At 39.7% G+C, this 135,213-nt stretch overlaps 5 protein-coding genes and 1 long non-coding RNA gene across 8 annotated transcripts; 2 read left to right on the top strand and 4 right to left on the bottom strand.

The window, feature by feature from the left end:
* Positions 1-10,130: 10,130 nt before the first annotated feature.
* ier5l (immediate early response 5-like) lies at positions 10,131-12,333 on the bottom strand. Its single transcript, XM_077543157.1, has one exon. It carries the CDS (start codon positions 12,205-12,207, stop codon positions 11,356-11,358), a length of 852 nt encoding a protein of 283 aa, XP_077399283.1. The 5' UTR covers positions 12,208-12,333; the 3' UTR covers positions 10,131-11,355.
* Positions 12,334-64,915: 52,582 nt separating this feature from the next.
* Positions 64,916-73,167, bottom strand: LOC144034042 (uncharacterized). Of its 2 annotated transcripts, none has more exons than XR_013288134.1 (2): positions 72,921-73,167; positions 64,916-66,054 (listed from the first exon to the last, which is right to left on the bottom strand). It is a non-coding gene; the product is annotated as an uncharacterized LOC144034042 (long non-coding RNA). The 2 variants fall into 2 exon arrangements; XR_013288135.1 differs by lacking the exon at positions 72,921-73,167 and adding an exon at positions 71,049-71,280.
* A 2,421-nt stretch (positions 73,168-75,588) lies between these two features.
* Positions 75,589-81,408, top strand: ntmt1 (N-terminal Xaa-Pro-Lys N-methyltransferase 1). Its single transcript, XM_077585829.1, has 4 exons — positions 75,589-75,750; positions 76,657-76,816; positions 77,282-77,534; positions 80,737-81,408. The coding sequence occupies exons 1-4, from the start codon at positions 75,746-75,748 to the stop codon at positions 80,991-80,993; spliced, it is 675 nt and encodes a 224-aa protein (XP_077441955.1). The 5' UTR covers positions 75,589-75,745; the 3' UTR covers positions 80,994-81,408.
* A 462-nt stretch (positions 81,409-81,870) lies between these two features.
* ndor1 (NADPH dependent diflavin oxidoreductase 1) lies at positions 81,871-92,601 on the bottom strand. The gene is made up of 15 exons (XM_077585828.1): positions 92,486-92,601; positions 91,859-91,998; positions 91,431-91,508; positions 88,368-88,465; positions 88,191-88,289; positions 87,936-88,037; positions 87,606-87,800; positions 86,784-86,911; positions 85,696-85,907; positions 85,456-85,563; positions 85,032-85,146; positions 83,706-83,852; positions 83,518-83,636; positions 83,257-83,351; positions 81,871-83,179 (listed from the first exon to the last, which is right to left on the bottom strand). Exons 2-15 carry the CDS (start codon positions 91,991-91,993, stop codon positions 83,035-83,037), a joined length of 1,776 nt encoding a protein of 591 aa, XP_077441954.1. The 5' UTR covers positions 91,994-91,998; positions 92,486-92,601; the 3' UTR covers positions 81,871-83,034.
* Positions 92,602-92,804: 203 nt separating this feature from the next.
* On the bottom strand, positions 92,805-112,398 carry lrsam1 (leucine rich repeat and sterile alpha motif containing 1). 2 transcript variants are annotated; one of them, XM_077585827.1, is made up of 25 exons: positions 112,108-112,398; positions 111,129-111,310; positions 110,574-110,630; positions 109,517-109,561; positions 109,313-109,390; positions 108,844-108,912; positions 108,671-108,755; positions 108,462-108,583; positions 108,242-108,332; positions 107,238-107,347; positions 106,898-106,927; positions 106,366-106,488; positions 105,579-105,718; positions 103,946-103,990; positions 103,669-103,739; positions 101,990-102,089; positions 101,801-101,888; positions 100,633-100,707; positions 100,060-100,140; positions 99,437-99,532; positions 96,723-96,821; positions 96,514-96,645; positions 95,936-96,002; positions 94,818-95,017; positions 92,805-94,724 (listed from the first exon to the last, which is right to left on the bottom strand). In XM_077585827.1, the coding sequence occupies exons 2-25, from the start codon at positions 111,198-111,200 to the stop codon at positions 94,602-94,604; spliced, it is 2,199 nt and encodes a 732-aa protein (XP_077441953.1). In that variant the 5' UTR covers positions 111,201-111,310; positions 112,108-112,398; the 3' UTR covers positions 92,805-94,601. The 2 variants fall into 2 exon arrangements, with proteins under 2 accessions (XP_077441953.1, XP_077441952.1); XM_077585826.1 differs by lacking the exon at positions 112,108-112,398 and having other exon boundaries at positions 110,574-111,280.
* Positions 112,399-114,285: 1,887 nt separating this feature from the next.
* LOC144064116 (LIM domain transcription factor LMO4.1-like) lies at positions 114,286-129,525 on the top strand. Its single transcript, XM_077586380.1, has 5 exons — positions 114,286-114,535; positions 119,595-119,832; positions 126,645-126,741; positions 126,849-127,007; positions 128,204-129,525. The coding sequence occupies exons 2-5, from the start codon at positions 119,600-119,602 to the stop codon at positions 128,210-128,212; spliced, it is 498 nt and encodes a 165-aa protein (XP_077442506.1). The 5' UTR covers positions 114,286-114,535; positions 119,595-119,599; the 3' UTR covers positions 128,213-129,525.
* The last annotated feature ends 5,688 nt before the right edge of the window (positions 129,526-135,213 follow it).

Raw genomic sequence — 135,213 nt, 5'->3', positions numbered from 1 at the left:
ACCGAATTTTTTTGTCTCGTTTGGAGGAATGTTAGGAATGGGGAGGCTGCGTTTACCTGTACCAACACGTCAGGTCTTGAAATAGTGACTTCAGTGGAGGCTTCTGAAAGAGAAAACCAAAGCATACTCAAGATGTTGAAGAGAAGAACCTTAGACTGTGAATATCGTCTCAGTGTCAATTATTTACTTTTGTCCAAAGTGTAGCAATATGCCTCTTGTCATAGATGCAGGAGCCCCAAGTGGTTGGCTGCAGTGTACTTTTAAAATACTTAGCTTTTTTTTTATTATTCCCTAATTTAGGGTTGCAAGTCCCAAGTCGATTTTTATTGGGTCACTGCATAAATTCATATGCAAAACTGCATTGGTCCCCAGAAGGTTGTCGCATGCTTTTTTTTTTTAAGGGACAGTGAGTAAAATGTAAAAGTAAGGGACAGTGAGTAAAATGTTTAAATATTTCAATGTTCATTATACAACACACTATAATTTCAACAATACACACAAAAACGTAGGTCTAGTAATCACTAATAATATTACATAAATTGTGCCTCACTTTACAAAAGGCTGATATGTTTCACCACCATCTTTCCACTGGATACCTGAAGGAGAAGAACTTATCGAACGTAATAATTGGTGGTAGGTTTGCAACTTGTGGTGTTTCTGAGGCATCGTAGGGAGCGTGCTTCAAAATGCACACGCTTCGAACTTAGGTCGTCTCATTCTATTAGTTCTCAGATGGCACTAAAATTTACACACTGTCTTCTTTAAGTATATCTTCATATCATTCACCCTTTAAACGTTTCCATAATATTCCATCACGGGGGGGGGGTATATATTCCCAATTCTGCACATTTTTTAATCCATTTTGGAATACCACTTCAACTTTCTCCCTGTTAAATTTTGGTCAAATAAAGAGTTTATATCAGACCACACAAAAGGATTTTGACAGGATTTGCCAATTGCTGCAATTATTTAATTTTCTTTTTATCTTTTTAGTATCTTATCATTTATTTTTGAAAAATGCACAGATCTCAGACGTAGACATTCAAAGCTGTCTCATTGTTCTGAAATACTGTCCATCGTTTTCATTATATGCAAATAAGGGACAGCAATTCTATAAAATTATGCAAATGACCTTGGCCTAGTTTTTGAAATTCTGTTTGTGGGCGTGTCAGACTCTTATTGAATATGCAATAACATGTAGCCTGTTATGGGCTTTTTGTGAAGGTGTGGTTTGTGTTACTGAGCATAAATGGATGACTCCACCTTCAAAATCTCTGGCATAACGGTCTACTTGGTGCCATTATGACTTAATATCCACTTTCAGACCTATTCACAAATCATTGCAATATGCAGTTTCTATTCTACAGGTGAGCTGGAGTCCACCTGTCTTGTGTGAAAGGCAAGGCACGCACGCCCTGGACTGACTGCTAACCAATGTCAGGTCAAATATAGATAAACAAGCGTTCAACCTAAGAACAATTTAGGTATATATAGTAATAATAATAATAATATAAACAATACACGATTGTTTGATTGGCTGATTTATGTGTGTTTGTTCAATTCAAGTAAAAAACAAAAAAGTGTCACTTACATCCTTTGATTTTTCTCTATGTGGTACTCGGAAGAAAATGTTTAGACATCCCTGCTATAGATAAAGTGGAGATCAGTATCAACAATTCTATTTTTCCATCTGTATGCACCAAATGTATTTATTAGCTAGGTCCCAATTAGTATTTTAGTCATACTAGTGCCCATCATATTGATTAACCTCTTCCTAAAGCCTACCATAGCAAACATGTCTCACTTCACATGGTTCCTAGCCCATTTTAGCATTAGCATTTTTATGTACACTAGAAAATATCTTTATCCTCTACATCAGTGGTGTCCAAACTCGGTCCTCGGGGGCCGGTAGTCCCGCAGGTTTTGGATATTTCTCTCCTCCAACACAGCTGAAGCTCATCAGCAAGCTCTGCATAAGCATGATAACGACCTTGTTGATTGGAACAGGTGCGTTGGAGCAGGGAAACCTCAAAAACCTGCAGGACTACCGGCCCTCGAGGACCGAGTTTGGACACCACTGCTCTACATTGAGCTGTTTCAAAATTAGCTGTTTTTACCCCTTGTTGGACCATAATCTTGACCCAACATGCTGGGTCAAATCTTCAACCAATGAATGAATCATACATCGACGTTGCAGCTGTATTGAATGTGGCAAAGTGAAGCAATCTCTGACGATGCCTTGTTCATTTGCTCCTTGGATGTGTATCAAACCACTACTAATACGATTACAGTAAAACTGACTCATTACTTTATTATTACTATATGCCATTCTAACACCATTTTACGAGTATCATTTGCCGAAATTATGGCTAATACGATGGCTACATGCAATATGGCTGACGCACTGACGTATCGCACGGAAAGCAGCAAAAATAAATAGACAGAAATAAATTAAGAAGAAGAAAGAAATGATCGTCATTTGAGATGTCAAAAGGGTATTGTGGCTTTGAAACGGGTTCAAATGGCTCCTTTGAGCTGCCAATCCCTGCTCTCTGCTAACACTCTGATCTATGTAAGATGGTGGACGTAACTTATTTTCCTTCCTTTACTTAGCAGTTGTCACACACTCTGTAATTCTCATTACTGCCACCTACAGGACTGGAAACAAACATAATTGATAACTATTTCGACAGTTTCATTATGGATACATTCTGTGTTTTTTTTCCCCTTTACTTTCTTTTATGCTCTAAGATACAGAGTTACAGCAACTCTAGGATTGGCCAATTTTATTTTCATTAGACAGGCTCTGGTCTGCATCACATCTCTCAGACAGATGACCTGTGCGATCTCTGCTGCCACAGTCTGACTTCCCCCTCCTAGTGCACCTATTCCATGCAGCCCCCCACTCCCCACTCACACACACACACACAGACACACACACACACACACACACACACACCCTCCTTCTGCTGTCACATGTGGTCTCTGCAACCCCCAACACATCTACCCCCTCTCCTAACAAAGCATCCCCCCTCCTCTGCTCCTCCTGCTATGCCCCACCCCCATACCAGCCCTCCTGACTCTCCCTGTTCTCTTGCCGTCCCCCTCCCCAGGACCCCCTCCACACACACCACAACAAACACAGACAAACACACACACTCAGAACAACGCTCATCACCCCCCAGCCATGTCATGTCACTATGCCAATATTTTTTTCACGCCAAATTTGAAGAGCACCAGGTTATGTGTTAATTCTTTTGACATTTAATGTTATGAGGACGTCTTCAACATTTTGTGATCCACTGCACACGCTCATCATCCTTTTTTTCCAATCAATGAATTTCCTGCATAATTTAAAATGGGAAAAAAATTACCCCAATATTTTGACATGAACAAATATTCTAAATGTCATACGCAAACATTTATTAAATGCTTTACTTTAATGTCACGCTAAAGGATAATCTATGGTCAAAATTAATTAATCTGCGTTAATTCATGAGTAATGCGATAATTTTTTGTGATTAATCAGTTAACTCTTTAACTTTAACAGCTCTTATATATATATATATATATATATATATATATATACACGGTGTTACTCAAAAGTTTGTGAACCTCTTGAGCAATTTGGACTTTCCAATTGTTTCAACCTGATTTTCTTGTTCAATCTGAACCATTACATTTTAGATGTAGGTTTAGCATTTCAATGCATTGTTCTTTTTTTTCTTCTTTTTTTTTAATCAATTGTGTAGTCAAAATTTAACTTAAAAGAGTTTTTGGTCAATCCATGTTGGTGCAAAAATAAGTGAACCCTGAGCTGCATTGCTTAAAACAAGCTGTCAAGTAGGATGAGGTAGGACAAATTGGTAGCTAAACTAACCACTGAAATGGACTAATGGAATAAGCGGTTTAGCGAAGAAATTGTGCATCACTGACTGAAACGGAGACAAATCTCAGGGGACCTCAGCAAGTGGGTAGTGACAGCACATCTGTCTGGGGAAAGCTATAAAGTCATCTAAAAAAAAATTGAGCTTCGTCATTCCACTGTGAAGCAGATCATCTGCAACTAGAGAACACTGAAAATTACTATAATCCAGCCTAGAATTGGACGACCTTCTAAAATATCAGCAAGACCCACAAGACAAATGATAATTCAGGTAAAAAGACAACTCAAACATCACATCAAGGGATTTGCAGACCTCTTTTACTGCATCAGGGACACGTGCATGCTTCAACAATCAGAAAAAAAGTAAATCGACAAGGCTTTCATGGAAGGCTTGCTAGGTAGAAGCCTCTGCTCACAAAAAAGATCCAAGCTGCCCATCTCAACTTTGCCAGAGAGTACCTGGACAAAACGGAAGCATTTTGGAAGTCCCTTCTGTGGACAGATGAGTCAAAAATTGAACTGTTTGGTCACAACTAAAACAGTCATGTTTGGTGAAAAGTCAAAACTGCATAGCAGCAAAAGAACCTTCACCCTAGCAATTCTGGGCTGGCTTTTCATCCTCAGGACCTGGACAACTCCACATAATCCAGGGAATCATGAATTCAGAGGAATATTGTGAAATCCTGGATCATTACCTGAAGCCTGGTAGAAGATGGATCGTGCAACATGACAATAATCCAAAGCATTCAAGCAATACAACCAAGGAATGTCTGAAGAACAACAAGATTCATGTTCTGGATGTGCCCAGTTAAAATCCTGATTTAAATTCTTTCAAAATATGTGGCGGGACCAGAAGCGGACAGTTTATGCTAGACGCCCATCCAACCTCCCTCAACTGGCTACATTTTGCAAGGAAGGGTGGCAAAAATCCCCCAAAGTAGATGTGAAAAACTGATAAGTCACTAAAAAAAGTGTTTGGATGAAGTTCTCATTGCAAAAGGAGGTGCAATGTCTAATTAAGTGAGAGATTCACATACTTTTGCACCCATGAAATTTTTTGAAGTTTTTCTTAAATCAACAATTTTTGCTCAATAATGAATGACAATATTATCTTCTTTTTTTTGTTCAAGTCCATTATTTTCAATGTCAGCATTGTAGATTGGGGTATAACTAAACATTTAATAAGGTTATTTTAATATTTTACAAAAAATCTCACCATGCTTGCAGGGTTCTCAAACTTTTGAGCAGCACTGTATACAGTGCTGTATACAGTGCTGCTTGAAAGTTATTATTAAATTTATTACTGTTAAATTTTGACATGGACGTGTCTGCTGCATTGTGACTGATATTCCCCCAGTGCAGGCTTTCCAAGAGGCACTCATTAATTGCACATAAAAAAAATTATGCCGTTAAAGCAACTTTAAATTAGCTCAAAATTAACGCACACATTTTTGAAACCCCTAATATATATATATATATATATATATATATATATATATATATATATATATATATATATATAAAATGATGAATGAAATATTTGGATAGTGGACCAGGAAGAAGCAACGTGGGTCCCCCTTCCCATCGGGTTACCTCCTGTGGGAGGGGCCAAGGAGGTTGAGTGTGCAGAGAGGTGGGTGGCAGCCGAATGGCAGGGACCTTGGCCGTCCAATCCTCGGCTACAGAAGCTGTCTTATAGGGACATGTGCTTTATGGACTTGGAGAACGCATAAGAGCATGTACCCCCGGGATCTTGTGGGGGTACTCCGGGAGTATCAGGTACCGGGCACCCTAGTACGGGCTGTTTGATGACTGTCTTCCATTGAGGGTTCGAGGTTGCCAAGTCTGCCTTTTGTCAACAATTGTGTTCATAACCTTTATGGACAGATTTTGGCATAGCCAAGGCATTGAGGGGGACCAGTTTGGTGGCCTCATTATGGCCTGATTTTTACAGATGATGAGGTAATTTGGCTTCATCATGCTGCGATCACCAACTCCCATTGAAGCAGTTCCCAGCCGAGTGTGAAGTGGTTGGGATGAAAATCAGAACCTCCAAATATGAGACCATTGACCTTAATCGGAAAAGGGGGAAGTGCCCTCTCCGGGTCGGGGATGCAATCCTGCCCCAATTGGTGGAGTTTATGTATCTTGGAGTCTTGTTCACGGGTAAGGGGAGGATGGAGCAACAGATGGATTCAGTATCGGTTTGTCGTGGTGAAGGAGCTGGTCTGTAAGGCGAAGCTCTCAATTTACCGGCCAATCTACGTTCCTAGCCATCCCAGTCTAAACAGAGTAAACTTTACACTCGGAAAAGAGTAAAATATATATAATAAAATATTAAATCACTCAAGGGTTCAGGAACAGTCCCACAACCTTAAGCATGGGAGATGGCCACTCTATCACTTGAGCCATGCCACACTTACTGTTGGATAACATTGCTGGTGTGTCCAAAAGGAGACCAAAAATGGTCAGCGGTACAAGAATTCCACCTGACACCAGCGATATACTGTCACACAATAAGACCGGCATGGCTCAGATTGGCCGCCTCCCAACCTGAAGGTTCTGTGATCGTTCTTCAACCCTTGATTGATTTAAAAATATAGATTTTTACTCTTTTTCAAGTGTAAAGTTCATTTATAATTATTATTTATTTATTATATTTATTTATAGCCTGGGACCTAATAAAGACTTTTTAGAGTAAATTTTACTCTACGAAATTTACTGTGTATATGGGCACAAACTGTGGGTCATGACCGAAAGAACAAAAACCTGGATACAAGTGGCACAAATGAGTTTTCTCCACATGGTGTCCTCGCTTTCCCATATAGAAAAGGTGAGAAGCTTCGTCATGCGAGATGACCTCAGAGTCGAGCCGCTGCTCCTCCACATTGAGAGGAGCTAGATGAGGTGGCTCGGGCATTTTGTTAAGACCCACCTGGGTGCTTCTCTGGTGAGGTGTTACGGGAACGTACCACGCGGAGGAAGCCCCGGGGACGGCCCAGGACACACTGGATAGACCATGTCTCCCGGATGGCCTGGGAGGACAAAGTGACTAGGGAGAGGGAAGTGTTTCATAGTTTCTTTTTTTGCATTTTTTTGTTACTTCCCTACTCTTCTACAATAAACTCCTGCACTCCCAAAAACGTATTTATACATTGTTGTTGTTTTTTATGCTAGAGCATACAGAAGGCTTTGATACAGCTTCTGACCTAAAGAGGTCGCTTAGAGCAATGGTAGTTTTTACAAAAAACGACCAGCATGTGGCAACAGAGTATAAGAGATCAACCAGGGCCATGTTGCAAAAAGCTCTTTTTCCCACTGTTTTCAACAGGTTTGTGAATAATGATGAAACTTAGCTATATTCTAATGTTAATTGCTGCAAAACGGAAACAGATAAAATATACTTTTTTCCTGTTGAAATAAGAGAGTCCAATATTTCTTTTGGTCGGTTCCATGTTTTTTAGCGATAGAACACAATATTCTGTGGGCCTTGCAAAATCACTCAAAATCCAGTAAAACAGCCCGGAGCGAAGGGGGTTGCTTCCGTGAAAATGGCTGGGAGTGAATAAGTTAAAGATGTATTTTATTTAATTATTCATTATGTGTGTATGCTTTTCTGCTTATATGTAAAGGATTATCTTATCATACCTTATTTTACACTTTAACATCACATGCATATGCCATTTTATATCACTAACTCTTAAAATATATATTCTTTGTTGTCCTATGTACAAATCTCAAAGTAATCTACAATATAATCAAATTAGTGTGCCAATAACAATTATGAGGCATAGATGAATAAATTCAGTGCTGCTCGGGACAAAAAAGAAAGAAAATTAACATTGTCAATGTGTGCGTGTGCATGGCGGTGGGTGTCAGTCTTCGCCGAACCAGATGGAGGAGCTACTGTATGTGTGCATCATTACCAGAAAGTGCCCCACTGTTTCTATGATGGCCCACTTTCTATTATTATTATTATTGTTATTATTATTATTACTATTATTATGTCTTGCTGGGGAAACACAGCTCAGGGAGAGCAAAGTGCAACGGTGAGAGACGTGATGTGTTGTGCTAGAACGCAGCGTCCCCATTTGAGAAGCAGAACAAGCCAGCCAAGAGGCGGGAGGAAGAAGAAGAAGGAGGAGGAGAGGTGTAGATTAGGTGGGTGAGTGTGAGGGAGGGCCCGTCAGATGTGCTTCTTCTGTGCATACAGAGCCCTTGTGATCAGCATTCATTGATTTTAAAGAACACCACCAAGTGGCACACTGCAGAGATAACAGGACTCTCACATTTGTCATTGCTTCTACTTATATTTTTGCAGTTTAGTTAACTATTGTGTCTGGAAACATAATTATGGCAAAAGTCTGGAAATGCAAATTATGACAAAAGTCTTTCAGCATAGGCATGAAGAATCAACTGTGTTTGAAAGGAAAACAATGAATCCGTTTTTTTCCATGTTATTTATGTGATAATGAAAAATCACAATTTAATTAATTTAACTCTATATTATTATTTTTTTAGGGAGAAAGAAATCCAGGCTGTATACACAATGTTTGTTCCTATATCTTCATCTGAGTGTGAACTCCCCCCTCAGCTTTTAAGATGATCATCATGTGACCCAAGTGTGGAAAAATCTTAAATCCAGAAAACAACATACTGTTTATAATCCACTGCGGGGGACGACTTCTTTTTTTTTTTTAGGTCAAAAAACACATGCCAAACTGTGGCATACTCTTTGTAAGAAACTGCATCACATTTTATTTTAATTTTTTTAATTTGTGGTAGTTTTTTATTAATTATTTTTTTTAGCACTTATGCTGTATTTGCGATGTTTTTCTTTGGGTCAACATCAGAATCCATTCGGTCATTATGATGCAGTGGAATAATGAATGAGGTCTTGTGGCCAAATTTTCACATGCATACCAGTACAATGAGAAGTCTTTTAAAAAGTGTTTCCTTCATTTTATACTTTTTTTTTCAGATTTTTGGCATGTCCTACACTCTGCTCTTCTACCTAGTCTGTGTGTATTAAGTGGTTAAATCATATTCAATCTTTTTTAACAGTGTTTTATTGTTGACAAGTTAGTTTGTAAAATGGGTCATTTTGATAATGAATATTCTATATACATGCTGTAGCCATATTGAACATTTTGCATGAGTCACTGCAATTGCTTTCCACCCTGTCATTATGGAGTAACTGCCCCTTTAAGAAATCCACTGTTTTCAGTGACATCATGGCTTGCATTTTATCTTTTTTCAATGCAAGCTTAAACAGAAGAAAGCTGTAAAATAAATACAGTATGTGCACTTTTTTTTCATCATTTTCAGCATATTTTGTGCGTGGTTGGATATTGTGATACTATCATAGTGACATCAATTGATAAAAAAATATATTTATAATATTTGTTTAGGAGTTCAGTCAACTTGCTGAACACATCATGTTCAAGTGAATGTGCTGATTAAATGCTCACATTAACCATAAATGTCCACCCTGTCATTGTCCACCCTGTTAACAAGCTTTCATGTATGCCTGCTTGAATTTCCATTATTAAAAAAAAAAAACTGTGGAAGGCTAACCAATAAAAATGTCTATTTAATGAAATTTATATGAAGTTTAATAGAAAATATTATGAAAAATGGGGAAATATTAAAAGTTACCTGACACTGTGGTGACATTAACCCTTTAGTTTGTTTGAGATGGTCCCCAAAAGCTGATAAGTCATTGTAGTCTTTGAACATAATAATCAGTACCAAGAAGCTTGTTTCCATGATTGACTGGGCCCTGCTATAAAGTTCTTAATTAATAATAATAATTTGTTAACTGCAAACCTTATTACAGCCATCTAACCATTGAATATATACAGTGCTAAAAAAAAGTAAAGGAATATATATATATATATATATATATATATATATATATATATATATATATATATATATATATATATACACACACACTGCTCAAAAAATTTACGGAACAGTGTTAAAATCAAGGGAACAAAATGTTCCTTTAATTTTTTCTATCCCTTTAAAATGAATTAAAATAGTAATTGTCTGAATATTTGTGACACTAATGATGATGATGTATGTGTAACAAAACAAGCCTTAGCACTTCAGATTATTATTTTTTATTTTGATTATACATTTTTTTTTTTTTTTACAAATACTTTTCTGCAACAGTTTTACCCGGCCATATACAATTTTCAAGCACAAAAATACAAGAATAGCAACAAAATATGCAGAGAATGGCAGAATACTCTCTTTATTTTGGTACACATAGTGCTCATAAAGCTAATGCATGGATTTTCAGGTTATGGCTAAATAATGACTTTGCCTTTTTAAAACAAAAGGACTAACATTATTAATTTACAAAACAAAGAAAAACTCACAAAACCATGACAATTTGGAATCATGTATGACCTTGAATACTTAAAATAACGGGATTAATAAAGATGTATGTCAAACTCCCAGTGTAACTGTTTCCTATCAGGATTTGATTGTTGGCACTGTATCACATGTCTGTGTACCTCAGGAAGAGTTTAGTGTGTGATGTTCCACAAGATGATTAAACTACTCAGAATGTGCGAGGTCCATTGAAGAAGAAGAAAAAAAAAGAGCAAAAGAGGGAACAGCAGACATTCAGTCACTTTCATTGAACTTGCCATTTTTGACAATAGCTAGCAATAGTGTGCATTTGTTTTTAAGGCAACAGAAGTCAATCCACGTGCGGGTATCTCCCAATGTGAACGCCTGCACGCTATACTGTATATGACATGACTCCTATACTCATACATTTCTGCGTGTTTAAATATGTTTTTTCTGCAAAAATAAAGTCCTTTCCACTCTGACCTTGTAGGGGAAACTGGGCTCAATTACCGTGGATCAGAAAAGTGCAAGTGATGCCATTCAGTATACACCAATGATGAAAATGAGGTATAATTCTTCATCCCTTCATCGCTTGTATTGAATACACTGAGGGTACATATGAATGGTGGTTGTTAATACCTGCTAGCTGTAGTTCAGATGGACCCACATTTGGATCAGGCTGCCAGTTTTACCCAACCTCCTGTTAACTAACGTGTCACAATGCACATCATGTAGTGCATGAAGCACATCCTATGCAACCGAGTCATAACACTACATGGAACACTACTTGGCTGACGCAGTATGTGCCCATTAAGTTCTACAACATTCAGAGAACATTTACGGTATCATGCTGTTTTACCTGTTGAGGGTTTCACATAACTTTGCATCAGTGAACATTCAATAATGCCTGTCCTTTTAAAATGTCTCCATCTACAGAACATTTGTTGAACCACCCGGTATGTATTTTTGTCACCACAACTCATTTGGGAACATCACTCTACGCATATTTCAATGTTGCCAAATAAATAAACATATTCCCATCAGTGATGTGAGGGGAACATATTACAATTGAGCCCCATCTCCCCCTAAATAAAGTGTTCGATTCAAAACGCCACAATGGCTCGAGTCCACGCTCCCAGACTGGCCAGTGCCTGTTTGCTACAGATCTGCTCCAAGTCTGTCTGCCTGCTCAACAGCCCCGTAAACCCCGATCCGAAGATGGAAATCAGGTTGGAGATGTTGGAAGTGTCCGTGTAGTCCGGGTTACAGTACGTGTACTCTTCGCGTTTTGCCCGTTTACGCGAGAGTGGGAAATCCGACACCTCCTCAACGTCGCACAAGCAGCATCCAAAGTCAACCTTTCGTTTCTTGCCGGGGGACTGCGCGCCCTGGCCGGCTTGGAGCGCGTCACAGCAGCAGTCCTGGTGGAGGTAGCCGTTTTCCACCGTGGTCACTACATGCGTGTCCAAGTCCAGCACGGTGGTTTTGTTGCAGTACGTGTTGTTGTTCGCGAGAAACTGCTCGCAATGTGACACGTTGGAGACTTCCATGCAGCAGCTTCTGTAGTAGGAGGGCTCCGGTTCTTTGCAGGCGTCCACCGGAGACGCGCAGCCGGAAAGGGCGCTCGCTGGGCGGCCGTGGAGCGTCGCTTCTTCGCCGCAGCAAGCAGCCCGCGTCTGCTCCTCGTTCTCGGCGTCCTCCGCGTCCAGGTCCAACGGGTTCAGCTCCTGGATCTCGTTGCAGACCGCCATCACCTCCTCGTATTGCTGCATCCTGTAAATCTCTGCGTATTTCTCCTTGATGTAAAGCTGCCTGGCGTTTCTCAGCACATAGGAGACCAGTAGGTTTTTGTGTAGCTTGATGCCGCCTCTCTGAGTCCTGGAGTTGTGGATCTTCATGAGGGAAATGGAGATCAAGCTCTGCGCGTCAACAGCGCATTCCATGGTGTTGATCATAATTATGCTCCTTCAGTGAACTCCGACTTCCAACTATCTCGGGAAGGTTCTCTTCGACTGAGGAGAAAGGTTCAAGTCAGCTCTGTGAAGAAACATTGGACACGAGGATCCTCCTCCGAGCGCAAGCTAGCAATCATTTGCAGATGCTGTGAAACCACAATATATATATAACCAGGCACATGTTCCGCCCCCACGCAGTGTAAGCCAATCAGGGCTCTAGAGTTTGTTGATTGACTTGACTCAATGCTGGAACTATGTCGTTCACGACCAATCAGCTTCTGGCGGTTCCTCTGTACCATTCAAATTCCACACAGGCAGTCTAACAGGAATGTCCTCATTTCAGCGGCCCCATAACTGAAACTTCCAAGAAGCACTCGCTTCCTTGTCGTTGGATATGTATGAACCGGCTGTTCCGGGTAGACATGTCGCAATGAATCCAACCACGACGCAAAGTCGTATATACATACATACATATACATATATATATATATATATATATATATATATATATATATATATATATATATATATATATATATATATATATATATATATATATATATATATATATATATATATATATATATATACTGTGAAACTGTGATCAAAATCTGGAAACATTTACATTCAGACACAGGAGAAACCTTAGTGGCTTCAGTTGTCATACCCAGATTAGGCCTACTTGTGTGTGGAAAATATAAATAAATACATAAATAAATAAATATTAGTTATAACGTTAACTAGTTCAGTGAATGTATTTTCATTTATTTCTTGTGGTGGCCTGTAATAACCTCTGCTCATGTGTGCAGCCAAAAATACAGGAGTCACTGGCACATAGACGAATGTATAGGTAGTTTTAGTAGAAATCTATTAGTTGTTTACTAGTTTACTAGAGAGGTATAGTTTGCTTTAGAAATCTAAAGTCATTTATGCACTTTGCAAAGCCAAATTCAAATAGCATATCAGTTGCACGTCTTTCAGAGCCAAATTCACTCTTCAAATGACTTCCACAGGGCCTCTAATTTCTATAAAAATAATATAAGGAAAATGCCTGTAAAGCTGAGTCACTTTTGATAGTTTTTTTCAACAGTTTTATTTTCCAGAAGAATTGTATTCAATGATCAAAGAAAGCTATTAGGACAGTCTTTGAATTGAAATATAGGTTATTTGATGATGATTTTATATTAATTCCAAGATATTACTCAAGTAACTAACTATTTGCTACAACCTTCGATGAAAAGAGTAGACGTAGAAAATGATGGTTAATTGTGATTAATTATGGAAAATTGTGTGATTTATTCATTAAAGAAAATGTTCATGATTTGATTTATCAAGTAGCCGCAATAGTAGCTTAGTGGAACATATTTTTTCTCTCTCTACAGCAAAATAAGATATTTGTAACATCCCTTAGTGAGTAATGCAGGTCTAAAGCAGTTGGAAATTTTTGTTGTTCAACTTTAGATGTCATTAAGTTGCCTCCTGCGACAAGTCCAGGGTGTATTGCGCCTCTCACCCAAGGACAGTGAGGTTAGGTTGAGGCTCACCTACGACGGGGGATTGTGCCTGATCATTTTGCTGATGAGATATGGTGAAAGTGTCATTGTGTGAGTAAAGCAAGTGAGAGAATGAAAGGTCAATTCATTAAGAGTCAAGTCGTCACTGTAAATAAGCAATTTGTAGGATTTTTTGTGTGAGTTGGAGCTATCCAAGCTGACTTTAAGACCCTGGCCTGGTCTTCGGCAAATCATAGAGCGCTAGCATTGCAACACAAAACAATTGATACAGATATATTTATTTACTTATTTAGATTATCGAAGTGCCTTAGAGGACATTTTTCCATCAACATGCCTTATTTCCAAGAGCATGGATGTAGAGAGTAGACCAACACTAGCACATTAAAGCCACACTACATGGAATGTGATGCAGACACAAAGCATGAGAAAGCCCCATATGGCCACTAGGTGGTGGCTTGGGGGGAGGAGACATACTGCAGAGTTCCAGTCAAGAGTTGGCCTCTTTTGTGTTTGATGCTGAGAAATTAGAGTGAAAATGAATATTAGTGTAACAGTAGTTTACCATGACCTGCTTTGAAACACAGTATATATTATTTGCAGAGAATGAATAAATATGAATTAGGTTGGAAAAAGCAAGTAAGTCTTAGTAAGATTTTACAGCATCTGTGACAGTTGAGTAGCCTAAATAAAACACAAGCACTTTTGTAATAACTCTCAAAACAATTCTAATAGGTATATGTGAAGTGTTCTTTATTTTATTTTACAGTGCCACTCTGTCATCACTTCACAATACCCACACATGATATTCAAACACACATGCCAGACACACCTAACGCCATAAAAGCTCCCATATTTTGTTATTTTGCATCATTTGTATTTGTAATACAAAATGTTTGCCATATAGAATAAAAGTATATAGTCGTCCCTAAAGACAACACTAAAACATGAAATGGCTTTCCACCTTGACAAACTACTAAATGGCTTTTCAATATAAAACAGAAATGGGTGTGACTGATTAAAATATATTTGTCAATGTATACGTCAAAGCAACAACAAGAAAATTGTAGTGCGGAAGAAAAGAGAAACCACAGCACTGACTGGGCAATCCACTCAGTCGCGCAGAGCCTGAAAGCAGCATTGCAGTGGCCTCTACAGATCAATCATAGGTTGAAATGTTTGCCAAATGAGTGCAATAACCTGTGTTGAACCTGTAGAGGCCAGTACAGCTCTAGTTTTCTGCAGCGTGATTAGTATTTTGTGACTGTTCCTAAATTCTCCCCTTGAGGAGAAAGTGACTTCATACCCTGCAGAGCCCGCCCAAACATTTATTTTCATGCAGGATGAAGGGAGGGGAGTGCGGCTGCTCTGTGAGCAACTTTGACTGTGAGACACCTGATCGTAATGTTTTCACTGGATGATGAAGGTATGATGCAGAGTGGGACTTGTGTTTTTTTTTTCCAGAGGTTTGTTTTTGTTTTTTTGCAAAGATAATTCTGTAACCTCTGGGATGAGAGGGGTTTTCTTCACTTTCTTGAAGATCACCCCTCACGAGATGGAGGCTGGTGAAGATGAAGGAGCTGACGTACAACACGGAATGATCACTGAAGAATCTAACCATGATATTGCAGTACAATAAGTAACATGCTCATTGAATGAAGCAAGATAGTAAGAAAAACGTTAAAACACAGCACAGAGGATATCAGACACATTGAGAAGCAATTATTGTGTATTATAGCTAAAATGTGGAATATTTTACAGTAAAACAACATTTAACATTTGAAATCATTTCTTGTTACATTTGACTAGTAAATGAATAGAACTGTTTCTCTGTGGGTGCCATGGCAACTGATCATTGCCTATGTTTGCCGCCTAAAAGTGATGGACCGACCACCCTGTGTAACTTGTTAATGCTAATGCTGCATGGTCCTTATACAAACTTTGCATATGTAGTTGCCACATGTAAACGTGCTTTCTCTCCCATGACTAAGATGTCCAGGTTGTATAGCTCGCCTCTCGCCAGAAGTCAACCGCATGGGACCTCAGGACTCCAACGCACCTGTGACCATGAGGTAGAAAATGCATAGATTTGCATCATTGCTTGGGCAGTAGCATTAGTGCTGTGGTTCCTTGAACAAAATTCAGCTGCATGTTAAATTATTAAAGCTTGTTTATCTGAAAACTTGAAGCTGATCATATAGGCTACTTAAAAGTTGAGTTTATCTCATGCTGATGTTTTCGAACACCCAAAGTCCCCCCCCCCAAAAAAAATCTTTACACTATGTTCTATGAGGCCCCACTAGTCTAAATGGGATTCAGATTAATATTGCATTTGTGGAATATGACTCTGTGCTGTTGCCACTGCCAGGGGTTTAGCTATTAATGGCTGCACTGCCTTACAGGCTGTACACTGACTACTTTTCATTGTGTCAGTGTCATTTCTTCAGTGTTGTCCCATGAAAAGATTACAATTAAATATCTGCAGAAATGCGAGGCGTGTACTCACTTTTGTACTGTAATTTGTTAATATATTGTTAGACGTTTACACAAGACCATTTCTGCCTCAAAATAGACCAGAAACACTTATTTGAAACCCTTTTTATTAAACAGGACCACCAGTCTGGTCTGCTAATTCAGAGGTGCTGTCTCAGGAATGTTGCAGAGGATGTCTACCAAGAAAGCCTTGGAACTCCAGGCAGCGCTCATTCACCCAGAGGCCCAGCCAAGGAGTTTTCTTGATTTTTATTTTAACCAACTCAGCGACCTCAGGCCTAGAGAAAGGGCAACCCACCGCTGAGATCTCAGAAGGTTAGTGGGATTGAGAAGTTAGGCCCTCCACTCACACACTTTGTAAGAGACAGAAGGGGACTCGCAGCTTGAACTCGTGAGAGACTTAAGTCACTATTTTTTTAGACTTGCAATTCGACTTTGACTCAGCCATTAAAGACTCTTCTTTTGGGAGTCATGAACATTACGAGTCTCGATGGTGTGTCTTGCTCTTATTTTCCCTCCTTACTCCAAATGTCTGTGTTTGCCTCTCAGGTGCCCAGCATGGCAAACTCGGAGCAACAGGCTGCTGCAGCGCTGCCGTTTATAGTAACTTTTGCTTTTTAAGACTTTATCCAGCAAGTCGGACTCATGGTCAGGGACTTGACTTGGACTCAGGGTCAGGGACTTGAGACTTGACTTGGACTCGGGGTCAGGGACTTGAGACTTGACTTGGATTCGGCCTTAGTGATTTGTGTCCATATCTGCACTACGTCGCCTCAGTGTTGATGCTGCACTGCCAACCCTGTGCCTCTGGTCTAGATAGTGGGAGAGTCACCCAGAAGCTAACAGGAACTATAGAAATGAGTGGGATGGTTTCAGTACCACGTGTCCCTTGCATCAACTCTCCCAAATAAAGTTTTTGCGACAAAGGCAACACAGGTAGGTAGTCAGTGCTATGTATTGTATATTGTAAGGGCCTGCAGCAGCTTGTGACTACATTTTGTTAAAAAAATAAAATAAAATAAAAATTCTGAAATATTTACCTTTATATCAATGATATGGAATTATTATAAATACAGTCCAACGCAACAAACAAAAAGACTTACAATTTCTTCATTTAAAACATGCTTAGCTTTTGACTGCTAGCTTGATGCTAACACTGAAAATCAGCTATACTGCGGTGCAATAACAATTTACGCAACTGTCTGAAGACAACACATGTAGACAGACAATATAAAAGTATGTAATTGTATATATAAGTTAAGACATCTCAATTTATATGATCTCAGGATCCCATCTGTTCATCTTATACTGCCCCCAGGAGGTTGAAGTGGGCACACCAGAATGATCAGCACTTAGGAAGTTCAACTGATACAGTGGAAAATATTATGGAGCATTTTCTTTCTTTAAAATACACATTATAATCACTTTTGTTGTTTTTGGGGGATGGCTGGAACGGATTAATGGCATTTCTTTTCATTTGAATGGAAAAAGATGATTTGGTATGTGAATTTTGTGTCACAGATCGAACAAGTAAAACTCGTATGTGATGGCACCACTGTAATAGCTAAATAAGGCAACGGTTGCCTAGACAGCACCCCAATGAGCCATATGTTATTTATAACTGTAACATCCAACCAATGTAGTTATGTTAACAACCATCCACCAAGTTAAGTCTGTATTCTGACACTTTTACAAACATGTTGTTGCATGACCATGTTTTCCTTCTGGTTCTACATCCATGGTCTTTTTCTATTTTCAGTCTTCCTGTGTTGCATGTGCACTTCTCTGCTGACTGCTCTCCTCTCCCCCTCACCCATCTCTTCCATTTATGTTCTCCCCTCATCGTTTCAGCCTCACTGCTCAATTGTTCAGCACTCCCCCGCTCTTATTTTCAGCCCTCTGTCTCTTCCTAAGCATGTTTATCTCTCTTATGTGTCTCAGCATTGGGGGGCATTTGCAGGTGTCAGCAAAGCACAGGTTGATTTCTTCTTTCATCTCCCATCTTTCCGTCCAATATTAAGGCCCAATTGCCATTCTTGGATTGTTATTGCCGCAACTAACACGCCACTTTCTTATCACCCTTTCTTTATGTCTTATTGATTTCAGAGTTTCAATTATTCCATGAATCTTCATCCAATCACGGCACTTTAATCCTCCTTGCATTTCCACTTGCACTGTGGTTTGTATACAAAACAGATATACAATCCTGTGTTTACTGTGTGTGGCGGACATAGATCAGGTTGTAGAGACAGTCGTTCAGTAACCAGAAGGTCATCTGTTCGATCCCCGCTCTCCCCAAGTCATGTGTTGTTGTGTCCTTGGGCAAGGCACTTCACACACATTGCCTCCAGTGCTAGTCACACTGCTGTATGGAAGGTGCGAATGTTTGGTGGTGGTCGGCGGGGCTGTAGGCGCACACTGGCAGCCACGCTTCCGTCAGACTGCCCCAGGGCAGATGTGGCTACTTAAGTAGAATTGAATGAATTGGTTCAAAAAACGACAGAAGCTGAAGACAGATGAAATGTTTAACTTTATATTTGGAAATATTCATGCAGGCTATTTTCTCTACAAAATAAAGAATAATGTGAGGCTACATTCAAATCTTGCTAGCGACTTGAAAATGTTATTGCAAATAAATTTTTGAATGCCCAAACTACAACTTTGGAAGTTTAAGAACCCTTCGAGCCATTTCAAATATTTGGTTTCTTGAACCAACTCCATTCGGAAGAATTTCATTTGAACGGCACATCCAATTTCCTTTATTTTATCATGGAGAATCAAATGTTTACTCTACATGAAAAACTAAAATGGTCATTGGGGCCCATGCCAACTTGCAAACCTCTATTGCATTTAATGTTGGACTGTTTTTTTTTTTTTGTATAGCGCTTTTAACTACACCATAAGGTGCCCAAAGTACTTTCCAATGCCTCACATACTCCCATTCAGACACCAGTGGTCGGCTGCTGCCATGCAGGGAACTGCCAGGTCCACTGGGAGCAAATTGGGTTTCAGTGTCTTGCCCAAGGACACTTCAACCTGGTCACCAAGGGTGACAATTGAACCCACAACCTCACAGATGGGAGACGACCACTCTACCACTGAGCCATGCTGCCCCTGGTGTTAATTTAGTGTCTTTATATAAAGCAGTAAATTGTATTGTTTTTATGAGGTTCTATTTGTGTAGTTATGGTGTATGTAACCATCCATCCATCTTCTGCCGCTTATCTGAGGTCGGGTCGCGGGGGCAGCAGCTTTAGCAGGAAAGCCCACACTTCCCTCTCCCCAGCCATTTCAACCAGCTCCTCCAGTGGGATCCCTAGGCGTTCCCAGGCCAGCCAAGAGACATAATCTCTCCAGCGTGTCCTGGGTCGTGCCCGGGGCCACCCGCCCGCGGGACATGCACGGAACACCTCTCCAGGAAGGCGTCCAGGAGGCATCCAAACCAGATGCCTGAGCCACCTCAACTGGCTCCTCTCAATGCGGAGGAGCAGCGGCTCGACCCTGAGTTCCTCCCGGATGACCGAGCTTCTCACACTATCTCTAAGGGAGAGCCCGGAAACTCATTTTGGCCGCTTGTATCCGGGATCTTGTTCTTTCGGTTACGACCCACATCTTGTGACCATAGGTGAGGGTAGGAACGTAGATCGACCGGCAAATCGAGAGCGTCGCTTTTCGACTCAGCTCCTTCTTCACCACAACGGACCGATAAAGAGTCCGCATCACTGCAGACGCTGCACCGATCCGCCTGTCGATCTACCGCTCCATCCTGCCGTCACTCGTGAACAAGACCCCAAGATACTTGAACTCCTCCACTTGGGGCTCATCCCGACCCGGACAGGGCACGCCATCCTTTTTCGACTGAGGACCATGATCTCGGATTTGGAGGTGCTGATCTTCATCCCAACCGCTTTACACTCAGCTGCGAACCACTCCAGTGAGAGTTGGAGATCACAGCTTGATGAAGTCAACAACACCACATCATCTACAAAAAGCAGAGATGCAATGTTGAGGCCACCAAACCGGACCCCCTCATTGCCTCGGCTGCGCCTAGAAATTCTGTCCATAAAAATTATGAACACAATCGTTGATAAAGGGCAGCCCTGAAGGAGTCTTACCCTCACTGGAAACAAATCCGACTTACTGCTGGCAATGTGGACCAAACTCTGAAACCGGTCGTATTTTTATAGCCAGGTGCATGCATGTTCGGTATTAAAACTCATTCATTTTTGCGCCGAGGTAAATCTAATTTACAGACTGCAGATCACGCTGCACCTCACTGAGCATTCCAGTGTACCAGGAGGATTCTTTATTACACAACCTCTGCATATCTGACAATTTGGTGACGGAAAGTAGTCTAAAATTGAGTGGAAAGCAAGTTGTGACACAAGTGGTATAACGCGATTTTGGTGGGTTTGATCAATACGCAGGAGTCTGAGCTCCGCAGGCGTGTGGCGAATATCATTGTATATCATTCATAAATATGACAAGAGTGTGTGACAATCTCTCTGAATCATTATAGAAATCAATTCATTGAATGCAAATATTATCTATCATCTTGAAATTATTTTGTAAAGTACTCTTCAGCGTGTCCTGGGCCTCCTCCAAATGGGATATCCCTGGAACACCTCACCAGGGAGGTGGCCAAGTGGCCAGATGCTCAATACGACTTATCAGATAAGTTCCAGGACTGGTATTTCAAAAGATACTGTTGTTTGACATCCAAACTACCCGGTACATGTTTCCCCCTTTAAAGTAATCCACACAGGACTATAACACACTGTGCAATCCTTCTCTGCCATGCATCATATGCTGCTGGATAGATTCTTCCAAGAAACTATAAATCTGTGTGGTCAGGATCATCCTGATGTTGTCCAGTCTAAAAAAAAAAAAGTATTAATATTAATCAAAAATGTTCCCATAAGAAAGAATGGAAATTGAATACATTAAATCTGTTGAAGTAATCAGTAATCATTCTTGAAGAGGGAAGATGGCTGTTTGGAAGGTGACTTGCCTCACAACTAAATTAACCTCAATTTTTTGAATGTTTAATTTCATGCAGCCGTCCAAAGAAATGTAATATGGGTAATGAAAAGTGATAGAAACAGTGAAATGTACTCAGACAAATTATATTGAACAGCATGGACAGACACATCTGCAAATTTCTTCACAAGCACTAGTACTCTATATACAACAGATCTAAAAAGTCTACACACCCCCGTTCAAGGTTTTTGTGTTATAAAGTAATGTGACCAGGATAAATCTCAAGTTTCAACATTTTGACCTGTAACCTGTACAACTCAACGGATTTCTTTATAATTATTTTTAATCTATTTTGCCATGTGTTTGTGATATTTTGTCATGGAATGTTTGGTGCAAATTACTCATCACCAAAAGAACACCATGATGATGAAGCATGATGGTAGCTGTTTTTGTTCAGCTGGAACTGGGGCCTCTTGGGCCTCAGGCAAGGTGGAAGGAATTGTGAACAGTTTGAAATTGAAGTCAGTGTTTAAAAAAAACTAAAGAAAGAAAAAATAAAAGTGGGGGTGCATCAGATAATGCCTACTAGAACAACTGAAAATTATTTGGGGGTAAATAGAGCCACTTTTAATTTTGGCAGGTGTGTGTTGACTGACTCACATGAGCCACATACTAGTAAGTCGGTGTGCACACTTGTGCAACCGCATTATCTCAGTTATTGGTCACACAAAAAAAATGTCATAATAATTGGGTTGAACTGGTTATAGTTCACAATTGCATTAATTATTTATTTTTGTATTTTTTATATTGCAAAAACCTAGCATATGAATATGTGTGCAGACTTTTTATATACATTTTATAGTCTATTTCCACGTGAGAAAAAATATCTAATACTGAAAAACTGTTGTCTAGTGAGATATCTGAGATCACAGTTAAAGAGATGCATGGCATGTTTTTTCAATTTTGGTCAAATTATGAAATTGTTGACCAGTGAGCGTTTGTTTATCTCATGTGTCCTGCAAGTCATAAAGTCCCAATGTTTTAAGAGTAAGTGTAACAAAAACCTTATGAAGTTTATTGTAAATAACATCAGAATCAGCTTTATTGGCCAAGTTGGTTCCTTTATAGAGGGTCACAGCATGAACCTGGGAAAAAAAACAACATATAATGCAAAACGCCATTGACCGGCTAACAGGTAATCAAAAACCTTCAAACAACAGCTACTTTAGCACACGAACCAGTGCACAAACAAACAGAGCACACAACAATAAACACAGGTATGCATTCTCTCTCCTCTGTGAGAAGAATGCACATTAGGGACTGTTTCTGACTCTTCTTTTTGCTTTTAATTACACTGAATCTCTTCCAGGTTACCTCAGTGCTGCCCAGCATGTTGCGGCACAACATGGTAAGACACTGAAAGCAAAAAAATAAATGTGAAATTCAGACTTGCCTGTACAGTATACTGTAAAAACTCATAAAAGAAATATGTGAAATAGTTGGGGCAGTGCACATTACTCACAAAAAGCTGTTAAAAATGTTTTTTTTTTTTTTTTTTAACAGCACTTGTAGTAGGCTACTTATAAACCCAATTCCAATGAAGTTGGGACGTTGTGTTAAACATAAATAAAAAACTGAATACAATGATTTGCAAATCATGTTCAACCTATGTTTAATTGAATACACTACAAAGACAAGATATTTAATGTTCAATCTGAAACTATTGTTTTTACCAAATAATCATTACCTTAGAATTTTTGGGCTGCAACATGTTCCAAAAAAGCTAGGACATGACAGGTAGCAAAAAAGACTCATGCTCATCAAACACCTGTTTGAAACATTTCACAGGTGAACAGGCTAATTGGGAACAGGTTCGTGCCATAATTGCATATAAAAGGAGCTTTGCTGAGGATGCTTATTAATTCACAAGCATGGATGGATGGAGAAAATGGAAGATGGGGCAAGGTTAAACTCTTTGTGAACAAGTACGTAAGAAAATAGTCAGTCGAAGGCAAGGAATTTAGAGATTTAATCATCTACAGTCCATAATATCATCAAAAGTTTCTGAGAATCTGGAGAAATCACTGCCTGTAAGCGGCAAGGCCGAAAACCAACATTAAATGCCCGTGACCTTCGATCCGTCAGGCGGCACTGCATCAAAAACCAACATAAATGAGTAAAGGATATCACCACGGGGGCTCAGGAACGCTTCGGAAAACCAATGTCAGTAAATACAGTTCGACATTACATCCCTAAGTGCAACTTAAAACTCTACTATGCAAAACAAAATACATTTCAACACCCAGAAACGCCGTCCGACTTCATCTTAGATGGACTGATGCAAAGTGGAAAAGTGTTCTGTGGTCTGACGAGTCCACATCTCACATCGTTTTTGGAAATCGCGGATGTTATGTCCTCTAAATCAAGAGGAAAAGAACCAGCTGGACTGTTATGGACGCAAAGTTCAAAAGATGTGTGATGGTTTGGCGCTGTGTTAGTGCGAATGACATGAATAAATTGCACATCTGTGAAGGCGCCATTAATTATGAATGATACATACAGGTTTTGCAAAAACATATGCTGCCATCAAAGCAACGCCTTTTTCATGGATACCCCTCTGATTATTTAAGCAGGACAATGCCAAAACACATTCTACACATATTACAAAGTGTGGCTTTGTAGTAAAAGGGTGGAAGTACTAGACTGGCATGCCTGCAGTCCAGACCTGTCTCCCATTGAAAATGTGTGCACTGTGCATTATGAAGCGTAACATAAAACAACTTTTGAACAGCTGAAGCTGTATATCAAGCAAGAACGTAGTGTCCTCAGTTCCCAAACATTTATTGAATGTTACTTTTTAAAAAAAAAAGGTGATGTAACACAGTGGTAAACATGATCCTGTCCCAGAACTTGTTTTTTTGTTGTTGTGCTAAAACAATCAAGTTGATCAGTTTGAACATTACAGTAAATACAGTATCTTGTCTTTGTAGAGGGTTGTGTCAGGTAGGGCGTCTGACGTAAAACAGGTAGAGCTGGTTGGCATGATGCAGAGGAGGAAGGTGGACATACTGTGTGTTCAGGAGACCAGGTGGAAAGGGAGCGAGGTTCAAGTTATACTATCATGGTGTAGATAGGAAGGGAAATGGAGTAGGAGTTATTGTGAAATGAGTTTGTTAGGAACGTCCTGGAGGTAAAAAGAGTGTCAGATAGATTGATGAGCCTGAAGCTAGGAATCGAAGGTGTGATGATCAATGTTGTTAGTGGGTATGCGCCACAGGTAGGATATGAGCTGGAGGAGAAGGAGAACTTTTGGTTGGACCTTGATGAAATGATGCACAGCATCCCTATAAGTGAGAGAGTTGTCATTGGTGCAGACTTCAATGGACATGTTGGTGCAGGAAACAAAGGTGATGAGGAGGTGTTGGGCAAGTTTGGTATCCAGGAGAGGAACGCAGAAGGACAGATGGTGGTTGACTTTGCAAAAAGAATGGAAATGGCAGTCGTGAATACTTTCTTCCAGAAAATGCAGGAACATAGGGTGACCTACAAAAGTGGAGGTAGGAGTACATAGGTAGACACCATCTTGCGTAGATGGTGTAATCTAAAGGAGATCAGTGACTGCAAAGTAGTGTTGGAGTGTAGCCAGACAGGATAGGATGGTAGGGTGTAGGATGACTGGTGGTGAGGAAGACAAAGACGGCAAAGGCAGAGCAGAGGACGAAATGGTGGAAGCTGAAAAAGGAAGAGTGTTGTATGACTTTCAGGAAGGAGTTGAGACAGGCTCTGGATGGTTAGGAGGTGCTTCCAGATGACTGGACAACTACAGCAAATGTGATCAGGGAGACAGGTAGGATAGTCCCTGGTGTGTCATCTGGAAGGAAAGGACATAAGGAGACTTGGTGGTGGAATGAGGAGGTACAGAAGTGGATACAGAGAAAGAGGCTAGCTAAGAAGAAGTGGGGCACTGAGAGAACTGAAGAAAGTAGACAGGAGTACAGGAAAATGCAGCATAAGGTGAAAGTTGAAGTGGCAAAGGCCAAACAAGGGGCTTACGATGGCTTGTATGCTAGAATGGATAGTAAGGAGGGAGAGACTGATCTATACAGGTTAGCAAGCCAAAGAGACAGATGGGAAGGACGTGCAAGAGGTTAGGATAATAAAGGATAGGGATGGAAGTGTGTTGACAGATGCCATTAGTGTGATGCGAAGATGGGAAGAGTACTTTGAAGAGTTGATGAATGAGGAAAATGAGAGAAAACGAAGAGTAGAAAAGGTGACTGCTGTGGACCAGGAAGTAGCAAAGATTAGTAAGGATGAAGTGAGAAGGGCATTGAAGAGGGATGAAGAGTGGAAAGGCACTCAGTCCTGATGATATACCTGTGGAGGTATGGAAGTGTCTAGGAGAGGTAGCAGTAGAATTTCTGACTGGGTTGTTTAATAGGATCTTAGATAGTGAGAAGATGCCTGAGGAATGGCGGAGAAATGTGCTGGTGCCCATTTTTAAGAACAAGGGAGACGTGCAAGTTGTGGCAACTACAGAGGAATAAAGCTGATGAGCCACACAATGAAGCCATGGGAAAGAGTAGCTGAAGCTAGACTGGTGGCAGAGGTGAACATTTGTGAGTAGCAGTATGGTTTCATGCCAAAAAAAGAGTACCACAGATCCAGTATTTGCTTTGAGGATGTTGATAGAGAAGAACAGAGAAGGTCAGAAGAGCTGCATTGTGTCTTTGTAGATCTGGAGAAAGCTTATGACAGAATGCCCAGAGAGGGACTGTGGTTTTGTATGAGGAAGTCTGGAGTAGAAGAGAAGTATGTTCAAGTGGTGCAGGACATGTATAAGGACTGTAAGACAGTGGTAAGGTGTGCTGTAGGTGTGACGGAGGAGTTCAAGTGGAGGTGGGACTACTTCAGGGATCAGCTCTGAGCCCCTTGTTTGCTATGGTAATGGACAGGATGTCAGATGAGGTTAGACCGGAATCTCCATGGACTATGATGTTTGCAGATTACATTGTGGTCTGTAGTGAGAGCAGGGAACAGGTGGAGGAGAGGAGTAGAGGTTTGCCCTGGAAAGGAGGGGAAGGTTAGCGGTAGCAAGACGGAGTATCTGTGGAAGACTCATGTGGAAGAGTGAGGTTACAGGGAAAAGAGACCAAGAAGGTGGAGGAGTTTAAGTATGTAGGGTCAACGGTCCAGAGCAATGGAGAGTGTGGAAAAGAAGTGAAGAAGCGTGCAGGCAGGCTGGAACGAGTGGAGAAAAGTGGTCAGATGTGATGTGTGATAGAAGAGTTTCAGCTAAAATGAAAGGCTTATAAAACTGTGGTGAGACCAGCGGTGTTGTTTGGTCTAGAGACAGTGCCACTGAGTAAAGGACAGGAGGCAGAGCTGGAGGTGGCAGAGATGAAGATGCTGAGGTTCTTTTTGGGAGTGACCAGGATGGAAAGAATCAGAAATGAGTACATCAGAGGAACGGCACATGTTAGATGCTTTGGAGATAAAGTGAGAGAGGCCAGACTGAGATGGTTTGGACATGTCCAGAGGAGATACAGTGAGTATATTGGCAGAAGGATGCTGAATTTCCAAATGCCAAGCAGGAGGTCTAGAGGAAGACTAAAGAAGAGGTTTATGGATGTAGTTAAAGAGGACATGAAGGAAGTTGGTGTGAGAGCAGAGGATGCAGAGGACAGGGTAAGATGGAGGCAATTGATTCGCTGTGGCAACCCCTGAAGGGAAAAGCCGAAAGGAAAAGAAGATCTTGTCTTTGTAGTGTATTCAATTAAATATAGGTTGAACATGATTTTCAAATCATTGTATTATTTTGTTATTTACATTTAACACACCTGGAATTGGGTTTGTACTTTAAAACATAAATGTATGCGTAAGAGAAGATTTGGTAAAGGCAAAGACAAAGCAAACTTGGTTACTTTGCTAGCAGCAAACATAGTCGTTTTGCAGCAGCCCACATTCCCTCCCTCCCTTCCTGTACTTTTGCTGGCTCTGCTTTCATTCCACACTCCTCCCCCCATTGCTCCATCCCTCCATCTTCCCTCTGGAGAATAGGGGTCATTGCACAAATGATTACTCAGACCCCGGTCGCCATGGCAATGCTGCTGAGTAACAGACGACAGGCATGCATTGAGCACAGCAAAGATGCCGATTAGTAAGCCAGCGATGGAGAGAGCAAACGCTGCCTTTGTGTATCCCAGTTTTGCCTCCATTTTTTTCTGGCTGGGTTTTTCTGTGCGTCTCCAGATAACTCGGGTAGAAGGAACGAGGGAGGGGAGCGATGCAACAGAAAGAAACCAAGCAAACATTCTGCTCACAGCCCTCCAGCTTTGTCTCCGATTCTGGCTCGCCTTCTGTGTCTGAATAAGAACTGCTGTTGGTGGCTTTCAACAACTGTTCAAAAACGGTTTTAACGGTTCTGTTTGCATTCCATCCCCTCAATCACAGGAACTTAGCTTACATTTGTAGTTAGTATTTTCACAAAGATTGAGAACTGAAAACTAATTATTTCAGTAAATAGCATAGCTAGCTGTTGCAGGAGGTTTCCATAGGTCTTTGCTGTTCTTCTGATCAATCTAGGCCACTATTTCTTTCTATTAATAAGACAACAGTAACAGTCAAACATTAGGGGCTGCTGCAGCTCTGGTTTTACTCAAGCAAAAGTGAAACTTAAGGCTTAATAAGAAAAAACATTTATTCATCATTGCCAATCAATCTGAATTATAATGTGGCATTCATCGAGTAGTAGTAGTGTAGCAGAGTCAATTACATTGAAATCAGTATACAAATAATACACCAATAAAAGATATACTTTTGTAAAAAGTGTCCCCCACTCCCCCCGTATTTTATTTTATTTTTAAATGGATCATTCCGGCTCCACAAAAAAAATGTTGTTTTTTCTTTACAATCTCTTAAAAAAATAAATGTGACACTTTATCTACCCTTTACTTGAAATCAGACACAATAAATAACCCTACACATTTTTGTAGCCCTCTCCAATAAAACATGTCTAAGAACAATGGTCTGCTTTCCGTCATCCATTTTGACATGAAAAATAATAAGAAAATAAAAATGTAAACACAATCACATATATATAATAGATACAAGACAATAACAAAACGTTTCAACTTCTGTACCAATAAACTAAGATATTATCCCATAATGTACACTTCAAATAAAGTATGTTGATTAGCTGGCTTTTTAGAGGCCAAACAATCAAAGACCATAGGTTCTATTTTTGTAGACTGACACACATGTGTTCACGTAGGTCGCATACGACGTAACTCGAGGACTCTCTGTAGAGTCAAATTTACTGGAGCTACAGAATGTACTGTGAGGGAATAAAGCAGCCGCAAGAGAATTCCACATCAATTAATCCATAGTTTGGAAGTGGAGGAAGTAGGAAAACAAACTTTGCCAAGTTACAAAAATGAAACAATTTCCACGGGAACAAGGCGGGGTGGCCAGAGTTGGAAGACCCCAGGACGTGTGTGATGGATGTCATCGTATTTCATTCACAAATTTGACAACAGCCTGCGACAATCCCTCTGAATCACTGTAGAAATCAATTCATTGAACAGATTATTATCATCATCCTAATTATATTTTTAATAGAGCACCCCCTCACTGTGCAATAATGAGTGCTGGGGGTCGTGAGGAATGCGTGGGTGATGGGGGGTCCCACAGACGTCTGTGGGTGCAAGGTTGTTTCACATTCACATCACATCATCCGCAAGAAAAGATCTAGAAGTTTATCTGCTGATGTCATGCACGGACCAGAGCAAATCTATTTCAGTTTCCGCAATGTCAAACCCGGCGTACTCGGGTTGACTGAGCTCCGAGCCCTCCTCCCTCTGCAAATGAGGGACGATTGGTCGGGAAAACATTTTGTTCCATCCCACAAACGCACACACGTTGGAGTTCTTGAGACCACAATTGTATAAGAGCTTTATATATAGGCAGTATTCCATAAGAGTGCATATAGTCTAGAAACCAAACCAGTTTTCTGATCGTTGTTCTACTAAATGGGTTGCCAAAGGTGATGAGCTGAGTGTTACAAGGCACACAATGAGTTTTTATAGATAACTATAGCTGGAAATACAAAAACAAGGATGTGCCTGGCAGGCTGTATGTCAATTTCAAATCTTTAAAGTCCGCTGTTATTAAATAGACATCTTCTAGCGTGTGGACACATTTAGTCTTCCAAGCAGAGGACGAGAATGGGACTCCACCAGTAGTGCTGTAGTTCTCGAGATTGGTCTTGGTCTCGAGACCGGTCTGAAGACCTCTGTTTTAAGGGTTTTGTTTTGTCGGAATCGAAAGGCATTTTTACTCAGTCTTGTCTCAGTTTCGGACAGGGCGGACTCTGGATTTTTGAACCGGTCGAGGCCAGGCAAGTACACCCTAAAAACGGATTGGTCAGATTGACCCAAAAAAAGGTTAAATTTGACCAATCTAGCTGGAAGTTATGTGTCCGACAGATCCTTTGGTTAAAAAAAACACTCTAGAATGGTAATTGTTTTCAACCAACATATATTGGTGATTGGGCCAACCGATACAAATTAGTCATTCTGACCAAGATATTGGTTAACACGTGTTTAAGGCTTAAAAAATGTACCACTGATTAACCCATCCCCTGAGAAAGCAGTGAGTAGCAGCAGGGGCTGCGTTCAAGGAATCATTTGGGGATCTAACCCCCCAATTCCCACCCTTAACACTGAGTGTCAAGCAGGGAGGCAAATGGATCCCATTTTGTCAGGCGGACACTGTTCCATTAGTCCACTGAGTTGGTCACGCCTAGTGATTTAGTGATTTAATAATAAATAAATAAAATAAAAATGACAACAGCCTCCAAGGAAGTAAAAAAAACAAAAAAAAACGGGGGGGAAGAAAAAAAACGGGTAATAAATTGATACATAAATTGATACAAAAAATATATTTTCAAGTGATCTAGCTAGACTTACTTTCTATTGTAACCAATTTCATTGGTTGTTTGGCTAACCAAAAAAATTGGTATGCCTGTAACCACCCGGAATGGTCAATGTCTGACCAATCTATTGGTTAATCAAGCCAATATGATCTTAACCTATTAGACTGGTATTTTTTTTTTTAACCACTCCATTTTTAGAGTATACTACTGTGATCAGTGAGAAACGCAGAATGCAGATTCTGCGCTGCCTTCCTAACGTTGCCTGGAGTGCCGCACCCCCTTGATTTCATAAGCAACATACCAGAATTTGTTTCTTTGTTGTAAATGTAATGAAAAAAAGATACTGACCTTGTCTCGGTCGAGATACCCTCTAGTCTTGATCTCGGTTGGTGTCGTCTTGACTACAACACTATCCCCCCAGTAAGGAAGGAGTAGTTATCAAAGAGAGGCCGTTTTTTGGCGTTCACAGAGGAGATGAGGAAGACCTGGTTTGTAAAAGGGAGGCAGCAAAGTGTCTCACGTTTCTTCGTCAAGGCACTTGCAATGTGGCAGAATTTTCTGTAACTTTTAAAACACTCGTGGCAGAGAGTCCGTTTAACAACAAAGCACTCTAGTAATTATTTTCTCTGTGCATGAATTGAGTCCATCAAGGTGAGTTAGCTTTCGTAAATAAACCAGCAATTCTTGATCAATTAATTGATCTAGCCTACTTGATTGTCTCCGTGAACCTCGGAGGTAGTGTAATTATTGTGGATGACAGACTGTCCCACCTTTGCACCTTCTCCATAATAAGGAGCCAAGGACTTTGCCACAAGCTTCACCTATTGACACTGGAATTGCGCCATAGCAACTTGGATGTCTTGGATGAGAGAGCACATCGGCACAGCTCACACAGCTCTAACCTATTGTGTGGATATCAGTCATTACATGACACATCTCCAATTGTCCCAAATCGCCAGTGAAAGGGCAGGCTCGCCAGTGATGAAAGTATTGGTGGGATCCTCTTGTTTATTTTTTACCTCTCTGCTATGCTGTGTTGGAAAACCCCTTCATTACTCCTCAGTGCTATTGTAGATTTCTAGACTGACAAGAGCCTGATCAACCTTAGTTTGGTGGTGAGGATTGGGGCCCTTAAGCAACCATCCAAGCAGCTGAAGGTGTGGCTAAGTACAAGGAACCTCCGCCTGAAGGTGGACTCTATACTTGCACACCAATTCAGAGGCCTCTATGAGATTGAAGCACTGTGACCTCCCTCTGTATCCACCCAGTAGCTCCGAAATAAAACCAGTCTCTACCATTCCCCTGTCCCTTACACGGCCAGTATGTTGCAGAAGCTACAATTGCCTGGTCGACCAGGAGAGTTAGGGACAAGAAGAGGAAAGTTGGATTGTTGCCTGACAGGGTTTGGGCGGGACACTCATCTGGTACTTTCACCGTCACATCCTGTTTGCTGGGTGCCGGTGGGGTTGGAAGTTGGGGTGGGGGGCTGTCACGTCTGCTGTCTCTTCATCGTGAGCTCTGTCCAATTTCCCCTTCCCCAGTGTGTACGTGTTTTTATGTGTGTTATTGAAGGTTTGGACAAAGTTGTGTTGAGGCCAGCCAGTAGTAGCAGCGTCCTAATCTTGGGCTTTGCTTAGGCTCTACAACACCGCCAGGTGGATAACACTCTTCATGGTTTGATACAGCCATCTTTATAGAAGAATTGAGTTTATACAAAATATTTTGATACTTACCCTGTCCTGTTCTGAATTTTGTCCCCAGTCTGCCGCCTGCCTTCAGATCCTGTTCCCTCTCTGTCTGAATCTTTCATCTGACCCTCTGAACAGGAGATTTTCTCTCCAGCAATATATCCATGTTGGAATGAATATCTTTGCATCATAACCTGATAGTCATCTCTCGTCTGCGCCTGGGTCATCCTCACAATCAAAACCCACTTTTAATGAAGATAAAGAACCATACATAAGACAAGGTGTCTCAATTAATTAAGAGCTGAGCAATACTCAGGATATGTCATACACATTCTCATTAGAAGCAAAGTGCAATTACATGTTGCTCTCCATCCCTAACCTCAGCAACTCTCCAGGATGTTTTTGCTCTCCTGAAGCTACTTCCAGAAGACGCGTGTAATAGTTGCATTTATAAAGATTTCCTGCATCGGATGACGATTCTATAGGTAAAATGGAGAAATGATACCCAAAAGAAGATTACATGCAAAGAAATCATCAGTTACTGTAGAAGAAAATATCCGTATTTTACATACATTTTTTATATTCCAAGGATTGATAAAAATCCATAGATTCTCCAACAACAATATTTTTATTCCATTTTATTTTCAGTCATACAGCCCATAATACACTTGATGCCCTCTTCGTCTTTGAGGGATGAACTGTTACTGGTCATAGTTACTTGGATCTGCTAATCAATGGGATGCTTCCACAAATAGCTGCTGATGGTGGTGCCTTTTTTCAGCAAGTTGTTGACTGCCACAATAGCATCTCTTTGTCAGAAAATTTCTCAATCAGTTCCTGCCCAAAAAATGGATGTGTCTTGTTGGAAGACAGGTGTCCTTCAGAAGTATTTCTTTTTTGAGCAATGTTTAGATACCTGAAAGTGAAATTAGACATCGGTAGCTACTCAGTGTGAAAGATTATTACAATAAACATTTTCTCTAATTCAATCCGACAATATAAGTAGTGGTTTGTTTTTTTACCAGAAACAACATATTTTTGTTAAAAAAATACAGATTATATGACACTTTGTTGCAGAACTATATATGATTTGTAAACACTGTCCGATTTCACAGTGCTATGGGCAGTTACTGCGGTTGTACAAACGGTGACACAGCTGACAACATGTCATTTGTTCAAATTTGAAATGGGCTCTCTGGTGGGAGGAGCTGAAATGTAAACAGAGGAGTGAGGATAGAGGAGTGAGGAGGTTGTAATTAGATTGATTGGGTGATATTGAACCTCAAGGGTGGAACAATAAACACATTAACATTATAAAAACATTAACACATTAAAACAAATCATGGGAAAATGCGGTAACGAATATACAGAAGTAAGATAGTAAATAAAACAATTCCCAAATTCCTTTCATCTGAAAGCTGTTAAACAATTCCTTTCACTTTTGAGACATTAATAAGGCTTGGCCATGACATTTTACAACTTTCTTGCGGCACCTTTAGAATTTCTTAGATGAATGTATACCATGTGTAGATTTGTGCTTATATGTATAACGACTATAATTGACACTAAAAAGTCTAAATAAATGTGTGCATTCATTTCTTTTTTTTTAAACTCTTTGTATGTGGTATAATAATTCCACTTTGGGAAAAGAATAATTTTAAGTCCAAAATCAAACAGCACTTTTATCCCCACTATATAACGCCCAGGGTGTACAACCTCTTCGACGACACTTCCTCAGGACAGCATTATTCTGGTCAGTTTGATATTTGAGAACAGGAGTTGAAATGGAAAGAGGAGTTTACAGTTTTAACTATAGAGCATTGAGAGAGAGTTTAAAAATAACATTGGATTAAAATATTTGAAATAAAAATGGATTAATTAAATTATAGTCAATGCAAGGACCTAAATTCAAAGCTTGTGCATTTTGAAGCATGCACACTAGCCTCAGAGAGACCGCACTTCGTAAGCCTACCACCAATTATTACGTTTGTTAAGTTTGTCTGTATCCGTAGCAGAAAGATGGTGAAACATGTTAGCCTCCAGTAAGGTGTGACACAGCCTATGTATTATAATTAGTACAATTATATATATATATATATACACACACACAATGAATACAATGAAGTGAATGAACACTGAAAAATCGAAAAATTCCACACACTGTCCCTTTATTTCTCCATTGTCAATCAGGGAAATTATTGTATTAATGATCTGATGATGTTAATGTGTTTTACTGAACACCTCTTGCTTTTTTTTTTTTTAAAGCAATGTAACAGTGGTACCATTACAGTGGTACCTCAGAGTTTGAACAAAATTCATTCCTGTGAAGTGTTCAAAGTCCAAATTGTTCAACCTCCGAAGCATTTTTTTCCTTAGGAAATAATGTAAATGCAATTAATCTGTTCCCAAGTTCCAAAAACAGAAAATTCCCATTTTAATTTATTTTTATGTAAAAACAAAAACATGTACACCCTGTATAGTATTTAAACAATAATACCTTACCCTTTTTGTTTTGGTATGATGGCATCGGTGGATTAAAAATGCTGCGTTAATGGGTGCTTTTGTTCAGTGCTGAGTTAGTGTATTTTACATTGGGTATATTGTTAAACTACTAAGCGGTCCTTGTGCGCTGTTTAGCGTCAGGCACGTTGTTGAACAGCTAAGGGGGTCCTTGTGCCAGTATTTACAGAAGTAGTCACGGTAGTTACAACTGCGCGATAATCTCCTTCCTAAATCCACTGTGGTTCGTAGCACTGTACGTTGTTGTCTTCTACCACAAACACTTCTGTATTTATTTGGGCCCATGTTGAAGAAAATTGTCGTGGAAAAATCCAAATGCACTCGCAAATGTACAGAGCACCTCCGGGAATATTCACCCGCTCTGCCTGGAAATGAGCAGTGCTTCGTCTCCTCTACCGCAACGTGAGCATTTGGCATCGCTTGGCTTCACTCGTTTACCCGTTTTCAAGTAATGTTTGGCCTGGCTTGCTTTGCTTGGGTCTTCAAACTCCGACAATGAGGTCTAACTCCGAGGCATTTTTTATTCCGATTTTTGGGTCGAAGTCCGATTTGTACGAGTTCCAAGACGTTCGAACCCCGAGGTTCCACTGTAGTTAGGGAACACTACTGTAGCATAATAAGGGCTGATTTACTACAGCCGCAAATTTGATTTCACATGCAAACGGATGTTGATGCTGATCCACTAACCAGGCACACCCAGGAATGCACATGCCAGGTGCATTAAATTGTCACGCAGTTCAGTTTGCACGTTCTAGGTGGCGTACATTCAAATAGATGAATTTAGCAAACGCAATGTGATTTACCAAGGTTGAGATGAATTGCGGTGGCTGATTTAGCTTCTTCAAGTACCGTGTCTGAAAGGTGGGTGAAAACGTCAATACAGTACTGAGTAACACCATGAGAGTCACTTTTATATAAACCAGAATTCAATATATGAATGGAATTATTATTTGAAACAAAAAATAAGACTTTAAAGAGCAGATATACAAAAAAAAAAAAACAGGGTATAAGTATTGGAAGAGTTCAGTAACATAAAATCTTTCCAATGTCAAAGATAATCAAAGTGTGCAATGTTCAGTGGTCCTACAAGAATCTAATTGCATAGCTTTTTCCACATTTGCTGTTCACACTGGTGTGTTTGTGCATGGTTCTGTCAGCTTTGCCCCACAAAGAGACACCCCCTCCTTCTTTTTCCTATGCTTTTTCTTTTCCAAGAGAGGAGAGAGAGGCTGGAGCCAGGAGTCTGGAACAAGCATGACAGAATTTGAATTATAGAAGCAGCACAGCAAAGAGGCAAAGAGGGGAGGCGCAGGGGGAGGGGGATGTCTTTGTGTGTGTGTGTGTGCGTGTGTGTGTGTGTGTGTGTGTGTGTGTGTGTGTGTGTGTGTGTGTGTGTGCGTGTGTGTGCGTGCGTGTGTGTGTGTGTGTGTGTATGTGTGTCGGGGGAAAAAGAAGGAAAGAATTGAATTATCCAGCAGAGGAGGCTGTTGTTTTGACGGCATCGTTGAAATGTTTGAGAAAGTGTTGCATAGCTTATTTTTAATTGAAACGGGTGTGCTGATTGGTGAAAGGGAAGAAATACGGTCTTATGTGGCACAACATCCCATTAGGAAGAAGAGATGAAACCGATTTAAATAACCTTCCAACCACTTTGAGCACCTATTCATTGAGTCACAATCCAAATCTAATGACAATTGGTGCCTCCAAATATTCAATGCACTTCAATCTGAGCATTTTCCAACTGTGCTGTTCACAGGGGTTCTCGTACAGTCTAGTTTTTGTGATAACGATGACATGACGTAATGATTTCATTGACAGCCCTTTTCTCATGACGATAACATGATGGAGATGAGCTAAACATGGCTCTTTGATAACTTAAACATGACAACAGCATGCCGATCTTCATTTGAAGGTAAGTTGGAACAAGTCCTCAATGTATTTTATACATACTGTATGTTATTTGACAATTAGCTTGTGATAGTTTTCATAGTAAGCTTTCATTTTTCACAGGGCTCCTGGTGCTGGTGTTCGCTAGCTTCATGGTTTAAGTTAGCTTTAAGTTGATGTCAATTAATTAGCTTACATGTGTTGCTGATAAGTGTAGAATATGTAGGGATTTTTCTTTACTTATTTTCGCACACTTCTGGGTTGCTGGGAAAGAAAATTGAGACCTTAAAGAGGGTATTTGGAGAAATCTCAAAATCGTACACCTTGACCACCAGATCTATTTTTATCCAGAGCCAGCGGCTCACATATATCACAATCACATTATGGTAAAAATGATTTATACCATCTTACAATGACAATTACCTTAATCAAAATCATTAGAACACACTTTGGTAGACTTTGTCGGTTGGAAATCCTTTTCGATTTACCTTTGCAATTCTCACCGAGTCTCCTGACACTTCTTTGCCCGTTCTGTGAACGGCACACAATATTGGCACAACACGTAATGTGAATACTATCTATAATCACTATGATGTTGAGCTGAACACTGAAGTTAGCGTTCATGCTAGGAGGGTTAGCTACAGCAAATAGGGAGCACACAGAGCAGAACCGGGCAGTGTTACTGATCTGCATGGTGAAAACTTGAGTGACGACGACAACAGCGAGGTCACTGGTAACACGGTTACCTGAGTCTCAGGCTACTTGCGGATAGGTGGGTAACCGTGCTTTATGTAGTTAAAATTCTCCAAGCACGAATGTTAACTTCATTGCTAAGCTTGGCATCAATTTATGCTGAAGCGTAACTTTTGATATGAATGAATGCACATAGTACTACACCATTGTTTTTAGTTTGTCTTTAGAATTTAGGATGAACTGCCCCTTTTAAGTGACAGAAAATATTTATGAATACTGTTTCATTTCTGAGGAGTAATTCTCGTAATGTCCCGTGTCGCGAGATCTCGTAATTCTCGCATGAGGAGCCCATGAAATGCATTGGTACGATTACTTTAAAAACATATCTCTTCCCTCATTTTGCGGGATCGCACATTTATTGTTGTGTAGTGTGTGTGCGCTTATAACTCACGTATGCAGCAGACGGATAGAACCAATTTTAACGACGACGTGCACCCTATGCCACTTGATGCCCGTGGTGGCCTTGGCTCTATAGTTAAATTGCTTTGTGATTTAAAAGACTTGTTATCTCCTCAGGAGGCAGTTCCGACACTGTTGGAGCCATACTACAGTGTTCTTTGTTTTTCCTTTTCTGCTTGTGACTCCTAGGTTTGACCGCATGGTGGCGCATGGGCCCCCAGGAAATAATTAAATCATGCCCAAGGTAATGAGCGTCAGGTGTGTGTGAACCTTGGAGGCAAACAGTTTTTTTGACTTAAATATAGAGTCTTTCCAATATTCCAATTCACCCCTCAACAAATATAGCGTCTTTTTGGAAAGACTCTATAGACACAAAAACGAGTGGGCCCTGTACTGCCTACTTCCTTTACTTTGTGACCGGGTGGGGTCCCAAGACTACTGGAAATGCGAAAAAAGTGTTTCCATTGCACTTTTGCAAAATACTTCTATTTCGACGCGTCTCAAAAACCACCTGATGAGAGCGTAAAACCTTCTTTGCAATATGTGAGAGTTTTTTTATTTTTATTTTTGCTTTTCCATTACCAGTTTGCTAATGCAAAACTTACATTTTGTGTTATTCTGAGAGTAATGGAAACATACTTACTGTTTAGCTTGAAGCACATTAAATCTAGGTTAAAGAAGTCTGAACTAAAATGATATAGAACTGAATAAAATGTGACTAAAACTGATAATAAGCCATTCAAAGGACTAAAACAAGGATGAAAGACCCTATTCTCCAGGACCTCTGAATCAACCTAACCTGTGAAGTTGAGGAGTTTGATCATCCTGTAGATGGAATATATTCTCTGGTCACCCTTCTTACAAAAGGAGACCACCAGCCCAGTGGCCAATATGTACAATCTGTCCCCGATGTCCATGCAATGTTGCAGATGTGTGCCAACCAAGACAACAGTACAACAACCACAGACTTGAAGAACTCCACCCCCTGGGGCCCTGCCCCTGAAGAGTTTTTTTTAACCACTTTGGCCATCTTAGATAGCAGAGCCCTACTCAGAACCACACACTCTGCTTCCTCATTGGAAGGCATGTCTGCGGAATTAAGGAGGTTTTCAAAGTACTCGACCCATTGACGGACAATATCCTTTGTCAAGGTTAGTCGCACATCAGTCCCACTAGATACAGGACTCTATTTTTGTTAGACAGAGTATAAATTCCAGGAGATCCTGGCATAACGGTCTCTGCCAAGCTCGGTGTGCTGATGCAATAAGGGAGTGTCAATCGAGATGCTCCTGAAATGACAATTTTGGTGGTGCAAAGTCTACACAGAACATGTCTAAGTGTTGGCGGCAGCTAGCCTGTCAGGAACCATGCCACATAATAATAATAATATTATTATTTATTTATTTATTTTTTATTATTTTTATTTTATGTATATTTTTAAATCAAACTAATCTGCGTCGCAGAGCATCTTTGTGCACCGCCATGTTAAGACTCAAGTGTGCAACTAGTGCACCATTTTTAAATGGAATGAGGAGCAGCTTTGATTGGCCATGATTGAAGTCCTCTGTGATTGCTCTAACAGTATTGCAGACCACCCTTTGGCCTTTGCTCGTCTGTGAAATTACCAACACTGGGTCTAATCCACCTCCGCACAGAGTTATGCCACATGCTACGTAGGAGTTACGCCTTTCATGAAAATAGAGTCCAAAATGTTGATGCTGCACTGCTTCCCCCTCCTAAGCCGTCAGATGTATCACACTTTTCTCAAAGCCATCTGGAAGTCATTGTCTATACATTGCTCAACTCCTCCCACTCCCAAATTTTTGCCTGAATGACTACCTAAACCGCATTTTACAAACCCTAATTCCAATGAAGTTATGACTTGGTGTAAAATGCAAATAAAACAGAATACAATGATTAGCAAATCTTTTCAACCTTTAGTCAGTATAATGCACTACAAAGACAAGTTTTTTTTTTTTAAACTGTTGACTTTTTTTATTTTTTATTATCTAATTTTGACTTAGAACAATGCAGAATGTTTCCAAAAAGCAGGGTCAAGCTGAACAAAAAATGTTTTAAACAATACACAGGTGAATTACTTTATTGGAAACAGGTAGGTGCCATGATTCAGTATGAAAAGGTGCATGCTGCAAAGGCTCAGTTGTTCACAAGCAAGGATGGGGTGACGTTCATTACTTTGTGAACAGCTGTATATAGTCAATGCAGAGGTGCAAATCTAGCAACACAAATCAGTCGAAAAAGCGATTAACCAATAAAATCAGCAGTGAGCCTACCGTGCACATGAGATACACCGCTAAATGAAGCCTAGCTAAGCGAGCATCTGATGGCCAAATGGGCGACACGATGGACAATATCACTGTAGATAACGGCAGCCCCGACAGAAACTAGAGAGATGACAAAATTCCGCAGACGAAGAGGCTGTTCACCCGTGGCCCTAAGTTAACTAGGTTCGACAGTAATTTTACAATGCTGGTTTTTGTTTACTGCACTTATTTTTAAATATATAGATGTGTGTAGTCCTTTTATGCTAGTTATTTCTTTGTATTTTTATATCATTTTTAATTGATATTTACTTGAACAAGTATGATTGAATTTGGACCAAGTACTTTTACTTTAGTAGATTTTTCCACAAATACTTTTACTCAAGTAAAAAAAATTACACCTGTATCTGTACTTACGGGTTTTTGTTTTTTTTTAAAGAGAGAGAGTGTGTGTGTGTACTTTATCCACCACTGGTAATATTTTTCTTTCACTTCCACTAACACTTCCAATTCCATCACTTCAAACTTAATTTTGCCCTTGCAGTGCAACTGCAAGTAAGATGAGTGTGGTGGTGGTGGTGGTGGTAATTATGTGCCCTGATGAAGTCAGTACAAAATAACACTTTGGGTCAAAATGCAGCCATACAACATGGAAATGTGCCCCCTCCCGTGGAGAATAATAGCAAAAGGGTGCTTTACTAATACATTTCAGTAGTGAATGATGACAATGGACATATAGAGTAGAAATAAATAAAACAATTCAGCTGACACAGATGCCGAAATGTTACCTACAACACAGTATCACAGTGAAACGGTATCATGAAAGACAGATTCTGGTCTCTGGATATTTTCTGCATAAAGTGACCAATTGTATAACACAGAAAGAGTGCCTTTCTTTTTTTCTATTTTTTAAAAAGATCACTTTAATAATTAGACTGGGCTTCGAATACAAAATATGAACAGAATCTGAACACTTGATTATTAATTCAGGACCATGCAAAAAAACATGACTTATCACCTTGCATATGTGTCACGACTGTTTCCTGCTGCAGCCTGCACATGCCACTCTATTCTTGTGACAGCCACTCCTGCCATGATTTTTTAATTGCCCGACTGTGTAAAATTGGCATACAAAAAAGTTTATAAAAACATATTCGGGCCACGAAGAGGCAGAAACTTGCACTTGGCAATTATAAGCCTCCTCAACCCTGTTAGTGAGAGATTGACAGTAGCCTCCAACACAACCTGGAGCTAAACAGGGTCAAAACCATAGAGATGATACTAGTGGACTTCAGGACACATCCTTTGCTATAGTTGCCACTCATGCTTTTCAAATGCAGTGTCAACTGTTGATACCTTCTTTTTCCTGCGAATTTTAGTCTCTCGGGACATGAAATGGGAGGCCAACATCAACTTCATTGTGGAAAAAGCCCTGCTGAGGAAGCATGGCCTGCGACAGGAGCTGTTGAGGCAGTTCTATATAGCAGTCATTGAATCAGTCCTGTGTTCATTCTTGGCAGTCTGGTTTGCTGGACAAAATCCAGCTGCAAAATTACTGCACTACTGGCCACTTTTTGAATGGGAAATAGGCAAATTCAACAATTATGACAATGACATTACTGAAATCAATATACAGTGCTGTAAAAAACAGACCAGAGTATGACGGCGTATTAGGGCCATATATATATAGAACTGCCTCTACAGCTCATGTCGCAGGCCATGCTTCCTCAGCAGGGCTTTTTCCACGATGAAGTTGATGTTGGCCTCCCATTTCATGTCCCGAGAGACTAAAATTCGCAGGAAAAATAAGGTATCAACAGTTGTCAGAGGGTGCTAGAACTGCACAAATAGAAATCAACCTGACTTTTTACAAAGATGTGCTGCTTTTAATATCGTGATATGACGACAACGATATATTGTGGCAGTTTTAATAACGCAATATCACGATATCGCCGTTATTCAAACATCACGTTACGATATCATCACAATATGCTCACGATAAGACAATTGTCACGATATTGTGGGGAGGTTGGCAACATAAAAAAAAGGTCACAATATTGTAAAAAAACACAAAAAAAGAGAGCTCATACTAAATAAAAGCAAAATATTGTGATTTTGTACATAACAGCAGAGGTGGGTAGAGTAGCCAAAAATTGTACTCAAGTAAGAGTAGCGTTACTCTAAAATAATATTACTCAAGTAAAAGTAAAAAGTAGTCATAAAAAAATCACTCAAGTACAAGTAAAAAGGTATTTGCTAAAAAAAAAAAACTCAAGTAATGAGTAACTGCTTGAACAAGAAGTCTGATTTATTTTAAATAAAAACAATGTCATCAAACAGACAAAAACATAAAATTATGTGCTAATGCTTGCATCTTCCAATCATAAAATAAAAAAAATGTAAAAACTTTTTGAGCTCGAACAACAGTTCAAGCAGACACGTAAGTAGCCCAAGCGTGCACAATCCATTCACAAATTGTGGCGTAACTCGCTCGGCGCTGCCTCCCAGTCTAACAACCATAGGTGGCAGTTTCTTAAAGCGAACGCACTAAGACGTCACCTTTCAGTTGACTCTTTCGGGTTCTCATCATGCCTGCCAGTCTTCAACCAGGGCCGCATTTCTTGTATATAAAGCAATGTGTCCGTTAGTGATGGGATTTCAGTGAGGAACCGTTCACCGAAAAGAGCCATTCAAAAGACTGGCTCTTTTATGCTTTTTAGCATTATTTTGAATCATCAATGTTTTACTCATAAAATCAGCGCTGAGGTTAGTGATACATCGCAGTTCATGTCATCTTTAGTGTATACAGTATACTGTACTTTAAGTGTATAGGAGTTAGTTAAGAGATTAAACATGGTCTTCTAAAATATTTAAAGTTTTGATGACGTAGGTTGATGTCAGAGTAGGTGGTACATTCGGCATGTTGGCACTTACTTGCGAATGCACATACACGTTCCTCCACATTTTTAATTTTTTTTTGAGAGCTCAGTATTGTTCATTCGGTAATTTTACCAATTTGACATGTCATCATCATTGCTCTCTTTTTTTTTTTTTTTTAAATTTCAAAAAAATTAAACGTTCCTCCACATATTGACTCGGTTCACAAGCATATTACGTTCCCCTTCATCTGACGATTGCCGTGGATTTTAATCATAGAAGGGCCAAAACATCCCTTGTGAAAATTAAACTGCACTAAAAAACTAGCCACCAGAGGGTGTTAGAATCGCACAAATAGAAATCAACCTGACTTTTTTTAACAGATGTGCTGCTTTTCGTATCATGACATGACGATGACATTGTGGCAGTTTCAATATCACATCTCTCCCGGATAACCGAGCTTCTCACCCTATCTCTAAGGGAGAGTACACCCTGCGGAGGAAACTCATTTTGGCCGCTTGTATCCGGGATCTTGTTCTTTTGGTCACAATCCACAGCTCGTGACCATAGGTGAGGTTAGGAACGTAGATCGTCTGGTGAATAAACCACAACGGACCGATACAAAGTCTGCATCACTGCAGACGCTGCACCGATCCGCCTGTCGATTTCCCGCTCCAACCTACCCTCACTTGTGAACAAGTCCCCAAGATACTTGAACTCCTCCACCTGGGGCAGGATCTCATCCCCGACCCGGAGAGGGCTCTCCACCCTTTTCAGACTGAGGATCATGGTCTCATATTTGGAGGTGCTGATCTTCATCTTCATTCCCAACCACTTCACACACGGCTGCGAACCGCTCCAGTGAGAGTTGAAGATCACGGCTTGAAGAAGCCAACAGCACCACATCATCTGCAAAAAGCAGAGATGCAATGTTGAGGCCACCAAGCCAGACCCCCTCAATACCTCGGCTGTGCCTCGAAATTCTGTCCATAAAAGTTCTGAACAGAATCGGTGACAAAGGGCAACCTTGATGGAGTCCAACCCTCACTGGAAACAAATTTGACTTACATGGAACATGGTCCACTCAGACTCAATATTCTCCCCCCGGGACAAGGGAGAAGTTCTGCCGGAGGTGGGTGTTGAAACTCTTTCTGACAGGGGATTCTGCCAGATGTTCCCAGCAGACCGTCACAATATGTTTGGGTCTGCAAGGTCGGACAAGCATTTTACTCTGCCATCAGAGCCAACACACCACCAGGTGGTGATCAGTTGACAGCTCCACCCCTCTCTTCACCTGAGTGTCCAACACATGTGGCCGCAAATCCGATGACACGACTACAAAGTTGATAATGTGCCAAATGCACATTTGGACACCCTTGTGTTTGAACATGGTGCTTGTTATGGACAGTCCGTGGCAAGCACGGAAACCAATAACAAAACACCGCTCGGGTTCTGATCAGAAGGCCGTTCATCCTAATCACGCACCCCCCACCCCCCACCCCCCAGGTCTTACTGTCATTGCCCACGTGAGCGTTGAAGTCCCTCAGCAGAACGAGGGAGTCCCCAGAGGGAGCACTCTCCAGCACACCATCCAAGGACTCCATAAAGGGTGGGTACTCTGAGCTGCTGTTCGGTGCATAAGCACAAACAAATGTCAGGACCCGTCCCCACCCACCCGCAGGTGGAGGGAGGCTACCATCTCGTCCACCGGGGTAAACCCCAACGTACAGGCGCTTAAGTATGCACACACCTGCTCTGTGCCTCTCACCATGGGCAACTCCATAGTGAAAGAGGGTCCAACCCCTCTCGAGAGGATTGGTACCAGAACCCAAGCTGTATGTGGAGGTGAGTCCGACTATATCTAGTCGGAACTTCTCTGCCTCACACAACAGCTTGGGCTCCTTCCCTGCCAGAAAGCTGACATTCCATGTCCCCAGAGCTAGCTTCAGTAGCCGGGGGTCGGACCGCCAAGGTCCGCGCCCAGCTCACTGCGCACCCAACCCCTTTGGCCCCTCCCACAGGCTGTGAGCACATGGGAAGCTGGACCCACGTTGCCTTTTTGGGCTGTGCCCAGCCGGGCCCCATGGGTATACGCTCAGCCACCAGACAAGCGCCATCGAGCCCCGCCTCCAGTGCAAATTAAGTATCAATATAAAAATACAGCCTGGGATGTGCCATTATCCAGTGACATGATCGCTAAAACATATCTGGTGCACAAACAACGGTCACCTTCGTTCATTTGAATGGGAGTTTGCTGATGTAACGGGCAAGAAAAAAGCTGTCTTGTATTGATAAATACTGTGCCAATTCCGTTCTGCGTAATCTTAGCATGTCAGGTTTCATGAACTTCCTTGGAGGGGTGGCCTCTCCTAAATGTAAGCACGCTGAACACAACAAAATATATCTGGTGGAGCAAGTAAAATTTGGCCGGATGTTTACTGTCCAGGTTAGAGACCGTCCACAAATGACATAGTCCAGGGTGACGTATGAAAATGGTAAATCGTAGGATGTGAATTGCCTAGTACCTGGCGATTCAATTCGTATCACGATTCATAGGTCACGATTCGATTTGATACCGATAAATCCCAATGTGAATCTATAAATTTATTGCGATTTTTTTTTAAACTCAAATTTAGAAAATACTAATCAGTAAACTTATACACTTATACACTTGTACACTGTAAGATTTTTTATCTGAAAATTCAGCCAATAACTGAGCCACTGCATTTAACAAACAGGTTGCTGTCTGTTTCATGTTTGAACGGCACTGAAATAAAAATATTATGGCTTAATGTTCCATTAATATAACATTCTTCCATGCCTAATGTGTGAATCCTAACCCTAAGTAAGACGTTTTGTTGAATATTCCCATAAAAAATTGATGTTTAAAAATCGATTCGGCCGCATATCGAATTGATTCGAGAATTGCGCGCTGTAATATCGTGATATATTGCCGAATCGACACCCCTAGTAAATCGAGTTCCATTTCAACTTTTTGACTACTGTTTTATACCTATTTTATGTCTGAAATTGTACTGGATAAAGAGTAATAGCCTAGATGTTCTTTCTTTGACAAAATTAGCCCAAAACATTCTAGTATCACCACTCAAGTCTTTTCCACTCCAGTTAGTAATTGACTTTCTTTCTCTCTTTTTTTTTTTTGATGAATGCAGTAAGATTACCCCCATCTGATTTGGTTTATCTGGTCATGTACACATTTAAGCTGTCCTGATAGCTTGGCAGGTCAATGTATGTTGATTGTCGTCATGCCCCATCACTCACATGCACACACACACGTAAACACACACACGCACACACAGTCATACACTATATGAACCCACCAACCTGCCAAAGCTCCCCCATCCTGAAACTTGCTTGTCAGAGGACTTTTTCATAGGGAAGCAAAGAGAAAAGGAGGGAAAGTGAGGTTGAGTGTGTGTATGTGTGTGTGCATGCGTGTGTGTTTTAAAGGGGAGGGGGACATTCCAGAGTAGGCAGACAAAAAGAGAAACAGAGAGGGACAGACATCATTGTAATGGCATGCAACTCGATACTCTTGCATACTGAATATTCCCCCAGGACGCTTTTTTCCATCAACCCAGAACAGTGAAGTCGTTTAGCTGATCCAGCCCAGCTTTCCCTCTCTTTCTGCTTCCACTCCCTACCTCTTTTTTTCTTTCCTTTTTTCACACATACACACACACATTGTGCAAATGTAACCTTTTGCGAGCCCCCACCCCTCCCACTCCCCATCCCTAGGAAGTTGGCTAGCCACTTTACTGCCAAGAAATATGAAAAACTGGCAGGCTGCCCGTTTCATCTGCAAACACACAGCAAAGGGGAGGGAGGATGGAAGCAGCATGAGATGGAGGGAGGCGGGCGGGCGAGGGAGGGAGGGAAGGGTGGAGGTGACACAGAGGAGAAGGAAACACTGCTGCTGCGCTTTGCCACGAGGAAAAAAAAGAATCAAAGGAGCCGAGTGGAGCAAACAGAAAACGAGCTGCAGCGAGATAAGGATGGAATTTACATGCACAGAAAGAAGCTACATTACTGACTCAAGATAACCCAAATGTGAACATTCTCTTAATAGCAGCACGCAATCACGCAACTGAGTAAAACACTTGTTTATACATCAGAATGAAACACAAGGTATATGTTCTTATTTGCACATAGATGAACAGATTGAATTCATGGGAAAATGTTTTCATGATGACATATTTTCAAATCACAGCCTACCTCCATTATATGTTGAAAAACAACAAATTATGAGGAAAACAGAATATCTTTTGGTAGCCAAGCAAAAGCGACTGATTTTGTGTGATCACAACTAGTTTGAAACTTTAGAATCAAGGTCAAGAGGTCATTTTGGATGGTACATAATTTTGTACAAAATTAGCACCGAATGTAAACCGAAACGTTTTAGTGCACCAAAGTTTACAATTCAGGTATCAGGTATTCATGTATCAGTTTCTTGAAATTGAAGTAACAAGGTTAATCAGTACAAAATTCCTAATTGTATGTATAACAGCTAGTGTGACAGCACATATTTAGCTCAGCAACATCATGGGTTCTATTCATTTGTAGAAGGCGCAGCTGCACTTGAGCGTAAAAATTGGCGCATTCAGATTTTCCTTTATGTGCTTGTTTTGGAGATAATTTGGTTGGTCTCTGTGAGCCAGGCTAGTCTTTTCAGCATATTTATATATCTATATTTATATATTCCTATGATTCCTATTTGGGGTGTTAAAAAAAAATCAATGTGGCGATATATCGCGATATTACAGCGCACAATTCTCCTACTGATTCAATATGTGGCCAAATCGATGCTTTTGATGGAAATATTCAACAAAAAGTCTTACTTATACTGCATTCACACCAAAACCGGGGGGAGGCGTTTCGGCGGCGCGTTTGCATTGTAATCAATGTACTTCACGCGGACTGGAATAAAAGTGCGTGGGGTGGCGCGGAGGACGCGTTTGGAGCGCTGGGAGGCGGTGCGGCGCAGCGAAAGCCGCACATTGGTGACGAAAATCCGCACAGTCGCATGTTCGCCAAAGTTGAAAATGTTTAACTTTTTAGCATTTCGACCCGCAGTAGCCAATCGGCTTCAAATACCAGCTACGTCACACAGCGTCCTGTCCGTCGTCACCCCGAGCGCAACAAGGCCAACTGGGAGCGAATGGTGAGCAAGGAAGTAGCATACAAGTGCTGGAAAGTGTATTTACTTGCTGTTGAACTGTACTGAGGTAGCAGCAGTGTTTATCATCCTTGCCAAAGTTATTTAGCGCAACTGCAGGCTGCCCGATTGCCACTAAAAAAGCGGAAGTGCTATCACTTACCTCAAGAACCTCTTGCTGCTGGAAAAAATAGTGCCCAGAAAAGAAGTGGAAGTAGTCGGCAGTGCTCTCTTTTTGTTGACTTGTAAAGTGCTCTGCAGTCGTTCACCAAGGGACACGCCCTCTCCTCTCCGGTGTGCGTGAATGCAGCAATCGTTCCAAAAACTCTACGTAGTGAAACACTAGCGAAGGAAGCGTTCCAGATCGCCTTTTCGGTTTTGGTGTGAATGTAGCATTAAGGTTAGAATTCACACTTAAAGCATGGAAGAATGTTATATTATTGGTACATTAAGCCTTAAATATTTTATTTTAATGCTGTTCAAACATGAAACTGATTCCAACCTAACCGTTATAAACCTGAAGTTTCAGATGAATAAATACATTTTCATACAAATCTTACAGCGTACATGTGCAGGTTTACTAATAAGGTTTTTAAATTTTGAGGTTTTTTTGTTGTTGCAATAATCGACTAATAGATATCGGGATTCATCGGTATTGAATCATGATACGGATCGAATCACCAGGTAGTAGGCACCCCTAATTCCTATGACTAATCTAAAGTTTACATCTGCTGGAATCACGATTAAGCTTTTGTGGACATTTGTGGTGGATGTCATCATGTTTCATTCATAAATGTGTCAATTCTGTGCATTGTATTCTTTGAATCATTGTAGAAATCAATTTATTATATTAATATGTATCAATGTATATTAGCAATGATAATATAACACTTTATTATTTCAAGTGGCGCAACGGATCACAAAAGTCACGGTTGGGATCAGATCACGGATTTGAGTCACTGATCGGATCGTTTTTTTGGATCAGCAAAAAAAAAAAGACAGTTAATAGTGCTTTGTCATTTATTTTGTAAAATGCTTTTGCCCATTGTTGTGCTCCTATAATCTAATCGGCTAGATTTGACATTTTGAGTTGAATGTTGTTGTAGTTGTTGTCTTTTTAATGGGCAAAAGTGTTTTATAAAATAAATAAAGACACAGTTCTGTTGATCTTTTTTTTATTTTAATAATGAAAAAAAGCCTCAAAGTGCAATTTAACCCATGGGCAGTGTTTTATTTTGAAATGGCTTGGTCAGAACCATCAAAGAACCCAAAACGGGTCACAAAGGCACATTCCCTTCCTTTAAACATAGAGAGTGAATTACAAAGTAGCCTTGGTCCATATTAAAAAAAGAAGATACCAGCTGTTAAACTCATTTACTGTTAAAGGCCTACCGGTCAGGCACTAGTTGCTAAAGCTAACAGCGAGCTGCTAGCTACCAATGTCGGAGACTTGTGCCGTACCATCCAATGACGGCATAATTAACTAGCATTTTTTCAGTGTCCTAAATTAGCGATTGAATACGAGTTCGAGATAACGTTGTGAATGTTGGTCGCAACTATATAATGTCAATAAAAACTACGATAAGGAAATCCGAAACGTCAAAGGTAAGTCAAGCTCGCTGTCACGCCATGATGTGGGCCAGCTTCAGACAAAAGGGAGAAAAAAAAACATTCTGTATGATTTGAGGACTACTTTCACTAACCTGGCAATAGCCAGATTGATAATTGTGATTCACTTGAGGGAGTTCTCCACAATATCAATCTGGGACTGCTCGACGGTGATTTGCTTGGGAAAGGCGGGACATTTCTTACAATACTTCAAGCTAATTGGACGCAGAATCTTATTCACCTTTGTTTTGACCAATCACGGCAATGGATGAAGACGTCTTTTGGTCTTGTATTAGGAAAAAAAAATTAAAAAACAAGATGAAAATGCACGAAGCGCCGCTGTTCCAACATTCAACAAGGAAACGGTGAGTAATGGGGTATATGCCACGGAGGAGGTGGGACTTCCGACTTCCTAGACTTCACACATCAGCTTTGTTTCCGTTTCCTGTTTCCGCCTTTGTGCCCCTCGGTTGCGCATTCCCGTCGAAGGATGCGAGTGAGTAGTGTGTCTGTCTCAGTTTTCCAAAGCATTTCAGAGAGTTGAGACGCCCTGCGCGCGGTTAGGGGGCGCAGGGGTGGGGGTGCGAGTGTTGGAACATGGCCAACAGTTTCACACATCGATGTGTGAAACCCCGAAGTCGGAAGTCCGTGGCATCTACCCCATTCTGTAAGAACAGAATTAATTGCAGTGTCCATTCGTCCATGTTAGATTCATTTGTTTCCCACGGCGTTGCCGCTCGGTGCAAAATGTATTCTCCGGAGTTCGTGAACTCACAAATACCGAGCTTGAAGAGCAAGGTTATACTTTCACCCCAAATTGCTAAAATCCTCCCATCAATATGACTTACACGATCCACAAGGGTTTCCAACTTCCTCTGGTGCTATAGTGAATGGCTATAGATAGAAATGTATTTCCAGACAAGAGAAAATGTAACGAAAACACAAGTTTGTCCAGGTTTCAGTCGAGGTTGGCCTCAGCCACCCCAGGTCACAGAGAAAACTTTGATGTTTGATTCCTTACTGGATTCTTTGGTGGAACATTCTGTTATAGTGGATTTATCATGCTCTGGTTTACTTCTCATGACGTCACAGACGGTGGAGAATGCAGGCAGTAAGGTTCGAATGTTGAGGACTAACAACGTGGAAACAATTGATGCAACAGTTTCCTGAACTTAACACTTTACTCCATCAAATGGAGCGATTAATGCAGTTGCTGTTGGAGAATCAGAAGACACAGCAAGAAACCAATATGCACCTTCTCCAGCATCAAATGAAGGACACCCAACTCAAAGTGTGCATCTCTCCATTTATCAAGGACCAAACCCAAGGCTAGTAAGAGAATGTTACTATCAAAAACAGGACATGTGGTATGTTTTCAGCCAGGGGAAGTATGACATCATAGGAAGTCCATATTCGGGCATAGGGGCGGGGTCAAAGCAGGACACGATATGTTCTCAGCCACTGTTAGTGTGATGTCATAGGAAGTCCATATTTGGGGGTGGGACCTGGAGTATGACGTCATAGGAAATGTGCCTATATTTGGGTAAAGGGACAGGACCGGAAGTGAAGTGGCGGGACAGGAAGTTACATCACACCTGTAAATAAGTTTGATGAAAACGGGATAGTTACATTCTCATTCTCGTGATTCCATCCCCCACATGAGGATGACGATGATGTGGGCATGTACCTGCATGCCTTCAAAGAACAGCCTAGTCTACAGTCTAGTGGCTTGGTCTCTTGAGTCCTTTTGTCTCAGCTGAGGAACATAAACTATGTCAGACTTTAGAGCAGGCTTCCCCAGTCCTGGTACTCGACGGCCGGAGTCCTGCAGGTTCTAAATGTTTCCGTCCTCCAGCACACCTGATTCATATAATCAGCTCATCAGCAAGCCCTGCAGAAGTCTTATAAAGGTCCTGATCTTTAGAATCAGGTGTGTTTGAGGATGGAAACATGCCAAACCTGCAGGACTCAGGTCTCGAGGACCAGGATTGGGGAAGTCTGCTTTCGAGACTCACATGAGCTAAGATTATGAACAGCTAACAGTGGCGATATTGAGCTGCCATGGCCTTACTAAATTTAGCATGGTGCAGCTGGTCTTATCAAAATGGCCTCACTGCCTGCTGCCAGATGAATGAACAGATTAGAATGACTAGAAAGAGTTTAGAATCAGTCATAACCACAGTCGAGGTCCAGTGAAGATGACACAGTTTACTCAAAAGCAGGATCACCCCTTAAAGGCAACTGCCCCAATTGCAGGACCCTCATTAGTAATGCGTTAATGAAAAAGACGAACGTGAGTGGGAACCAGGTTAATTCTAGCCTCTTGTAGCAGGTAGTAAAAAGTAATGCTAAAAATCACTGAGCAACTACCGGTACTTGTTCATCTGCTCCACAATTTTTCAGTTAGTCCGGACACACATATGGGGGGCCCTCTTGGGTGTTGGAAAACCAGAGAGGTTCTTTTGGCCAGGAATGCACAAAAACAAAAAGTACTACTGTCTCAGATGCCCATTTTGCCACATAACTACACCAATAAAGCCATACAGGAACCCGCTATAGAAATACCCTTTGAGAGCACTTGGGGGACACCGACTTATACTAGTAAGTGAAGACTCTGCCATTCTGTGTCCAGGGGTCCTTAAGGGAGCCAAATGCTAACTTAATAGTCTTTTTTTTTTTCAGGAGCAGGGTCAGGATTATAAAAGGAATTTGTACGGCCTAAGGGACCACTTTTAGATCACGTGTCAATGGGGAACTGTCTTGAAACTCACTTGCAAACCTGGTACAAGTGAAAAAAAATCAGTTTTTGGCTACTTGGCTGGGTGCATTTGAAAAAGACTGAAAAGGTTAAAGAAGTCAGCTACAAAGTTCGGCAACCTGGGAAGAAAAAAGGTGAGCAAATGTTAATCTCTTAATGGCATGGTTACCAGGTGTTGCTTACTTGTTATTCTCTCAGAGAACTGCTCAAACCCTGCTTGGGATCCGATGCAATTTAGCTAATTGAAAGTCTCGGAAATGGGTACTTTATTGGTCCAGGTCATTGGAGGTGAGTAGGGATTCGATTAGATTTTCAGTTGCCGATTTTCGATTATTTGTTTTTTTGTTTTTGATAACCAACAGATGTTTTTATTTTAACATCTGCATTTTATCCTTATTACAAACATTAACCTTTCATAACTTTATATGGAGAAAAAAAACCTAAAAAATGAACTAATGATAATGACAGCTTAACTACATTTTTGTCTCGTTCTCAATGTTTTGTGGTTAAGGTTATTATCCTGCCCTCGCAACACATTCTCAGTTTTGTGCAGCGATAGTATGAAGAATGAAGCTTCAGAAACTTTGTTGAGGATTTGTTGATTCTTTTACTTTTTTCCTTCACAAAGACTAAACAGATGTATGTTCAACAAATGTAACATTGAGCCCCTCTACTGGACTAATAAGACACAAAACCAGTGATGCGTATTTCACCGCAAGTGTAATTCATCTGATATAGCGCCCACAGACGATAAACACACAAACGATGAATTGCGTTATTAACTAATTGACTCCCAGCCATTTTCACTGAAGCAACCCCCTTTGCTCCCGGCTGTTTTAATGGATTTTGACTGATTTTGCAAGGCCCACGGAATATTCTAAAACATGGAACCTACCAAAGATTAGAGTCTTTTCTTTAATTAGGAAAAAAAAGATTGTATCTGATTTCGTTTTGCAGCAATTACCATTAGAATATAGCTAAGTTTCCTCATTATTCACAAACCTGTTGAAAACACTGGGGAAAAGAGCTTTTTTGCAACATGGCCCTGGCTGATGTCTTATACTCTGTTGCCACCTGCTGGCACCATTGCTTTAAGCTACCTCTTCAGGTCAGAGGCTGCATCAAAGCCTTCGGTATGCTCTACCATTTAATAAACAACAACATAAAAAACGTATAAATATGTTTTTGTGACCATGGCAATATTTAAAATAGAAATGTATATGTTTTTGGGAGCAAATGAGTTAAGTAAATGAGGAGCCACTTACAAAACTTAAAACATTAAATTGATTACTTGCAAAGATCGAATCAAATTTTTACTGGTGTCTACAAAGATCCACGGTTAGCAATACCAGATATCTGCAGAACGTTTCTTTGCCCAAAAAGGTTCAGACTCGAAACGATGAAAAAGTTTGCAAGGTATAACAGTTAACATGGCATTGCAAACTGATATGTTTTACATGTATGCATAATTTAAGCAGGTTAAATTGATATTAAATCGATTTCAATGTATTGTTACATTACTAAAGATAATAAATAAATAAAAACACATTTATTTTGTCAATATCTTGGAACCAAGGGAACAAATAGAGGCTAAGCACAGTAAGCTAGCTAGTGAATATATGCAGCGAAACAAGTGGCGAGGCATGAGATCAACACCACAGAAATCATTTTCTAGCCACTGCCAAATAGAGAAACGTTTCCACATTGTGTTGGCATTAAACATTATTGCGCCATGTCACATTGGCGATTGATTCGCTGAGTGTTACGCTGCCTTTAGATCACTTCACTCCTACCGCAGCTGGTCATTTAGAACCTGCTTCCAGCCCCTTGACACCTCATGTCCCAATGTCGCACATTGGTCCCAGTATGGTACACACACATCCAGCCAAATATTACGCGCTTCACTAAGCTCATTAAGCTTGTAGGTATGGGCGAGTACCGATACCAGGTATCGGGCCGATACCAGGCCAATTTCATGGTATTGATACTCGCGACGGATGTCGATACTGGTATTGGCCCTCGCTCTTGTGGCCATTTTTTCTATCAGGAACTGTCAGAAAGACTGGAGGAAACAAGTTTTGTTCGGTCTCATTTGTTTCCTGTGTGTATCCTTATGAGGTAACACTTGTTCATTTCATTACTTCTGGCAGCGCCATTTCGGTGCGCGTTATTGAGAATAAGTAAGTACTCTTGTTGTGAGTAATATCACCTATACCTGAGGTTTAACGTGTGTTGTATATGTTTGTAGCTCACGTAATAACGTTGCGTGTTTAACTGCCTCGTTTACTTTTCTGGGCTCTTAATTGCCTTGTTTACTGCGTGAGCTACGGTGCTAAAAATAGAAGTGCCGTTATGGCCCTAGCAGACGCAAATTATAGCTCTTATACACACAATACATTGTATTTGTAATGTGCCTTTTTTGTTTCCCTTTGGGTTTGATGTATACTAATTTCTACCTTCCAAATTAAAAGCGTAGATTTCAAAACAAGATATAATTAAACATCACACAGTAAACAGCTTGAGGAATTCTTAACATAGTAGATATCACTAACTTACTTGAAGTCCTAATGTATTGAAATTAATTATTTGCATGCCATTCTATTCCTTAAAAAGAAGTTGTACAACCACATATTTTGATTGGGACTTTTTTCTGGCCACTGGATTATTGTTTATGGATTTTTTGACATTTATTGTATGCTCTATGCAATTTATGAGCAAATTGAATATATATATATATATATATATATATATATATATATATATATATATATATATATATATATGTGTGTGTGTGTGTGTGTGTGTGTGTGTGTGTGTGTGTGTGTGTGTGTGTGTGTTTTTGAGGGAAATTTTATGCATCATAAGTAATTTTATGCATCATAAGTACTAATGGTAATCGCACTTGGTATCAGTATCGGTGATTACTGAAGATTTGAGTATCGGTATCTGTCTCAAAAAAAAAGAACATCCCTACTTAATTGTAGTGTCCCAGTAGAGGGCGGTCAGTGTACTGAGTATCAAACGACATAGGCTATGCCTGTTTAAAATAGATTAGATAAGAAACATTAACTTTCCAGCAGTTGAAATGGTCCAAATCACAGCTTCCTTTCTGCAAATTTTTAATACTGTTTGGTAGCCAAACCTTACCCATAATGCACCGTGGGGCTCAAGATGCGCACTTCACTTTTAATGACCTTGATGACTCAAGAATTTACACTGTATCGATGTTTGATACCACTTTTTTCTGATGCCAGTATGAGTGCTCAACTTTTGAGGATACAGTCACCGAACCTGATGCCAAGTACTGAAACCATTTCTACTTTTGATTCATGAAATTTCACAGCAAAAAAACATATAGCACCTTTCCTTAAAATTGCATGAAATTAATGGCAATTATCTATTAGTCTAATTTCTAGCTCCTGACTGTAAAACAGTCATAACAGCACAGATACCATGAAATAAGGCCAGGTATGATTTTAACTAAGCACAACCACAATAAGAAAGCTACAGTCTTTTGAGTAGTCACCACAATACAGTAATTACAGTACATATTTGCAAAACTAGCAGAACGGTCCCTTGAGGAATTTATGATTTTAATGCAGTTTAAAGTTAATGAAGCTGTAGTTGGGATAAAATAAAATAAAAACAATAAAATGGTCTTTGCAGCTTCAGAAGGACCAAGGATCTTTCATGAAACATCTGGGAGATGAATCTTTTTGCAAGCCCTTCCTGTGGTTTTCTTGCCTGCAAGAGATGCCCTTCCTGTCTGTTGCCTGGCAACAGAGAGGGAGAAATAGATGAGGTGATGAGTGAAGGTGAGCAGGGGGAGAGAAAAAAGAAATGAGGGGGTGATAAGCCTAGTTGGTGTTTTCTTTTTGTCAAGCTTGCACAGATTGTTCAAGGTGTATGCAAAAACCTGCCTAATCAAACAATTACAACCTGCTGTTTTTTTTAAGGCTGATATGAACATCATGTTGCAACGGTAAACACGACAGAAGGTGGTTGATTGATGATTTTGAAGTAATACATTATTATTTTACTTTGGTTTAATTGGATTAATGTATGAATATTTAATATTTTTAGTATAAATAGAACTAGATGTCGTAGTTTTAAATATAAAACCTGACAAAACTTAATATTGAATTGAGAACATTGTTATGTACAATAATAAAAGTATGACAAAGTATTATGTTCTATAACTTAAAAAAATGTATCAAGGGAGAAGTAAACCTTTTTAATAATAAGTTCTACATGTCCCCACTAGTATAAATATGGCATTCTGATTCATATTACGTTTGTGGAACATTAACTAAGCATCAAAAACCATCTGTTTATTGTATCTTAGGAGGCGGCCATTTTGTCGACTTGCTGTCGACTGAATATGACATTGCAGCTGCAGGGCTCAGGTAACGACCCATCATGGACCACCTGTTTTCTGACTTTGGTCACAGGACATTCGCAAGCCGAGCCATGATTGGTCGTTACCTGAGCACTGAGGACCTGTGATGTCATTTTCTGTTCACAGCAAGTGGCAAAATGGCCGCCCCCTGAAACAAATGGCAGAAATGAGAAGTATTTGTTACTGTACTTAAGTATTTGGTGATTGTGTTCACCGGAGTTTAGTGTGAGCTGTCAGTCAGCCTGACTGCTAGTGTTTTATCATCTGGGAGCTAGTAGCATAACAGCGGGATAAAGTAAGTAAATGTTTTACGATCTATGCAGTCACCCCCACTTTTGCTCAAATTGTCAGCGAGAATAAAAAAACAGCTAGAAAAATTCCCGCGGAAATTTTGAATGGGACTGCTGACTCTTGCAAAGTGGAAAGACGCATGTATGTAGTACTTGTAGCAATAGTAGTAGTAGTATAGTAGTGGCAAGTACTTGTAGTAGTAGTAGTATGTAGTACTTGTACTAATATAAGTAGTGCTTGTAGTTGTAGTAATTTTAATAGTAGTCAATTGGCCAAGATGGCCGCCTACCCAGGTGGGCGAGGGGGAGAGAGTCCTTGGCGTACCTAATCAATTGGCCAAGATGGCCGCCGCCCTGGGCGAGCAGAGTGGCGAGAATCCTGGGCGTATCTAATCAATTGGCCAAAATGGCCGCCGCCCTGGGCGAGCAGATTGGCGAGATTCCTGGGCGTACCTAATCAATTGGCTAAGATGGCCGCCGACCCGGGTGGGCGAGGGGGAGAGAGTCCTTGGCGTACCTATTTAATTGGCCAAGATGGCCGCCGCCCTGGGCGAGCAGAGTGGCGAGAATCCTGGGCGTACCTAATCGATTGGCCAAAATGGCCGCCGCCCTAGGCGAGCGCAGTGGCGAGAATCCTTGGCGTACCTAATCAATTGGCCAAGATGGCCGCCGCCCTGGGTGGGCGGAGGGGAGAGAATCCTTGGTGTACCTAATTAATTGCCCAAAATGGCCGCCGCCCTGGGCGAGCAGAGAGGCGAGAATCCTGGGCGTACCTAATCAATTGACCAAAATGGCCGCCGCCCTGGGCGAGCAGAGTGGCGAGAATCCTGGGCGTACCTAATCAATTGGCCAAGATGGCCGCCGCCCTGGGCGAGCAGAGTGGCGAGAATCCTGGGCGTACCTAATCAATTGGCCAAGATGGCCGCCGCCCTGGGCAAGCGGAGTGGCGAGAATCCTGGGCGTACCAAATCAATTGGCCAAGATGGCCGCCCGTACATAGGCCAAGCTTTGAGTACACCAGGAAAAAAAGGGGGTGAGTTGAGCTCAACAGTAAGAGAGATGATTGGCTGAGGCAGTTGCTATGCAGAAGTGAGAGACCAGGCAGTATAGCTAAAAAAGCACTATTTTAATAGCAGTGGATTCCATTGCATTAAAAAAAATTATAATAATAATGTGTTTTATTTTTATGTATTTAAAAAAAAATGTAAATGAGCTGAACAGTTCAAAATTTAAACGATTGAAATCGAAAAGAAATGTGGAAGTTAACCATAATCAACATAAACTAAAAGTATCTTACTGTCCCTTTAAGAAAAATGCACATTCACGCACACACATTTGATTTTAACTTGTTGGACACATTTGACTTGGAGACGTCACGCACACACATTCAACTGAAATGAATGAGCGACGCACACCTCGAACAAAAGCCTCTCACGACCTAACGGTTCAAGACGCAGATTCCAGAAATGGTTCGTTAGAACAGCAAGGGTTTGGGGAACGCGAACATGTTCTCATTTTTTTAATCGGATGAAAAATGACCAAATGAGAGCAGGTTGAACTTATGATTTATCCAAAATGAAGAGGAAAAAGTCGCCGAAATTAACATGGAAAAGATAGGCGAGTAAATCCGACTTCTCCTCGCTTAAAGTGAAAATAAAGGTACTAAATGACACCTTAGCCAAATAATTTGCCTGAAAGAAGACACTTGTGACTACAGCGTGTGAGAATTTGATGTCTAGTGAGCAAAGATTGTGGCCATGGTAACGAGTTGAAGTGAAACTTTTGGAAATAGATTTTTTGGTTCCCGCCACTCTGAGGCTAATTGCTCCACTGAAGCCGATGCAATACACACCAATGTTAAAAGGCTATTTGTCTCCCGTTTGATCACTGTCTTTGAACCCGCATAGAGGAGAGAGCTTACATTCCTTAAAAAAAATTTCGACACTGAGCTAAAGATGAGAAAAATTGCTACAAAATGAGCTAAACTTCATATCGGTCGGTTAACGTATGTGCGCGCAGCGTGTCTTGGAAAAAGGTGCTTGAATTGATTTGATCACTTTCGGTTTCCCATTCATTCCTATGGGACTTTTTTTGGGAGTTTTTTGGGAATTGCGTCGCCATGGTAACTCGGAATTCCTAGAAAAATATTAGCGCAGCGAGTCAGATCGAGCCGCATCGTTTGATACCTCATTTGTCCCGGTGCGATGTACGGTACGGGCCGCATTTTGGCGGAAAAATCGCTGGAAGATGATATAATTAAAAAAACGCAACAATAAACCCATTTTCTAGGTAGGATAGTAATATGTGCCTGCTTGCTTCGCTCAGCAGTCCCATAATAACAACAAAAATGTGTCTATCGCGGTTGACACGTATCATCGACTTGATAAAAAAACAAAAGTGTTTAGTACTACTGTGTACAATTTGCGTGTCAGGACCGTCATGAAATTAACACAAAATGCAAAGGTTGCCTTCATTAGCCCTCTTTCTCCCCCTTATTTCACTCGTAACAACAAGCGCGGTCTTAAAAACTTTATGAAACTAGCAAGTCTTATTGCCGGTGTTTCAGATACCCTCCATTCCCAAACCATGCAATACAAACAAACAAAACAAAAAAACGACTTCAGTACTTCTATTTTTATCAGAGTAGATTTTTAAGTAACAGTACTTTTACTTAAGTACTTTTGACATCGCTGATAAACGGGTGGATTTTTTCATATTCTACAAAACGCAATATCAATCAGAATATCGTGTTTAGGCTAGTGGCGCTGCATAGCACATGTTGCCGAAAATTTTGAGGTTGACTTCCACTTTAAACGTGGGTTCCGTTTGATTTGGACACGCGCTGCTGTATATTGTTATGGAAGGCTTTGTAAGCAAGCAAAATTAGCAACATGCTGTTGTGAATGCTAAATTTGATTATAGTGTCGTTAACAGTCCTTCAGTATTTTTAACTTATTTAAGTCAATTGATATTATTCATACTTCAATGTACCTGCTATTGTTCTTGCGTTTAAATACGTAACGAACCACTTCCAGATTTAAGACTCATCAGGCATGTTTAGGAGCAGTTATTGGAAGGGTAGAGGAATATTATATTGTATTCTTATTCATAATATTATATATTGTATTGTTTAGTAGTATTTGTATATACAGTTTACAATGATACTGTTTGTAGCATCCAAAAGTATTTATTTCTTCATCACCCTGATATGAAATGAGGTAGTAAGAGTTTTTGTTTGAGTTTCTGCTTTAACATTACCATATCAGGTTACACGACCACACTGCATGTCACTGGATGCCAGAATTATACAGTATGTGAGTTTGACATCCCATTGTAGCCAGAGAACATTTTAAACCGAATTGTTGGGTTTTCCTTTCATCTATGCTGAGGTACAAACGGGTGACGGTGGGGTTACCAATTTCATTTAAAAATTCAGTAACCATATGTTCGACTTTTTTAATGGCGCCCATTTTGCATTGCTGCTTTTTGGGCCCGTTGAGGCCAACAAACAATGAAGCCTTCAGAAACCATTGTGTAGTTACAGCTGTATGATCTCATGGATACAGAATGAAAAAACTTTTGTTTATGGGCTGGTCTGCACGAACTGAAATAATTTATACACATCTACCTTACAGTTGAGAGGTTCTGGGTTTGAATCTCAACTCAGGCCTTCCTGTGTGCAATATGCATGCATGTTCTCACCATCCTTGTGCAGGTTTCCTCCGGTTTTGGAATGTGGAACACTCCTTGGCGCATACTGTAAACATTGGTCTAAAAGGACCACCACTACAACAGACTCATGTAAAGGGCAATGAGCCAAATAATAACCATAAAGAAAAGTTCAGCCAAAGATTTTTTTCTCCCCCCACTGATTGCTGTTATCAAGCATTTCATCGATCTCCACTTCATCTTCTTTTTTTGTATAATCAGTCAACAGGTCGATAAGAGACATGGACAGAATTGGTCCACGTAAAGACAAGCTCCAAATTCAGTCAGCTTGTAATAGACCACTCAGTAATCAGTAGCATTAGTGCATGATTGTGAAAATCATTGCAGAGCATTTAAACTTTTTAAGCCTGATGGACCTTGTACTCTTTTCAATGGTGTTAACATGAATACAAAAGCTAGTTCCACACAGGCCATAATTAAGATGCACTCTCGTTTTGAGGTCAAAGAATTCAGATGGCCTGGAAGTGTCCTTGACCAAGATACTGACCCCCAGTTGCTCCCGCCATCAGCAGGTCAATGTGATGTCAGTGTGAGTGCCTTAGAAGGTGGAAAAGCGCTATACAAAGTGAAAGACCTTAAGGGTGTTACTGTCATGATCTGTTTGTTGATTGTTTTGTTTGGATGTCATATTTTCCCGTCATCCCGGTTCCTTGTGTCTTCCAATCAGCTCCCTCAGTCACCGGTGCCTTGTCCAGGTGTCTCGTCAGTTGTTTGTTTGTTTTTGTATTTATGCTGCATTTGAGGAAGGTGGGAAGTCGGACATATCCCACTTGGAATTGACTAGTTCCGACCTCATGGCGTTCCAAGCGGATGTAAACAACAAAGATGGCTGATTCCGATAAATTGTTTATTGTTCTGGTGAACACAGTCAGTCAAAATTACGTTGGGTTAAGGGAAGTTTCTTTTTTCAAATAACCCAATTAATATTACAATGAATAAATGATTAATATGTTTATAATCGTGTAAATTATGTTTTGCCATTCACGGCCTATGTCTCTACGGGGTTTGCCATTGTCGAGTGATGTCAGATTTAAACTGGTCGGCAAAGTCTGTGTCCTTGCAACTCAGATTTTCGAGTTCCACGGGGCGTTCCTGTGCATACATCCTAGGGATGTAACGATAACGCCAATATTGTGATGCAACGATATTAAAATTGCAACAATATCGTCGTCATCATTTCATAATATTAAAAGCTGCACATCTGTTAAATAGGTGAGGTTGTATTCAATTTGTGTATTTGCAGCCCCCTCTGGTTGTTAGTTTATTAGTGCAGTTACATTTTTATTAGAAATGTTTTGGCCGCTGCGGCGGTTATCTTTCATATAAATCAGTCATACCATTAGTATTTTTTCTTTTGCAATAGTTTGAATATTTACACAGCATCATGAGGTTTTTTAATGTCAACCTCCCCACAATATCTGGATAATTATCATATCATGAGGTCCATATTGTGATATTTATTGTATTATGATGTTTGGATATCGTTACATCCCTAATGCATCCTAGACTTTTCCAACTTCCCACCTTCCTCGAATGCAGCATTAGTTCCCTGCTATCTTGCAGTGTGTCGGATCATTGTCACTGTCACAAACCCTTGACGAGTGTTAGTTATTTGTAGTGGGGGAGAGTTTTGTTTTCCAGTGTGATTTTTATTTGGGCTTCGTTGATTTTGTATTTTGAGTTTGCCCCTGTACCCTTGGTATTTTATTTTTTGGTAATACATTTTGTTAACTCCACACTGCGCTCCTACGTTGCTTCACCTACTTCACTGCATTTGGGTCCTAAATCCTGCCATGCCCATAAAAACGAGCACACTAATGAATGGATTCAGCTGGACAAATGCAAGTACTGTACCAGTCCACGGCTTAGGCGACTTTTTTGAAAAATATTTCTTTGCACTTGAAATGTATGTATTGTATTTAGTTAATTTTAACCTCAAATGAACTCTGCTCTATTGTGAAGACAAAAAAAGGTTGCGCCTGCCTCTCTGATATATTGCGTTCGCAGGTTAGAAGGCAGTACAGATCTCCTACAAGTTCACATATACACGGTTTAATGTCTATCGGGACTGGAAGGAGAAACAAAAGGAAGGTTGCGGTATTAAGTTTAAACCAAGCTGTATTCCACGTTAGATAACCCGATTGGCCATGTGACCGCATGGCAAGAAATACACTGAGTGGCCAACTGGGTATACACAACCAATTTGCTTCTGCTACAGGTAAATGGCGGAACCCTTTATGATGATGTAAGAACTTTAAAAATCTACAATATCTTTTGTTTTGCGCAAGATGTCTTCAAGAACTACCAAAATGACAAAGTATTGTATTTGTATAACTAGAAAAATTCCCGTGGAAATTTTGAATGGGACTGCTGACTCTTGTAAATGAGCTGAACAGTTTAAAATTTAAACTACTGGAATCGGTCAAGAAATGTGGAAGTTAACCATAATCAACACCAACTAAAAGTATCTCACTGTCCCTGAAAATGTATTTAAAAAAATGTAAATAAGCTGAACAGTTTAAAATTTAAACGACTGGAATCGGTCAAGAAATGTGGAAGTTAACCATAATCAACATAAACTAAAAGTATCTCACTGTCTCTTTAAGAAAAATGCACTTTCACGCACACACATTTGACTTGGAGACGTCACGCGCCCACATTCCATTGATATTGTATGAGAGACGCACACCTGGAACAAAAGCCTCTCACGACTTAACGGTTCAAGATACAGATTCAAGAAATGGGTTTGGGGAACACGAGCATGTTCTCATTTTTTTAATCGGATGAAAAATGACCAAATGAGAGCAGGTTGAAAACTTATGATTTATCAGAAATGAAGAGCGAAAGGCGCCTGAATTTAACATGGAAGAGATAGGCGAGAGAGTCCGCATTCTCCTCGCTTTAAGTGGAAATAAAGGTACTAAATGACACCTTAGCTAAATAAAAGTCAGTTTGTCTGAAAGAAGAGACTTGTTACTACAAAATGTGAGAATTTGATGTCTAGTAATCAAAGATTGTGGCCATGGTGACGAGTTGAAGTGAAACTTTTGACTTTTGGAAATAGATTTTTTGGTTCCCGCCACTCTAAGTCTAATTGCTCAACTGAGTGTAATAGAAGGCTATTTCACTCACTGTCTTTGAACCCGCACTGGGGGGAGAGCTTTCGTTCCTTAAAATAAATTTCGACACTGAGCTAAAGATGGGAAAAATTGCCACAAAATGAGCTAAAATTCATATCGGTCGGCCAACGTATGCGCGCGCAGCGTGTCTTGGAAAAAGGTGCTTGATCTGTAATTTGTTCCCCCTTTCTCCATTCATTTCCTATGGGACTTTTTTGGGAGTTTTTTGGGAATTGCGTCGCCATGGTAACTCGGAATTCCTAGAAAAGTAATGCCGCACCGAGTCAGATCGAGCCGCCTCGTTTGATACCTCATTTGTCCCGGTGCGATCCATGGTACGGGCCGCATTTTTGCGGTAAAATCTGGGGATTTTCTAGGATGGAGAGTAATATGTGCTGCTTTCAGCAGTCCCATAATAAACCACTTTCCTAGGTAGAATATTGATATGTGCTTGCTTGCTTCGCAAGCAGCATGCTACGCTCAAAAGTCCCATAATAAACCCATTTTCTAGGGTGGATAGTAATATGTGCCTGCTTGCTTCGCACTGCTGCTTGCTCCGCTCAGCAGTCCCATAATTAGATGATGAAATGACATGTCATCATGTGTTTAACTTTTGTCTGAAGACACCAGGTCGACACCAGGTAGCAAGTTCGACATTGTGTCATCCAAACGTTTTTTATGCTATAATTTTTATGGTATAGAATGGAAGTGCGCGAACACTTTTCCAGTTTTGGTCACATGATAGTCCGCATATATCAAAATACTGCGTTTTTTAAAATGTATTTATTTATTTATTTTTAACGCTGGCTGTTTTTTTTATTTATTGAGTTAAATGAGGGGCCTGTGTTAACTGTACCAGTATACCAGATACCAGTAGTGGTATCAAAGGGAATTTGTTTAACATTATTTATTCACACATTCATTTCAAATGCCCAATTAAACATGTGTAGCTGTGTTTAACAATATGATGTGCATGTTTTCAAAGGTCATTTTTGAGTAATACACATTTTCATTGTTCAAAGAAAGAACGAAAGAAAGAAAGAAAATTAACCAACAAGGACTGAAAGAAGCCGTCTATTTTAATAATCGAGTAATCGCTAGGAGACATTTTTTTCATTTAAAATTGTCCAAATCCTCTGATTTCAGTAACAGTAATTGTTCATTGATTTCTGTAGTCCTTCATGACATGTTTTCTGTGACATTTGCAAACATCAGTTTTTTTTTGGGAAACAAATGATAACTAATGCATCATCAATCCCCGTTTTTTTAAAACCGCTGGTTAATAAACAGTAATCAGGGGGAAATGCTTTTGTAATACACTTTAATGTATAGTTCAAATTAATCCAATTGGTTGATTAATTGATTGAATAATTAATCGATTCTAAAAATGTTTGCTAGTGACAGGACAGGGTGTGTGTGGGGGGGAGGGGGGGCGTAACGAGCAAGACCTGAACAACGCACACAGGGAAACACAACTTAACAAAAAACAAAACTAAACGTAATCTAAAACAACAACAAAAAAGCTCATGATCAGAGTAATCATAGTCATGACTTGGCAACAATGGTAAAACAGCATTTGAGAATCAATGTTCTAGAGTAGGGATGGGCAACTTTGGTCCTTGAGGATGAGAGTTGTCCGCCCCTGTAGAGTCCGGTCCTCGAAGTCCGGAGTCCTGCAGGTTTTAAATGTTTCCGCCCACTAACACACCTGATTCATATAATCAGCTCATCAGCATACCTGATAATGATCCTGATCTTTAGTATCAGGTGTGTTGGTTACCGGCAACATCTAAAACCTGCAGGATTTCGGACCTCGAGGACCGGAATTGGTGAACCCCGGTCTAGACCACTTATCTTGTTTACGGTTGTCAGACCCTACAGTAGTAGGCTCAAGGTGAATGATAAAATCCCAACGTAATCGAGAATGGAACATGAGAAATCCAGACCTTTGAATTGTAGCTATATGCAAGCTTCACTAACGATATGTTACTGGATATGACTAGATTTTAAAATATCCTTTACTGAACTTTTTCAAACCAAAATCAGTTGCAGAATAGATTTTTACAATGGAGTATTTCCTGGATGCTTTTCTCTTGTCCTGCAGCAAGTAAGAGCTGGAAACAATGGTGCATGAAGGAAACGAGTCCCAATAGAGAAGATTTCCCTAGAGTGACAAATAAGAACGACTAAATGAAATAGAGGGAATTTCCACAAGTGGAGGACGGTCTCACAGCTAGTGAGCGTGGGTGGAGCATGAGATAGAGGGATCAATATCTAATTTCAGTGCTGGACTCACTGTGGACGTTTTTCCAATAAGGCTCAGACAAAACAGCAAAGTTTGAATAGCAGTGTACAGCTTTGTCTGTCTCATTGTCTTCTCCTTTTCTCTCCATCTTCTTTTCTGCAGCCATCTGCATCCATACCTGCTCATACGTCTTCAGTCCTGGATCAAAGAGATGCAAGAAATGGCAACATTAAGGCGTGCTCATAACCTTTTTGTTTGCTCGTCATCCTTTTAATGTTTATATATATATATATATATATATATACATATATATATATATATATATATATATATATAGAGAGAGAGAGAGAGAGAGAGAGAGAGAGAGAGAGAGAGAGAGAGAGAGAGAGAGAGAGAGAGAGAGAGAGAGAGAGAAAGAAAATACACAACCAATTCATTGAAGGAAGGCTTAAGAACATTTTTAGGTAGGCTTGAGCCCTGTAAAATAGGTCTAACGACGCCATTGCCTCAAGCATTTATTTTCCTTCTAATTCAAACCTTGAAACTGTGGACCATGCATATGTGATGGAAAGTTTGGTACACACACAGTCAGGACAAATTTGAGCAAGCCCTCAGATATGCTAACAGTTAGCCTACCTACTTCTATTAATTTCTTCTGCCACTACTTTATTTGATTCTTTCTTTTTAAAAAAAAAAAAAAGGGGGGGGGGGGTTGCCACTACTCTTGAATTCAGGGAAGGTATTTAGGGAGGGTGACCTGGACTGAATCTGGATGATGGTTCGGCAAGAGAAGCGAGTTAGCTGGAGTTTCTGTTTTTGGGCGACTCTGGGAACTTTGTGAAATGTTCTTGTGTGGTGATAAGGCTTGTCAGATAGAATGGTGTTTGACTATCTAGAACCAGTGACAGATGAGTGGTGTCAAAAGTCAGGTCGAAATAACTCATCAGGGGATTTCTCCAAATAGTCAGACAGTAGAAAAGTGGTATGTCGGGTAATTCATCTACATTATCTGGTATGTCCACTCAATGATTAACTCACTTTTGATTTCTGGTTGACTGGCATGTATAGTAGCCTTTTCTTCTTCTTCTTCTTCTCTTCCTTTCGGCTTTTCCCTTCAGGGGTCGCCACAGCGAATCAGTTGCCTCCATCTAACCCTGTCCTACCTTCATGTCCTATTTAACTACATCCATGAACCTCATCTTTGGTCTTCCTCTAGACCTTCTTCCTGGCATTTGGAAACTCGACATCCTTCTGCCAATATACTCACTATCTCTCCTCTGGACATGTCCAAACCATCTCAGTCTGGCCTCTCTAGCTTTATCTCCAAAGCCTTTAGCATGTGCTGTCCCTCTGATGTACTCATTCCTGATTCTATTTATCCTGGTCACTCCCAAAGAGAACTTCAGCATCTTCATCTCTGCCTACTCCAGCTCTGTCTCCTGTCCTTTACTCAGTGGCACAGTCAACATCGCTCACCACAGTTTTATAAACCTTTCCTTTCATTTTAGCTGAAACTCTTCTATCACATATCACACCTAACACTTTTCTCCACCCGTTCCAGCCTGCCTGCACCAACTTCTTCACTTCTTTTCCACACTCTCCATTGCTCTGGACTGTTGACCCTAAATACTTAAACTCCTCCCCCTTCTTGGTCTCTTCTCCCTGTTACCTCACTCTTCCACTTGGGTCCCTCCCATTCACACACAGATACTCCGTCTTGCTACCTTCATTCCCCTCCTTTCCAAGGCAAACCTCCACGCCTCTAGCTTCTCCTCCACCTGTTCCCTACTCTCACTACAGATCACAATGTCATCTGCAAACATCACAGTCCATGGAGATTCCTGTCTAACCTCGTCTGTCATTCTGTCCATTACCATAGAGAACATGAAGGGGCTCAGAGCTGATCCCTGATTATAGTCCCACCTCGACTATGAACTCCTCCGTCACACCTACAGCACACCTCACCACTGTCTTACAGTCATCATACATGTCCTGCACCCCTTAAACATACTTCTCTCTCACTCCAGACCTCTTCATACAAAACCACAGTTCCTCTCTAGGTACTCTGTCATAAGCTTTTTTCAGATCTACAAAGACACAATGCAGCTCCTTCTGACCTTCTTTGTACTTCGCTATCAACATCCTAAAAGCAAATACTGCCGGGGTGGGGGGTGCTGGGGTGGGGAGGGTGTCTGGGGATTTGGGGACCTGGGGGCGGTTGGGGCTGGGTTGGGGTGGGTGGCGGGGGTGGGGGGCGGTTGGTCGCGGGGGGAGCGGGGGTTGTGGGCCGGTGGGGTGCCTGGTGGGCCTGCAGTGCCCCGTCCTGCTGCGTTGGGTTGGGGGCGCGGGCCGCGTTGGGGTGGGGGGCGCTCCTGCTCCGGGGTTTGCTCTCCGGCCGGTGGCCCCTGCGGGGCCCGGGGGTCGTCCTTTGGCGCGGCCGCGGCCTGGGGGGCCCTGAGGTGTTGCGCTTGCTCTGTCCTGGCGGGGGTCGACGGCTCCCCTCTTTGGTGGAGATTTTCATGCATGCTAGATCCACCACACCAGCATCTATCGAGACTCAGACACAATTTGTTTCTCCCTCAGGTCATTGATTCGGTGGAGGCTGGTGTCTGTGGATCTCACTCTGCTTCGTCTGTCCTTTCTACCTTTCCTCAGTTTCTCCTTTGGGCCCTTGAGGTTTCCCTGATTTGTTGGAGTTTGGATGTCTCTGGGGTTGGTGAAGGTTAGTGGCCCGGTGGGTGGTGTCTGGTCGGTGCTGGGCTTCGCTTTTCTTTCTTTTCTTTGGTCCCCCTTCGGGTCTCCTGGCGGCCCCACGACTCTGGCTGGATTTTGAAGTGTTCGGTTTAGGTGAACGGTATGGGAATTCTTATTTATTTATTTTATTTTTTTCTCACGCACGCACGCACGCACACACACACGCACGCACACACGCACAAACACACACACGCACACACGCACAAACACACGTACAAAAAAAAAAAAAGAAAAAAAAAAGGGAGAACAATGATGATGACATTTCAAATGATCAATACTGAGATCTCCCAAAAAAAAAAAAAAAATAATAATTCTACTGCTACCTCTCCTAGACACTTCCATATCCCACAGGTATATCATCAGGTGCCTTTCCACTCTTCATCCTCTTCAATACCCTTCTCTCTTCGTCCTTACTAATCTTTGCTACTTCCTGGTCCACAGCAGTCACCTTTTCTACTCTTTGTTCTCTTTCATTTTCCTCATTCATCAAATCTTCAAAGTACTCTTTTCATCTTCCCATCACACTACTGGCATCTGTCAGCACACTTCCATCCCTATCCTTTATTACCCTAACCTGTTGCACGTCTCTTTGCCATGCCAACCTGTATAGATAAGTCTCTCCCTCCTTACTGTTCAACCTAGCATACAAGTCATCGTAAGCCCCTCGTTTGATCTTTGCCACTTCTACTTTCACTTTACGCTGCATTTCCCTGTACTCCTGTCTACTTTCTTCAGTCATCCCTGTGTCCCACTTCTTCTTAGCTAACCTCTTTCTCTGGATCCACTTCTGCACCTCCGCATTCCAACACCAAGTCTCCTTATCTCCTTTCCTTCCAGATAACATACCTTCAAGGACTGTCTTACCTGTCTCCCTGATCACATTTGCTATAGTTGTCCAGTCATCTGGAAGCACCTCCTGACCATCCAGAGCCTTTCTCAACTCCTTCCTGAAAGTCATACAACATTCTTCCTTTTTTCATCCTCTGCTCTGCCTTTGCTGTCTTTGTCTTCCTCACCACCAGAGTCATCCTACACACTACCATCCTATGCTGTCTTACCTACCACTACTTTGCGGTCGCTGATCTCCTGCAGATTACACCTTCTACACAAGATGTAGTCTACCTGTGTACTCCTACCTCCATTCTTGTAGGTCACCCTATGTTCCTGCCTCTTCTGGGAGAAAGTATTCACGACAGCCATTTCCAATCTTTTTGCAAAGTCAACCACCATCTGTCCTTCTGCGTTCCTCTCCTGGATACCAAACTTGCCCATCACCTCCTCATCACCACTGTTTCCTGCACCAACATGTCCATTGAGGTCTACACCAATGACAACTCTCTCACTTCTAGGGATGCTCTGCATCATTTCATCAAGGTCCAACCAAAAGTTCTCCTTCTCCTCCAGTTCACATCTTACCTGTGGCGCATACCCACTAACAACATTGATCATCACACCTTCGATTCCTAGCTTCAGGCTCATTACTCTATCTGACACTCTTTTTACCTCCAGGGCGTTCCTAAAAAACTCCTCCTTCACGATAACTCCTACTCCATTTCTTTTCCTATCTACACCATGATAGAACAACTTGAACCCTGCACCTAAACTTCTAGCTTTGCTTCTAGCTTCTAGCTTCTTAGCTTTCCACCTGGTCTCCTGAACACACAGTATGTCCACCTTCCTCCTCTCCATCACGTCAACCAGCTCTCTACCTTTTCCTGTCATAGTTCCAACATTCAAAGTCCCTACTCTCAGTCCTAGACTCTTGATGTTCCTCTTCTCTTTCTTCCTACAAACACACCTTCCTCCTCTCCTTCTTCGACCAACAGTAGTCCAGTTTCCACCGGCACCCATGGTGGTCGTTGTAAACTTGGGCCTCGACCAATCCGGTATGGAAGTCATATATTTGATTTGCATGTTTGATTTGGCCAAAGTTTTACGTTGGATGCTCTTCCTGACACAACAATCTGTATTTATCCGGGCTTGGGACCGGCACAAGAAGACACTGGCTTGGGTCCCCTTGCGGCTACATTATGTATAGTATACTGCCTCGATGTACCGTATTTTACGGACTATAATGTACTCTGCACTAGTCAAAAAAATGCAGCATGAATAAAAGAAGAAAATATATTGCTCCGGACTTATAAGTCAAATTTTTGGGGTAAATGTATTTTACAAAAACTGATAACAAGAACAGTGAATCTTGGACTCCCGCCCAGGGTCCCTGTTCCCTAATCCTGGGTGTGTTCGGAAATATTAACTGAGTGTACACGGCTTTAATGGCAGGGGAGTGTGCTCCGCCTCTTCAAACACAGAATGTGATAGGGCGTCAGGATTTCTGAACGCACCACATGTTGATGATCCCATCAAACAAATACTGGTTGGACGAAATTTCCACTTCCAACTATGGAAAAAAAAATGTTTTGTTTAAAATGGCTTACCTGATCTATTATCCCAGATCGCATTGTGGTCAAAGGTAGAAGCCTGGTTGATTATTTCACCGTGTAGTACTGTAAATCCTTGTTGTAGTTAAGGAAGCCACATGCTAAACTAGCGATACATCACTCATTAATTGCCTTGACTACTACTTCTTTTGCAGTGGGCAGATACTTTTGCTGCATTATCACCACTTTTTTAGCATGCTAAAGAAGATAGCCACCAGCGGTAAAGCATGACTACTTTTCTTCTTTTTCTTCTTCTAACATTTCTTGTTCTTCTTCTACTACTACTTTCTTTTACCACCACCATCTGGCCACCTGTGGTAATCGACACGATCAGAGAGTGGTGATTTTGTGGGACCAGCCAAACTGAAAAAAAGGAAGAGGGAGGGTTTGTGCACTGTGGGCGGGAACAATCAAACATGTCCAATCAAAGCGGCTCCTCTCATTCCCCTTAGAAGCAGCACATTGACAGTGTCAAACAAACTGTATGAAAACGCCGGACACCTTTGGTCCCTACCACAGGTGCTGAGCCTATGGGAAGGGGGACGCTCTTCGGACTGCCTATGGGTGCTAGCCAATGAGCCCCATCTCAAGGCCTGACTCCAGAGAGGGGCCCTTGTGACCCGCATCTAGGCAAAAGAAAACCAAGTATAATGTTTGTATTCCTCATTAGGGGTCTTCGAGCTGTGCTTTGTTTGGTCCCTCACCGAGGACCTGTTTACCATGGGTGACTCTGCCAGCCAAAACACCAGACAATTTCGCTCCTAGGATCATAGGGACACAAACCCCTCTACATGATAAGGTGACAGCTCACTGAGCTCAAGGAGGGGGGAAGAAGGGTTGTACAGGTTAAATCATTTAAATATAGATATTTGTTAAGGATATTTTATTGATATTTATGTATGTGTGTATTATATAAATAGGGTATTTCTATATCGCAGATTTCAACTATACTGCGGGGGTGAGGAGGGTTTACTGTATTAGCAGTTTAGGAACACCAAATTATCATACTGAGCTGAGTATACTGCTCTGGAGCTCCCCTCACTGGTGACAGATGACTGACATTTAGCTGATATCTCAGCTGTAAGCCACTGCACTCTAGAGAAAACTACAACACTTGATGCATTTATTTGAACGCAGGGCTCCTTTTCATGCCAGTCAATTGATAATGACTAAGCTAAATGCAAAGTGAAACTCAAGATGCATCAACAACAACACTATACATCGTTACTGTTTGGTGAGTGTAACATGCGTGTATTTGGTCTATTGGTATTCTCATGACAGATAGCACTGTTGCCTCAAAGCAAGAAGGTTCTGGGTTTGAATCTCTGCCTGGGGATTTCTGTAAGGAGTACACATGCTCTACCTGTACTTGTTAGCTTTAGCTTGTTATCGAAGTTTTGATAAGATTGGATGGTGCACCAGTGACAAATCACTTTCATATATTTCAGATATTGTCATTTGTCTTTATAGTTTACTGTTTTTACTTTAAACAATGTTTCACTATTTATTTATTTATTTATTTATTTATGTATTTATTTATTTTACATTTGTATGGCCAAACTATACCATTATTTACTATGGGAAAAGTATATGTTGTTCACTAAGGTACTCAGAAACATCAAATAACCATAATATATATATATATATATATATATATATATATATATATATATATATATATATATAATGCATTAAATGAAAACAATTATTTTGCATGAAGAAGTAAGATTAGTAAAAAAAATTAAAATTAAAATTAAAACTACACAGCAATAGGCATTGTGCCTCCATCTCTGATCAACGTAGTAGCAGTGTATGTAGCAGAATGTGCTTTCCCTGATGTGTGTGTGTGTGTGTGTGTTCTGCAGTTACCATGCCAACTTGCCGGGCTCCTTGACATCAAAGCCGATGTATAGATTCTTCAATCCACCAAATGCTGATTCAGGTTCCTCAAAGTATGGTTTCAGAAGTGGGGTGGCTTGCTGGGAGGCTTTTAGGTGTATGTGGCCAGTTTGAAAGACCGCTGGGGGGGGGGGGGGGGGGGGATCTTCCCTCTTTTTGTTTTTCTTTTTTAGAGACGCAAAACCAATTTAGAGGATTGGGCACCTTGTGTACCCTGTGACTTCCTGTAGCAAAGATACTGTGATGACCCGTCCTGTCAAGATGGGAAGAATTGACAATTTTCAGTGAGGTTCAATCATGAAGCAAATCTTCTCATAGAAAGGGAAAATTAATATAATTCTGCATACTGTGGAATCGAAATGAATATCGTTTCTTGGCGCACAAACTCTTGTTTCATCATGCCAGTTGTCATGGAAACACAGTAAACTCTTCTTTTTTTTAAACAGTGATATAGCTGAAACATTTGCAATAAATAAATAAATAAACATTTGCGCTAAAAATAAAAACTGCTTGCTTGTCCTACAATTATTAATGAAACAAAAGTCTAGCAAGTGTTGGGACCCTCTGATAAAATGTATTACACCAGCTTACGTAACGATTTCTAAATGTGTTGTTCTTTTACAGTAGGCCTATTTGTTAATGCCGTTTGTTAATGGCAATACCGTTGCGTGCAATTTTTGGTAAAGTTGACCTACATGGTTGCTGATTGTTTTCAACCTACAGACAGAATGTCCTATCATCAAATTATAGGTGATACTGGAGTATTATTCGATTTATGTGACTCATGACCAGAAATAGTAATGACTTCAACTTTGCAAGCGGACCCACTAAGATAACGTCAGTGCCAGTGCAATGAGTCTTTTTCATGATCTTCGGTAGCTCTTTACTGCCCTCCAGTGGTTATGAGAGCAACTGTCGACACATGTTTGAAGGTTAGAATGGCCTTTCACCCCTCCCCCTGGGACCCTAATTTACAGAATGACTTGTAGAATGTGCTGCTACTGAAATTGAGGAAATAAAAGATTGAAATGCTTCTAAACTATTAATAGGAAAACTAATATGGAAGGACAGAGGTAACTTGTGACCATTTTTTGGAGAGATGCTGGCTTGCTTTGTAAGCACAGACATGGCATGACATCATGAGATCCCTTCTTTAGGGCTGCAGTACAAGTATACACACACACACACACACACACTGCTTTTTAACATCTTATCTGACCCCCACCCCCCCCCCCCCCCCCCACACACACACACACACTCACACACAAACACACAAAACAGACGTTTAGTGTTACACTAACACAACTTATAAGTACTGTGATCTTCTATCAATACTGCCTCTTGAAATCATTACACATTATTACTTTTCTGTTGCAGAAAAAGTACAGTTCTTCAGAACCACTAATCCATTGAGAAATAAATGTTAAAATGGTAGTGGAAGAGGAATGAATCCTGACTTTAAAAAAAAAATCTATATATTTTTTCATACCTAATATGCCGGTTTGTGAATAAAAATTTGCTTGTTAGCAAAAAAAACAAAAAGGTTTACAAATTTTCATTTTTGTGTGTGCTGGGAAATGTGTTAATGAATGAGCCATCCTCTCTTTCATCCTCATAATGAATGAGTCATCCTCTCTGATATACTGTGTACATATATTTTACAAAAAATATTGCAGCAAAAATATAATAATAATAATAATAATATCATCAACATGATAATAGAAAAATAAATATTTCTGTTCCAGATAATTTGCCACAAGCCTCTTCCATTTGTAAATATTTAACTTTAGCTTGGTTTCAAGTTTTTGCATGACATTTTTTGTACTTGTATTAGGTTTTTGTTTACTTGAAGTTATTTTTTTTCTATATATATTTAATTTGTTACATATTTTGTTATTGGACTTATCATTGTTGGTTATTGTGTAACTACATTTTTCACCTACTCATGCATGCGTGACCAGTACCTGATGATTTTTTTTTAAATTAAATATATGAATATATTTCACTGCTACCAGTAAGTTACTTCTCCTCCACTCTTCTGCCCATTCATCAGTAACACAGTGAAAATGAGTAGAAATGTGAATATTTACTTTGTAAGGTAGGCTAATTTGTGATTCTCGTGTGCCCCTACTTTTTTTTCTTTTCTTTTTTTTTATGTGTCCCTAAAATTTCAGGTTAGGTTCAAATCTGATTTGTATTTAAAAAAGAAAATCACCCGTGACATTCAGCTTTATTTTTTATTATTTTCATTATTATTATAATATATTTTTTAATTATGTTAACCAAACGATATTCAACATCCCACTTAGTGCTTTTTCAGTGTTTTGCTAATCTACCTTGCAAATCTTGGAGCTGAATGTGCATTAGTAGGTGTGTGAATGCTCGTTACTATAACCATTGGCAGAAATAGAGGGCCCCCATGAAGGCGTGGCAGGCTCTGCATGAATACACACACACACACACAACTATTTGACACACGGACACAAATGGGTTTGGATTAATGTATGGGATATTCATTCTACAGAATAAATGTTTCAAGACTTTGCACTTTAAAATGTGACGTTTACAGAAATCAAGCAATGCATTTTGATAAAGGACAAAGTGAAGGTGAATGGAGGCTTACTAAATACGGCCAGCAGGGGGCGCCCGTGTTGTCCCATGTTCTGTAGGACCCAAATAAGGAAATGACGTCCAGCAAATGCAGCGATGGTTGCAAATAGAAAACTCAAGACCTGACACCGGCACGCGTGGACGACGGTTCGAGAGGAGTGGTTGGAGTGTGGCGCTGACAGAGGATGAGGTAAATCTGGATTCCGTTAATGTGTTGAACGTTGTTCAGAGTTGATGTTTTACCGATGAAACGGTTTGCTATCGGCTAACGAGCTAGTTGCTAAAACCAATGGCACAAAAAGTACTGCAAGTACTACTTATCGTTACTTTATTTACGATAAGTCAGACAGTAATAGGTGTGCTTTGAGACTGGGATTTTAACTCGATCAAACGTATGCCTAAAAAGAATGCACCAGTGGTAGTTGTGTCGTTATTACCACGTGTGTGGAAATACTTTCCATGTTCCATCCCTACTTGAGGGTTCTTCCATTTTGATTCATATTAATTTGTTTGTGTATATGTGGTGTCCTTGGCAATGCCATTGTTGTTGATAGACTACAACTTGTAACATTGTGTATTTGTTGCAAGTTTTGGTGGTCTGATTAAAAAAAATAATAGGGGGGAAATGACATTGCGAGTTGCGATGCAATTTTTCTTAACCCCGCCATATACTGTATATATTAGAACATGTAGATTACTATTGTAGTACCGGCACACCGTGCCGCCCTGTCAGCTACCCCGAAATTACAGTGGGGAAAAAACGTATGTGAGCGCTTTGGAATGTCTTAAAATTCTGCATAAATTGTAGTCTGATCTTCATCTACATCACAAAACTAAACTCAAGTCTGCATAAAAAAAATACTCCACAATTTTCTTATTTTAAGCATTCTCGAGACAAGAAGTATATCTGACTTCAAATTGTAGTTTACAATTCAATTAATTAAGACATTGTAATGATAAGGAATCCTCTTCTAATGGACTTCTTGAGGTTCCACCACAACTTTGTAACTATGGCTGAATGAAAATGCAATTTCCAAATCTCAATTTTCATGATGTGTGAAGAATCCTAAACCAAGTTTCTTCTTCCTTCTTCCAGTGGGATGGGTGACACATCAGGAGAGACAAACTTCTACTCCAATGCTGAGGGCTACTGGAAAGAGGTTCCGCCCACTGTGGACGGCATGCTGGGAGGCTACGGGAAGATCTCCAGCATCGATATAAATGGATCCAAGGCTTTCCTTCGCAAATTCCTCGGAGTAAATTTTTTTTAATCCATTCTCGTTGTACTGAAGACACATTGACATCCTAAGTCCGCTTACACACAAACTATGCCGGGCGGGTTGTTTTCTAATGGCAAATGGGCTGTTTGATCAAATAATCCATACACAAATGTATATATTATTATTATTGCAGTAGTAAAGTCATAATAGTATTTGCTTGAAAAACACTTCCAAACCATGAGGAGAATATTGTAATTTGTGACAATATAAGCAATCAAAATCATATGTGAGAGGTTGATTATTATTTCGGTGCGACTGCATGGCTGTACAGAAGGATGGCCGAACAGTCATTTGGAAATTGCAGTTGTAATCTCAAACAAAGCATTTTCGTGTAAATAAAAAAAAACTCCCTAGAAACTCATTTTAAACTGAGGTAAAATAAAGAAAAAAAAAGACAGATAATAGATGCTGAATCTTGCATCTTGCTTGTCACTGCTGCAGGAAGGAGAGGGCAAGACAAGCGCAGGCTGCGCTCTGGACTGCGGCGCGGGTATCGGGAGGATCTCCAAGCGTCTGCTGCTGCCACTCTTCAAGACAGTGGACCTCGTGGATGTGACGCAGGAGTTCCTGGACAAAGCTAAAACGTACCTGGGAGAGGATGGGAAGAGGGTGGGCAACTACTTCTGTAGTGGCCTGCAGGACTTTATACCAGAGACTGGACGCTATGACGTCATCTGGATACAGTGGGTCATTGGTGAGTGCGGTCATTGTGTGTTGATCAACAGACACGGAGAGCAAAATTACAAACTTTGTGTTTCGACATCATGAAAGGCTAAAGATTTTTCTCAGTAAATATCTGTAGTAGGAGGTCTTTAAAATGTGATCTTGTTAAAAATGGGACCACGTGGTAATTAATGGTTGTGTTTTTATAGTCAGGAAACCAGTTGCTGCCAACAGGATCGAGCAGATTCACCACCAATGGGCACTAAGGGTTAATATTCGGATTCACTGCATGCCAGGGGGTTAATTCTATAGGTGCTGTCCCCCCCTGGCTGGGCGTGGGCGGGTCTGCCCCTCTGTTGGCTGCTGGGTGGCGGCTGTGTCTTGGCCGTTCCCTGGGTCTCTTGGGGGGTGCTGCGTTGCGGGGCTCTCCCTGGTGTCCGGGGCGGCGCCGCCCCGGCGCGGTCCGTCGTTCTAGGCCCGGCGACGCGGTTTGGGGCCTGTGGGCCGCGGGGTGCCCCGTGGTTCCCTCTCCCCTCCCCCTTCCTCCCCCTTGCTGCTTCTCCCTCCTCGCCTCTCCCCGCCCGTCCTCCGCCTCCCTGTCCCTTCTCCCTCGTCACCCTTCCTCCTCCTCCTATCATCTCCTTCCCCTGACCCTTCCCCCTCCCCTGTCCGCCTTCCTCCCCCTCCCCTGGGGCGGGGGCTCCATCCGTGGCCCGGGTCTCGGCACTCCGGGGGCCGGGAGGGCGGGTGGGTTGGTGTTGTGCCCGCCCCGCTCTGGTGGACCTCCTGGCACCTCGGGCGGGCGAGCCCTATCGCCCCGCCGGGCTGGTCCCATATGCCCGCCGGGGTCCCGGTGGAGTGGATGGGGGTTTGGTGGGCGGGTGCGCCTCCCGCCGCCGCCCGGTTGGGGGGGGGGGCCCCGCTGGTCGCTCCTCTTATCTCACTGCACTAGTTTTGCACAATACACTTTTATAGACATATAGGGCACATAACACACTTTGGGGGGTGGGGGGGGGGGGTTAGGGTGGAAACACCGTCTTCGCCCTACAACTCCCCTCCAATTTTAATGCACCACACAACTGTGTGTGTGTGGGGGGCATCGGTTGTGGCAGACCGCAGTATATAGCAGTGCTGCGGTCCCCTGTCCGGGGCGCGGACCGCGTTGGGGTGGGGGGTGCTCCTGCTCCTGGGCTTGCTCTCCGGCCGGTGGCCCCTGCAGGGCCCGGGGTTCGTCCTTTGGCGCTGCCGCGGCCTGGGGCGCCCTGAGGTGTTGCGCTTGCTCTGTCCTGGCGGGGGTCAACGGCTCCCCTCTTTGGTGGAGATTTTCATGCATGCCAGATCCACCACACCAGCATTTATCGAAACTCAGACACAATTTTCCTCAGGTCATTGAATCGGTGGAGGCTGGTGTCTGTGGATCTCACTCTGCTTTGTCTGTCCTTCCTTCCTTTCCGCAGTCTCTCCTTTGGTCTCTCGAGGTCTCCCTGATTTGTTGAAATTTAGATGTCTCTGGGGTTGGTGGCCTGGTGGGTGGTGTCTGGTCGGTGCTGGATTTCACTTTCCTTTCTTTTCTTTGGTCCTTTCTCGGGTTTCCTGACGGCCTCACGACTCTGGCTGGAAGTGTTCGGTTTAGGGGAACGGTATGGGATTTTTTTTTTAATAGGTTTTAGGTGAACTAATGAATACACACACACACTCGCACGCACATACACATACTCACCCACATATAAAAAAAATATATATATTAAAAAATAATAATAAAAAAGGAGAGCAATGATTATAACATGTCAAATCGGTAAAATTACCGAATGAACAATACTGAGCTGAAAAAATAAAATAAAAAATAATAAATGGGACCATGTTTGAAAGATAATTCAAAATAGCGGACTTCCTATTAGAATTAGCATATGGCTCCAAGAGAAATATTTGTAGGTTTTAAGCTCTTACATATGCCTCCAATGTTTCATATTTTTTTTTGTTAGGTGCAGGGCAACAGTACAACAGTGCGTTGCCACGGCAAACAGCTTTTAACTAATAATAACAAACTTCGTATTTCACCATCATGAAGGCCTGCACAGTATTCTGTGCAAATCTGAGGTGGATGTGGTTAACCCTACAAGCTTCCCCAATCTTCGCCCTCGAAAGTTTTAGATGTTTCCATCCTCCGACACACCTGATCCATATAATGAGCTTATCAGCAAACGCTGTAGAACACGATAATGATCCTGATCTTTAGCATCAGGGAGGACAGAAACATCTAAAAACTGCAGGACTCTGGCCCTCGAGGACCAGGATTGGGGAAGCCTGCTCTAGTGAAAATGCTACTTCATTTATAAAGCGCTTTTCGACCTCACAAGGCTCTCAAAGTGCTTTACATTCAAATACTCATTCACCTACTGATGATGCAGAATCTGGAGCAACTGGGGGTTCAGTATCTTGCTCAGGGATACTTCAATGTGGTCACAACAGCATGTGATTGAACCCACAACCTCTGTTGTAAGATGACCACTCTACCACTAAGCCATGCCACCCCAAGACACAAAAAAAATCTAATATTAAAACATGTATTTCCTTTAGCAAGTAGATGATGCTATCACCAAATTAAAAAGTAAGTTTATAGATGTCTTCAAGCCTGGACTCTCATCAAATATGCAAAATTTTGACAAGATATAATCATTTGGGTCAAGTTACAGCAGTTAATGTCACACTGATGTCAAACTTGAAACGAAATTCAAAATGGTGGCCTAGGTTTAGGATATGGCTCTTTTTTTTGTAGGTCATAGGCTGTTACATATACTTCAAATTTTGTAGATCTTGGTGAAACGTACAACTGGGGCTGCTTAGTTAAGAATTTGTCAGGAGCTGCAGAAAAAAAATGTTTTTTTTTTTTTTTAATTATTAAACTATTAACTTATTAAATTTTGACCAGCCTGATGTGTGTGTAAAGTTTCATAAGTTTTAGGGCATGTTCATGCCCTCAGCAACAGCGCTTCGTAAAGACTCACAAACTTAATTTCTTAACACCATGAAGGCCTAAACAATTTTGATGCATTGTTATTATTATTATTGTACATTTTCTTTCAAATCTGGCCCCATTTTTCACCTTTTCTGTCACTTCTTCAGGCGCTACATTATTACGTACTGTTGCTCTATCAAAGCCAGTGAATTGTAATATTCATCAAGACAGAAATGCAGATTTTGGAGTCCCAATGCAATCCAATGCTCCTCTGCAGGCCACCTGACCGACAACCACCTGGTGGAGTTCTTGCGGCGCTGCCAAAAAGCCTTGCGGCTCAACGGCCTCATCGTCATCAAGGACAATGTTTCATATGAAGGGGTGGTCCCGGATAAGGTGGACAGCAGCGTGTGTCGAGACCTGCAAATAGTCCGCAGTCTGGTGAGCACAGCAGGTCTAAGAGTCGTCTACGAGGAGCAACAAGTTAACTTTCCAAAGGAGATCTACCAAGTCCACAGTCTGGCTCTCCGCTAAGAAGTGCTCCAATGTTTGCAAAGTGCCATTTGTGATATTTAATGAGGTGTTTTTAGTCAACAGTCCTGAAATGAACCATGAGTGTTAGAGGTTTGTTTCATCTCGCCTTACCACCGGTCTTAGTTATTTTTTATTATATTTGTTTGTTCTAGTCTAAATCATTTCAACTTGAAGCTGACCCTTTTCTAATAGGACTGCCTGAGCCATTGCTACTATTTTGGAGCAGAAACCTTTATTGACCAATGACGTCTGTATCTTATATCTGGAAAAATAAGAACTTGTATAATTCACTGTTCATGCAGGCCTCCCTCTTTCCAGTCAATGTTTGAATCATGCATTTCAGACCACTGAATGTTTTTCATCAACATATATACCAAGCTATCAGCTACATTAAAAATCAGTCGGTTTCTCAGTACACCATTGTTTTTGTTTTCCTCTCTGTTGCAGCTGAATTAGCAAACTAAACTATTTTGCACAAACATTGCAGCTGAAACACACTACTATATCTATAGATTGTGGGAAGGAGCCAAGGCAGGAGATTAGCAACCTTGTGCTCAACAATTGGCATGATCTTTTAATATTAAAAATATTATATATTATTTGATTAACTTTCCCCATGGGCAATTGAGGACGTACAATTTTACTATTGCACAACCAGTTGATGACATCGATACCCCATTTTAGATATTTGTGAATCCACTGGCAGAAACAGCTGCATATTGTTTTTTCTGCTGTAGTTCATATAATAAAAAAGAACAGAAATTTACACACCATGGTTCAAATGGCATGCATCATAGCAGCGTTGAGGTCAAAATCACAGTAGCATGGAATCATATTTCCTATTCAAAACAACAGTTTAAATCACAGCGAAAGCAAATACCATTAAATAAGGTACATTTATTTTTGTTGCCCATAGTTGCCCACTTGTTTTCCACGTAATTCAGGTATGCTTGCATGTAGGCTGTTGAATGGGTTCATTGACCTAAATACCGTGTGTCACTATGGGAGGATCCCCAAAGTGTCTGCTGCCGCGTCCAAAAGACCGTAGAAAACTACATGAAAGAAACTTTGACTTAACTTAAGGTTTTGGTTCTTAGTTATAGTTGCAATGGTGGGTTTGAAATGTCCTTTCATCCTTTAAACCTTCTAATTTTAATTAAATGCATAGACATGATAGCTCAGGGGTCAGTCACCAATGTGGTGTCAGGCACCAGCTTGTTCTAAAAATAGCTCACCAGTGATGAGAGATTTTCTATGAATGTTGTTGAACACTGGCAGATTTATTCATTCAAAAAAAGGAAAAAGTGTGGCTATTAATATTTATCAGTTTTATAATTATTGAGAGACACTTTTAAAGGGGGAGTCAGCCCCCAAAATAATTTTTTGACAATAATATGTTTTATGCAGCCCCACTAGTCTAAATATCTTATTCTGTTTAATATTGCGTTAGTGGAATATGAGTTAAGCAGCAAAATCCAGCCGTTGTTATTCATCTCAAGGGGCAGCCATTTTGCCACTTGCTGTCGACTGAAGATGCTGTTTTCTGAAGTTGAGCTGTGATAGGTCGTTACCTGAGACCTGAGCAACTGTGATGTCATCTTCAGTTGACAGCAAGTGGCAAAATGGCTGCCCCCTAAGACGGATAAAAACAGCTGGATTTTGCTTAACTCATATTCCACAAATTTAAAATTAATCAGAATATGATGTTTAGACTTGCGAGGTCACATATTATTGTAAAGAAATGTTTGAGGTTGACTTCCACTTTAACATAATCACAGTGTCATCTCACAAATGAATATCATTAATTATTAATAATAACGTATAGTATAAAGGTAATACGATAAAATTTGTTACTTCAGAAGTGTGTACTATCAAACTGGTAGCCCTTCACATTAATCAGTACCCAAGAAGTATCCCTTTCAAAAATGTTGGTGACCCCTGTGGTAGATGCTCCCTTCCAAACAAGGATGTTACAGACTGCAGGGCTTCATTCAGTCATTGCACAATACAGCAATGTGGAATGTGATTGGACACCACCTGATCAGGACCAGGTCTCACTCTGGAATTTTTCAGACTTCTCCATGTCTGCCAGCATCATCTCGGCATCCTCAGCGGAGATGCGTCCCTCCTGTTGGAACACTGCCTTCAATGCGTCACACACACCATTTGGCATGTCTTTAGCATTTCTGTATAGACAGATCAATTACAGTTAGAGAGCATTTATGTACATTACAAGTGTGATGAAGAAGTTGTAAGCTCTCACCCAGCGATGTAGAAGTAGGCGCCTTTATTTGCAACCAGGTCCCAAATGAGCGACGCGTTCTCTCGCAAACGCTGCTGAACGTAAACCTTTTCCTCCTGGATTGACAAATATGTTTTACATGACACTGCATAGCTTTGAATTGTGGGTATAAATGAAGTTTATATGTTTGTTTGTTTTTTACATGGACTCTATCACGGAGTTTCACCAGCAAGAAACTGGGGTAGCATAAAATAAAAACTCAACAAAAAGTAATGTTGTGACCTGGTCACGAGAGAAGGCGGTGAAGAGGGTCAACTGTCCAGTGTTTGTCATCTCCTTCCACTCAGACCTAAAGTAGAAGTCTTTGGACTCCGATCGACAGCCGAAGAACAGGACATTGGCTGTACAGCGAAAACATCATTAAGAAGTCACATCGCAATATCGTAACTCCTCAGAGGTGAAGTACACACCATTTTTACCCTCCGCAGCCCTTTCCTGTAAAGCCGACCGAAAGGGTGCCACTCCTGTTCCTGGTCCAACCATTATCACTGGGGTGTTTTTGTCCATTGGAAACCGGAGAGTTCCCTTTTTTACCCAGAGAGGCACGTAGACATCTTCTGTAAGATAATGGGGAAACACAAAAGGCCTGTGTGATTATTTTTTTTTGTGTGGTGTCAAAATTAGTTGAAATTTTGAGCCAATTTAAAGTTCTTAACACCACTAATTTTTTTAAACGTGCGATGACCGCCCCTTACGTGGAAAGCCGGTACTGGAGGGATTTCAGTTGCAACACAGCAGACACGTCCATGTCAAAATTTGTCAGTAATACATTTAATAATATTAATGTATATATTTGTGGAGACTGGGGTAAAGTTGTATTTTACCATTTAAAAAATTTGCAGAATTTCACAAATTACTTTATGTTAAAGATTAGATAGCTCTTAATATGAAAAGAAAAATGCACTGAGCTGTCACAAATGTCTTCCAAATGCAATTATGCCATCTAAGGGCAGAAAAATGACACAAATCAATATCACACTAATTTTTTACAACACAGTACTTTTTAATTTCAACTCCATTTTATTAATTCGTATGAAATTACTGGATCAATTACTAAAACAGGCAGCCATATTTTTATTGGTTTACCTTTTTTCCCCCCACTTTTATGTTGACAAGAGTATGAAAACTTTTGTTTCAACAATTTATAATATTTTATTGTTTATTTAGAACAGATATACAATTTGCAATTAATCGTGAGTTAACTATTGAAGTCATGAGATTAGTTACGATTAAAAACTGTAATCGCTTGACACGCATAATTGTTTTCAGATACATATATATTTTTTAAAGGAGCTATAAGTTTTGATTTAAATTTACTGCTAAAATGATTCAGAGTAAAAGTGTGATTAGACTGTGCTGCAGACTTTCACCTTTATTTTGTGCGTATTTACATCCATATCAGGTGAATGGTGAATTACAATTTGTATATAAAATGTAGTTCCCACTTTTTAAGGTACCAAAAGTGTTGGGACACTTTGGCTGCTTAGCTGTTTCATGGTCAGGTGGGCATGTACGGCTACCATTGGAACTGATTTCCTTATATTTACCTATGACCATACTGTATAGCAAATTAATCAATCATTAGAGCTACAATATAAAGTGCCCCACGGTAAATCGATGAAATGGGGATTCAACATTTTACAGACATACCATAACTGAGACACACGACGCAACAAATTGAAAACTTTATATTCTTGATGAATGAGGTGTGAATGCACTTAAATAAATCAAATTACCTTTTGTAGGGTCAAGGGAGGCCAACCAGGTGGAGCAGTGACCTCTTCGCGGTTTATACATCTTGGTTTTATATTTGACTACGGCAACCAGGATTTGGAGCCTGTGTGGGTAGGCCTGTTTGTGGGACAGAATATGCTCGTCACTTCATGGAATAAAACAATATAGATTTTGCACTGATTTCTGGAAAGCGCTCTTTGATGTTTCAATCAAGATCAGATTTACTGGCCACGTATGTAAAAACACAAAATGAATTTGTCTTCAAAGTCACAACATGAAAAATAACAATGACCAATAGAGGGAGACGTGACGGGAAGCCTGGCGGTTCGCTAATTAGCGTCCCAAGTTTCTTAGATGAATAAAATGAGATATATAGAAGCAGGGAGGAAAAAATTAATCTTGGGAATCATTTTCTGTTGTGTGTACCCGAAGAGAGGAGGCGATGGAAAACGATCGGGGCTGGATCTCGGGGAAAAGATCCAGCAGGTAGTCGACTTTAAGTTGTGCTGTTGTGTGGGGGAAATCTGCCAAGACCTGAGGCACAAGAGTACATTCAGTTAGTGGATCTCGGACAGGCACAAATCATAACATCATAAATAGTATAATACACTTCAAAAAGTTAAGACAGTAAACATAAAACATCTTATTATCATGGCAAGTCGTCACCTCCAGTGCGGTACGCCGTGGTCGGTTGCAGTAGGTGTGCACTTCCTCCTGGCCCTCTGCTGAGCTGAACTCAGCCAGCTTTTCACGCTCCAACTCGTCATTGGAGAAGGTGCTGAGCAGTTCAAAAAAGGAGCGGCGAGGCACGGCTGCAATGTCCAGGTAGCTCTCCACCAGGTATTGCAACGTGCACGGCTGACGAAGCTTCGCAGGAACTGAGCACACGGCACTTTTAGTTAGCAGTGTTAGCCACAGTGAGCAGTTAATTCTGTAACAACCATGCTATCGAATAAAAAATGTTTATGGTGGACAATGCTAAGAGATTTAACAGCACCAAATGGCCTTTACAAATTTAATGGGTTAAAGAATTGTATAAATATAACAATAGTAAGAATATATATATATATATATATATATATATATATATATATATATATATATATATATATATATGCACATTTTAGTTAGCTGACTGGTCAAATTCAGATAAAAGCATACATTTCCATATGAAACTAATTGCATGTCTTTGGGATATAATACACAGGCTAATATATAATATATATAATACACAGGCTAATATCACGATGTTGGTATTTTTTTATACATATTGTGCAGCCCTATAGGAGCCCATTACATTCCAATTACTTTGTTGAAGTACCTTTGGCTGGGCGGAAAAAGTTTTGAAATGATTTATCTTGGTCTCATTTGTTTTACATCACCAAAAAGAGTGTGTAAACTTCATATTCACTGTTTATGCCATAGCAATACATTAAGAGGTTGAGTTAGTTTGGTTACTATGGAGAATTATTTTTTAACATTTTTTATTCAGGTCTTAAAAAGCAGCTTATGATAAAGGGGACAAATCTAGCGTTTCACAAAACTAGAATATTGTGACAAAGCTTAACACTGGAGACTCCCTGTGTCCCACTCTTGATGCAACACAATTGCGGAGGTTTTCCTTAGCATTTAAATGATCTCATTCTGCTTTAGTAAGCTTCAGAATCACGGGGAAGACTGCTGACTTGACGGTTGTGCAGAAATAAGGAGAAAAGCTCTGTCTGAATGAACACATTGAATACACACATGCCTACCTGCAGAGCCATCTGTTGCTGTGAGCGAAAATCTGGCCTTTGGATCTAATCTCAATAGTTGACAGAATTCTTTAACATCTTCAGTTGCGTTGCAAGAACGCATCACAACCACGTCACCAGCAGTAAAACTACACAGAGCACACACCAACAAAAGGAAAGTAAACAGAATTAACCCTATCAAGCCAAACGTATCATATTAAATACAAGACATTTTGAGCCCTCTATTTCATGAGTATAATTTATTTCCTATTAAAACCCTGACGTGTATGATCTGACACATGCATTGCACGGATAATCTATTAGAGGGCAGTATCACCCAGCTGATGACTTTTACGGCGACCTCACAAGATCGCCAAAATTCACAAAGGAGAGACTCCTATACTTAATTAATAGTGGGAAATGTTCTTTCAGGTTTTTGGAAATTCTAATATGTTTGATATGTATATTTTTGACAGTTATAAATGTATACATTTAAAGCATTTTGACCGGATGTATCAAATAGGACACAAATCAAAAGGCTTATGTGGAAGTTGATTTTCAAAAAATATATTTAAAAAAATTGGTTCAAAAGGACCAATAAATACTCTATTTACAAAGAATCAAAAAAAAATTCTCATATATTTCATGGTTCAGGTAAGGTTTTATATATATTTTTTTTAAATCAACATGAGCACTCAGTTGGTCTGAAGAAGTGAATAAGGCAAGAGGAAAAATATGGTGCTATGATTTCAACCTGTAGCAAACTGAAGCAGTCCATGAGAGGACCATTATTCATACAATTTCCTGACAAATTCATACACATAATGGCAAGGTCAGACTTACTCTATGTTGGATCCCATGATGTCAAACTCAATGTGCCTCACATCTTGAAAATGCTTCGGGTGCGTTACTCTCTTATTGGACAGCAGTTTGGCAGGAAAGGGATGCGATTGGTTGAGGCCCGTTTGTTTCGTAGGAATTATTTGACCTTTCTCATTTACATCATCCAGGAAATTAAAAGTGTACTTTGGAGGAAGCCTGGTGAGAAATCAGAACAAATTCATATATTTTGGTGTGAAAAAATAGGACTTGAAGGTCTTTTGAAAATTAAACTCATGTAAAAAATAAATACACTAAATTAGAATCTGTGCATTGAAACAAAAGAGTACTCACGGTTCATCTTCCCTCAGTGGGATCTTATCTGCAAAACATGGGTACAAAGCAAAAGCTTTTTCCCAAAATGACGTTAGCCACACATCAATCACTGCATCGGGCCTGTTTGATAAACACACTTTAATGTAAAACATAGACTATATGAATAACTGCAGCCCAACATGCAGTGCTTAACACAGTAAATCATACCACCACCCAATATAAGGATTACACTGTACAAATACCCTAAACATACATCACATTTGCTACCCTTACCCTAGATCATGTTGGTCATCTGCTAGCCCGACAGGCAGCAGCAGAGTGGCGCCCAACTGGGCAAGCCGTTTGTGGAGCTTCTTGGCCACAAAATTGAACCTACAAACAAGCATGGTACACTTGCTAAAGGAGATCATGATGAGCCATTCTGAATGAGCTCTATAAAGAGAATCTTACTTTGGGTAAGAAGAGTCGCCCAGGCCCAGTATGGCACAATGCAGCTGACACAGAGAACCAACTGGTAAAGATTTTCTGAAGAGGAACCTCCAGAAGTTCTTTGGAGAGAAACGTAAATGAGAAGTTAGTGAATTGTACGCTTGACTTTTATAGCGTTTTCTCCCCAATTAACTTCCACGCTGTCAAAAGATCTTTCTTTTGGGAGAACTTCCTGGATGAACGAAAAATGAAGTTCACCTGTAAAAGGCATATACAACACCCCAGGTTAAAGGTCTAGTGGCACATCTATTTATTTAATTCTTATTAACAACCAACAACCAATCACAGCTCAGCTTCAGAAAACAGGTGAGCTGTGATTGGTCGTTGCCTGAGCCCTGCGCAACTCTGTCATCGTCAGTTGACAGCAAGTGGCAAAATGGCCGCCCCCCTGAGATGGATAAAAACGGCTGGATTTTGCTTCATAACTCATATTCCACATATGTAATATTAATCAGAATGTCATGTTTAGACTAGTAAGGTCACATATAACATATTATTGTCAAGAAATGTTTAAGGTTAACTTCCACTTTAACTCATTCACTGCCATTGACGGTTATAGACGTCAAATATTCATTTTAACTATTTCTATTAGTTTAACATTTTTCTCCACTTTTGTTAACAAGAGTATGAAAACCTAGATTTTTTTTATTGTACATTTAGAACAGATATAACAGTTATGATTAATCGTGAGTTATTTCATGAAGTCATGCGATTAATTACGATTAAAAATTTTAATCGCCTGACGCTCCTAATTTTTAAATAATCTTTTCTTTTTTTTTAAATTGTAATTTATTGCATGAATTCAATAGTAAACTCACGATTAATCATAAATTTTATATCTGTTCTAAATGTACAATTAAAAAATTGTAGGTTTTCATACTCTTGTTAACAAAAGTGGAAACAATATTAAACTAATAGAAATAGTTCAAATGAATTTTTGACGTCAATAGCCGTCAATGGCAGTGAATGAGTTAAAAATGGAAAAATGGTTTGCTGTGATTGAAAGCATGCTATATTTCGTCATTGATCATCGATTATATTTCTTGATAGAGTGTGCATGAGCAAGATAGAGACAGAGTGAGTGTGTGTGTATAATGCGTGGCTAATGCTATTGCTATCTTGGTTCACAATTAGGTACAACCGAATGCTGGAAACTCAGGCTACTCGCTCATCATTCTCCACGTCTGCCCCCCCCAAACAGTCCTGGTAGTGGTAGCAGGTGTTCTCAAGATTAACTCTTTGACTGCCAAAAACGTTAAATGACGTTTAGTAAAAACCTACGGAGGGCCGCCAAGGACGTTAAAAGACGTTCTCCTTTTTTTTTTTTTTTTTTTGGGAAACGGGTGGAGGAAAGCCTTGCCCAGCTGTGGTGAAAGTTTCAAGGAGATCTAGTTAGCCTAATGACTATTTTTGGCCCCTAGATGGCAGCAATGACTCTCTTTTGACAAGATTGGGTAGGCGTCAGTAGAAGACGTGAGGCGGACGGAGCTAGAGGGGACAATGGCTGGGGAAGGGAAGAGAACATGGCGACCGGTTGCAAGCAGCTCACGCTCGAGCATTTTTTTTCAAAGACGAAAAGCATCGACCAACGCTAAAGAGCACATTAATGACGACGATGATCATCATCGATGATGATGATGGTGACTCCGAGGTTGGAAGCGTTGACGCGGCAGTAGAAGACGTGAGGCGGAGCTAGATGGCTGAGGAAGCGAACAATGGCGACCGGCAGCTCACACTTGGGAATTTTTTTCAAAGACGAAAGGCATCGACCAACGCTAAAGAGCACATTGATGACGACGATGATCATCATCAATGATGATGATGGTGACTCCGAGGTTGACGCCGAAGTTGGAAGTGCTGACACGACGGCTATGACGACGTCATAAAGGTTCACGGGCTAGCGATGCTAACACCGGAAAATGCGGCGCACAACCGAGCACGCTCAGGCGGACGTTCAATCGGACGACGAAGAGTACCCCGAGTCCAATGCATATTCATCGGAGGAGTGGGTACAGTCTGCTACTTGCTATTCCCCGGAAAAAAAGGCCGTCAAGAAAGTGTAACGTCTGCACGCGAAACGAAATCGAAGTGAAACTACTCTGTTGTGCAAATCCTGCTCCCTCTCCTTGCACGCAGGGCAGTGTTACAAAAAGAAAAACTGTATTTGAAACATCCACATACAGTAATTGTAAATAGTACCACAGTTGCACACATTTGTAAATAGTTTGCGAAATTGTTTTGTCAAATTGTTACACTGTTGAATGGAAATAAACATATTTTGCAATCCAAAAACACTTTTTCATTGTTGGTGGTGGTGTATTACAGAAGTAAAGCACTATTTAGGTGTTTGTGGCATCATTCTTGGACAAAAAGAAGTGTAGAATTCACTAGAGTGCATGAAATAACATCGTTTCACAAAAAGCTTTTTCTCCGCTTTTTTTTCAAAACAGAGCATTTCGGTGAAACTAACCATTTTCTATTGTTGATTACTGAAGAACGGAATAAGGTAGAAATAAACTTTTTTTTCTAATGAAAGATGAGAGTTCAATCTTTCATTTGGTAGTATGTGTGTTTCCATAGTCCAAACACAACATTTTCTGTGGACCTTGAAAGATCAGTGAAAATGCTTAAATCGTCTGGCACTGGCGACATCCCGTTTCTGAACACGTCTGGCAGTCAAAGAGTTAAGGTGCCACAAACAGTGACAATCCTTTTTAGTTTTGTATTCTAGTTGATGATGTGTGTTTTGTTAAGAGATGGCATTTGATGGTTTTATGCAATCATTGCTAAGCACTTGGCCCCTTCCTCTCTCCCGGTTCAAATAAAACCAAATTTCAGAGCTACAATTTCTTACTGGCCTTTGCCATTTGTTCACTGTCGCGTACACCTGCCTGAGACAATCTGCAGGTTGTAAAACATATACAAGTGCGTTTGTCCTGATTACCAGGCCTGAAATTTGCACATCAGCTAGTTAAACAGGGGCTTCTTAATCATATAATCTTGATGTGCTAATTGACGCAGTACCTTCATGTTGTCAGGGGGGTCTCCTTGGCCAGTGGTAGAGCAGACAAAAACAACTAGCGACTCTGAGATCAAGTTAGCCTGTTATATGAGAGGAAACACAACAGGAAACAGCCATTTAGCACAGTTTTGTCAGCACAATGTTGTAAATATCAGGCAGATGACTGAAACTCATTTATAAATGTGTTGGCTCTGTTCTCCAATAGTTGTAAAAAAATAAATTAAAAAAAAAAGTAAATTTGTATATTGTGAGAGATTAATATTCTGCAAAGCAAACATTCAAAATCACGAGTGGAGGTTCAACACATAATTAGAACAGGAACGTTACATTTGTATTTGAATCTCAGGTGATACAGACAGCGGAAAGAGTTAACTGTACCATTAGTCCTATTTCTTAAATTAAGATAGTACAAGAATTAAACAAAACTTACAACATTGTAGTCATCAAGTGACGACAAATGCACTCGCAGACGTCTTCTGATCGCCTGCCTCGCAATCCTCTGGGCTGTGTCCTGGGCCGTCCCAGTCTGGCTCCCATAGAGGATGAGCAAAGCAGGGCCTGACATTATGACTGAAAGAGTATGGTGAATATCAGTTGACTTGAAATAGTTCAGCCAGGTAAAACACAACACAAGCAGATTAACATTTGTGCGTAGCAATATGTCCCAAATTCAACATGTTACTGCCAACTAAACCACAAAATAGACCGTCGTATACTAGAGTAGATATCGAATACAGGTTAGTAGTACTACATTTATTACCATTACAAGTAGTTGAAAAACTTTTTGGGATAAAATAGATTTGTGAGAGTAGCTTTAATGTGACATACACATTACTTTTACTTGAGTGTTTTTGTTTTTGTAGTAACACTAATTTTACTCCTTTACCAAGAGCTAGTGTATGCAATATGTGTACAGTTATATAGAGATTATGTAGGTCAACAGTATTGCTAGCAACTAGCCTGACAGCAAGATAATACGAATTGTATTTAGCACATCTATTTTCCTTCTCCTTTAACACATTTATATCGTAGTATCCAAAAAACGCCAGACACTTACAGTACTTGGCACCACCAATAATGAGAATCGCTTAAAAAAAATAATCAAGAAAATTACGTAGGATGAAGCTCAGCTATCATTGTGGACGACCGTCACACTTTACGGTAAAAAAAAAAAAATCGCGCTGTGGTTGGTCAGTGAAGTGATGCTACGTTCAATGCTCTTGAAAAAGAATCGGAATGGATTACACTCACCTTGAAATATATTTTGAAAATAATTTGATATGCGAAGAGTGCTTATTTATTTATTTTTACACACTTAGTGGGACATCATAAAAGCAGGTTATTACGCCACCCACATAAATAAGAAAACAAGGAGCCATCGTTGATATTTTATTTGTGATAATTAATTTCCAAATGTAGTTTATTACCATATACTTTAGTTACACAACAGCAGCAACATCAATATATACATCGATTATACGCAGAGTAAAATAAAGTGGTATACATTTTATATGTACATTATATTTTGACATATGTGAACAGTATGTAAGAGCACTTAAAGAGAATTTAACAGTTAGTGATGGCTGCATAACAGGATTTGTTCATCCATAATAGTGCATCACACATACCATACAATCCGAAGAGAAGCGACAAATGTCCAAAATATACGGATAAGGCTGGAGGGCCATGCCGGATAAACTTATATGAAGTCCTTACGCCTTTACGGGACTCTACACAACATCAGTTTAACCACTAGTTGGTTGGTTCACTATTTACGTTGAGTGTTGTTTTACAAGAATGCATACACTAAAGCACTACACACCAGCAAGCATAACTACTCTTTTAAGGTGCTTTCAGAATTTTTCCCTGCTCAGAATTTATTGAAAATAAAATAAATGCTAGGAATAACAAGTTGCAGCCACTGAGAGAGTCAGTGTCAGCAATGACACAAAAAATACAAGTAGAAATGTTGTTGAAATGTTTTCCCAAATTGAATAATAATAAACAAATAAGTGTATGAAAAACGATAACTATCTTTTACTTACTACATCATGTGGGGGGGGGGGGGGGGTAACACCCTCCCAAATTTTGTATATTCAACCAATTTAAGATATTCCCTTATACTGTATGAAAGCAATTCACAGTTGATGACAGCATTAGTGGCAACTAAAGGGCTCAGTTTCTTCCTTACAGGGGAACTGATCATTTCAAGCAAGCAATCATTTCAGCTGTTCCAAGTCGGAATCAAAACCCTGACCTTCCACATGCCAGTCATTTGATTTGACGACTGCACTACTCTGGATATAGCTGGATTCAGCTGTTCTCTCTACCTGTAATGTATTGTAGACATGTCCACAGTAAAATTGAGGCAATGAGGTGATTTGGTCACTCGGATCATAACAGGGAAGGCCATAATGTACAGCACCAATAACGAATCACAACATTACGACCACTTGCATATGATGCTCTTAAATACAAGGGCTGCATCAAATATTGTGCTATTACAGTTACTGTATATAATATTCAGTTCTGATGGAAAACCTCAAAGACGTATTAATTTACTCAAAGTGTGTTCATTATTGTGGTTGTAGTTTGCCATGGTGGTGTACTACAAATGAGAGCTGATATTTTGATGAATCAATTAATTAGTAAGTCATAAATATTAGGTACAGTTCTACACAACTGTATACTAGAACCACAATAATGGACACATTGTTATAACATTGAAGTGTAATGGATCAAAAGTGAACATAATGGTCTTTGTAAAAGTAAACATTCGATACATCTCTTTTATTGAATATTATATTATGCAAGTGGTCATAATGTTGTGGCTAGTCAGAAATAAGTGCATCCACATAAGCTTGGTATGTAGTTATTATTATGATTTATAGAAACAAAATGGTACTGTTTGGGAGCAAATATTGTTTTTAGAAAAAGGCACATATGCATTGTGTACAAAGGTAAAAAGTCAATTTAAACAATTATTAAATGAATTAGACATAAAATTAAAATATAACAATTTGCTCGATAATGCACTATAAACATTTTGGTTAATACAGGAAAGTGTCTCAGCATTTCGAAAACATACTCAAAGCGTGTCTATATGTGAACTCACAGCAGCAGCATTGTCATCATGCACATTCAATGAAAAAGTCACTAAGCCAAGTTTGCTTCTAAGTGTGGTAAAGGCGTATGCGCTGTGATATAGCGCCTCGACACAGAGGGCAGTTCTGCAGCGCGTCACTACAAACTTGACAACAGCAAACATGGCCACACGGCAGAAAGATGACTTGAGCCTGGAGAGGAGTACAGTAAAACATTCATTCATTAGAAAACGTGCAAAAGCTCGTCCAGCTTTTTATGACTATGCGACAAGATTTATTTTTTACCCCTGTCTCCATGCAGACCACACACTCAGAGCTTCCTGGTCCCTCCATTGGACTCGGGGCTGATGGCGTAATGGGGGTACCGGGAGTGAGAGGCGGGCTTGGGGTCAAGGTGCTGGAGGGGTTGGGAATTGATGGAAAGAAGGAGGCGGATGGCTCTGGAGGGGGAACTTCTTCACTCTGCTCCACCACCTTACATGCGCCTAGGAAAGGAGGCGGTATATATGCAAATATAACACAAACAAACTGGATCCACTGACAGTGTTGGTGCCTTAAAAGTACGAGACGTCAGACTAAAAGGGAATGTTCGATTTGGTTTTCTTTTCAACATCACAATCAAGTTTGACAAGGTCAAAAACCATAGAAATAAAGCAAAGTTATTTAGTTACAACTGTGTTCCTGTAAACACCTGCAAGTAGAATATTCTATTCAAATTCAAATTTCACTCTATTGGTCAATGTCTAGGAACAAATTGTGTGGTCACATAGGCCATATATGATATACTATGCAAAAAAACCAAACAAACAAACAAAAAATTGGAGAAACCAGATTTTCTGTCGTGCCTGTGAGGCGGCCAAGACGCCAGATCGTCAGTCTTTGATTATGTCACCATACACGAGGTAACAACGCTTGTTTCACAACTTATAATTCAAACAATCAGCCAACGACAGTGAATGCAACGTGTCTGTCGGGTCTAAATTGGGCTACAATCGTGTAGTCTGAGCTTGGCATTAAACAACACTGGTACAGTAAAAACAGTTTTTAATGACAATGCTTTTTTTTTTTTTAAAGCATGGTCTCTAATATTCCATTACTATCACTACGATCAATTGAGTTAGCGTGGATTTTAAACGTAGAAGGGCTAAAACATTCCGTATTTCATTTTCATACGGAACTGCACTAAAAAACTAACCACCAGAGGATGCTAGAACTGCACAAATAGAAATCAACCTGACATTTTAACAGATGTGCTACTTTTAATATTGTGACATGACAACAACGATGTTGTGGCAGTTTTAATATCGCGATATCAAGATATTGCCGTTATTGTTACAGCCTTACAAATCATTATGCTAAATATATAACACAAGGGTCATGTAAGGTGTGCGTGCGTGTTTTACCTTCAGGCTTACAATCTCGAGCCCAGTTCAGAAGAGATTTTTGGATGCCAATTTCAGCAATGCCAAGCTACAAACACAAGGTGGGAAATTAGAAACCAAGAGATGTGTTTTTCCTATAAAAAAGAAAATAAAACTAATTCTAACAAAAAAAGGAATGATGACTTGATGAAATGGCAGTTTGGACTGTTTGAACCCTTTACAGCCTAAATGGTATATGCATGGCTTGACAACTTTATTAGACCACCACACAATTGCAACGATACCATAGATGCCCAAAATTATTATTAAAACCCAAATCGTCAAATGTACACATGATCCTGCGAAACATAACTGACATGTCCATGCTAAAATTAAAATGTTCATTATTTTTATCTTTACAGTTCTTGTATATGGCATGAGCACATTTTTACAAGTTTAATGGAACTTCCTGCATCCAAGACAAAAAATAGAAAAAATACACTCACTGGAGTATTGCATAATTTGACAGTTCTTTTGCATGCAAGGTGAGGCAATTCTAGATGTTGAAACTTCATGCTACAAGAAATCAAACCTATTTCTAAACAGTGTTGTATACAGACCTTCTTTAGGTCGGATGAGTTCATGTGGCGAAGAGCCTCAGTAGTCACACGATGGTGAGCCATGATGGGCAAGTAATGCTGTGCTGACAGTTTGCACAGTAGATTTACTAACTCTTTTTCCACACCAGCTTCCTGTGATGGGAACACATCAGTAAAGATAATTTACAGATGCTTCAGCAAATCAGATGTGTTCTTGTGTGGCACAGTACCTGCATGCGTAGCGACAATGGCTTGGCATCCAGCAGTCTCTGGTACTGAATCATCCAGTAGTTCTGCTGGGTGGACTCCGACTTCTGCTCCATTTCCGCCTAGAAATCCAAAAATGATGAGTGCTGTCATGAAACCAGTTGACCTCAGAAGAACAATGGAGGAAGTATGAGTGTTGCGTATTGTCTTGCACTTAATTTCAATACAATTTGTTTCACCTCAACTCAACTGCAACGACAAACAGTCCCATAACAATCAAAGAACAGAAATATGACAATTCTTCTGCAATAGAACCTGCAAAGTCACGCGATCTGTTCCAGTCGATGGTTGACTTCAGGTTTTTTCCCAGCTTTTTTAAAAAACAAATAATGAAAATATTTGGTTCATTCTCGTAACATTTTAACATTTTTAATTCATCCAGCCATCCTCTCAATAAACTTGAATATCGGTGTCAATTCAAGTTATTTCATGTTCAATGCAAACATGGAACTCATATAGATTTAATGCACACAGATCAAAATATTGTTTTTAAATGATAATTTTGATACAGCCTACAGATAGCAAAAATCCAAATTCACCATCTCAAGGAAAAACGAATATTACATAAATTGATTAATGATTCTAATATGTTAGAAAAAAGTACTGACAATGGTGAGTGCCCCTAAGGTCCAAATGAGTAGCCTGTGAGCCGGTTGTAAGAATTCCTGGGCTGATAGCAATTAGACATTGCGATTTCCTAGGATTGTTGTAAAATGTGATAATTTCAGTGTAAATGCTTGCAAGGACCTATAAAAATAAAGTCAAGTCAAGTCCTCTTTATTTATATAACACTTTCAGATATTTATCTTTTTCCTACCTCGTTAAATCATTATTGATTTTTGGGGGGGAGAAATTATTAACATGACCAGTGTCTAACAAAAACCATAATTAAAGGTAATTTTAGCAAATTTGTCATTTCAATAGTACTGGTTGGCCTTCGCATTCATCAGTACCCAGGTAGCAGCTCTTAATTTGCTGATGATCCTTGGTGTGTGCAATATTCTGACATTCCGAAAATATAGCAGGTGTAACTCTGAAATAGTGCACAGCTTTATAGGAATCTAGTTTCCCTAATTTTGGTGTAATTCCAACCTTAAGGGTGTTCAAATTCAAAGATTGTTCTGGATCTTAAACAAACACAATTTAGAACTCTTCAAAAGATTTATACAGCATGTACAGTCTTCCATCGCTATAACGCGGTTCACTTTTCACGGTCTCGCTATTTCGTGGATTTATTTTTGTGCACTTTTGCATGCATACAAAAAAAAATACAGTATTTTTTTGCAGTACAGTATGTATGTATTTTATAAAATGTATGGTTTGAACATTGATAATGTTTAAACAAGAGAGAAATGTGAGAAGATGAAAATGCCTCAATGAGAAAAGTGTATAAACTGTGTGGTGAGGGGTTTTAGAGCCTTAAAGATTTATCATAAATGTAAAACACAAAGCTAACTACTTCGTGGATTTCATTTATTGTGAGTATTTTTTGGAACCTAACCCCAGCGGAAAACGAGGGAACACTGTACACATATTATCTCACTGTCCTGAGTGTGTACTTAGGCTACGTTCACACTGCAGGGCGTGATGCCCAATTGGGATTTTTTGTTAAATCCGATCTTTTTATGTACTCATTCACATTACAAAAACAAATGTGACTTCTAATGTGAACGCAACGCGCCCGTGATGTGACACACATGCGGAAATAGCACACATCGAGTGATGTGCAGACACACACACACACACACACACACACACGCACACACGCACACACACACGCACACACACACACACACACACACACACACACACACACACACACACACACAAAAACACGTGCCAGTGGCCAATATGACGACTTGTAATGTTCCACCTCCAGCGATTGGTGGACTGGTGGACTTGTTTCGCGGACGTGTTAGGAGTTTGATTCATGTCTTGTCTGCATAAATTATGCAAACTCAGCTGTACGAACGCCCCCTCCTGATTAGTGGACTGTTTTCACACTTGTTCCTGGTTGGTTGCTGTCCTTGGCATCCTTGAGTGTCAGTTTTGAATGTTGTGTTTACAAACAGCAACAGAAATCCATCTGACTTATTTTTTCCATCTCATGTAGCCAGAGTAGTGAGGTTCGAAGAGGTAATGAGGGGACACTCCTCGACCTCCTCATTTCAATGAGACGTCTACGGAAGTTGACGTTGCGTCATTGTCGTGCGTGATGAACCGTTTGCAGGGCTGAATTTCGCCACACGTTAACTTTATGCTTTATGTATCAAGTGTGATTAAATTAAAGACAATTAAAAAGTTAACACTGTTACTCAAAACAGCTTTGAGTATTCACAGGCGAATGTCAGCAATCTCCCTTGCAAGCACTCTCCTCTGCCCGTGCAGACCGCATATTAAGTTTTTGATGACGTATGAATCAGATGCGTCCGGAAGAGCGTTCACTGTGCAGACACATGGCATACATATCCAGTTTAAATCCACATACAAAAGAGGCCCAGGTCGGTTTTGAAAAAAATCGGAATTGTACTGTTCACACCATGAAAGAATCAGATGTGTCGTATATGGGCAAAAAAATCGGAATTGAGCTGCAGTGTGAACATAGCATACTGTAGTTGGTAAGAAATCAAACCACTGACTCATGAAAACAATGCAGCTAGCAGTTAAGTTTGCTCACCAGAACTTGCAGCAGTTCTTGCTCTCTCTGGTGCTTCTGTTTCAGTAGTTGCTGCAACAAATTGCCGAGAGCTGTGCGTTGGTCCACTAGAACTTCCTGCGTACACACACACACACACACACACACACACACACACACACACAAGATTGACAAGGTACAATTGACTGTGATTCAGCCATTCCTAATTTAAGCCAACATTTTACTAACTAAGGCCTAATAAATCAAAACAAAGTAAACTCAACTTTAAATAAGTCCTGGTATCAGCTCAATACAGATACTTGTCATTGGTACTCGCCCCTCCTTCTTTAGTGCTATTTAATATTGGTGAACCCACCTTGACAACTCATTAGCACCAACAGCCAGCCGGGTAACATTACTGTTTAGAATTGTTTGCTGTGCTTGGACAAACCTTACAGCAAAAGCAATGCTGCACATTTAATCATGTCAAAGAACATAAACAGCTGATTACTATGATTTTTTTTTTATTCATTCATGCTATGCTGTATTGTAACCAAGGTAGCAAACCATGGAATAAAATAAAATTACACAATAGTCAAAAGAAAAAGAAAACAAAAAATAAATGAGTGTGGGCAAATTAAAATGGGGGTGGGGGTGACACCTACCTGCAGGGTCTCAGCATCCAGATTGCGTCTTTTAACTTCAAGTTTTGTCAGCTGCATTAATTCACCCTCAATTAGCTTGATCTGGAACAGGGAAAAAGCAACATGAAACTAGCAGGGAGAAGCAGCATGCTGTGGACTGCAAAGGTTAGGATGAACAACCATGATGATTTCATGAAATGTGTTTTTAAGCTACAAGTGTTGATTGATGTATTAAATAACTTATAAGGACTACTGGAGGCTCTTGTGCCTTTTTTTTATGGCAAATCCTCTAAATGGTCATCAAACTTTGGCACCATGCTGTTTACTGATTAGATGACATCGACAACGCACATAGTTTAGAGGGAACATTGGCTGAGGCCTCCTTAAAGGCGATCTACTTCTCAGAAGAATAATGATAAACAATGGTTCTAATTAAAGCTTCAAGCACTGTAGAAAAGCTTTTTGCTCCCAACACCCCACATGTTGAGAGGTATGCAATTGGTAAAGTTTGCTGGTATAATAACTAATAATAGATAAGAACCAAGGACAGGTTTGTTGACCCTCACACCACCCATCACATCTCTCCATACAGACCTGGTTGCGGATATAACCGTGGACAGAATCTTTCTGCAACTGCAGTGCTTGGAACGCTGCTTTCTGCATCTCCTCCTACAAAGGGTCCAAACAGAAGTCATGAGTGTTCACCGAGCTTCAGAGGGTATTTTCTGTTTCAATTAAATGATGGATTATGCCAGTGGTTCGCAACCCTAAGTGGTAAGTACACCCTAACCAGCCCAAAGGATTTTTCGTTGAAAAACAGGAAAGACTTAATGATAAAATAACAATAATAATAATGCATTCGATTTATATAACACTTTTTTGGACACTCAAAGACGCTTCACAGTGGTTGCATTATTCATGCGCTCACACATTCACACTGTGGTGGAGGTAAGCTACTTAAGTAACCACGGCTGCCCTGGGGCAGGCTGACGGGAGCGTGCCACCACCAAACATTCACACCTTCCATACACCAGTGTGAGTAGCACTGGAGGCAATGTGTGTGAAGTGCCTTGTCCAAGGACACAACGACACATGGCTTGGGGAGAGCGGGGATCGAACAGCCAACCTTCTGGTTACCGAGCGGCCAGCTCTACACCCTGAGCCACGGCCTCCACAAAAATAGTGTTGTGCCATCATTGTCTGCTTTATCAAACTTTGGATCTTCATCTGTTTAGTGGTCTCTCAACCTTTTTTTTGGAAATAAAGAGAGATAACTAAAATATATATATATAGGAATAATTCTAAACAATTTATACATTTGTGTACAGTGTACATTAACATTATCGCCACTAACTAACTTCCTTGCTTCCTATGCAGTCATAGGAAAGATCTGTTCTCAAAAATAAATCACTAACTTAATTTTAAAACAAAGTTTTTAAATGACTGACAGGTGATAGTTGGCATATAACAGGTTGGGTCAAACCATTCTGTAATCGGGAGAATCCGGTCTTTTAGGACAATGTAATTGAATAGCCCACTGAATATAACATTCATTTTAAGAACTTATATTTTTCTGAAATATTTACATAATTTAATAATTATTTTTAAAGGATTTTTGCATGGATGCTACTTTGGAAATTTATTTTAAAATCTCACGTACCCCATGGAGTGCCTTCACGTACTCCAAGGGGTACATGTGCATCACTGGACTATGCTATCGATTATAATATAAAGAACTGTTATCTGGTCACTGAAGACATACCTCTTGTAAAATGTGGGCAATGGCTTTAGATTTGTCCAAAACTTGAATGGATAGCATCTTATCAAACTTTTTCTCCAGATTCTCCATACTGTTACACAACAAGTAGAAAAGAACATCAACCATCATACCACTTTGATTGATCAATTAAGACACACTGCAATATCATTTATGTCTGTGTGCATTTGAAACCTTTGGTAGGCCTCAGACACCAAGCTCTTCCTACGATAGTCACTTGCTTCTTGGAGGAGGCTCACAGCACAGCTGTCTGACAGCATCTTCTGCATGGCCGCTACAAATGATACAGAGGAAAGAGAGAAAATGATTTTTAAAATGAAATAAAATGTGGCATTCTTAAGAGGGAAGAGTGGGAAATTAAAAATACAACAGCAGCAGCAATTTGGGAAGAATGGGCATCATTCATTAATGTAGTTACATTTTGTTCTGAGGTCATTATCACCCTTTGATTCCAATAATTTGCTGTTGTGTTGGAAAATCCAAAAGCCATTTACTAGCCTTCTTTCATGTAGACAGTGTGGGTTAAATTCCTGGCTAGTCCTTTAATACTCAGCCACTGGTGGTCCCATGTCCGGATAAAAAAAAAAAAAAGATTTGAAAGCGGCCCGAATGCAAACGTTAATGAAGTACGTTTGTTGGAGATCGAAATGCCGGTTGGCTCAGCGCAAATGATTTTTTTTAACTTATTTTGTTTTGTTTTGTTTTTTTTCTGGCTTGAAGCAGCGCCGGCTCGGATTTAGGAGCGGAAACCTTGATGGGAGTTTTCTAAATCAATCAATCTACATGGGTGTTGTGGACTTGGAGAAGGCGTTCAACCGTGTCCTTTAGGGAGCTCTGTGAAGGGATTTTCATTCCTACCCTCATCTATGGTCATGAACAAGATCCCAGATGCGTGATGAGTTTCCTCTGCAGAGCATCCGGGCTCTCCCTTAGAGATAGGGTGAGAAGTTCGGTCATCCGGGAGAGACTCACAACTCTATTATTACTACTATTACTACTATTGAGAGGAGACAGATGAAGTGGCTCGGGCATCTGGTTAGGATGCTTCCTAGACACCTCCCTGGTGAGGTGTTCTAGGCAAGTCTCAGAGAGAAAACCAGGACACACTGGAGAGACTATATCTCCCGGTTGGTCTGGGAATGCCGTGGGATACCCTTAGATGAGCTGGATGAAGTGGCTGGGGAGAGGGACGTTTGGGCTTCTCTGTTAAAGCTACTGCCCCCTACGACGCGACCCCGGATAAGCTGAAATAAAAGAATGGATGGATGGATGGAACAGCTTCACACATCCTGCTCTGAATGCAATTTACCCTCAGCTTAATTTAAAAGCTTTGTGTAACAATGTAATATGACTGCAACAAATAGGGTATAAATGCCACAGAGAAGGCGTGACTTCCAACATCCTGGTTTTCACACATCGGCTTTGTTTCCGTTTCCTGTGGGCCGCGTCCCAGTTCTTGCGCTTCCGCCTTTGTGCCCCTCGGTTGCGCGTTCCTGTCGACGGGTGCGAGTGTGTGGTGTGTCTGTCTCAGTTGTCCGAAGCATTTCAGAGAGTTGAGATGCAGGGGTGGGGTGCAGGTGTTGGAACGCGGCCATCAGTGGGCGGAAACAACGCTGATGTGTGAAACCCGGAAGTCCGTGGCATCTACCCCATTAGAGGTACGATGTTTACTGCTTAACTGGAAAGGTATGTGTTTGCTTAATTGTAGGGATCCCATGGAAAGCTAGATCGTCAAATGTAACAAAGGTTCGTATTGTTTTCTAACAAGTACAGTTATACTATACTGTTATTCATTAATTTGTCTTACATGTTTCTGCAAACTACTATTAATTGGACTGTAAAACGCTACATACCAGCCACCTCTCTCTTTTTCAAAGAGTTAGCTTCTTCCTGTGTGATGGCAGTCAGATGTTCCATACGGATCCTGCCATAGAAACAAGCAATCAGTGAAATATATCGACTGATTTGATTCATACAGCCAAAAGGTGGTAACATATTCATTAAATATATGGGGAAAATGAATGCATTACAATGCTTGAATTTGACAAAGACAGTCCTTTTTAAATTCTTAGTACCCAAGAGGATTACACATTTTGCTGCATCAGATTTGAATGATTATCTTACACTCACCGATCTTCCTCCATGGCTTGGAGAAACTCTGCACTCTTTTTCTGCCTGCAGAGGTCAAAGCAAAGTCGTTCATTGATCAAGTGGGAAGTGAAACAAGCAGCTTCCCTGTGAAACACATCCTACAAACCCAATTCCCAAACAGTTGGGACTCTACAAATTGTGAATAAAAATTTAATGCAATTATGTGGAAGTGCCAAATTTTAATATTTTATTCAAAATAGAACATAGAGAACAGGTCAAAAGTTTAAAATAAGAAAATGTATAATTTTAAGGGGAAATTATGTTGATTTGAAATTCCATGGTGTCAACAAATCTCAAAAAAGTTGAGGCATCCCCTCTTCTTCTTACAACAGTCTGCAAACGTCTGGGGATCAAGGAGACAAGTTTCTCAAGTTTATAAATAGGAATGCTGTCCCATTCTTATCTAACACGCGTCTATCTAACTGTTCAACTGTCTTGGGCTTTCTTTGTTGCACCTTCCCCTTTATGATGCGCCAAGTGTGCTCTATGAGTGAAAGAAGTGGACTGCAGGCTGGCCATTTTAATACCCGACCGGATCCTTTTCCTACACAGCCATGATGTAATTGGTGCTGCATGTGGTCTGGCATTATCGTGTTGAGAAATGCAAGATCTTCTCTGAAAGTGATGATGCCTGGATGGGAGCATATGTTGTTCTCCAATCTGAATATACCTTTTTGCATCGATGATGCCTTTCCAGATGTGGAAGCTGCCCATGCCACACGCACAACTTGGGTTGTCTTTGTCCTCTTTAGTCAGTATGATATAGCGCCCCAGTTTCCCACAAAGAACTTCGAATTGTGATTCGTCTGACTACAAAACAGGTTTCCACTTTGCCACATTCCATTTTAAATAACCCCTGGCCCAGAGAAACGCCTGCGCTTCTTCTTTGTACTGTAGAGTTTCATCTGGCAACAGCGGTTGGCACGGTGGATTGTGTTCACCCACAATGTTTTCTGAAAGTATTGCTGAGCCCTTTCTGTGATTTCCCTTACAGTAAGCGTTCCAGTTTGCGGTGCAGTGCCGTTTAAGGGCCTGAAGATCATGGGCATCCAGTATGATTTTTCGGCCTTGACCCTTACACACAGAGATTGTTCCAGATTCACTGAATCTTTGGATGTTATGCACTGTAGATGATGATTACTTCAACCTTTTTGCAATTTTTCGCTGGTAAACACCTTTCTCATATTTCTCCACTATCTTTCTGCGCAACATTGGAGGAATTGGTGATTCTCTACCCATCTTTGCTTCTGAGAGACACTGCCATTCCGAGAAGCTCTTTTTATTCTCCAATCAAGTTGCTAATGGACCTCATTAGTGGTAACTAGTCTTCCAGCTGTTTTTTTCATAAGTGCAATTGACTTTTCCAGCCTCTTATTGCTACCCGTCCCAACTTTTTTTTTTTTAATTTGTTGGCACCATGAAATTTACAATCAACATATTTTTCCCTTAAAATTATACATTTTCTCAGTTTAAACTTTTAACCTGTCATCTTTGTTCTATTCTGAACAAAATATTGAAATTTGGCACTTCCACATAATTGCATTCAGTTTTTATTCACAATTTGTATAGTGTCCCAACTTTTTTGGCATTGGGTTTGTACATGTAACGGTACCTGTTGTTATCCAACAGCATGTTGCTGATGCGACTGCTGATGTTGTCTTCAGCATGCCTCACTTTTTCTAACAACAGCAACCTCTCAGACTCCTGCGCTCGCTGCTGCTGGGTGACACCCTGCTCCAGACGCTCCTGCTCCTAAACATCAGTGCAAAGGTGAGCAGTTAAAGGGGAAGTCAACCTCAAACATTTCTTGACAATACAATATTATATATGTGACTTCATTAGTCTAACCATGACATTCTAATTAATATTACATTTGTGGAATATGGGTTATGAAGCAAAATCCAGACATTTTTATCCATCTCAGGGGGCGGCCATTTTGCCACTTGCTGTCGACTAAACATGACATCACAGTTACTCAGGGCTCAGGCAATGACCAATCACAGCTCACGTGTTTCCTGAAGCTGAGCTGTGACTGGTTGTTACATGAGACCTGTGCAACTGTGATGTCATTTTCACTCGACAGCAAGTGGCAAAATGGCCGCCTTCTGAGATGGATTAAAAACGGCTGGATTTTGCTGCTTAACTCATATTGCACTAATGCAATATTATCCAGAATACTGTATTCAGACTAGTGTGGCTGCATAGAACATATTATTGTCAAGAAAGTTTTTTGGGGTTGATTTCCCCCTTAACTTATGATTTGACTACTTTTATATTTCAAAGGTGATCCAGAGTCAAAAACAAATGTTGACCAGTCATAAAATGTTCCTAATGTGTAGAGAGAGAGAAAAAATGTTGAATGACTGCACTCACTACAATAAGATTTAAGAACAGCTTACCTGACGAACTGAGTTGAGGATGTTGACTTTACGAGAGGTGTTCATGAGTAGAAGCTGGGTGTGCTCGTTTTGTTGCCCCTCTCGGTGTCGCTCGAAGGCTAGTTTTTCTTCCTGCTTCTGAATCTGACAAAAAGGGATAATGAATATTTATTTTACTGATGCAAACGTTATATTTTCTCGTTCACCATTTTCAACAGTCTTCCATAATGTTTGAGCTTTATTTAGTTTTTTTGTTTTCTTTTGTTTTGTAATATGAAACGGCTTTTGAAAAAGGTGGAAAGTTTGCAATGTTGTGAGCAGAACGAAACAAAAGCTGTGTAAACAGTGACGACAATAATGCATCTGCGTGATGGCAGACGAGTATTGAAAATGGTCTGGTAGGAAACGAAAATAGGAACAGTATTAAACTAAAATAGAATGAATGTTTGTAGTAGAATTAAAGTGTAGGGTTACTCCATGAACTGCTACTTCATTATACTTCAGTGAGCAAAAAACTTTAAATGAAACCCCATTTTTGAAGTTGAAGACATACCTTCCTCTTCTGATAGTCACTGAATTTACTCTGCAACAAAAAGTGAAAAAACATTTAATATGCCAAGTGATTGAGATATACGAGTACATACATATAAACCTTTACAATACAGTAGAGCAGAGGTGGGCAATCTCGGTCCTCGAGGGCCGGAGTCCTGCAGGTTTTGTAGGTTTCTCACTTCCAACACAAGCTGATTCCAATCAACAGGATCGTTATCAGGCTTATGCAGAGCTTGCTGATGAGCTGATCATATATCAGCTGTGTTGGAGAAGGGCAACACGCAAAACCTGCAGGACTGCGGCCCTCGATGCCCACCTCTGCAGTAGAGGGAGCCATCTACCTGCCAGGCATCATCCAAGGCATCCACACAGTCAGAGTTTTGTTTGCCACCGTCACTTTCCAGCACAGGCAGGAGATACTGGGATGGTGGGCAGTACTCCTCTCCCAGCTCTGTGGGAAAAAAACACTGATTTGTATTCAAAACTACAGTGAAACCTCTTAAGATGAACCCCTGAATTCAGAAGTTGTAAATCGACCAAAATTTTCGAAAAATTACAATAAACATTTTTTTTTTATCTGTGCTTCTTATTTTAAGAAGCACATTTTTATTGACTAAGATAAGTTAAAAGTTGACTAAATATCGTTAATTTCTAATTGAAAGACAATAAATGTAAAAAAGTGTGAGGTACATCTGCCAGATAACATTTTTGCACATTGTGATCACATTTTGAGGTTTTAAAGTGATACACAAAGTGGTTAAACGACTTTTATATTTGAATGACCATTATAAGTCTTAAGATATCACATGCCTGCAATACCAAAGGTATTAAAATGGCAACAATTTAATCCAAGCACAGATCATTTTGAGTTCCGCAACTTTTCTGTGGGGAAAAACTGTTTCAAAAGCCATACAATTTAGAGGTTTATATAAGGTCACGGTTTACAGTGTACAATCTTTGAGAATCCACAATTTTATGCCAAATAAATAAGTCAACTCATTGTTTATGGGTTTTAATCCTCTGACCTATAAATTACTTTAGGCTAGGCCAGAAAGGTAATGCACACAGCATTTAGAGACAATTATGTTTACTGTACTGACAAATGAACAAAACTTAACTGAACTCCTAAGTACATGATACCTCAGAGAAACCATGTTAGCATGTAACACAGACCCAATATAAACACTAACAGAATATAATTCTACTATTCTCTGTGTCATCCTGTTACTATCCTCTGAAGTAAAATCTAAAAAATAATAATATATTGGACGAGTGGTACTAAGAGAAAAAGACAAGGAGTATGTGTAGTAATGAAATATTTTGTGGTTATTAAATACATCCTCACCAGAGCACAGGAAGTGCTGGATGCTCGCTGTACCTTCCACACACACAGATGCAGGCGGATAAGTCATTGTGGCTGCATCTAGGATGAGGTTCTGTCACAGCACATGTATACACATAGCAAACACACGCACATTTGCACGCGCACAAACACACACACAAAAATGTTTGTTTGTTTGTTTTTACATTATAGTGTGAACTGAATTTCCAAGGTGAACACGTACCTCTAGTGTGCGGATGTAAGCAAAGGTTTTGGGAATCTGGATGATGAGGTTATCACTCACATCCAGAGTGCGTAAACTGCACAGAGAGCTAATTGTCGGTGGGAGTTCACTGAGACAGTTTCCTGAGACGATGGGGAAAATACCACATTAAACTCAAAGTGACGTGAAAATGAAATCAAAAACTCACAAAAACTTAGTAAGAATTTGACCTTTCAAATTGAGCGTCTGCAGGAGCTTTAGATCCCCAATGGATTCTGGAAGGCCCTTTAAACGATTCTTTTCCACATTCAAAATCTAATAATACACAAATGGCAACATAAGAAAATGAGTAACATTCATTAACCAAGTAATGTTTACTTTCAAGAGTTCAGAATAGCTCAACCTGGAGAGACGTCAGCTTTCCGATGTCTTCTGGGAGTGAATTAAGCTTATTATCATGCAAATCCAAAACCTTGATTGGAATAGAGAGAGGAGAAATATTTTGCTTGGTCAAGAAACTTTAAAGAGAAATTCATTTTATCATTTCATTAGTTACTTTATTTAATAAAAACACAACACATGATTCAAATTTTTTTTTATGGTTTCTTTTGCCAATTTCAAGTTACTTCAGTGACCATATGGATTTTTCTTTCATAAACAGAGGGGTACCAACAACTTGGTCCATGTGTTTTTGTCTTAATGATTACAACAATCCCTCTTTCTGCGGAATGTATTTCAGTGTGTCAGACTCATTATATCCTATCCGAAAGGAATGTTCAGAGCAATAAACACAAAAGTGCGAGAGTATTTTTGTTAAATGCTATAACACAATTTAAACAAGCATTATTATTTGTGTAACCAAGTGATTATACCTTTAGCGTACTAAGAGAGATTATGTCACTTGCTTTGGGAAGCAGTGACTTCAGCTCATTGTTGTGTAGGATGAGTACCTATGGAAGACCAAAACAAAAAATGTCTGTTCAGGTTATATTCAATAGTTAAATATTTGTGAGACACACAGAAAACACATTTTATGTATTCATTCTATTATTTTCAGCTCTTTATTATATTCTTACCTTCTTCTGGAGAACTTTGCAAATCGAAAAGACACTCGAAGGAACCTGTGAAAATATTCAATGCAACCACTTGTAATGTATTACAAAACACAGGTCCTAATAATACCTTTTCTTTTCATTACAGGAAATATTACAGTTCAGTTGGAAAACTTTGTTGGACACTGGGTTAGTGTAGTGGACCCCCAAATACTCACAGTTCAGAACCCACAGATTCACATATTTGGGGATTTATTTTTATTTCTAAATATTTGGGGGTGGTGGGTTCAATTTTTAAGTGACTATCATCTTAGAAATTTAATAAAAGGGCCAAAAACCTCTATCGCTCAGTGTATTACCAATCAGTGGGTTAGAATAATGCTAAATTTAAAGATTATACTGTGAGACAATGCAACACTGACTGCACAACTTCTACTACTTTTAATCCATGTGGAAATCTAGAATTTTTAGATTTGACATATCACTATTGATATAAAGCCCATCCAAATGTAACTGCTTTTTGACTTCTTTAGAATTATTAGTAACAATCAGTAGTAGAAATAACTATGTACCTGTAATAGTTACATTATGAACAATGTTCCCATCAATGGTCACTTCATTTAAGTCTATTATGAATACATGATGTATCCAGGGAGGCTTGCATTGGTAAAATTCCGTGGAATATAATCTTGGCCATTATCAACATATCACTTAAGAGCCTCATTTGCAATTGTGGTACCGGTTCTGCGCCCAGCAGCATAAAGTAAATGCACTTATGTCCTTTGCACATGTAACTTGGTGTACAGGCACAGCAACTCCAATAACAATTATAACTGGTGCCAGGACAGGACAGGACAATTTTTGCTGGTGACAACAATGAGTATTGCTGATCAACTTGTTGTTCACCACCATCACTTGTTGGTCACCATCATCAGAGCAAAGAAGTCATAAAAGGATGTTAAGACTGTCAGGCGTATGTTCTTCCACATAGTGATAAACTATCCGGACATCTTTGGCAAAAGGTTGCAGAGGAAAATTGGGGGATCAAATTGAACACAGAATGAACGCTAAACATTCTCACCTCTGACAGCTCGCAAGATGAGATGTCCAGGATGTCATCAGCACCTGCTTCCCTTGACTGAAGAATAGCAGTTAGCAAGTTTCTCATGCATTTCAACATTGTTTTTTTCATGTAAAAATAACATTGTGTAAACATACCACACTTTGACACTGTACACGAATAAGGAAATTGTCAATACAGTTAAGTATTTTGTCAATGACAAGATTTTGCCTTAATATGCTACCACAACTTAATAACAAGTAGAAAAAAATGTTTGGTTACGGTCAATGAATCAGAATTCAAATATGTCCTAACCTCTTGAAATTGAGGTACTGACCATAAAATGGTTCTAAAGCAGCATTAAGATCAATTTTCATGAAGAATCTTCGATGTTTACTCTTCCATCCCATGTTGATGGTTCTATTTCAAACCAAATGGCTGCCCATTGTTGTATGTAACTGTAAAATCATAAAATATAAGTAATTGTCTGGGTCTAACTAACAGAGAGTATGTAATTTCATACATACTCTTAATTGCTGATAAACACTCATACACTCTAATCAACATGTTTTATACCCGACACAGCTGATATTCAAGTCTCTTCTGGGAGTCATCGCTGGGTTTCTTCTTTCTGAAGAACAGAGGCATCTTGTATCCTGCCTGTCAGTCAGGCCTACTGGGTTTCACAGAGTCCACTGCAATAAGAGCCACTCACTTAAAAGGCTGATGGGGAACGCACTCAAGACTCTTCCTGTACTCTAAAAAGAAGAGACAATGTACATTGGTTCTTGTACTTCAGAGTAAAAAAAAATGGTTGACTCCAGTCATCATGGCACAAGGAAAGGCAAATCTGATTCGATTATTCCAACAAACCTAAAATATATATTCATATTTATCATTGTCAGTACCATCATGTTTGTTTGTACATTGATTCCGGTCCTTAAATTTACATTTCAATTTATATATACATGTATATCATATTTTTTCTACATTTCTCACTGAAATACTGTTCCTATTGCACAAATTTGACAATGGAAGGGTGTGTCTGTACTGGAGATGAGCGCACATGGTGTTGTAAGCATCAACAAACAGCATCGTTGACTGCTATGTGGAATCATGTTTGTGGATACTTAAATTACATTAACCGGAATTAATAGATAACACTGTACAAATCATTTTCAATGCATTTCTGGAGGGGAGGGTGGGATAGAGACTGGAAGCAGACTGCGTATTGCGTACATTTAGTTAAAGGTCAGAGCGCCGTCTGCGATGTGAAGTGGGCGGGTTATTTACGGAAGCTAGCAAAGCAAATTCCCGTAAGGTCTGGAGATAAATTATTAAATAATAAATACACTATAGTTAATTTAGTCACAATTAAAGCAAATGCGTGAACGTCACTATATATTCTCTCCCATTAACTTGGTTACTTAGCATCAGGGATATAAAGGCATACTGTATTTACCTTATGATGATGTTCGTTAGCAAACACAGCTACCCTCAAACTATTGCGGAAAAACAAGCATGGAACTAAAGTCGAATTATGTTTTATACTCACATAGTATGTTCCCACTATTGCCGGTAGATGTTTCTTGAATTAAAATAGAGATTGTTGTCTTGTTATCAGTTTGCATCAACCAACATTTGAACGACCCAATTGACAAAAAACGATCGACCGCTGACGAGTTCTTGGGCATTATTCGCCTACTTCACAAAATCGAATAAATACATTCTAGTCATTAACACCAGTTCCTCAATAATCCCTTGATAAATTCCTCTTGGTCCTGACAGTAAAATGTTACTGTTGGAAAAAAACACTCGGACCTGATACTTTTTCGTCTCAAATTTTGGTAGACCATACTTCAGAATGTCACGTTGCTGCCGACTGCTGGTCAGAATGTGTGCCAGACACAATTGTTCACCGTTTTCCCATTTCATTACCAAAATACTCTTCCCCAGTTGTAATATCTGCATTTCACAAACCGATTGCAGACGTCTCAGACGAATTTAATTTAAACATAGTTGAAATTGTTGAGTTTGTGCCGTATTTATTGCCCTATCTGGTTGGACTGGATGCAACAGTTAAAACATTGCATATTTTAAATTACGACTATCTATAGTCTTAAATATACTTATAACTTCAAATGTGGCGCTCTGAAATATTTTTCATTCTACTGCCTCGACTAAATCCCAAAGGCACATATTACCTTTGCAGTCATTAAACTGCATTAGCTCAAACTTGTCAATAGTGCACTGTGGGATAGTTAGAGTACTATCAATTATTAGCTCTGTTTTTAAACACAACACTTTTTCAAACTCTAAAATGTCGAACACAATCATTTGCAAGAAGCCCTGATTAATTACGTGTGTCGTGTCCCAAGACCTCAATTCAGTGGATCTGTCTTGTAGCTCACTATCCACTAGATGTCCCCCTCTACTTGTATTTAACCACAATCGATGTTTGTTGTCCCTTGAATGCTTTATTATGGGTCGATTTTGGCACATGTAGCTCACAAAGTTAACTCAACATCAGCAGATCATTAAAGTATAATAATAATAATAATAATAATAATAATAATAATAATAATAATAATAATAATAATAATAATAATAATAATTAACTCAACAACTAAACTCAATAAAGTAAACTCAACATCAGATCCAAATTATTATCATTTTAAATAAATGTTGACAAAACTGACGGACAATCCATTCGACTTCTGTTGGTTGAGTCTGGACTCTGGACTCAATCGTTCAACTGATTCACCAGTGGAAAACTCAAAATAGAAGCTGATAGTAACAGCATAAAAACAAAGCAGAGGAGGCTAAATTACTCAATCTCTGTTCTACTATTACTACAAGTACAGATGTGAGGGGAAAACATACTCTGATAATAGAAGCACATGTTAGATTAGTACTCATCTGTAGGCCTATTTCAATAATTGAAAAATATAGACTGATACTCTGAAACGTAGGCCTACTTAAAGTCACTACTGTAGTTTTAATAACAGGCCCAAATAAAAAAAACACACACAACAGTTTCCCTCTTTTACTAACTTTGCCAACATATTGAACTGACCGAGTAATAAAAAATAGTTAATGATAACAACAATATAAAAATACACTGTACTTAGTGTATTGTAGTTTTTTCTGATTAAACAATGTGTAGGCCACAAATAAATATTAGAGCCAACAGCAAACTCCTCTTATAAAGGTAATGGTTGGGGAATATCTTGCTTCTCCAAATCTGCTTCAAACTTAATTAATGCTGTCTGGTTCACGTTCAACACGTTCATTTCACTGCTGTCCCTGTTTATTTCCACCTCACTGAAATCGCTTGGTTGAAAAAGTAAGCATATTTACTGTATTTCAATAAAGAGTAGAAAGTCTAGCGCACAGTAGGCTAACTGTACATATGTTTGGAATATAAGTCACAAGTTGTCAGTAAAATAAATGCTTGAGTAAAGTACGGACACCTGAAGTTTTTGTAAGTAGTTACGTCCCACCGCTTTACCAGTGGAAGGGCATGCTCATGCAATTTATCCCGCAATTTCATGTTGTTTGCAAGCAGAGCATTATAATTAACAAAAAAAATGCAAAAATGCAAACACGGAACACCACGTTCGCTTTGTTGAAGAAACATTTGAATGAAATAATGACGGTATTTCATTTCGATTGACAAAAGCTACGCCCCTTTTTCGACGTCTGGGCAAGTAGCGATGACGTATTTAACAAGACAAGCACGCGCCTGCTTCAGCTTTGCTTCGCTGCCAAACAGTGGTTGTAAACAGACAAAAAGAAAGTGAAAGTGGCTGGCTGTCACCTGAGCTGTTTGTTGTCTATAACAGGGGAGCTGTTGCTGTTTTTATGACTCTCGATTGTCGCGTGTGGATTGAAACCATTCTTTATTTCTTGGACTTCAAGTTAGAGCACAGAAACATCGACCATTTGATCATTTTCTTCAGCGTCTTCCTGGGGCCAGTGGTGTAAGTTCAATGATTTACATGTGTTTACTATGTTCTTATTTTTCTACCTAATAAACAGCGCTGCGCTCTGTGACGATTTGTAAAGTTTAACTTTAATTATTGCCAATAATGGGTTATCCCCTTTTCTTTATTTTATTTTATTTATTTATTTTTTCAGCGATGATATTAGATTCCCAGCTGACCAAAAATTAGTAGGGAGACTTTGTACTATATATCACAGAGTCTGTAGGCTACATCAGTTTTGCCAACTGGCGACTGGATGTTAGTCACGCAAGAGATGATGTGGAAAGCTAAACACCAAAACAAAGTGTGACTAGTCAGCTTTTCTATAGTGACGTTTAATATTTTAGATTTAATGAATGGTTGGCCACATACTTAATTATATATTTAAATAACATTTTAGTTATTAACAACATCTTGACTCATAACGCCCACAAAAAAGTACAATAACAACAGTGTTCTAGCTTGAGGCAAACTGATAAGATTATTTTTTTCATACTCTTGTTTTTTCCATTTCAGACAAACTGTAAAGAAATATAGATTATTGTTTAGATTCAACATTATATAGAAAATTGTTTTTCCCTCTAATGAGTCACAATTCAGTCAAATTTCATTGAAGTTTTTATTGAACACGCCCTACAAATATGTATACAGGCTACATACACAAGCATTTACAAGCTGGATTCAATGGAGTGATGTCATAAAGTGAAAGAGCTTGTGGAATTGGTGGTTCAGTGCGTTGCACGTGCACTGTACAATAGCTTGTCTCAAATACTATGCTTGAACCGGCACCCTCAAGTCCTCAAGACACATTAAAGTACGTTACAGCTATTGACAGGTTTATTCCAATGTATACTGTAAAAGGCATCTGTCGGATGGTTTTACTTTATACAGTTAGTCCGTTATCAGCACTGTTGATCAGCTGTAGTCCTGTGTGTACATCGAGAGAGAACATAAATTATTTGAATAGCAAATTTCCTTTACAGCCTTCTGTGTGTGCTTATAGATGTGAACATCTAGCTAGGGCTATAATTAATATCCTCTGTTCCCCCCCCCCCCTTTGTTCCTTCTCCAAAAGTGCACACAGTCCAAAATGGAGGAATAGTTTGAGACAATTAAAATAGCTACTCATACTTAAGGTGAGGAATGTGAGCTCTGATTAACTAAATTAGTACTACACCATAACCATACCTCTAATCAATTTAGACATCTTTAAGTATGCCAAGGGATATTTGACTTTAACTGAAGTAATTGGCCACTTTAGTATGTCACATTCTACTTTAGAGAAACAACTTTCTTGGCAACCTTCTTGCCCTATCTGGATTTAGCAATTAGGTGCCATTTGCAATATTACGTAATTATGTTTTTCACCACTGCAAACTTTAAATACATCAATAAGCATATTGGTAAACAATAAATAAATAAAATAAAATACTGCTAATACTATTAATGGCAGCTACAGAGGCTGCATTAGAGCTCACTCTATTGAGCAGGTGTAACTAATACTGTTGCTAGCAAGTGTATTTCCTCAGGTAGAAATGCAGTCCAATATTACAGCAAAGGTGTTAAAAGAAAGTTCTGTGGCATGTGAGGTGTGTGGGGATCATGTGCTGAACACCAATTTGAAATAAACCTGATGGGCAATTAAAACAAATGATTTCAGCAGGACTTGTGTTGACCTTTGAAATCACGCTTTGATAGAAATATTCGAATGAAATCGATACAGTTGATAAAGCCAAGCAAATGGAAAGCTGCTAAAGATGCATTGCGGATAGGCTTTACATGATAAGGATCGCCAATCAGAGAGTAAAAAAAAAAAAAAGCCTATCCGATCAGTTTAAATAACTTGCTTAGTTAGTGTAAATATAGTAACAAAAAAAAATAATGGTTTTATGCAGTCAAAAATTTTCGGGTCAAGAAAATGATACTCAATCTCCAATTCAATCAGAAGCTGTAAGAAATATACCCATTTAAATAACTTTTTAGTATACAGTCACACCCCTGCCATAGCGGAAAATCCACGTATAACTGTTGCCCATTGAAATGAATAGGAAATAAATACACTGTGAAGGTAAAATAAATAAACATTAAATATGTAATGTTTATATGTTTACAACATCTTTTCTGACATTAATGAAAAAAATGCATGAACATCGCCATTCATTCTGGTGGCCAGGTGTTTTTGCTAAAACTAATGCTACTATTGCTATCTTGGTTCAACAACTGTCAACAGGTCTCCACATTCTGTTCATGCTGCCGGCTCCTTTTTGGCTTGGCTGGCTGGCTGTGTTACATTATCCACATTTTATCTGCTCATGACGTTGCGTGAAACCATTTGGTTTGGTTTCAGCAGAGATTCACCACTATCTATGCAAAGTTGCAAACTGTATTGACTTTCTAAGTAATCATGTTGCAACAATAGCGGTAAGACCGTAGTTTATTTCGTATCCTCGTCTAGCAAAAGTTTAGCGCGTCTGTATTTCCGTGTTAGTTCAAAACAGTACACCTGTCTACTAGTTGCATCTGTGATTGGCTGAATGTGTGTGGCCGGAAGTTAACATTCTGAGTGATGAAAGCTATTTGGAATTAAGGATATGTCAAGATTCAACAAATAAAACATATACCATAGCGAGTTATTTTATTTGACATAAATAAAATGTTTTTCACCAGTCAACAAATAAATAAACACACATAGGCTTTTACTTTGTGACTGGATGGTCGAGGGCATGGAGGCGGAACTTCCCTCTATCTTGGGGGTGGGGATGGGTGAAGTGGTGGAGAGTGACGTTATGCTCGTCCCCACGGACAAGTATTGTTGTTTTATGACACAACTGGGATAGAAACGGGAAAAAAACAAAAAGAGGCCGACTTTGCACACAGCCCAAACTCCAGCTTAGACTCTTAAGAAAAACGGAGTTTTTTCAAGTGCACGTACGCGCACCATGCACAAGACATACATGACACAGAGGCGCAGTTAGGCTTTAGGCCAGAAGTGCGTTTATATATTTTTTTGTTCCAAACATCAATTCTGTAGACGTATACTACTAATCGATACTAAAATACAACTGCTTATAATTGTCAGCCAAGAATGATTTATTATTCTATTTGTAAGGATGCAGTTTCTAATATTGTTCTTGTATTGGAGCTCATTTCATTGTGCAGGTGTATCTAATCATTGTGGTCAGAGCATCAAGGCATGTGCTTCCTCTTGTTAGATAGGTGTCGGTCCAATATCAACTGTTACTGAACTGTGAATAAAAAAAATAAATAAAAGATATATAATAATTAACTACTATCAATCAATAAGGAATGTGTAATGTAACAATGATTTGAGTAATGAGTACAACATTCTGTATTTCTCAAGTGTGACAATGCAGTCCAGAGTTTCCCCCAGAAAACTTGCCAAGGGGGCAAACGGGCAAAATTCCATCCGAATGAATCATTGTGGAGGCGGGGGTTTGAGGACGACAAATTACATGCTCGAATCATACATCATATTAGTCAAAGTAAGGGATGGGTGTGGCAAAAAACATCCAGCGATTACTATTCGTCATTCAATGATGGGGAAATCAGTGCGCACAAGTTAAAATGCTAATTTTACAGATAAAATACAGAAGTCAAGTGTGTAAAGTGTAATTTGTTCATGCTGCCAGGATTTCCCTGCTGAAAAAAAAAAGAAACCTAAAATTTGAGATTTAGTATTGCCCTATCACTATCAACAAGTAGAGCAAGTTTCATTGAAATCAAAATCTGCTTGTTTAAACCCATTGGCTGGCATGGAATGACCTTCCTCCTCAAAAAAATTTAGTTCTTGAGGGCAGTGTGCTTCACTGTAGTCATCCAGCTGCCGCAATGTCAGATTTGTAGAAAGGCTTGTTGGAAAATCCTTGTGAAAACAGCAGCTCTAGAAGACGGTTTGGCCTCTGTTACCCCATTTGGAAAATATATAACCTTGCAGTTATATTGTGTTGTTGTTGTTGATGCCGCTGATTAGGAGGGAAGCAGCTCAAGAGGGAATACTGCTGATATAGCACAAACTGCGCATCACGGTGTGATGCAAAAGCAATGCTACTCGCAGCTATGCATGAGTCAGCTCAGGTTTTTCAGCTGAAAACATGAAGGAAAATGGAACTTATGTAATTGCGTATGGGTATGAGACGTATGAATGTGGCTCTATTTATGTATGTCACAAGTTTTACAGCCAAGATGGACCTAGTTAAGTATAGTTAAGTATACTGTGTGCCAAGTGTCACCTTAGGAAGGGAGAGATACTGTATGTCCCTTGTACTTTTTCTTGACTTGAAAATATAGTGTATTTTTATTTCAATAATTTGCTCATGGTGGTAGTTGTTAAGTTTTGTTTTCAATGTTATGACTTTTGACTTCAGCTGCACACTTAAGTCAAAAGTGCCAATAATTTACTGGTCCAGCTTATTCAAAGCCAGGACTAATTGATATTTTTGTGATGATAATTTGTGTTTTGGTTTCTTGGTCATGTTTTCTTTGTTGTTTATTCTTAGCATGTTTGAACAAACCGTCTTGTCTTTTAGTATTAATAATTGGCTAATTTTTTCAAACCTGGCTTGTGGAGGCATTGACCAACGAAGAATTCATTAAACTCTGATGTGAAAGCAGATAAAGCATTATTAATATTGTGAGGAAGGGCATTTTTGGCACCTCCTGATTTGAAGCTATTCGATTTTTAGGAGTTAAATAAACTTACAGATACGATATAAATAAACAACCACTCACACCTATGGACAATGAACTTCAAGTAAACGTGTTTTGGAATGTGGAAGGGAGCTGAAGGGGCAAGACACAGGCAGACCTGAGCACAAATTCAAATCTTTAACCTCAGAAGCGTGAGGCGGATGTGCTAACCCTTTACGCATTACACAATTTTAAAGATCCTTATAAATTCTTAAAATGTGTGTAACAAACTATATCCTCGAGTTTAAGTGTGAAGTGAATGTCTGCAATGTGTTCATTTATTTATTTAAGAAAAAAAATGTTGTCATTTTCTTATTCAGCAATGTACATTGCTCTTGTCTTTCTCTAGTTGTGATGGTGAACAGCAGGTTGGAGGCGCCCACAGTGCCGGCGATGGGGGCGACAGCAGGTCGCTCGTGCGCAGGATGTGGAGGTCGAATTGCAGACCGCTTCCTCCTCTTCTCCATGGAGCAGTACTGGCACACGCGCTGCCTCAAATGCTCCTGCTGCCACGCTCAGCTGGGCGAGTACAGCAGCACCTGCTACAGCAAAGGAGGCATGATCCTCTGCAAGAACGACTACATCAGGTGAGTGGAACACACATTCTTACCAGTACTTGTATTCTGTACAAAGTTTTTAAACTGAATGTGACGCCACTATGATAGCAGACATGGATACATGGGCAATATAAACATGTGATTAATTCTACGTGCATATTAATTTGTTAAAAAAAAAAAAAGTAAATTAATCAATTAATTAAAATAAATTTCCACAATGCACAATACATGGTACTATATTTTTTTATTGAACCACAAACACATGGCATAATTGTCAAGGAAAAAGTAGATTACCACAAAGAAAGGAAACTGTAGACCAAGGAAAGAGTGGATTTTTTAGAAACTGTTGACAATGAAAGAGCTGCCAAGTGTAACGGATTCTCCGTATTTTGTTATGAAAATTACTGAACGCTTCTGCGTTTTTTACAGGTATTAAGTCATTCAATGCCATTGACAGCTATAGACGTCAAAAATCCATTTGAACTAGGCTGGCAGTGAATGAATTATAAGGTGGTGGCTCATTCATGAGCAGTAGAAGCTACAAACTAGTGGACGCGTCCAACGTTAGCTGAAAGCTAACGTCTTGACTGAAGCTAACCTCAATCGCTGCTATTCATATCAGCGGCAAGGAATAATAGCAGGGTTGCCGGAATATTGGTAGTGTGTGATCTATGGTTTATGTGACATGAACACGAGGGATAGAATGCAGAAGAGAAGGCAAGGGAGGAGTTATGAGGCGCGAGTGAGTGACTGACCTGCATTTCATTCCACCAACAGAGTGTGTCCAATAATGCGCAGATAAGCTCTGTGTGCTAACTACAACTTTATTTATCATAGAATAACAAAGGTTATGACACTACACTGTGCGGATACTGTATACTTGTGGTTATTTTCTCATTCATCCAAGTTATTTCTTTATTAGTCATTACTGTAGTAAAAGCAGAGCTGTCAACACTCCCATATTGAGCGTGAGACTCCCGCATTTCAGTCCTAATGCCACGCTATGCTACTAATTTTTCATGCTTAGAAAAAGTAGCACTGAAAGAAAAAAAAGTTGTTGTCATTGTTAAGAAAGGGCTGTTGTTTGGCGCTCTGATTGTTGTTCCTGTCAGTTAAGTTGCAAGATTGCGATAGTCAGGTGCCCAACACCCGCTTCCCTCATGCACACGCTAGCCCACTAGCCTTTCACCGCTTTGAGATTGTGTTTTTCCCCCCTTCCTCCTGGGGTCCATTTCACAAAGCATGTTCAACAAACACCGAGACTAACCCTGAACAGCGAGTTGACATGCCCTGAGAAAGGAAACTCTGCGTTTTTTTTGGTTCCAGGACAGCTGATTTGAGGTAGTTATATCAACACAGAGTTGTTTCACCTGGCTTTGCCACTGTACATTAAAAAGTCCGCATCAATGGATCCCCATCGTCGAGTCACCATGGCAATGGGGAAGCGCAGTGTGCGGCACTGTGCGGGAGAACGTTGCTGCACGGGTGTCGGGTCAATGCGTAAATTTAAATGTAGTCCTTTGCAATCAAAATAATATTACCTGGGAAACTGGTTGAATGGTAACTCGTTAATTCATTTCATTTAGGTGCAATCCTGCGGGGTAAAGCGCACTTGACTTAAGATGAAATATAAAAGCATGATTTAAACGGTTATAAGAGAAAAAAACGGAGCGCAACACACAATATATGCTGTGATGTGAGCGCATGACTATGGCGCCGGTAATGTTGCAAATGTAAGGATGGATTAAGTTGTGTATGTAGGTGATGGACTGTGATGTGAAACGGTACCACTCAAAAAGATAACTGTCCGCAAATGCCAGCATATCTATGCGCGGTCTGGTAACAATCTCACAACGAATATTTAATTCCCCGCGCAATAATGCGGCACCTTCATCAATAGGGTAATTGTCAAAAGGACATGCCATGTTAGTGACAGAAGTGGACTTTACGCTATAGACTGTAGGCTATAGACTGTATGCAAAAAATTGCCGCAGCGGACTTTATGAATGAGGAAATGTTCCTGAAAGGAGGCGGGGACAGAGAAAACCTTGAGGTTCATTGTGGAAAACCTGCAACCAACCAGGTTAGGTTAATGGACTCTGTTACTATGGTAACTGACCGAGAGCTTAAATTATCTCTTTTTATGAAACAGGCTAGAGTTATCGCTTTTTCTCTGGTTTCAGTGACCTCCCTTTCTGAAACGGAAGACGCAGAAGTAAAACTTGTTTTGTCTGCTCCTGATCAACTAAAAAAACAAAAAAACTAAACGAGCGGTCAAGACGCTTTCAATGTTATAACAAGATAATTCAAAAATAATTCAGTTGTGTGTCCTTTTGCTATATATATTTTTGCAGTAATTGTGCTTTTATGCTTAAAAAAAAATACAAATAGACTGAGAAGATTTTGTTTTACAATCCAGATTGTTCCACAGACTGACACCTTGAGTTGAAATACAGCTTTCTTTTTGTTTTGTTCTATATTTAGGTTTGGAAAAAATGTCTGTTCCTCTTAATTTGGACTCACTTTCCCTTTTTATGAATTTAGTTTGTATATTAACTGGTAAAATTTCATGATGGGCTTTGTACAATATTTTAACGTGGTTTAATTCCATCAATCCATTAAATTTGAAAGTATTTAGTTGTATAAATAACGTATTAGTGTGGTCTCTATATCCACAACCGCAAACAACAAGAATAGCATGTTTCTGTAAAAGAAAGATGGATTCAGTGTAGGTTTTGTCTGCACACCCCCACACTTCAATGCAATAGGTCAGGTACGGAACAATCAATGAATTATATAACAATAACAAAGCATTCTTGTTTAATGATTCTTTGACCTTGTCTAACACGGCTACGGTTTGGGATACCTTAGATTTGACATATTCTATATGCACTTTCCATGTTAAATGATCATCAATAATGATACCTAGAAACTTAATTTCATTAGTCCTTTCTATTTCTATGCCTTGCACAGTCAGTGTTGCTTCGACATCTATATTTCTACAACTGAAAATCATAAATCAGTTTTTTTCTTATATTTATAGACAGTCTGTTAGCATTGAACCACTTCATAATATTCTTGAACTCATTCTCTATTACTTGTATGTAATACATTGTATATATTTTTCCCAGCATAAAACAAAGTAGTGTCATCTGCAAACAAAATACATTTGAACAATTTCAAAAAGGTTGTAATATCATTCACATAAATAAGAAGAAGTACTGGCCCCAGAATTGATACCTGGGGCACCCAACAATTTACATAACTGTGTTTTGATTGCCTACTATTGAATTCAACATATTGTTTTCTATTTTTTTAAATAACTGGCAACCCATTGATGTGCAACACCTCGTATACCATATTTAAACAATTTATAAAATATTATTTCATGACCTAAGGTATCAAATGCTTTTTGTAAATCCACAAAAACGCTTACTAGAACATGTTATTTTTTTATCCATGGCTGTGCAAATTTCTTCAGTTAACTCCATTAATTCAATGGTAGTGATTGGAGCGAATTGTCTGTTACTTAAAATTTTTATACTTATCTATGAATTTATTTTATCTTGTTGCATACAATTTTTACAATATTTTAGACAGCTGTTGGAGTAGAGATATAGGTCTGTAATAAAAAAAAATCATTCTTATTTCCTTTTTTGATTATTGCGACTACTTTTGCTATTTTCATTTGTTCTGGGAAGATTCCAGTTATAAATGATAAATTACAGATATACGTGAAAGGCTCGTCCAACCACATCTATTATTTGTTTTATCAGGGACATATTCATATCTATAGAGTCGTTAGATTTTTCTTACTAGCAAAATTTTGAACTATGTTCAAAATTTCACTAGCTTGTACACGGCCTCAAGAAAAATACAGTTTGTGTTATTTGGTATGATTCCATGATCGATATTTTCGTCTGAGATATTTTGTGATAAATTTTGTGTCAATATTCACGAAGTGGTCATTGAATTGGTTTGCAATTTCCTCTTTATCATAAATTACCAATTTTTTGTACTACTTTTACTTTTCTCTAGTAATTTAGTAACCTAGTAATCTGGTAATCCATTTTTTGTCTTCTCAGAATAGATACAAGTTTATTTTTATATATATTTTTTATACCTAGACTTTGTATCTTTTGTTCTTTGTTTGAGAAACATTCTCTAGATTCTATTTTTTTCTTACAAGCATTTTTCAACCCATGGATTGTGAGAAACTTTTTTTTCTGCTTTGTGCATGAATTGTAGTCTTTCTACAATATTTATCATATGAATTAATTAGTGTGGTCTTAGTTAGTTTTGTAAACGTAAAATGTAGTTTCAGTTAGTTTTCTTCTTTTTTTTTAAAGCATTTTCGTTTTTATTTTATAAACAAAAAAATTTGCATTTTATTTTGAGTTATTTGTTAGTTTTTGTTAATTAAAATAATCTGATGGTAATTTTTATTTTATTTATTTTTAGTGATGCGCTGAATATTCGGCCACCGAAAATAAAAATAAATAAAATTGGAGCAAAAAATGGGTGGAATTTTCTGCTTAATTCATATTCCACAAACTATTACCGTGTTTAGACTAGTGGAGACATAGAACATATTGCAAAGACAATTTTTGACTTCCACTTTAAGAACCTAACTAATGATGATGCAGAGCAGGTTGCACCGGAGGTGCTGCCTATTCACCTGACCAGGGAACTGGAAAAAACACAAACAGTTAAGCAGACACCATGGGCTCATGAAATTATTAAGAAACAAACCTCTAAATTCACTTTAAGTAATAATGATAAAGACAATACTGGATATATTTTGCAGCGACCACATCTGCGACGCAATGCTGTTCACTGGCTTTTGAGGCGAGGTTGAGTGCTATTAAAGGTGAGTCTAGCTGTTCTAATTGGAGCCAAGACTGGTGGTCTTCATTAGGGTGTATCCATTTGGTTAGGTATTGTAATTATTATTTAATTAATAGATGAGTTAATTGTACAATGTAAACTGTGCAATCAATGTTTAAAGTAAACATTGAACCTTTTCACTGTTGTTTTTGCAAGTGTTTAAAAAAAATAAACAAGACAATAGACGCAAAAATAAATTATTTGTGTGCTTTACCATATCTATACAATGCAGTGCTTCTCAATTATTTTCTCCCGCGCCCCTAGGAAGAAGAATTTCGCACACCCCTCCCCCAACTCTCCACCACAGCTATAAATAATATTGTCTATTAAATTGCTTTAAGTACACCTCTGCCTAACATTGTATCCTTCTTTATTAACAATAAAGAAAACAAAAAAAAAACTAAACTTAGAACAAAGAGTAACTTTATCAACAAGGTTTTAAAGTCGCTCTCCTCCTTTCTTTCCACCCTAGTTAAATATTTTTCATGGTCTCTTAAGCCCGTATCCCACTGAGCAGTGAACATTTGCGACCGTAGCAAACGGTGATTTATTTATTTAATTTTGTCAGGGTTTGTTCAAAGGTTGCAAAGATGTTCGCCAGCTGTTCGCTAGCAGTTTTTCTTGTTGCATGCAAATTTTCCATCTTCTCGCATATATGCGATAGGTAAATACAGTATGCCAATCAATTTTTTTTTTTGGGGGGGGGGGGGTGATTTTTCGTTGTTGCTGACAAACTTCTGCTCCATACTCCACAAAGTAATGAATAACTCAGTAGTGAGTCTTTCTGAAAGTGGCTTATTTGCAGGAATAGTAAAATATTGAAAGCTTTCCAAAATGTTGGTGGCATGCCCATAGTCTCATAAAATTTAAATATTTAAATTGATCATGACAATCTTATCTTAATACCTTAATTGGTAATGTTCTCATTGGAGGGGATTTACTTGACCCTTAGGTTCCTGTCACTGAATATCATGCATGCTTAGGGAAACATGAACCTTGTTTCTATGTTATTGATTGTTTTAACTGTCTTTGTTTTTGTATGTCTGATTTTTGCTCCATGTACAGCACAGCTGAGTTGTCAATCGACTGTAACCGAAGCCATTAAATTACAGTAGAAAGCATCACTTAAAAACAAGCTTGCGGCTGCCTTAATTAATTTAATCATTAGTCTTGCAATCTTAATTACAATGAAAACGTACTGGCTATGACACAAGACAAATGAAACAAGAGACTAAACTACTTGTTAGAATTCCAAACAAGCAAAAGCTGTTCCTTAACCTTCAAATCTCCCAAGTGTGCATCTGAAACCATTCAGGCGCTTTGCCAGAGCAGTTAATTGAATTACAGCTGATCAGCCAACAGCAAATTCCAACTTCTCTCCGTCCTTTTTTAACATGGAGTTCAAGAAGTTCATTGAGCTCCTTGAATATTTAGTGCAAAGAAGAAATAAGGTGGAAGCTTTTAGGACAGTGCTATGGACAACTGAAATGGAATACAGTGCAGTGGAACCTTGGTTGAACACATTTTTTCCCGATTGTTTAAGTTGACCTACAATGTACAATCATAACTGGCATGCATCAAGTGTGAAAGAAAGAAAGAAAGACTGTATAGCAGAACCATATTAGGCTATGCTAAAATAAAAGAAAGCTACTCCTATTTTTCTTAAGTGTGATAGAAGGGTAGCATTTAAGGAAATGTAAAGGGAGTCTTCAAGGATGAGTCGACTTTTAACAGTCTTAATTATTATACAAAATGTTAAAAGAGTTAATAGCTTTGCACTGCAAACAACTTTGAACAGTAACATTGGCATCAATGCTAATGCTACCACAAAATCAGAGGTGCGCTGGCTGTTAAATTATCTCTCTTATTCTCTTTATTGCTATTAATAAAAATAGCATACTACATGTTGTAGCTTTTGATGGAAACAATATAGTTTTGTTGATGCGTTTCCGCAGGCTGTTTGGAAACAGTGGTGCTTGCAGTGCATGTAGACTGGCTATCCCTGCTAGCGAGATGGTGATGCGAGCACAAGGAAACGTTTACCACCTAAAGGTGAGTTTGATTATGTAACTCATCACCTCACTGTAACATCAAACTGCGATCATTGTCCTTATTGTTATTGTGACAAAATGTTAACAAGTCTTTCTTTCTTGTGTCAGTGTTTCATTTGTGCAACCTGTCGGAACCGGCTGGTCCCCGGTGATCGCTTTCATTACATCAACGGAACAATCTTCTGCGAACACGATCGGCCGGGAGGTGGACTACTCAGTGGACACCCAACACACATGCAGGCTAATGGCATGATGTCCGACCAGAAGGTGAGGCGTATTTCTGTGCTAGTGTTAATTTGCATATTAGAAATCACAATACACGCCTCCCTAACTTTCTAAGAGCTTGTACAACAACAGCCACTGTGTTGAGATTGGACAATTTGAACCAATATATATATACTGATATATTTCTGCTTATATATATATATATATATATAATTTTTATTTTATTTTATTATTATTTTTTCCTCTCGCAAAAATAAGAGCAAATGTTCAGCCAATGCCAAATATGACACGTACACAAGTATTGTAGTTTCATTGAAACTGGCCATTTCAGTTGAACAGTGGCAAAATCAAATTAAATCTAGTTTCTTCACCTTGTTCGTGGAAAAATGATCAGTTATTCAAATGAGAAAATATAAAATGAAATAGGTCAATCTGTTTTTTTTAGATCTATTTATGAGAAACCAATTCTTCAGCCATTGTTGCTTCCTCCATACTTGTTGTTCCCTAAATACAATCAATGGTCAATTTGCTAACAATACCTAATCAAATCACAAGGCTTCCATTCTCCAAGTTTTCCCAGTATTAAGGCTTGGGATATCAAATATTACATATTCATTGAGAGTTTATACTGTCCAAAAGCTAAAATATTTTGGTGCGATAAAACTGCTATACAGTAATATATATAAATAAAATAATCAGTTGTGTATAAAAAAATTAAATGATTTGTGATATTTGTTCTAAGGTGTTTAAAAAAATTGTATTTCTTATTTTATCAAAAGTATTCCAATTAGTATCCTTATAGTAATTATTTTAATTAGTGCAAATACAGAAAATTTGAAGTTGTTTACCGGTCAGCGATTATTTTTTTACTGTTGTTTTACTATACAAACTAATAGTGACTAATAGCGTAGCAAATGACAATATTCTCATCATAAGGGACATTTCCATAAGACAAGACAAACTATGAGTGCCTAAATCACCATTTATCATAAGGGTCACAGCAACTGTATATAAACTACAAAATAATAATGACTGGCAAAATAAGACTGACAAATACTTCTCATCATATAGGACATTGTAATACATCAATTCAATAACCCCATCACTCAACCTAAAACACAGTTGTAATATAAAACATGTTTTTCAAACGATTTATTGATAAAACTTATTGCCAGATTAATCAAAACTAAACATTATTGCAGCCCTAGTATTTATATTTCTTGATTTATTATTTACAGGTCTGCTGAGAAACCAGATGGGATAACTTGAGTGTCTTCTTCCTTCAACTCTTCCGTTTGCTCCTTCTTCACTTATCCTCCTCTTGTAAATCAGCTTGTCACTCTTTCCATGATTAGAGAAGGCTGAATTATTGCTACATTTGAGGGAGGAGGACGCTAAGGATGGCTGAACCGCCAGACTGCTATCTCTAATGAACTGTGGCGGCAATATTGCAAATACCAGGCATGGCTAAAAGGACTGAGACAGAGACGTTGACATTTCATAGCAGTGATTCCAGTGAAAACCCGGATGGCCCTTGCCCGCCCTTCCAAACAGTGGATGGTGAATCTGGAGGGAACACTGCAGGCATTGCTTGAAGTGAACTCAACTCATACAAAATGTATGACATTAATAAGTTCAACTTTATCCCTACTGACCCCCACAGGCAGTGCTAAAAGCACCAAAAGAAACAATTTGGTTAACAATGTTATACATTTTCTCACAAAAAAACTGAAACACCGCTGCAGGTAGAAAGTGAAACTTTGCTGCTCCGGCCAACTCTGTCACAAGGCTACCAGCAACGGATTGAAGATATCGATAGACAATTATTTGTTCCTTCAGGGTAGAGCATCCAGTGGCATGTGAACGCAACTCCAGAAGAAAAGAGGGAAGCAACCTCTAATGGAACTTATATCCATCCTGCGCCTCTGGCGTTCAATTGGGATTCATAGAACCATAGTTACATGTGTAACCTTTCAATTTATGGCATTCTTTGTGTTTGTGTTTTAAACAGTGAAAACCCACAACTTTGTATTTTCTCTCTTGGTCAAGTATTCATCTTAATCATAGGCGAAAGTGTTGTATTTGTTTGTTTTTATACTTGTGTTCACATTACAGTACACACAGAATTAGCACCAAACCTTTTTATATCTCATTTTCCAAATTGGATATTAGCTTTTTGTCTGGAACAGAATTTAAGCTTTTGAAGAATATTTTTGTTATTGTCGAGCCATTGACATTGTGCTCTCGTGATCTGATGTTGTACTTTACTGCAAGTTCCGTGAATGGCTGGAAACCAGTCAAGTGTGTACACCGCCTGTGGCCCAAAGTCAGCTAAGATGGGCAGACATGAGCTGTAGAAAACAGATGGATTGATTGTATGAACGTTTGGATGAATGAGCATAGAAATGTAATTTGAATTGTAAATCATTTGCTCATCAGCCAATGAATCCAATACTCAACATGATCTATACTGGAAAGCTAATCACACTTCTCTAAGCGTCCAACCAGCACAACACATGAAAGTGGGTTTGTTGTAATAAAATAACTTTTTTCACTTTCATTCACCTCTTTTTGGAGTGTTTTACTTAATAAAACTCGCTCAATGAAACACTAAAACACAACGTGCCGCACACTCCCTTCCAATGTTAAGTTTCTGCTGACATTTCTGCCAAACAAAGTCAACATAATGCAACTGACCAGGGACACCAAGATGTCACTATCGCCATAGTCTTAGTCACCCGTTCATCTTTTGGTATTAAAGATGGCTGGCCTAACCTATCGTAACTCAATATTACAGGTTGCTGGCTTATCTTTAGTGTTTTTTTTTCCTTACTCAGCACAACGGCTCTGTCTCCACTTCAACCATGAAGTCACCATCCTGACCTACTGCATATCAAAGATACGTCTTTCAGTTCTCACAAGTGGTTGCAGCATGTCGTTGCACAGGTCACGTGGAAAATCCACGGCTTCCTGGATCAGCACATTCACCGCCTCCTGTTGGTCCTCTTTAATTTTTTTCTGTCTCTGTTTTCTATGGTTCCTAAGGTTGAACTTCTTTGCAATAATTCCAGAAAATATGTTTGAAACTAACACAGAAATGCTCATCATCAAAAGAACACCATACCCGCAATGAAAAATGGTGAGTGACACCGTCATGCTTTGCGGCTTGTTGCCTTAGTTCTGTAAGTATTGTTGGTTAATATTTTAATTTGCATATTTGTATTTGAAACTTAGCAATATGACATTGATGCGCTATTTCAAAAGGCGAGGCAGTTTTATTTCCATAGCACATTTCACACACAAACACCTACAAACATTAACAAACGCAAGCAAAGCAGAAAAAAAGTAGCTTGCAAAAATTACTAAAAGAACAAACATTGACAACGTTAAAACACATTAACAGATAACTTTAAAAACATTTAAGAGTAAAATGAGTAGTTTTTTAAAAGAAAATAAAAACCATGATTTAATAATGTTTAGAAGACCCTAATCAAAGGTATAGGAAAAAAGCAACCTTTTTAACTTGGAATTAAAAGCATTTGTACTTGGGGCTGACTTCACTTCTGTTGGCAGCTTACTCCATTTGTGTGCAGCGTAACAGCTAAATGCAGCTTCACCATGTTTACTTTGAACTCTGGGTTCCACTAATAACACAAGTCTGCAGATCTCAGAGCTTTATCGGGTTTATATCCAATCAGCATTTCTTTAATGTATTCAGGACCCAAACCATTGAGGGATTTATAGATGAGTAGCAGAATTTTGAAATCTATTCTACAGTTGACTGGGAGCCAGTGTAAAGCTTTCAGGACTGGAGTGATATGTTCTGATCTCTTTGTTTGGTCAGAACCCGAGCTGCAGCATTCTGAAGGCGCAGCAACTGTCTTTTGAGAGAGTCTAGTCAGAAGACCGTTACAGTAATCAAGTCTGCTGGAGATAAAAGCATGGAAAAGCTTCTCTTGGACTGCTTGGAGCATGCAGTCTTTCAGTCTGTAGATGTTTTTCATCTGGAAAAAGCGTGATAGTGATTGATTTTATAAGATTGCTGAAAGTCAGGTCTGAGTCTATTAGCACCCCAAGATTTGGAACTTGGTCTTTGGTTTCTAAAGACAGTAACTCAAGTTTTTTTCTAACATCAAACCTCTTTTCTTTATTGTCGAAAACAATGGCCTCCGTTTAGGTGAAGGAAATTTTGGTTCATCCAATTGTTAATTTGCTCGACAGTGACACAATACGTTAATTGAACTGCTGTCATTTTGAGTAGTAGTGTTTCATCTGCATAAGCCATGATCGCCAACATTGGCATTCTGAAACATCTGACCCAAAAGTAGCATATACAGACTGAACAAAAGGGGGGACCTTGGACTGACCCTTGAGGAACCCCACATGTCATGGCCATTAGACCAAATTCTAAATTTCCAATGGTCACAAAGTAACTCCTTTCCTCCAAGTGGGATCTTAACCATTTTAGGACCGTTCCATTTAACCCCACCCAAGTTTCCAGCCTGCTCAACAGCATTCTGATCAATCATACCAAATGCTGCATTTTGAGTTCCAATTAGACGAGTACGGTACCTTCTCTGCATCTTATAGGGGCGGCATGGCTCAGTGGTAGAGTGCTTGTCTCCCATCCGAGAGATGATTGGTTCGATCCTCACACCTGGTGACCATGACCTGAGTGAATGTGAGGCTTTGGGCACCATATAGTGTAGATAAAGCGCTACATAAAAAGCTGAAAATTTGAATTGAACTGAACTCGAATTAGAGAATTTCTGACATAGTAGCAGCAGGAGAATGTTGCTGAGATTGTGACGATCCACTGATCTTTCTTTCTTTTTCAAGAAGATGGATTATGAAAAAACACTTTTGCTTCTCACACAAACATGGCTGATTACCCACAGGAATGGGATCTCAAACTTGTGACGTTAAGCTATTGCAAAAGCACTTAAAGCGGGATGCACCAGAGGCCTTGGTAGACTTTAGCTGCACCCTCGCGTCGCAGCCTAATGAGGCCTAATTAAAGACCAGGGGCTTTTCTATGGGCTGACTGGGAGATAATGCTTCAGATTTATATCGTGCTTTTCTGGACACCAAAAGATGCTTCACAATGAACCCATTCTTCATGCACTCACACATTCACACACTCTGGAACGTGGTAAACTTAGATGTGTAGCTGCCCTGGGGCAGACTGAGGGAGAGGCCACCATTCGAATGCAGCCGTACACCAGTGTGAGTGACACTGGATGCAAGGTGGGTGAAACGTCTTGCCCACACTCTAAATATAGTTTGGTCAAAAGTAACCCAATTGTGGATTTAAAAAAAAAATTGACTGATCCACATTATGGGTCAATTTGACCCAACTTTCTGGGTTGTTTTATACAAAATGACCCTTCTTTTTTTTTACCCAGGTAAGGGATCTGACCAATATTTATGAGTTGTTTTACACTAAAAGACCCACTTCTTGACTCAAATTTGGGGCAAATTGACCCAAGTAGAAGATTGGTCCATTTTTTACTCACAGTTGGGTTATTTTTGACCCAACAGTTTTCAGAGTGCAAGGACACAACTAGGGTTGCCAATCATCCCTTGGAATACGTAATCATCCCATATTTAGAAATATACGCGTCCCATAAGCAGGGCTCTAAATTAACTTCTTTGATGACCAGCCAAAGCAAAAAAGTCTGCAGAATAAACACTTGCATCTCAAAAAAACATCTAAGTAAGGTTACTTGTATCTCAACGCACCACTGTACAGTACCAGTTATTAATTAAAAATACATACAGTATGTATACTGCCAATAATTATATTTACAACAACAAAGATGAAGGACACGGCTCTTGACCCAAAAAATATGCATCTGCCTAAACCATTGGTGCCCAAGTCCGGTCCTCGAGAGCCACTATCCAGCCTGTTTTCCATGTGTCACTCCTGCAGCGCAGATGAATGTAATGATCAGCTAATCAGCAAGCTTTGCAGAAGCCTGATAACGACCCTGATCATGAATCAGGTGTGTTAGTGAAGGCTGGATAGGGGCTCTCGAAGACCGAACTTGGGTACCCCTGGCCTAAACAATAAAGTACATTAGCTTGCAGTATTTGCAGTATATGTTCTTTTAGTAATTTTACAAGTAGTAAGCAACTTATTTCTTTACTTTGCTTTGAAAACGTCTTCAACTCTTTTGTTAAATGCTTTCAAATGTGCTTTTACTTACGTGAAACACACTTGTGTTTGAAATATGCTAAATACTGAAAATGAAGCTGCCTTTCCTTGCCTATTTATACATCTGCATTTATGTAGCACATAAATAATTAGGTCAAAGCTCAACATCAACCTCAATGTATGTGGGGGGGCAAGAATTGATATCACAAAATTATTTGGTCGAGCTGAATTTTTGCTTTCTGCCTTTTTCATTTTAACACCTTCGATTTGTCTTATAATTAGAACTTGACATTGTTAGAAACTGTCACATTACTAAATAGGAAATGGTTGCCTTTTGTATCTGTCTAAGTTAGTATGAGACTTTTTTTGTGCCCACTGACACTAGGTCATCAAGCACGCTTGCCCGCTAAAGTCCATATTGTTTGATTGGTGTTAATATTTTGAACTCTGCCTCAAGCGCGTTATGCTACGTTCAGACCGAACCGAAAACATCGCAACGCTATGCTGGTCTCGCGCGTGTTTGTTTGCGGGGTTCTCATTGGAATGGGGTATATGCCAAGGAGAAGGCGTGACTTCCGAATTCCTGGTTGTGTTAAAAAATTAGCATTTTGTTTAAAAGCATGAGTAAATCAAAATCTTTACTATTGTTTTGAATGCAGGGAACCTTGCATTAAAAAAAAAAACATGTTTGTTTTTTTTACTTATTTACAATTTACATTTTATGTGTTAATCTGAATTAAAACTTGAAGAAAAAAAAATATAGAAAGAAAATGTATTATTAGACAGTTAAAAAATATAGCAGTCTACATTTTTATTCAAATATACGTGTACTGTTCACCAGGGGTAGGCAATCCCTGTCCTAGAGAGCCACAGTCCTACGTGTTAGGCTGCGTTCACAATGCAGCTCAATTCCAATTTTTTCACATGTACAGTATCTGATTTTTTCATGCAGTGTGAACGGCACAATTCTGATTTTTTTCACACTTGACCTGGGCCTCTTTCGTATTTGGATATAAATTGGATATGTATGCAAGGGGTCTGCACTGTGAAGGCTCATCCGCACGCATCAAACAAACAAACCATGAACGTTAGTTAAACCATTTTCACCACAGTCACCATTTTCTTGTGGAATTTGAACAGCGAGGGGAGTTTCGTGCATTTTTATCTGGTAAAGATGCTCCTAAGACGAGACGGAAGACGAGATTTTCATCCGTTGCCTTGATTGGTCAAAACAAATGTGTAAAAATGTCACATTGTCCAATCAGCTCGACGTATTGTACAGCAAGTCCCGCCTTTTTCGAACGGGTCTACCGAGTGAAGTACCGAGTGAAGTACCAGATTGATAATGTGAAGAACTCCTTCGAGTGAATCACAATTATCAATCTGGCTGGCGAGGTTAGGGTTGCCTACCCCTGGTATAATCTGAATGCTCTTTAGTAGGGATATACGATTGTACTTTTTGCAGGTTGATACCAGTACGAGTACTCAACTCTTGAGTAGCTACTGACCACTAGTAACTAGTAATTTTGATACATATGGTTTTCATATACAGTACGCCTGGCATCACTTTATTGTAAAACATACACTGAAGAAACAATGACAGTTATGTAACTGTGCTGGACGGTATTGGATCAAGTTAAAAGACTTAAGAGTAGACGTCACTTTTTATCAGCAGTTTAAATCTGATCAAAATCAAATAATTGACTTTATTGTATTAGCCACATGTGTACAGTATATGTGTAGTGTAAGATAACGATCAGTAGCTCTGAAATTGATGCATTATTATGAATAATTAAGAAAGGCATTTGAAGCTGGAACTTGTGGTTGAGGAGGTACGATAGATATTTCATCCAATCAGAGTACTTTGAATAATTAAACTGATCAACTTAATTAGCTTAATTAAGTTGATTTGACTACGGATCACAGCCATATGGCGCAGGGAAACAAAAAGAGAGGGGAACTAATTAAAAGTAAAATAATGAGGATTTTAATTAACTGGTTCCCCAGACATCAGCAAGTGGGGGATGCGGAGTTGTAATTAAAAAGTCCTGTTGTGCTGGCAACATTCTACCCCTCCCTGTTTTAATATCG

Source organism: Vanacampus margaritifer, chromosome 14 (assembly GCF_051991255.1).
Source record: "Vanacampus margaritifer isolate UIUO_Vmar chromosome 14, RoL_Vmar_1.0, whole genome shotgun sequence".
Classification (NCBI taxonomy): domain Eukaryota; kingdom Metazoa; phylum Chordata; class Actinopteri; order Syngnathiformes; family Syngnathidae; genus Vanacampus; species Vanacampus margaritifer.
Note: the sequence above shows the minus strand (reverse complement) of the source record. Positions and strands in the feature narration are given on the sequence as shown.

Coding starts and splice junctions, on each gene's coding strand:
- ier5l (XM_077543157.1), bottom strand. CDS start 12,207: ATGATCAACACCATGGAATGCGCTGTTGACGCGCAGAGCTTGATCTCC.
- ndor1 (XM_077585828.1), bottom strand. CDS start 91,993: ATGTCAGGCCCTGCTTTGCTCATCCTCTATGGGAGCCAGACTGGGACG. Junction 88,466..91,430: donor ACCCCCCTGACAACATGAAG/GTACTGCGTCAA, acceptor TTCTCTCCAAAG/AACTTCTGGAGGTTCCTCTT. Junction 85,564..85,695: donor CACGGCGTACCGCACTGGAG/GTGACGACTTGC, acceptor CTTGTGCCTCAG/GTCTTGGCAGATTTCCCCCA.
- LOC144064116 (XM_077586380.1), top strand. CDS start 119,600: ATGGTGAACAGCAGGTTGGAGGCGCCCACAGTGCCGGCGATGGGGGCG. Junction 119,833..126,644: donor TGCAAGAACGACTACATCAG/GTGAGTGGAACA, acceptor GCGTTTCCGCAG/GCTGTTTGGAAACAGTGGTG. Junction 126,742..126,848: donor GAAACGTTTACCACCTAAAG/GTGAGTTTGATT, acceptor TTCTTGTGTCAG/TGTTTCATTTGTGCAACCTG.
- ntmt1 (XM_077585829.1), top strand. Junction 76,817..77,281: donor TCCTTCGCAAATTCCTCGGA/GTAAATTTTTTT, acceptor TCACTGCTGCAG/GAAGGAGAGGGCAAGACAAG. Junction 77,535..80,736: donor CTGGATACAGTGGGTCATTG/GTGAGTGCGGTC, acceptor GCTCCTCTGCAG/GCCACCTGACCGACAACCAC.
- lrsam1 (XM_077585826.1), bottom strand. CDS start 110,708: ATGTTTACACAATGTTATTTTTACATGAAAAAAACAATGTTGAAATGC. Junction 95,018..95,935: donor TCGAGATTGTAAGCCTGAAG/GTAAAACACGCA, acceptor CTCCTTTCCTAG/GCGCATGTAAGGTGGTGGAG. Junction 94,725..94,817: donor TGGTCTGCATGGAGACAGGG/GTAAAAAATAAA, acceptor ACTCCTCTCCAG/GCTCAAGTCATCTTTCTGCC.